We start from the raw sequence: 141,556 nt of genomic DNA on the forward strand, positions 1-141,556 counted from the left end.
ACCGATCAATACTGACTGTTACTACCTGTTACCGATCAATACTGCCTGTCACCGATCAATACTGACCGTTACCGATCAATACTGACTGTTACTACCTGTCACCGATCAATACTGACTGTTATTGATCGATACTGCCTGTCACTGATCAATACTGACTGTTATTGATCAATACTCACGTAAGTTTAGAAAAAGACCCAAATATAGCCCATTTATTAAAAAAAAAAAATCACTTGAATAGGGTAAAATTTTTAACCTTTAGATATCTCCATGAAAATTACTGAGTTGATTACTGACATTAAGACAAACAAAAAATGTATTACAAGTTTTTTGAAATTCTTTGTCAACATGAGCAAATTTGCATACATTTGCATACATTTGCATACATTTGCATAAATTCGGCACATGTATATATAAAGGTGCTGTGGTGGTACCGGCATGAAAACTGGGATGAGTTGACCGACAAGAAACCACTTTAAATTTCAAGATTTTTTCGAGACAGCCACATCCTTAGTAGAGCAGGTATGACATGAGCCAATAGTGCATAATCCAATTATGTATGGCTAATTTGCATACATACAACACCTGATCTAAACATTGGGTAGAGCAGGTGAAAATGTCTTGTTCAGTCTTGTTAACATATTACAGTTAAAAAACTTAAGGAATGGAACCAATTTAGGCCCATGAGCATTAATAGAGACATTTTACCTGCTCTACTAAGGATGTGGCCGTCTTGAAAAATTGCAGTCATCTTGAAATTTAAAGTGGTTTCTTGTCGGTTGATCGATGGAGTCGACTCATTCCAGTTTTCATGCCGGTACCACCACAGCAACTTCATATATACATGTGCCGTCAAAACGGTGGAATTTATGCAGATTTATGCAAATTTGCTCATGTTAACAAAGAATTTCAAAAAACTTGTAATACATTTTTTGTTTGTCTTAATGTAAGTAATCAACTCAGTAATTTTCATGGAGATATCTAAAGGTTAAAAATGTTACCCTATTCACGTGAAAACATTTTTTTATATGCGTATAAATGGGATATGTTTGGGTGTTTTTCTAAACTTTCCCCTAATGGGATTCTTCGGGGCTTTTTTTCCCTCACTCAGGACATGTTGAGGATACAAAACCAGTTGAGTTTGATTCTGTTGCAATTTGTTTAACCTTTTTTCATAAAATGACTGGACTATGAACGCATCATTTGTCTGTATTTTGTGACATGTGATGGAGCAGACGAGACGATGAATGTTGGATGGACAGAGACAGTGATGAGTGTCGGTGGCAGCTGGAGAGAGAAATGAGTGAATGTTGTGATAGTGGAGCTGTGAGGTGAAACACGTTGAGGAATAATCAGCTGTAGCTCGTTGGATTCAGTGGGTTTCTACAGGGACGCTGTCGCTGCTAGTGTCCACTCAGAGACTCAGTGGATCTCAGTCTCTCAATCAGAGGCCTAGTAAGACCCGCCTTACTAGGCCTCTGATTGGCTCGACTCTGACGGTTAGGTTTAGGCAAAGACGGTTGGTTTAGGCGTGTGAAGGGAGTGGTTAAGGTTAGGGTAAGATGCAGGGATAGGCTTAGCCTTGCAGAGGCAGCCAATCAGAGGCGGAGTAAGGCGGGTCTTGGCGGGAGTTGGCTGGTCATAGTAGGAAAAAAAATATCGCTGTGTGTGTCAGTGGATGGAAACAGCAGCTCCATGACGCCATCTAGTGGACTGGTAGTAGAAGTATTAAGCCGGTGCATATTCTCACCAGTCCCAGCCTGGTCAGATGCGTACATGAACTGATGAAGCCTCTTGGATGAGAGGTGAAACGTCTTCCTAGACAAATAACTAAGTCCAGTTGTTTTCCATTTAACCTCCTTTGAAATAGTAGAAGTATTGTTGTAACATTATAGACCTTTCTGTCTGTATCTTTGAGCTTGAGCTACTTATTGTGAAGCCAGTGTGTTCAAAATGAGAGACAAACTAGCTCCATGTGTCTGATACTAAATGGCTGTTAGCTGTTATCTCTGCAACACAAACACAAAATGTTGGTTCAGTCTCAAACACGAGGAGTGAAATGTTACAACTCACCCTGTTGAAAGCTTTTTATTTAACACTTAAATTACTTTTTAACATATATAATATATATAATAATATATCATATCAGGTGTGTGTCATGTATATGAGTTACTGTCAACCATAGTCTAATCCTAACCCGAACCTTAAAGGGATAGTTCAACATTTTGTCAAATTGGCCCATCACCATAATCCCTATAGTCATAGCAGTAGGTTCGTTACCTTTAATTGTCGGTGCAAGCTATTTTTAGAACGGCGGAGCAGAGCCGTGAGCTGCTCAGAGCTACGCTACGGAGGCTCATTATGGGATTTCTTGGTTTCCCTCATCATCAAACTCATCAAATACACAATCCAATAACTCCACAACGCTCTGGTGGACAAGTTGTGAGCTGCACATTCACCACGCTATGAGATAATAACACAACGTTACCACACAGAGTTGTTTTAGAGGGAAATTCATGCAAAACCACTGATGCACGTTGCCTTCAGGGACAGTTTTTCATCAACAGTCTCTGTATTTCCCTTTACAACAACTCTGTGTGGTAACGTTGTGTTATTATCTCATAGCGTGGTGAATGTGCAGCTCACAACTTGTCCACCAGAGCGTTGTGGAGTTGTTGGATTGTGTATTTGATGAGTTTCACTACAAAGCAGGCAGAGCTAATACAAAAAATAAATACTTTCTTACATCTAAATGAGTTTTTTCCGTCTAAAACTAAAACTGTCTGTGTCTGTCACTGGCTGCTTCTTCTCCATGTTACAACCAGCTGACAGATGAATGATGTGTGTTTCCTCTGCAGGTGAAGCTACAGCGTGTGTGTGTGTGTGTGTGTGTGTGAGCTCAGCAGCATGGATCAGTGTGAGGACAGAGAGGACGGAGCCCCTCCCTCTAAAACCAAGAGCCAGACCACAGGTCAAAGGTCAGAGTTTAAAACCCTCAGAAAGACTTTTCTCTCTAAACGTCAGGTGTTGTGTTTATTCAAAGATAGAAGATATTTTTCATCAGTTCTTATCAGTTTTTTTTTAATGAAGTTTTCAGTTCTTTTTTCAACAATAAAGGACAAACAAGGAAACATAAAACAGAGAAAGAACAATACAAAATGTAATAAGTTATTACATTATTGGCTGGTAATAACTGGTGCCGATAATGTAATAATACATAAATATGACTGCAGTTCTTGGAAATAAAAGGCTTTTTTTCCAGTTTTTGTGCAGTTTGCTAATTAAAAATAGGTAAGTGGATGACATAGTCGTCATATTTATTCATCCAAGATATGTACTATCCTCTCTCTCTCTCTCTCTCTCTCTCTCTCTCTCTCTCTCTCTCTCTCTCTCTCTCTCACTTCTACCATGCTTAATGATATGTTTGCAAACGGAAGAAGTAAGCATTGTAGGCTATCAACAACCTCCAAAACATAGCCAAACTTGTGTATTGAATGGTGTCTGCCAGCCAGTTTATGTCCCATGTTGGAGAAAGTGACTTTTCAATGTTTTTTTTTTTTTTTTTTTTACAGTGATGATAAAGCAGCTTTAGGTTCTACATTAATACTGTGAAAGTCTAAAGGTAGATGTTTATATTACTCCATACAGTATAAAGGTTTTTTTTTTGGGTAACACTTTATTTTAAGGGGTCCTTGTTCCTGTGTATCTACCTAATTAATTACAGTGTAATTACCTATGTAACCGTATGTAATAACATGTACTTACATTGTAAATACATAGTGTATTTTCATGCACTTACAGGTCCTTGTTACACTTGTAATGAGAAATGCTTGTGCAAAGAGAGAGGCCACTTTGGCATTTCTTATTACAAGTGTAACAAGGACCTGTAAGTACACCAAAATACACTATGTATTTACAATGTAAATACATGTTATTACATACGGTTACATAGGTAATTACACTGTAATTAATTAGGTAGATACAAAGGAACAAGGACCCCTTAAAATAAAGTGTTACCTTTTTTTGTTTGTTTTTTTATTACATTTGTGAATGAAAACACTACGGAACTTCAGTTGGGTGTTCTGGAGATAACGCTAACCATCAAGTTGGAAAAATGATGGCTAAATGTTAATAAAAAAAAAAATCAATGGTAAAACCAAATCAACGCCATTGCTCCTCCGAGCCATGCTGGAATTATCACATTTCACATTGCCTATTTCCAATGGTTTGTCTGAGGCAGGAAGTTATACATGACTGAAACATAAACTGGCTGCAGACACCATTCAATACACAAGTTTGGTTACGTTTTGGAGGTTGTTGATAGCCTACCATGTTACTTCTTCCATTTGCAAACATATCATTAAGCATGGTAGAAGTGAGAGAGAGAGAGGTGAAAGATAGTACATCTTGGATGAATAATGTCATCCTCTATACCTATTTTTGATTAGAAAACTGCACAAAAAAGCCTTTTATTTCCAAGAACTGCAGTCATATTTATGTATTATTACATTATTGGCACCAATTATTACATTTTCAAAAGTTTTTTTAATACTAGGCCAATAACGTAATAACCAGCCAATAATGTAATAACTTGTTACATTATTGGCAAAAAGTTATTACGTTATTCGCTCAAAAATGTTATTACATTATTGGCTTTATTACATTTAAAATGGCCAAAATTATTACGTTATTGGCTGTTATTACGTTATTGGCTGTTATTACGTTTTTGGTTGCTACAAGCCCCAACTGTAAGCACTTTTAAATCCAGGTTAAAAACATTTCTCTTTTCACGTGCTTATAGCTGAGCTCTTTTTAAGAACTTAAAACTTTATCTATTTTCTTTTGTTTGCTCTTGCTTTTAACTCTGTTTTTTGTGTTTGTTTTTATTCAGTTTTATGCTTCTCTTTTTAAAAAAAAAAAAGTTTTGTCTTCATGTAAAGCACATTGAGTTGCCTTGGTATGAAATGCACTATATAAATAAAGATGCCTTGCCTTGCCTAGAATAGTTTTGTAGTCTTTTATAAATTAGTTCTTATCAGTTGTGTTGTTGTTTCAGGACCCAGCAGCAGAGACCAGACTCTCCTGGACCCAGCTGTCTGTCTTTAAGGAGCGATGGGTCAAAGCAGTGGTTCCAAGACTTTAGAGGAGGACGTCCATCAGCTGATCCCATGTGAGTTGTAGACTTCCTCCTAGGGATCCTGAACAGCTGCAGGAGCTTCTTCTCTGGGAGATGAGATCTTCCTGATGGTCCTATACCGTCATGACTTTTCATTGACTCTTTTTCATTATTTCCATATCAGAGGTTTTACTATAAAAGACACATATCTGCTTGCTGATGCTACTGTCACACAGACAGAGAAACTAGTGCCTCTTTCTCAGGGAGAAGCTTCCATTAGAGCCTGTTGTGCCGGTCTGAGGGATATTGCTCAGGTCTTGGTGCTCGGACGCTGGGAGTGATGTGGGAGAGGGAGCTGGGTGTTGGTACTGTAGAACTGAGGAGATGGGGGAATAATGCAAGGAAAATAACAGTTTATAACCGGACATGAGCGATGCAACTTTTGATACTGTTGCACCCCGTCGCCCCAAACCGTCTCTCCAATCACAGAAAGATGTCTCTACACTCTGTCTTAAATGTAGAACTGGTGATCTGACTCACTGTGATAAAATACAAACGTATTGCAATGATGTCTTGTTCGAAAGGTTCTTCAGAAGGAGCTTGAACTGGACCCGGTTTCCCTCCTTCTGGGTCTTCCCAGTGGCCGTTTAACTGATATACATCAGGAAAAAACTGTATCATGTTATGCAATTTAATGCCAGTGAAAATATTCTTCAGATTTGGCCTCCTCAGTTATTATGGGATGGCACAGGACAACAATGGAATCTCAATTGATTACATTGATGTAAATCTTTCTGCTATAATGACCAGAGCATATCTTTATTTAGCTCCCATTGTGTTGTACTATATTTCATCCTGTGCTTTATAACGTAGGCTACCTGTCACATTAACCTGGATCTGATCTTTCTGTTTGTGTTTTTGGTTTTTATGTTCCCATTCCTGTGTATGTTTGTTTATTGAGATATTTTTCATCAGTTCTTATCAGTTGTGTTGTTGTTCCAGGACCCAGCAGCAGAGACCAGATTCTCCTGGACCCAGCTGTCTGTCTTTAAGGAGCGACAAGTCAAAGCAGTTAAATTGTGGACAGTTTAACAACGAACATCCATCAGCTGATCCCATGTGAGTTGTAACTGAGTATGCGTGTGTGTTGTGGTGGTTGAGGTTGTGGTTGTTGTAATGTGGACAGAGCTGGGTTGACAACCACAGTAACAGGCCAAGATACTGGTGCCACTGAGCAGTTAGAAATACTGTTGTCTGTTGTGTTCACACTGAAGTGTTGCAACATTTAAAACATGAAGAATAACAGTCAATAATCAATCATTAATGGTCAGCATGTTGTACTTAATCTACAGGTGGTTTCACATGGACACATTGATATAGCAATAGATTAAGATCAAGATTAACTGTATTGGGAAATTTGTCTTGGACTTACAACCCAGCTGCAGTCATAAATACATAAAAGAGGTCATACACGTAATAAATAAATAAATAAATAAATAAGTAAATAGATGATAGAAAGGTGCAACATAGTCAGTGGGCAACAGTGCAACAGGTAATAAATGGGGCAACTAGTATTAAAAAGATTAGATAAAAACAACAACCTTACAGCAACTTAGAACAGCATCCCATAAAGTGCAGCAGTGCTTGTATCTCAGCCTTGTCGTCCACTACTTAAAAGTTTAATAGAAGCAGGGACAAAGGAGTTTTTAAATCTATTAAATCTCTCAGGACTGTGGTCACCAATTCCCAGAGGGTCGAACACAAAAGGGGACATACCAGTGGTTGCGCTCTCCATGGTGTTGAGAGAGTACTCCACCCACAGCAGCTATCTGGACCAGGTCAAAGGGTTACAGGTGGTGGCACAGCGAAGGGCCGTCTCAAGTGTCTGGTTTGCACGCTCTGTTGCCCATTGATCTGTGGATGGTGGCCAGAGGAGAGGCTGGCTGTGGCCCCGATTCCCTTACAGAAGGCCTGCCACACCTTCGAGACGAATTAGGGACCACGGTCAGACACGATGTCCGAGGGAATTCCATGATGCAGGCGAACGACATGGAGGGTGAGGAGGTCTGCGGTCTCTGCTTGGGGAGTGGAATAAAGTGGACAGCCTTAGAGAACCGGTCAACCACAGTCAGGATGGTATCATTGCCCTGGGATACAGAGAGCCCTGTAGCAAAGTCCATACCTATGTGGGACCATGGCCGATTGGGGACGGGAGGGGTTGAAGCAGGCCCGCTGGAGGATGATGGGAAGCCTTGCTCCGGGCACAGATGGTGCAGGCAGCTACAAACTCCTTAACATCCTTGTTGAGGGAGGGCCACCAGAATCTGCGGCTGATGAATTCTGCTGTCCGGCGTTCCCCTGGGTGGCAGGCAATGTGACTGGAGTGACCCCACTCCAACACTTGTGGGGGCGGATAGAGGTGGGAACGAACAGCGTGTTTCGTGGTCCATTGCCCGGATCGGGCTGGGTTCGCTGGGCCTGCCTCACCATGGAGTCGATAGGCCAGGTGACAACACCCACGACTCGGGTGGGGGGAAGGATGGTATTTGGCACCTCTGGTACCTCAAGGAGTTCCCTAGTGATCTGATGGGAGAGAGCATCAGCCCTGATGTTCTTGGAGCCCGGGCGGTAACCGAGGGCAAAATCAAACCGGCTGAAGAATAGGGCCCAGCGGGCCTGTCTGGAGTTAAGCCTCTTTGCTGTCCTTAAGTAGGTCAGATTCTTGTGGTCTGACCACACTATGAATGGCAGCTTCACTCCCTCAAACCAGTGTCTCCACTCTTTCAGTGCATCATGGACTGCCAGTAGCTCCTTATTACCCATGTCGTAGTTCCTCTCAGCGGGGTTGAAACTCCTTCAGAAGTTGGCACAAGGATGCACTCTCTGGTCCTCTCAGACACTCAGACACCCTCAGTCACTATTGTTCTCATGCTGGTTTTCTATTCAGAAGTAGTTGTAAACAACAAGGCGATTCATTCTATATAATGAGGTCATAGCATGTTCAGAGAGGAAGCCTAGTTGTGAACTCTGAACTTCTGATTCCTTTTCTTTGTTAAACATCAAGCTGATCTTTGTCTTAGACGACTAGTGAACCTTCACCTCTACAGGGAGGCGTCTGATTGGCCGTCACATCAAACCTGACTGCATGGACCTTTAGCTTGTGTGTGTCTCTGTGTGGACGGACATGATGTGAGTTCATTCTCCATGATTCCTCCACAGAGTGGACCAGGAGAGCTCAGAGGTGCCCAGGGGCCATTCCGCCCAGCAGCATCAAACACACCTGGACTCCACATTTAAGGTGAGTACATGTCCAACAGCTGCTGTTACATCTGTTGTGTTCACCATCATCTCCATGCTGCACTTTGACACCAGTGGATTGTCAGTCTGTCCAACATGGATCTGATGTTTGGCTCCGTGGTTTTAGTTTGATGCTGTCACTCATAGAGTTTCTGTTCCAGATGCTGGAAGAGGACATCAAAAATGAGCTGAAGGAGATCCACAAGTCTCTGAGTCCAGATTACCCAGAATGCTCAGGGAGTCAGAGGGAGGATGAGGAGGTGTTGGATGGTGAGGATGAAGAGCAGAGGAGGAGCAGCAGAGAGGCATTAGTGAAGATCACAGTGAACTTCCTGAGGAGGATGAAGCAGGAGGAGCTGGCTGAGCGTCTGCAGAGCAGTAAGAGGATTTCTCTAAAGATTCAACATGGTGGACAAATGAGACGTTCACTGACATCAACACATGGAGGGAAACGTGTTCATAGTTGTTATTTAGAGGAATTAAAATGTTATGTTTTATTTCTTGTGTTTTCTTTCAGAACATATTGATGCAGTTTGTGGACGCAAACTCAAATCTGTCCTGAAGAAGAAGTTCCAGTGTGTGTTTGAGGGGATCTCTAAAGCAGGAAACCCAACCCTTCTGAAGCAGATGTACACAGAGCTCTACATCACAGAGGGAGGGGCTGGAGGGGTCAATGAGGAACATGAGGTCATACAGATTCAAACAGCGTCCAGGAAACCAGACAGACCAGAAACAACCATCAGACAAGAAGACATCTTTAAAGCCCCACCTGGAAGAGACCGACCAATCAGAAAAGTGATGACAAAGGGAGTGGCTGGCATTGGGAAAACAGTCTTAATACAGAAGTTCACTCTGGACTGGGCTGAAGAACAAACCAACCAGGACATACACTTCACATTTCCCTTCACCTTCAGAGAGCTGAATGTGCTGAAAGAGAGACAGTTCAGCTTGGTGGAACTTGTTCATCTCTTCTTCCCTGAAACCAAAGAAGCAGGAATCTGCAGGTTTGATCAGTTCCAGGTCGTCTTCATCTTTGACGGTCTGGACGAGTGTCGACCTCCTCTGGACTTCCACAACACTGAGATCCTGACTGATGTGACAGAGTCCACCTCAGTCAACGTGCTGCTGACCAACCTCGTCAGGGGGAACCTGCTTCCCTCTGCTCGCATCTGGATAACCACACGACCTGCAGCAGCCAATCAGATCCCTCCTGAGTGTGTTGACATGGTGACAGAGGTCAGAGGGTTCACTGACCCACAGAAGGAGAAGTACTTCAGGAAGAAGTTCAAAGATGAGGAGCATGCCAATGATATAATTTCCCACATCGAGACCTCACGAAGCCTCCACATCATGTGCCACATCCCAGTCTTCTGCTGGATCACTGCTACAGTTCTGGAGGAGCTGTTGAAGACCAGAGAGGGAGGAGAGCTGCCCAAGACCCTGACTGAGATGTACATCCACTTCCTGGTGGTTCATCTGAAAATGGAGAATGATAGGCGTCATGGTAGACCTAGATCAGTTCAACACTGGAGTCCAGACAGCAGGAAGATGATTGAGACTCTAGGAAAACTGGCTTTTGTGCAGCTGCAGAAAGGAAACCTGATCTTCTATGAATCAGACCTGACAGAGTGTGGCATCGATATCAGAGCAGCCTCAGTGTACTCAGGAGTGTTCACACAGATCTTTAAAGAGGAGCGAGGCCTGTACCAGGACAAGGTGTTCTGCTTCGTCCATCTGAGTGTTCAGGAGTTTCTGGCTGCTCTCCATGTCCATCTGACCTTCATCAACTCTGGAGTCAACCTGCTGTCAGGAAAGAAATCAGTGTTAGCCCAAATGTGGAGTAAAGTCTTCAGTTGTGAACCTGACCTACTACCCTTCTACCAGAGTGCTGTGGACGAGGCCTTAAAGAGTCCAAATGGACACCTGGACTTGTTCCTCCGCTTCCTCCTGGGTCTTTCACTGAAGACCAATCAGAATCTCCTACGAGGCCTGATGACAAAGTCTGGAAGTGACTCACGGTCCAATCAGGAAACAGCCCAGTACATCAAGAAGAAGATTGAAGAGACTCCCTCTGTAGAGAAAAGCATCAACCTGTTCCACTGTCTGAATGAACTGAATGATCGTTCTCTAGTGGAGGAGATCCAACAGTCCCTGAGATACGGACGTCTCTCCAGGGATAAACTGTCCCCTGGACAATGGTCGGCTCTGGTCTTCATCTTACTGTCATCAGGAGAAGATCTGGACGTGTTTGACCTGAAGAAATACTCTGCTTCAGAGGAGGTTCTTCTGAGGCTGCTGCCAGTGGTCAAAGCCTCTAAAAAAGCTCTGTAAGTGTAGAGATAGTTGGATTTATTCATCATTATATAAAAATCCTTCTGTCTTTTCAACAGGACAGATAATAAACTCTTGTCTTCTTTAATTCCTCATGACCATCTCTTCAGACTGAGCGGCTGTAACCTCTCAGAGAGAAGCTGTGAAGCTCTGTCCTCAGTCCTCAGCTCCCAGTCCTCTAGTCTGAGACACCTGGACCTGAGTAACAACAACCTGCAGGACTCAGGAGTGAAGCTGCTGTCTGGTGGACTGGAGAGTCCACACTGTAGACTGGAGACTCTCAGGTGAGGATCCATCCAGCTGTTTATCTGATGACACTTGACCACAGCAGCAGGTGTTGACAGAGGGTTCCTGTGTGTTGTTGTGTGTGTTCAGTCTGTCAGGATGTCTGGTCACAGAGGAAGGCTGTGCTTCTCTGGCCTCAGCTCTGAGCTCCAACCCCTCCCATCTGAGAGAGCTGGACCTGAGCTACAACCATCCAGGAGCCTCAGGAGTGAAGCTGCTGTCTGCTGGACTGGAGGATCCAGACTGGAGACTGGACTCTCTCAGGTATGGAGAGGCTGCTGCAGCCACACGCACTAGGGACTTTAAGCAACAGTGGATTTTGCGGCTACAGCACCCGTAAATAAATCTCTCTAGATGCTGGTGCTGTAGCCGTCAAATCCACAGTAGTCATTAAGCGAGTTGCTGCAGTAGCTGTCAGATCAGAACAGCTTGATTGCTCACCATGTGACAGAGGTGAGGGTAAATAAACACAGCTCATGTGAGCTACTGTATCTCAGTCATGTCAAAATGTCTTTCAAACGGGCCAGAGATGAGTTGCTCTATGCTTTAGATGGCAATAATTTCAGAAGAAGGGTTTTTATGATACGATAACGATACGATAAACTTTATTGTCCTGCTCAGGAAAATTTGTCATGGACTCTGTAGCTGTGCCATAAATGCCTTGAAGGCCACAATGACAAAAAGCAATACAACCTCAGCCATACCAACCCAAAACATAACAGCATTGCACATATCCCATAACATAACACATACATACACCTCATAAATTCACCATAGTAAGAGCACTATAAGAATTATTGCACAAACTCAATCAGTATTGTTAAGAAATTTGATGGAAGTTGGAACAAAAGAATTCGTAAAACGGTTGAGATTACAGCGAGAGACTCTGTATCGTCTACCTGAGGATCAGAGATCAAACTCTGAGTGAAGGATGTGAGAGGGGTCGTTTACTATCCTCTGGGCCTAAAAACAGTTTGCTTGTAAATGGACTGCAAGGTCTGGTAGTCGCTTTTCCCAATGACCTTCATGTCCGTGTGTACAAGACGAGCAAGCTTAGTTTTTAGTTTTGTGGAGAGGTTGCCATACCATGATGACATTCCATATCTGATTAAACTCTCTAGCACTGCCTGGTAAAATAAAAACATGATACTTTTGTCTACCCCATATACTCTTAGTCTGCTTAGAAAGTACAATCTCTGCTGTAGACGAGAACACAAGTTACCAACATGCACATGCCAACTAAAAGTGTCATCCAAGTGAACTCTGAGATATCATTATGATTGACTGATCTTGGGTCCAGGACCAACTCTTTAGTTTTAATAGCATTCAGAGTGAGGTGGTGAGCGTCACACCATTGCACAAAGTTTTCTATTTCAGAGAAATAGGCTGAGGTGCTGTAATCTTTTTGCTACTATATGACGTGAACAAATCTAAGAATTTAGATTTACCATGTCAACTATACATAATGTACATTTTCAGAGTGTGTGTTGCTGAAACATGAAATGTATAGAATGTCCCTATCAATTGTAGAACACGTTTTATTTTAGAAATAGGCTACAATGAGAAAATCAAATTGCAATCGCATTATCTGGGTGTCTGAATCTGAGTTCTCCAACTCCGATTTCAGTCGGACTAAGGTGTTTACATGCACTTCAGTTGTCCAGTTATAGTCGGACAAGTGTCATGTAAACGTACTGAGTGATGAACTACTGGGATCACTACTACTGGCTCATGTGACCCTAACGACTGACAATGGCTAGTCACCGACTCTAAGGACCACCAGGTGTTGTCCCCACCTCGGGTTTAGTACCTGGGTTTTCTCACACTGGTCTTCAGAACTGAAGAAGCCTCTTGAATCTCCTTTCAGGGTGGAGCCTGCTGGAGCCCCATGGTTGACACCAGGTCTGAGGAAGTGTAAGTGTGTTTTTACTTTGATTCATGGAAACAAAGCAGCACATTCAACCATCTTCACACTGTCAATAACTAGGGGTGTCACGATTTCGATTTTTTATCGAAATCGATCGAAATTACGTCATGGTCTCGAGCATCGAAGTCAAAGAGAGGATCGACGATCCCCGCAATCTTGTTTACATTACATTAAGTCGACATCAGGAGATGACGCGACGCTAAATTAATGAAAATAAAATTATGATAATGTACAGATATAAATATATTTATAATATATATTTATATTATAATATATTATAATAATAATAATATTTATAAATATAGTTTCAAAACCTTGGGGGCAATTTTGGCCCCTGGATCATGATTTTTGGGGGCATTCTTGGTAAAATTGTTACCTTTATATTGTAAATAAATTATTTAAATGTGACCATAGTGCCTAATGTGATACATTATGGAAATTGCATCACTTATATGTAGCCTTTTGAAATAAGATTTACTGTACGAAATTTGATGAATAAAACCAATGATCGTAGACTAGACTTGTCTGAAAATGGCATAGGCCTCTGTGCTGTAAGAAAAAGAAAAAAAATCGAGAATCGAATCGAGGATTTGGAGACTCGTGACACCCCTATCAATAACTGATCACATGATCAATAACTGCAGCTGTGTCTTGTTCTCTCCATCAGATTCCTGTCCACTCACAATCGACACAAACACAGTGCGCACAAAGATCAAACTGTCCGACAACAACAGGAAAGCGACATATGTGGAGGAGGATCAGTCCTATCCTGACCATCCAGACAGATTTGACCAGAGTCCCCAGCTGCTGTGTTCAACTGGTCTGAGCGGTCGCTGCTACTGGGAGGTGGAGTGCAGAGGAGATGTCGACGTGTCAGTGAGTTACAGAGGAATCAGCAGGAAAGGAGACAGTGGAGACAGTGTGTTTGGACTGAACGATCAGTCCTGGAGTCTGTTCTGTTCTGATGGTCGTTACTCCGTCTGGCACAAGAACAGAGTCATCGCCTCCTCTTCCTGCTCTGTCTCTAACAGAGTAGCAGTGTATGTGGACTGTCCTGCTGGCTCTCTGTCCTTCTACAGAGTCTCCTCCTCCTCCGACTCACTGGTCCACCTCTACACCTTCTACACCACCTCCACTGAGCCTCTGTATCCTGGGTTTGGGTTTGTGTGGGCCAGGTTCGGTTCCTCGGTGCGTCTGTGTTGATGGAATCAGACAGTTCAGTTCCTACATGTCTGTCTCTGTCCCCGTCCATCTGTCTGTCCACCCGTCCATCGTCTTCCATCTGAGATCGGGTTGTCAGTGTCACCATCCCTGTCAGACACTTGAGCCCCTTCTGGCAGTCCATCCCAACGCACTTTGTAGCATACCCTCCGACAGATTGTGGACCCGACTGATGATTTTCTCAAAACTGTCTTTATTTTCACAAACAGCTCCATAAACCAGCTCCATGAAAACCACTTTGTAGAAAACCAACGTGAGAACTGAAGAAACACAAAAAGCACAATTACATTTATGTTTCCACTCTGCACTGTACAATACACCGTAGCTTTACCGCAGGTGAGCGAGAATTAGCTTAGCTTTAGCATAGTAACATAACGTAAATATGACCGTAAAACACACACACTAACCTTATACCTCCTCGGGGGTAGCTAATACCGTCTTTGGTGTTTTACTCTTGAGTTATCGTTGCTTTATCTCCTTATTTTCCTTAGTTTACCTTAAAACCTTTTACTTTTACCGTCAGCTCATTCATGCTGTTCCTTGTTTATACCGGAAGACACAATACAGCCAGGAAGTGACAAGGTATGTTAGCGGTCTCTTCAAAATAAAAGCTCATCAAAACGGACAATATACATATAAAACCAGATGAATTACATTTTAATATAATGCACTCAAATCATGAAATATATTTGTGTAACGAAATCATGTCACAATGCATTACAGTAACTTAACTATTAGTTTTTAAAGATTTTAACTTAACCATTTTAGCAGTACCAGGCTGCCCTCTTGTGGACAAAATGAGTAACAGCAATACATAAAACCAAAAAGTGGTTTGCTACACACTTCCTGATCCCCTGTTTGGTTGGAACTTTTGTAATTTCTGTTCTCTAGTCTCCAAGCTGTTCTGTTTTGTGTTTTTTATTTTTATTTTTTTATGTTTTTCCCTTTTTGGTGTTCCCTGAGTTGTTCTGTGCTTTTGGTTGAAGACTCTTTTGTGTTCGTTCTGTGTGACTTTGGGGATCTTTACCTGTGACCTTTTGTTGACTGTATTTTCTGTTGGACTTCTAATTTCATTATTTTCATTACCCCGTGTGTTGTTGTCTGTATTTGAACTCGAATCTGTGAAAAACTAGAATAAGCAAACACTGAGGTGAATAACAGGCAGATTGTTAATAGTAAACTACAGTGATGCAGGAGATGACTGTAACTTTGTAGCTAAGGTAACAATAGAGGAAACCTCAGCTAGTAGTAGTAGTAGTAGTAGTAAACCTTTATTTAACCAGGCAAGAATTGCTAAGAATACATTCTCATTAGGGCAATGGCCTGGTAGGAGGTGAAAGACCTCCTAAGGGGCAAGGGAGCGGGGGAGTAGCTGCTTCGTCTTCTGATCAATCATACACAAAATATTAGATTAAATTAAACATGAAATGTTCTGAACAAATATATTTTTTTATAATATAATTGTAACTGTAATTACTGTACAAAAGGTTCAGATAAACATGTGAAGAAATAAAAACATAATTCTAAAGAAACACCGTTTAATTTGGACAGATTCTCTTTGATCCCTGAAGAAAAGGTGAATAAAGAATGTAGTGGCTTCCTTTTGTCACTATCTGCTCATGCTGGTCTGAAGGGCTCCTACGCATGCCCGTGTATAGGTGCACACAGCCAAATGTACAAACATTCACTTTAGCATTGGGTGAGTCTTTGACAATTTCTGCATCACAATGAAGTCTCTCTTAACTTCCAGGTCATCCAATGGAATGAACGGTTCAGTCATTCCTCATGAAGACACTCTGACCTGCAGCAGTCGACACCACGGCCCCCGGCCCCCCTAGCATCGATGAACCCTCATGACCACAGAGATGCACCACAGGCTCAACACTGCCACCTACTGCACAACACAGCACTGCACCCACCCAGGGCCGTTGTATAGGGGAGAAAGGTGATGATAACTCTAGGGGCCCAGCGCCCAGTGGGGCCCATAAAAAACCCCAGTAGTCTAATCTTTGTATGACTGATTTATTCTGCGTAAGACCCTGACTAATACTCATAGTACACTGTAAAAACTCTACATCTTTCCAAGAATATTTGTCTTATTTCTTGTCCAAATGTCTCATTTCTAGTCAAAACTAATCTCTTTCCACTTAAAATAAGACTCATCACCTAAACATTAACTTGTTTTTAGATCATTTTCACTTAAATTCACAATAAATAGAAAAATCTGCCAGTGAAAGTAAGTTTTTTGTGTTTGTAATAAGGAAGAAAAACTTGCTCTACTATCAGATTTTTTCTACTTATTTCAAGTGAAAATCTGCTTGAAAGAAGTAAAAAGTGTCTAAAAACAAGCTGCTTTTAATATGATGAGTCTTATTTTAAGTAAAATGAGATTTGTTTTGACTAGAAATGACATTTTGACTAGAAATAAGACAAATATTCTTGCTAAGATACTTGAGTTTTTGCAGTGTAATGCTGCATTAGCATCAAAACAAAGAAGGCTAAATAAAAAACCATAATACATACGTAGTCTAAGAAAAAAAAAGGAAAAGTTTGGGGGAGGGGCCCACTTTAGTATTCTTTAAGGGGGCCCAGAATTCATAGCAACGGCCCTGCACACACCAACACAACAACCTCCTTCAGCTATTACAGCAGAGCTCAGCAGAGTCCACAACACACAGACCAGAACCAGAACCAGAACCAGAACCGGGTCCATAAACAATCATTTATTTGAACACAACAAGCGAATCATCAGAGTTCATGTTTTCACGTCTCAGCTGTTTTATTTCTGGTTGAGCCAGCTGAAGGAGAAGACGTGTTTGGGTCCATCGGCGTCGTCGGGGTCGTTCTGCTGCTCAGACTGGACCTGGAGGAGGAGGAGAAGACATCAGTTATCTCATTGTGTCTAGAGCACTGCAATAAGAGAGTAATGACACCTCCATTGACTCCCGTGGTAAGGGTTTAAGGGTTTAAGGGTCTAAGGGTCTAAGGGTTTAAGGGTTTAAGGGTTTAAGGGTTTAAGGGTTTAAGGGTTTTGCGCCCCTAGTGGCAGGATATGGGTATTGCAAAAGCGCCCAGAAAACCCATTCACTCCAATGTATGTGTGTTGCCCACTTGCTGGTAAATTGATGAAAACGGCCGTGTTTTTGTTTTTAGGTGTCTTGGTCATATCAGATTATACTTATAATTTGTTTATTACAAAATGTAGATTGAAACATTCATGTAGACAACTGTTTTTTTTTACTCGCCTATATGTTAATATTTATCTGTAAAGGATCCTCAATGATGCTATTAACGTGGGTGATCTATAAATGTCCTTAAATTATTGAAAACACCACACTGCTCATTCACCAACAATGCAGAGATGTCAGTTCTTGGACGCTTTTGCAAAACCCATATTCCTCCACCAGGAGGCGCTGTCATTGGACCAATCTCAAAAGAGTTTAAAGGGATAGTAGCATTTTTTAAAAGTGGGGTTGTATGATCTCCAAATAGCCCCTAAGTACTTTAATTGCAGTAGAAGACTCTCTGCACTCCTCCCGTTAGCAACGCCAGCCCATAATAGCCCTGCCCAGAGATTTACAACATACAGTGTTGTGAACAGACCCAAAGAAACAGCCTATTTTCACGGCCTAAAAGAGGTTTTACCTGGAAAAAAATACACAGTTCCATTGTTCGCTATAATATAATTTTTTCCAGCCCTTCAAAGTGCAGGAAAAACACAGTTTTTATTTGGACCTAACCAACTCACGTATCCCTCCGCCCAGGGTTAGCGCCCGCCGATCAGCAGTTGGTTAGGTCCAAATAAAAACCTAACTTAGGGGCTATTTGTAGATCATACAACCCCACTTTAAAAAAAAATGCTACTATCCCTTTAAATCGAAAGCAACTGGACTTGGTTATTAGTTAATAGACAAATAACCAAGTCCAGTTGCTTTCGATTTAAACTCTTTTGAGATACTATGACCTGGACAAATGAGAATATGCACCGGCTCATTGGACCAATGCGTGTTGTTACTGTCTTATTCCAGTTATCTCATTGTGTCACTCTGAAGCCCCGCCCCCAACCAGTCACATCATCCAATCAGATGTGTACCATGGGACCGCGGATGGAAACTAGCTTTCTAGCTAAATCTGGCATATTTACATCAAATAATTGTTTTTGTATGTTCATGAATATGTGGAGTCCCATTTCAAATAAACTAATAAATGAAAAAAAAAAAAAATCAGTCAGACCATCAGCCATCGTACCTGTGGGACGGCGGCGCTGCCTGTTGGGACGGGCAGAGGGGGCGGGGCCTGGCTGGGTGATGATGTCAGAGGGGGCGGGGCCTGGCTGGATGATGATGATGTCAGAGGGGGCGGGGCCTGGCTGGGTGATGATGATGTCAGAGGGGGCGGAGCCTGGCTGGGTGATGATGATGATGTCAGAGGGGGCGGGGCCTGGCTGGGTGATGATGTCACAGGGCTTCTACTGTGTGTGGTCACTGGGGGCGGAGCCTCCGAGGGCCTCTGAGGGGGCGGAGCCTCTGAGAGCTGAGGGGGTAGGAGAGGAGGCTGCTGATTGGCTGCCGGTGCAACCTGCTGCTGCTGCTGCTGCTGCTGCGACGCCACTTGACTTCCTGACAGCGCCCGGACCTCCAGCTCATCTTCATCACCGTCATCGTCCTCTTCCTCAGCTGCAGGGAAACACAGAGTCAGCTAGCACGTTAGCATCGACCATGACACGCCTTCTCCTGGTTACATCCCATATATAATATCCACCACTTTATTTTCCCATGATCCATTGCGTCACACCACAACAGAAGTCGGTTTCAGTAGCATTCTAGCGAGCGGCTAACTGGTAGCGTTAGCGGCTAACTGGTAGCGTTAGCCACCGGTGTAGGCACCAAATGTGGGGGCTCCGGGCTGCCAAAACCGTTTTGACTAATCTGATGTTTGTTAAGTCTATAAAACGAATTATTGAACAAACATTACTATTTCTGTGTGCACGTTTTTGTAATTAGTCATGGTTATATCGTAGTTGTTAGCTTTGCTGCTGCTGACAGCTAACAGCAGCAGCTAAGCTAACATCAGGACGTCAGCTGTTAAAACCCTCCCGTTGTGGGACACGACATGAAACTACTCAAGTTAGCTCAGTCATGTTGAAACTAGGATATCCGCTGGAAAACATATTTTTTTCATGGGCCGTTTATTGAGTTATTGTTTATTGACACTGCTAACAGCTAACGGTTAGCCCAGCTAATCTAAAATGTTTGTTCAACAATTTGTTTTATAGACTTGATAAACATCAGTAGTCACAACGGTGATATAGTGACGTGAAAATGTGACATAAAGCTAAAACTTCGTCCATATTGTTCTCATTAAAATTAGGTGATGATTATAAATAAAGTCATCACGGCCGATGTCTATCAACCAGTCTATGCTATCAACAATAGGACGAATCTCCTTGTTGTTTACATTCTACTTCCGGGTAGAAAACCAGCTGTAATGTGAATGAGATCAATAGTAAAGAACGAGAGTTTAGCTATATATCATATTTTTCACGCCCTATCATCATTTAGACAAATCTGAAATGATTGAAGAAACATTACTATTTCTGTGTGTGTGTGTTTTGTGTTGCTATGTGTTGTATTTATTCAGTTTGGGGGAATCACAGTGTCTAGAAAGCATCAGTGGCTCAGCTGACAGGGACAGCTAACGGTAGCTAGGCTAACGGTGGTAGCTAAGCTAACAGCAGTAGCTAAGCTAACAGCAGTAGCTAAGCTAACAGCAGGACGTCAGCTGTTAAAACCCTCCCGTTGTGGGACACGACATGAAACTACTCCAGTTAGCTCAGTCATGTTGGAACTCAGATATCCGCTGGAGAAAATATTTTTTCATGGACCGTTTATTGAGTCACTGAGTTATTAAAGTTAAACAGGTAGCTAACCGTTAGCCCGGCTAATCTATGATAACCATGACTAATTACAAAAACGTGCACACAGAAATAGTAATGTTTGTCCAATCATTGGTTTTATTTTTATATCTGGAGTTTTTCTGGCATCTCTCCCACTCTAACCGATGATGTCACGCACTCTGACACGAACATTCCGTCCAATACACACCCATTATAATCTCATAATTTCTCCAAGAATGATCATGGTCATTGATCAGGGATTGATCAAAAACTATATGACCTATCAAAACGTGGAGTAATACGCCAATACACAAGACTTGTGTCTACTGTTTAAAGTTTAAATGGAGTCTCTAGGTGAAAGTATGCCTGAGCAGTAGACGTTTGTTAAACTCCAATGATTGGTCTTTTTCGCTCTTTTTTTCCCGCCCGTCCCATTGACTTCAATGCAAAATTTTGCAGCTATTTCATAGCTGTAGGGATCAGTGCCCGGTGCGATGGCCCGTGGCCCTAATAATAATGATATATAATCAGGGAAGATGCACAGACGGAAGTGGCTAAATTCCCAAAATAAAACGAGCGGAAGTGTAAATTAGACAAAACAAACGATGTTATATTTTATCCTTCTCTCTCTGTGATTGGTCAGAGCCACTTCCTGTGGGCGGTACCTCTGATGAAGTCCACTCTGCTGAGCGCTCGCCGCTGGCGGTCGAAGTTGGCGGTGAAGTGCTCCATGTTCTCGTAGCCGTGCTGCAGTTTGTCCAGGTGCGACGTGTTGGTGCCCTCTGTGATTCTGACCAATAAACAACCATCAGTGAAGAAAATCAACCAATCATCAATCAACGCTGCAGAAACGTTGTTACACATCCCAGACAGCAGGTACTCACTTGTGTAGCAGCGGTTTGGCCGTCTGTGGGAGACAGATCAGTGGTTAGTGTTAATGAACTCACTCTCAGGCGTTCACGTCCTTCAGATTAAAGGGATAGTATATTTTTTTTAAAGTGGGGTTGTATGATCTACAAATAGCCCCTAATTTTTTCCAGTGCAGGAAAAACACAGTTTTTATTTGGACCTAACCAACTGCTGATCGGCGGGCGCTAACCCTGGGCGGAGGGATACGTTAGTTGGTTAGGTCCAAATAAAAACTGTGTTTTTCCTGCACTTTGAAGGGCTGGAAAAAATTATATTTAGTGAACAATGGAACTGTGTATTTTTTTTCACGTAAAACCTCTTTTAGGCCGTGAAAATAGGCCGTTTCTTTGGGTCTGTTCACAACACTGTATGTTGTAAATCTCTGGGCAGGGCTATTATGGGCTGGCGTTGCTAACGGGAGGAGTGCAGAGAATCTTCTATAGGGGCTATTTGGAGATCATACAACCCCACTTTAAAAAAATGCTACTGTCCCTTTAAGAGCTGAGGTCTGACCTGCAGGAACACGGCCATCTCGGGCTCGTCCAGGGTCTGGATGGCGGTCTCCAGCAGCTTGGCCGTGGCCTCCATGTGCTGGTTGTACCGGCTCCTCAGGCCTCTGAGGTAGTCCAGCTTCTCCTCCTGCTCACAGCTGATCCTCACACTCATCTCTCCCTTCTTCTCCTCCAGCAGCGCAAACAGGTGGTCCAACGACTCACACACCTTCGACTTCTGTCTGCTGCCGTTGTCCTGGAGACACATCCAGAATATAATACATGACATATTATTACTCACTGTCATCTGAAAGTAATTAGTTACTGTCTCAGAATTGTAATGCGTTACACTACTTTTGCATTACTATTTACTTTAACTGCAGAAATATGACTGTAAAGTGTAGTTTATTGCAGCTGATACATTCAGTGCAGGGTGATTCTGTGTCGGCCTCTGCAGCTACTGAAGCTCCGTGTTGCAGGTAATCTACTAGAGTAACTGTCTAAGTAACAGCACGTGCAAACTGCAGGGTTGAAATGACAGTTTCACCCAGCTCACCTTGGAAGGAGAGCTGGTGGCTGCAAACACAGAATGAAATCTGATCCGATGAATTAATAGAAAGGAGCAAATAAACATGTTGTTGATCTACGGTAAAGAAGAAACGTGGGAGAAGGTCTGAGAGAAAGTGAATGTGGTGACACCAGCGAGTGTGGTAGCTGCAGTGTGTTGTAGCTGCAGTGTGTTGTAGCTGCAGCGTGTGGTAGCTGCTGCCCCCTGCTGGACAGGAGGAGCAGGACTCACGTTGACGGTTCTGCAGGTTTCCTCCAGCTGACTGATGACGGCCTGAATCCGCTCGTTGTTCCCAACCAGCATGGAGATGCAGTCAGTCAGCTCCGCCTGCACACACACACACACACACACACACACACACACACATGGATGTTTCAGAATGAAAGTCCATTTTTTGGAGCCGTAATGCATTTTAACAACATCCATGACCCTTCAACCTCCGCCTATGGGTTTTTTAATGTGTTTTAAGGTTAACATTTTAACTAACAGATTTCACCATGAAACTTCCCAAATTTATCACTCACATTAAGACAAATATTTTTTGTATTACAAGTTTTGTCAAATTTTATGTTTAAATGTGTAAATGGGGCAATATCTAATGAAATATGCGCTAATTTGCACATCTCCAGAACTGAAATCTGAACAATGGATAAAGCTACTTTCAAAATTCTTGTTTTATTTTGTTGACATGTTAAACTCAGAAGTTTTTACAGAGGAGGATTGTGGATATCTCTTTTTATCACTCTGTAAATGAGAAAATACTGTCACCAGCCCTTAAAAAAAAAAATCAAATTTCGCTTTTTTTGTTTTTGTTTTTTTGGAATAAAATGTTGTGTGAATGATATAACAACAATCCCCTCTGTAAAAACCTTCAGAATATAGACACACTGCAAAAACTCTAAATCTTACCAAGAATATTTGTCTTATCTCTAGTCAAAACAAATCTCATTCTACCTAAAATAAGACTCATCATATTAAAAGCAGCTTGTTTTTAGACACTTTTTACTTCTTTCAAGCAGATTTTCCACTTTAAATAAGTAGAAAAATCTGATAGTGGAGCAAGTTTTTCTTCCTTATTACAAACACAAAAAACTTGCTTTCACTGGCAGATTTTTCTACTTATTTCAAGTGAAAATTTATTTGAAACAAGTGAAAATGATCTAAAAACAAGTTATTTTTTAGGTGATGAGTCTTATTTTAAGTGGAAAGAGTTTAGTTTTGACTAGAAATGAGACAAATATTCTTGGAAAGACTTTGAGTTTTTGCAGTGCAGGAATAAAAAATAATGAAATAAAATAATAAAAGAAAAACATAGTATGAGAAATCCTGTGTTTTTGCAGCTAAAACAACCGGCCAGGAAGGGGTTAAACATGTTGTTGTGTTGTGTGTTGTATACCTTCTGCTTAGTGAAGACGCTGTTGAGCGGAGCGACCTCACAGTCCTTGTGCGCTCCGAACACCTTGCACATGGAGCAGGTGGGAACGCTGCAGCTCACACAGTAGATGTTGATCCTCTCCTCCTGGTGCTGCTCACACATCGGCTGCTCCTCCTTCACCTCCACCGGCTTACTGCACACACACACACACACACACACACACACACACACACACACACACACACACACACAGCCAATCAGTAAATTATAGCAATAAATTCGTTCGTTACCTTTAATTGTCGGTGCAAGCTGTTTTTAGAACGGCGGAGCAGAGCGGTGAGCTGCTCAGAGCTACGCTACGGAGGCTCATTATGGGATTTTATGGGATGGGGTATTACCCGGTGCTCTGGGGCCGCGGTATTACCCGGTGCTCTGGGGCCGCGGTATTACCCGGTGCTCTGGGGCCGGGGTATTACCTGGTGCTTTGGGGCCGGGCCGGGGTATTACCCGGTGCTCTGGGGCCGCGGTATTACCCGGTGCTCTGGGGCCCGGGGTATTACGCGGTGCTCCGGGGCCGGGGTATTACCCGGTGCTCCGGGGCCGGGGTATTACCCGGTGCTCCGGGGCCGGGGTATTACCCGGTGCTCCGGGACCGGGGTATTACCCGGTGCTCTGGGGCCGGGCCGGGGTATTACCTGGTGCTGCCCTGCTTGTACATGTCGATGATGTTCTCCACCAGCAGGTTCCTCTGCAGGCCGTAGACCCCGTGCCGGTCCAGCACCACCTCATGGCGACAGGACGGGCAGCGGAATCGACCGCCGGACGTCACGGTGGAGCCGCTGCGCGTGGACAGGTAGGGGTTGGACGCCTGGACGGAGAGGACAGAGAGACGTTCAACTGTACAGACTGATCTAGAGCAGGGCTTCCCAACTAGTCGAATCTCTTTCCACTTAAAATAAGACTCATCACCTAAAAATTAACTTGTTTTTAGATCATTTTCACTTAAAGCAGAAGTGAGTGATCCGGTCGTTTTCGCTAATGCTGCGTTCCAGGCAGGCTTTTGAAATCGTAAATTACAGCTTCAAGTCACGACTTACGACTTTGTAGCGTTCCAGGCAACCCACTCGTGTTTCTCCGACCTGTTTTACCGGTGAAAGTCACTATAACGGCCACTCGTAACTTCTGACCCGTGAACTCGTACCAGATCGAACTGGTACCACTTCACGGTCGGAAAAATACGAGTTTCCTTGAACGCACCATAACAGTCCTCGTCCCTACGTCGCCACATTCACGGCGTCCCTTGGCTGCACACACAGCCCTGCATGCCGTTCTCTCTCCTCATTGGATAAAAACTGTAGGATACGATAAATGTTTTCTCTTCGGCTCAGAGCAGAGCAGAGTGACTGACAGACCCGTGTTTCAGACCAAACACTCTATGTAAGTGATTGCTGTCGGAAGATACAACTATTTAAGACTTAGATTAAAACAAATATATCACTTACTTCTGCTTTAAATTCACTATAAATAGAAAAATCTGCCAGTGAAAGTAAGTTTTTTGTGCTTGTAATAAGGAAGAAAAACTTGCTCCACTATCAGATTTTTTCTACTTATTCCAAGTGAAAATCTGCTTGAAAGAAGTAAAAAGTGTCTAAAAACAAGCTACTTTTAATATGATGAGTCTTATTTTAAGTAGAATGAGATTTGTTTTGACTAGAAATAAGACAAATATTCTTGCTAAGATACTTGAGTTTTTGCAGTGTAATGCTGCATTAGCATCAAAACATTTCCCCATGGTCATTAAGTTTAAGGATTACAACTTTATTTATAACTAGAAAAAGAAGCATTTCCTGCAGAAAATGCGTGTGAATGCTGAAAGCAGCTGAACGCTGTTGCTGAATGAGCTGAAGAAATAGTTGAAACAACGCTGAGTTAGCTGAAGAAACTGCTGAGGCAGAAAGAAAGAAAGAAAGAAAGAAAGAAAGAAAGAAAGAAAGAAAGAAAGAAAGAAAGAAGTAAGTAAGTAAAAAGAAAGAGAAAGGGATAGAAAAAAAGAAACTGTGGGCTCCACATTTTCCCATGGTCATTAAGTCGTGACCCACTTTTATAGAATTCAAACCAAGATTTTCTTTTAAAGCCTTTAAAAACTCATTTAGCTCTTTACTGAGCAAAGTGCATTTCAGAGCACATGAATGAAACTGAGGGGTTACCATGACAACTGCATGTACGGAAGTGAATAAAATAATATCAAACTGCACAAAATGGAGACCAACAAAACGATATATTTGACTTCTAATGTAAACTGTAAACTGTTGTCTTGTCTGTAACAACATCTCTGTCCTGGGTGATGATCCCTCCTCTGTTGCTCACCCTGAGCTTTCTCCTGGTTTTCCCTGTTAAAAGGGTTTTCCATGGAGTTTCTCCTCAGTGGATGTGAGGGTCTAAGGACAGAGGATGTTGTTATGATGGGATGTAAAGCCCTTTGAGACAAACTGGTGGTAACAACGGGCTATACTAATAAAATTGCCTTGCCTTTCCTTGCCTCACACCTGCAAACTATCAAACACAGTCAACATACGGACCTGGACCTGAACCACCTGACTGGACTACAGCTCAGTCCAGTTCTGGTTCAACGGATCAGAGACTTCTTACACAGCCTCTCTGGACAACAACTGAACCAAAGGCAACTGGACTAATCACCTCTGATCCTGGAGCTGGAGACCAGGGACACGTGGAGCTGAGGTAACTCTTTAAAGTTAAACATTTCTAAACTAAGATCTGTGCAGCTGCAGGGGAACGATGTCTGGTGGTGGTGATGCTCACACACTGGGAACTAAAGGGCAGGAGGAGCCAGGTGGACAAAACACTTCCCTTCTCTGCCCACATCTGTTACAGTAATAAAAGACACCACATCAACTCTTTCTGCTCAGGACAGGGTATATACAGGAATCTTGAAGTTCATTCTAAAACCTTTTTAAGACTTTTTCAAGACCTTCTCAATATTTTTCAATACCTCACCGCCACTTCAAGCTGTAACCATTTACATCAGTGGTGCTTTTAACTGAACAGTTGTAGTTTGTGATAAAGACTATAGACCACTATGATACAACAGAATTCAAAATAGGCTGGGATAATAAATAAAAGGAAAAGTTTATCAAAAAACAAAAACAACAATCTTCTTTTCTTTTTTATGTACCGGTTCATCTTTGTTTTTTAATAGAATGAATAAATTCACACACTTTCACAATGTTTTTTTTAGTACTCAAACTCTTTCAGAAGCTTATTCAGAAAAAATACCATGACATTTTAAGACTTTATAAAGTTGTGAAAAGACTTTTTAATACTTTTTAAGGGTCTTCATTTTCCCAAAATTGATTTATCACCTTTTAATACTTTTCAAGACCCCTCGGATACGCTGCAGGAAACTGAGGAGAAACTGATAAACTAATCACTCTGAGTCAGTCCTCACCTGCAACATCTCACCTGGCTTCACCTTCCTCTCTGTTTAGACCATCAGTCTCAACTGTCACAGCCCTCACCTTCACACCTTCACCTTCACACCTTCACCTTCACTCCTTCACCTTCACTCATGCAGTCAGACAGAGCCTCCACCTTCATACACAGAGCAGCTGTCAGTATCATCAACATCACATGTAGCTGCTGCAGCCAGTTCCACTTGTTGCTTCTGTTTTAACCATCTGAGTCACGTCAAAGACACTACTGCTGCTGCTTTCATGCAATGGACAATAAAGTTGTTTCTATTTCTGGTTCTGACTGTGATGCAATCAGATGTGATAGTTGGCAGTATGACATCATGTGACATCTATATTGAGTTTAAACAAGAGTTTGAGTTAGAAAAGTATTTATTGTGTTCAAACCAAAAGTCTTGACAGGCCATCTGCCACTTCAGAGTAAACAATACCAGAATACCAGAAGTTACTGGAAGGTACAAAGGACTGGATAGAAGTCGGAGGTTATGTGATTTATGCAAAGACGGACAGATCGGTGATGAGTTCCATGTTTGGTTTGTGCAAGAACACATGTATTGTATATCTAAGAGAAAAATACCTCCCTAAATACTATGTTCGTCGCCCATCTATGTTTAAATAATTTAGTTATTACAGTCTGATAAAAGAAAAGTTATTTATAAGCTAGGTGCCTTTCTGAAACGTGTTCTTCCTCTGTTTAAGTGATAGTTGTTGCTCTGTCCTGGTCAGAGATTATGTACAGAGCATGTACAGCCTCCACTGCCTCTTGCTATGTCTGATTATTTGTACTGTTTTATTGTTTGTACTCCATACCACTTACATGGTCGTGAGAAAATAAAGTAAAGTGTAAAGTGAAGTTGTGGAGTCTGGAGTTTTATTGTGGAGGGTCGTCCTCAGGAAGTGACGTCACCCTGACCCCATGTGTGTTCATGTGTGTGTGTGTTGGTCTGTTTACGTTCTGAGTGAGTGACAGCTCTGTGACCTCTGCGTGACCTTCCCTCCCTAAATAAAATTAAATAAAATAAACACCTGTTGGCTCTGTGCAGGGCCGTTGTCTAGGGGAGAAAGGTGATGATAACTCTAGGGGCCCAGCACCCAGTGGGGCCCATAAAAAACCCCAGTAGTCTAATCTTTGTATGACTGATTTATTCTGCGTAAGACCCTGACTAATACTCATAGTACACTGTAAAAACTCTACATCTTTCCAAGAATATTTGTCTTATTTCTAGTCAAAACTAATCTCTTTCCACTTAAAATAAGACTCATCACCTAAAAATTAACTTGTTTTTAGATCATTTTCACTTAAATTCACAATAAATAGAAAAATCTGCCAGTGAAAGTAAGTTTTTTGTGTTTGTAATAAGGAAGAAAAACTTGCTCCACTATCAGATTTTTTCTACTTATTCCAAGTGAAAATCTGCTTGAAAGAAGTAAAAAGTGTCTAAAAACAAGCTGCTTTTAATATGATGAGTCTTATTTTAAGTAGAATGAGATTTGTTTTGACTAGAAATAAGACAAATATTCTTGCTAAGATACTTGAGTTTTTGCAGTGTAATGCTGCATTAGCATCAAAACAAAGAAGGCTAAATAAAAAACCATAATACATACGTAGTCTAAGAAAAAAAAAGGAAAAGTTAGGGGGAGGGGCCCACTTTAGTATTCTTTAAGGGGGCACAGAATTCATAGCAACGGCCCTGGCTCTCTGTGTCCAGAAGTCAGACTGTCCTTGAACGCACCAGCAAGCACCACGGAGCCTCGTGTTTCCCCTTCACACACACGGGAATAACAACACACACACACACACACACACACCGGGAATAACAACACACACACACGTGCGCGCGGGCCTCACCTGGAAGACGTCATTGGCGCATTTCCGGCACAGGTTGTGTTGGCAGGGCAGGATGACCACCGGCTTGGTGAACACCTCCAGGCAGATGGGACACACCAGCTGCTTCTCCAGACTCTCCATCAGCTCCCACCGATCAATACACCGATAACAGATCAATAATAAACCAATAAAATACCAATACAATAGAAGTAAGAGTGAAAAGCAGCGGAGCAGCGGAGTTCTAGTCCGACACAAACTCTCAGGCTGTTTTTAGACGGACTGACGTCAGCCGTTACCATGCCGACAAGGCCATATATGTCAAAGGTCAGGAGGAGGAATGGGGGGGTGGTGGGGGGTCATTAAAGAGACAGTCACCCCCTCTCCTACTGTCTTGATGTCTACTTTTTCTCTTATTGATTTGCTTTTATTAGCTTTTTATTTCATTTATTTTTCTTTATCTTTATTTATTTATTTTGTATTACAGTATTATTTTAATCTTGTATATATTTTCATACCTGTAACTTTGCTTCTCACTCACCAGTTTATTTTCATTATTTATTTAATTTATTTTTTCATATTGGCAGCACGATGGGGATTTATTATTTTTTCAAATAAAAACATGTAAAAAAAAAAAAAAGAGACAGTCAACCCCTCTCCAGGGAAACACAGCTTGTGTCCAATAGGATTTTAGAAAAAGACCTGAAAGTAACCAGTACTTTTCAGCCTTCCTACTAATTAACTCCAGTAAAAGTACTAATATTTGTCTTGGAGATGTATTCAAGTAGAGTAATAAGTACCAAAGAAATCTAATACTCAAGTAAAGTAGAAATCCTCTGGATATGTACTTAAAGGTGTACAGAAAAGAAAACTGAATTTAAGCCCACTCTGGATCATAAAATTAATGTGATAACTCATATATCAGATGATGTAGGTCAAACTTTGTGCAAAATTCTATTTTTGAGTAAATCCGGGATGAAAGTGTGTATTTTTTTTTCCGCATTGGATAACGCAGGCGCACGGATTATACGTCAGCCTGTACACGATTCACCAGCCACTGCTATTGGATCCGTCATCCGTCATTCAAACGTCTGAGACACGCACACACACACACACACACACACACACACACGGAGCTCGGTCTCGCCCCAAGCTTTGAATATCCCGCCCGCTCGATAACGACCAATCAAATTCGTTTTCCTCACTCGGGTAAACTCGTGTTGCAGCTCGTGACAACTCGGCGCGACAAACAGGACAAACGGCCATTTCTGTACACCTTTAAGTGCAGTACTCAAGTAAATTTACTCCGTTACTGTCCACCACTGTGTGTGTGTGTGTGTGTGTGTGTGTGTGTGTGTGTGTGTGTGTGTGTGTGGGACAGAGGACACACCACAGGCTGTTTAACTAACTGTTTTATTAACGATGACGTCATCTGATCACATGACCACAGGTGATGACGTCACACACACCTGTTGTTACACACTCACTGATAAAAGACACATTAACAAAATAAAAGTTCACAAACACACAAACTGTTTACATCATGATGTGACATCACAGTGACGATCTGAAGCTGGATTACAACTTTATTTATAACTAGAAAAAGAAAGCATTTCCTGCAGAAAATGTGTGTGAATGTTGCAGAATGAGCTGAAACAATGCTGAGTTAGCTGAAGAAACTGCTGAGGCAATGTTGAAAAAGGCTAAAGCTAAAACATAAAACTTGAGAGATGAATGTCTTTCTGTGGGCGAAAGAAAGAAGAAAAAGAGGGAAAAAAGAGAGAGGGGGATGATAGATAGAAAGAGGTAGATAGATAGAAAAAGAAAGAGAAAGAAAGAAAGAAAGAAAGAAAGAAAGAAAGAAAGAAAGAAAAAGAGAGAGGGGGTGCTATAGAAAGAGGTAGATGGATAGAGATGTAGAGGGAAAGAAAGAAAGAAAGAAAGAAAGAAAGAAAGAAAGAAAGAAAGAAAGAAAGAAAGAAAGAAAGAAAGAAAGAAGAAAAAGAGACAGAGGGTTTGAAAGAAAGAAAGAAATAGAGGGGGGGATAGATAGATAGATAGATAGATAGATAGATAGATAGATAGATAGATAGATAGATAGATAGATAGATAGATAGATAGATAGATAGATAGATAGATAGATAGATAGATAGATAGTTGATAAGCGCCACAAAACTCCTCCCTCCCTAATGATCTGATTGATTACACCTATGTGGCAGCCTGCCCTCAGAAGTTACCGTGGTGACATTGACTGCTTACATTTTACTGTGTGGAACAGTGTTGTGTTTGTGTGTTTGTCTGTTTGTGTATGCGTGCATGTGTGACTGTGTGTGAGTGTCTGTGTGTGTCTGTCTGTGTGAGTGTGATGCCTGTGTTAGACGTTGATAACGAGCTGGCCACTACACCTGGACCAACTGCACACAGAGCAGAGCAGAGCAGTGAGATTTGAGCTCTGTGCAGCTCCTGAACAACAGCCCAGTAAAAGAGAACCGTACCTTTTATCAGAATGTGGTGAAGACCAACTGACTCAGGAGACCTTCCTGAGCATTTTGATGCGCATTAAATGTTTGTAGGGCAAAAACTTTTCTTGCAGTTGCGAGTTAGAAAAGGGGGTCATTTCTGTTTTTCTCAAAAAATCAGCTCCTACTTTTGTATTGAAGTCAATGAGCCACTGGAGCGGGTCTAGCTGCACAAAGAGGCTCAGTAATACAATTCTGCAAGTCTGTCTGCTGTTTTGAGCACATCATATGAGACACGACAAGTGTGGCTACAAACGGTGAGGAAATCATGTGTCTAGGAGTTTAATTTGTGGCCGTGCTGACAGTTTAGCCAGAAAAAATCCAGAAAGTTTTTTGGGTCTCTCTCACTCTAACGATGATGTCACGCACTCTAAGCTCTGCTCGTTAGACGCAATACACAACCATTATAAAGTTGGATTTTGTCGAAAACTTTAATGATTTTAAAACTGCCAAAAATCAGAAACCGTGGAAGATATCAATAAGATGAGTCATACGGGAATAGATTAAAAGTTTGTCTACAGTTTAAAAGTCAAACGAAGTCTGTGGGTAAAAGTATGCTGAAGTTTTAGAGGTTCAAAGAAGCAGAGGATTTAAAGAGTTTGAAGACTGTTTCCATTCATTTCCTATGGGAGGAAAATTGCAGAAAAAGTTAAATATTTTAAAAAGTATAAATAGTATGAAAGAGAAAAGTCATAGCACACCTGTCCCGAAAAGGCAGCACGTTTTGATATTTAAATTGTTGAAATAGCACAAAGTATGAAGGACTAGTTAAAGGACAAAGAAAGGCAGAAAATGGCCGAACAGAATAACAATAGTGTGAATGCTGGGAGATGATGAAAACTACGGAGTCCCTGAACGACCAAAACACAGCTGCTTCAGGTGGGAGTGGGAGTGACTTCAGGTGGGAGTGGGAGTGGCTTCAGGTGGTAGTGACTTCAGGTGGGAGTGGGAGTGACTTCAGGTGGGAGTGGGAGATGCTTCAGGTGGTAGTGACTTCAGGTGGGAGTGGGAGTGACTTCAGGTGGGAGTGGGAGTGACTTCAGGTGGGAGTGGGAGATGCTTCAGGTGGGAGTGGGCGTGGCTTCAGGTGTAGGTGTCTCCGTATCTGCGGCGTCCGTCAGTGATGAGCTGAGTTTTCTCGCTGGCGTTCGTCGGCTGCTGAAGGACCGGAGTCTCAGCGTCTGAAGAGAAACGGACACGTCACATGACCTGAGGACTCACCTGTCCTGATGACCTCATCATTAAAGGGATAGTAGCATTTTTTTAAAGTGGGGTTGTATGGTCTACAAATAGCCCCTAAGTACTTTAATTGCAGTAGAAGACTCTCTGCACTCCTCCCGTTAGCAACGCCAGCCCATAATAGCCCTGCCCAGAGATTTACAACATACAGTGTTGTGAACAGACCCAAAGAAACGGCCTATTTTCACGGCCTAAAAGAGGTTTTACCTGAAAAAAAATACACAGTTCCATTGTTCACTATAATATAATTTTTTCCAGTCCCTCAAAGTGCAGGAAAAACACAGTTTCTAGGCCGTTTCTTTGGGTCCATTCACAACACTGTATGTTGTAAATCTCTGGGCAGGGCTATTATGGGCTGGCGTTGCTAACGAGAGGAGTGCAGAGAGTCTTCTACTGCAATTAAAGTAGTTAGGGGCTATTTGTAGATCATACAACCCCACTTTTAAAAAAATGCTACTATCCCTTTAACATGAGTACCTGAGTCTGATTGTGTCGCCTCTGATAATCAATCAATAACCCAAACCGATCCCCCCGACAGAGGAAGCACCGTCAAAATAAAAGCTGAGGACTCACCGTTGTCGGGCTCGTTGCGAATCTCTTCCTCCAGGTCGTCGGGGGAGACGTAGTCTGGCTCCGCCCCCTCGCCGGCGGGCATCGGTCTCAGCTTCCCACAGCAGCAGTTGCAGCAGCAGCAGAGGCAGCAGCAGCAGTAGCAGCCGGTCAGGATGCCGCACACCACGAACGCTCCCTGAAACAGAGACCCACGTCAGCAACGACCCCGTCCCCACCGACCTGTGGCGTCACTTTACTTTATTTATGACTATGACGATATAAAACATATTGACATATTGACAAACACTTGCATGGGTAGGGAGACCATATGAGTTCCTGAGAGATAAAGTACAAAAGTGCTGGGTTAAAGTGACAAGTGCTAAAGTGCAGGAGTGCATACAGGGTTAGGGTTAGGGTAAGTACCAGGTTGTATTGCACGATGTCCTAAAGTGCACATCAGTTTAAAGTGGTTGTATTGCACGATGCCCATTACACCCAGTTGCACAAGCAGAAGTGTGTAGATATTGCACGAAATGTAATACATAATTGTGTTATGTAAGTACTTCTAGAACCAAAAATGACAGCTACAGACAGTATATAAGTTATATTATTGAGTATTTAGTAGTATTATGTAACACAACCTCTGCCATGCTAAGGAATGGCTTCTCTGTAATACATTCTATTGGTGGTAGTGGGGGTTCCGATGAGCAGGAAAAGTGGGTGTGGCTGTTTTTTTCTCCACCAAGGAGTGTTTAGGGCGTAAAACTAATGTTTGCGATCAACTCAGAATCATGAAAAACCTCTAGTTTGACCCCTCACAAGATATTTAAGGCCAAATTTAACATTTAGGAATTTTCGCAAAATCTGCACGGGTACCCCAACTTTGAGTAGTTTTTTAGGGGGTTTCCCACTGGAGTTGAATTTCAACATTTTATTACATGATATTACACACCTTCCTAAACACAATGGTGAAGAAATGTATTGGTAATGATTTTCTTCCCAGATTTTCATAGGTTTCCAATGGGGAATAATGTGGAAAAAGACCCCTAAAGACCCCTAAAGGTCAACCACCAAAGTGGTTCCACGTCTGAAATTAAACCTTGGGGTATGTAGATGAAATGCTGAAAGTTTCATGCTTTAGTCATTAAAACGCACAATTATTTTGCTTATCTGCCCCACTATGTGTACAATTAACTGAAAAATAAAAACTCAAATGCTGCCCCGGCAGTTGTTATGAAGGTTACAGGTGGTCACATGTCTGGTTTGCTTGTAACCATGCTTTTAGTTTTCCCTTGAACCTGGTAAAACTGTCACACCGCGACGTAAGCCCCGCCCCCTCACCTTGGCCCACCAGGTGGACAGCATGAAGTAGGTGTTGACGTTGTCCTCTCCGAACTGCTGGGCCACGTAGAGTCCCAGAGAGCCGTAGGAGTCGTAGATGTTCCTCTTGCCCAGGTCGGCCAGCACGGCGTGGGCGCTGTTCAGCTCCTTGAACTTCTCCGCCGCCTCCGGGTTCTCCGGGTTCTTGTCCGGGTGAAACCGCAACGCCAGCTTCCTGAAATCACACAGGGAGGGACGGCTCAGAGCTAGCTGGTGACCTTAAAGGAGAATTCCGGCCATCTTTGACCCTAAAATCGTTGTCCTGATGGTCGCCAGGGCCGTAGCTAGGAATTCTGGGCCCCCTTAAAGAATACTAAAGTGGGCCCCTCCCCCTAACTTTTCCTTTTTTTTTCTTAGACTACGTATGTATTATGGTTTTTTATTTAGCCTTCTTTGTTTTGATGCTAATGCAGCATTACACTGCAAAAACTCAAGTATCTTAGCAAGAATATTTGTCTTATTTCTAGTCAAAATGTCATTTCTAGTCAAAACAAATCTCATTCTACTTAAAATAAGACTCATCATATTAAAAGCAGCTTGTTTTTAGACACTTTTTACTTCTTTCAAGCAGATTTTCACTTGGAATAAGTAGAAAAATCTGATAGTGGAGCAAGTTTTTCTTCCTTATTACAAGCACAAAAAACTTACTTTCACTGGCAGATTTTTCTACTTATTGTGAATTTAAATGAAAATGATCTAAAAACAAGTTAATTTTTAGGTAATGAGTCTTATTTTAAGTGGAAAGAGATTAGTTTTGACTAGAAATGAGACATTTGGACAAGAAATAAGACAAATATTCTTGGAAATATTTGGAATGGCCACCTGCTGCAGGTGAGTGGGCGTGGTCTCACCTGTAGGACTTCTTGATGTCGTCATGGCTGCAGCCTTTCTCCAGACCGAGGATCTGGTACAGAGACTCTCCGGATGTGGACAAGGTTCGCTGCCTCCGCTCAGACATCCTCACACCATCACCTGAGTCAGAGAGAAGAACATGAAGATCTAAACTAACTGAGGAAATAAACACAACCTTTAAAGGGATAGTAGCATTTTTTTACAGTGTGGTTGTATGATCTCCAAATAGCCCCTAAGTACTTTATTTGCAGTAGAAGACTCTCTGCACTCCTCCCGTTAGCAACGCCAGCCCATAATAGCCCTGCCCAGAGATTTACAACATACAGTGTTGTGAACAGACCCAAAGAAACGGCCTATTTTCACGGCCTAAAAGAGGTTTCACCTGAAAAAAAATACACAGTTCCATTGTTTGCTATAATATAATTTTTTCCAGCCCTTCAAAGTGCAGGAAAAACAGTTTTTATTTGGACCGAACCAACTGCTGATCGGCGGCGCTAACCCTGGGCGGAGGGATACGTGAGTTGGTTAGGTCCAAATAAAAACTGTGTTTTTCCTGCACTTTGATCATACAACCCCACTTTAAAAAAGTGCTACTATCCCTTTAACCTTTAAAACCTTGAGTCAATAAGGTTTACTGGTTTTCTCTGACAGTAAACTCACCGTGTTGGTTTCTGTGGTTATAAACATCCTAACCACAACAAATGAAAAGATGGTTGCACCAGATTTCAACTATATGCTCATTTCCATCTGTAGTCCTGACCTGACATATAACAGACACAGCCCATAATCTAAAATAGCTACAGAGGAGAAACCTGAGACATGAAATGACACAGACGAACAGTGGACAACACAAAGATAATACTGACACACAATATCCACATTTAACACGACCAAGTTGTTGCAGTGAAAGAGGAACAATACACACTGAAACACTAAAACACTAAAAGTCAAAGTAGCAAAACAATGTATTCAAAATATTTTGCAGATTCAAATACCCCTAGTCCCACATTTGTTTATGGTCTATATCCAGATAATCAACAAATATTTGTAGACTAAAGTGTACTAATTGCAAAGAGAGTAATAGCCCTCTCATGGAAAAACACCAGTAGTCCAAGTGTAAAGAGGTGGCAGGTGAACTGTCTTCAACTCTCCCTTTAGAGAAAATTACATATGAACAATGAAACACCAACAACATCATTTCCACCAGATCGGGGAGCCCTTTATTTGCTACAGTATGTATCCACGACATATTTGTCTCATGTGATGGAAGAACTGGGGACATGTCAACAGTAGCTCTTTGAAAATGATTTACTTTTTCTTATGAACTCACTAACCTGATTCCCAACCAAGAATTTGAAAACCTGTATGTTGTAGTTATGAAAACAATAAAAAGAATTTTGTCCAAGTAGCAGCTCCTGATAGGAAGTGCGAGGCAGGAATGTACTGAGGTAAAGTGCTGGTTTACTCGTTGGTGGTCGACAAAGGACAAAGTGCTCGTAGCTGCAAGTTGATTAAAGGGCTGAGCTGAAGTTTTCCTTCAGACTGGAGAAGAATGAAAAGCAGCTGACGGTGAAGACGAGGTAGAAGACAGATAGTCGACATATAAAAGGTAACTATTGCCCGTCCTGGGTGAGGGATCCCTCCTCTGTTGCTCACCCTGAGCTTTCTCCTGGTTTTCCCTGTTAAAAGGGTTTTCCATGGAGTTTTTCCTCAGTGGATGTGAGGGTCTAAGGACAGAGGATGTTGTTATGATGGGATGTAAAGCCCTTTGGACAAACTGGTGGTAAAAACGGGCTATACTAATAAAACTACCTTGTCTTGCCTAGACATGGCCCAGAGGCCGTTCTGAAACCTGTACAGACTCTGCAGAGAGTTCAGTGACCAGAGGCTCAGCTGGAGGACCGAGGCCTGAACCCTGTCTTTCAAACACACACAACTTTATTGAGACTGCCGATCTGCAGACAGATGGAAACCAGGTATCTCAGAGAGTGGCAGTCTGAAGGACCACACTCTGACGCTCTGGAGATTCCTGGTTTCCAGCGGACAGGACAGAGGTGAGACACACATGATACCTGGAGCATCTATCTGTCTACCTGTACAGAACAGTGGAGCTGGATGTGAAGGTTAAAGAGCTGTTACTGTGTTTTTATTGAGTGTATGTAAAGTGATGAGCCCTGTCAAACACACATTTCTGCTACCCTTTGGGGCAGACAATACATTTATCTATCTATCTATCTATCTATCTATCTATCTATCTATCTATCTATCTATCTATCTATCTATCTATCTATCTATCTATCTATCTATCTATCTTACCTGTGGGCTGAGGCCCTGCAGCTCCGTCTACCGGTCCTGGTCCTGGTCTTGGTCTTGGTCTTGGTCCTGGTCCTGGTCTTAGTCCTGGTCTCTAGTCCTGGTCCTGGTCCTGGTCCTGGTCCTGGTCCTGTCTACCTGTCTACCTGCCCAGGTGTGTGTGAGGATCTCTGACAGCCTCCATCAAACATTCAGCAGCAGCGGCTCAGGTGACGGCCGGACGCCACGGCTGCTCGGGTTTCACTCACACACCGATGGAGGCTTTGTGATGGCGGTGGGGGGTGGGGCGAGTTGCCATGACGAACTGATGAGTCAGAGTGTGTGTGTGTGTGGGGTCTAAGAGGTGTCAATCAATTTAGAGCATTTAAAGGGATAGTTCAACATTTAGTCAAATTGTCCCATTGCCATAATCCCTATAGTCATAGCAGTAGGTTCGTTACCTTTAATTGTCGGTGCAAGCTATTTTTAGAACGGCGGAGCAGAGCCGTGAGCTGCTCAGAGCTACGCTACGGAGGCTCATTATGGGATTTCTTGGTTTCCCTCATCAAACTCATCAAATACACAATCCAACAACTCCACAACGCTCTGGTGGACAAGTTGTGACCTGCACATTCACCACGCTATGAGATAATAACACAACGTTACCACACAGAGTTGTTTTAGAGGGAAATACAGAGACTGTTGATGAAAAACTGTCCCTGAAGGCAACGTGCATCAGCTGTTTTGCATGAATTTCCCTCTAAAACAACTCTGTGTGGTAACGTTGTGTTATTATCTCATAGCGTGGTGAATGTGCAGCTCACAACTTGTCCACCAGAGCGTTGTGGAGTTGTTGGATTGTGTATTTGATGAGTTTGATGAGGGAAACCAAGAAATCCCATAATGAGCCTCCGTAGCGTAGCTCTGAGCAGCTCACAGCTCTGCTCCGCCGTTCTAAAAATAGCTTGCACCGACAATTAAAGGTAACGAACCTACTGCTATGACTATAGGGGTTATGGTGATGGGCCAATTTGACAACATGTTGAACTATCCCTTTAACAGAAGCCAGTTACATGTGTTTGTATACACTGATTGATTGATTGATTGATTGATTGATTGATTGATTGATTGATTGATTGATTGATTGATTGATTGATTGATTGATTGATTGATTGATTGATTGATTGAGAATAAAAACAACAACACGTCTCAGACTCAGTTTGGAGGAGAGTTTATTACAGACCAGCTCATTATCACAATGTGGGGGTGTGGACTGAACCATGTGGACCAGACTGGAGGGGTGTTGACGGTAGGTAGCCAGTAGCCACACCCCACAGGAAACACACACGGACACAAAGTCAGACAACACTGGCTTCACTGGAGTCACCATCAGTCCCTCACAGCAAACACAGAGCTCCTGCTCCTCAGAACCCTGGAAACCAGAGCATCCGTGAATCAGACCAGGTCTATGGTCTATGGATATTATCATTACAGTGAAGGAAATACTCACAGCTGATTGGTCCAACGGTGACTGGAAGCTGATTGGCCGAGGCTCCGGCAGCTGACCGAGCCTGTCGTCTGGAACAGTTCTACAAAGATGAAATGAGTAAAGAGCGTTTATGAGAGAGAAGGTTTCAGGAGAAGGCTGGACCAGAAACTGAATGCTGCTATTTTATAACATGTTTTTGTTTTTATTTATTGTATTTGTACTAGGGAACATCTAAGCATGGGACAACGGATGGATATTAGCTTGTTTACGATTCTATAGCTATGTTTCTGTTCATGAACTTGCACTGTCCCACCCAAATAAATTGAATTGAATAAAAGACAAACAGGTTCTCCTCAGACCTGTAGAAGCAGGAACCTCTAAGAACTTGGACCTTCTCAAGGAAGACCATCTAGAACTACTTCAACGGCATGTTACCTTTTAGGGACTTCTAGAATCCTTTTTTATGGGCCCTATTAAGAACCTACAGTATGAACATGTGACAGACCTTAAAGGAGAATTCCGGTCATTTTTGACCCCTAAATCGTTGTCCTGATGGTCACCCAGTGTTGGTTGGAGCAGAAAACGCGACTAAAATTGCTGCAGGCAAACCAGAGTTACCATGGCTACCCGGCGCTAGCGCTAGCCACAACGCTAACCCATGGGGGCAATTCTTTCAACCACAACAAACACTCAGAAAACTATCGAATATCTATGGTACATGACTGGAATCCTTATGACCCACAAAAATAAACGGTCAGAGATATGTTGGACATTACCACTGCACTGCTCCACCGTTTATTTTAGTAAAGAAATCATCACAACAAGGATAAAGTGTTAGTTTCTCTCTGTGATGGGATAGTAATGTCTTTCTAGGATGTTTCAGAGTTGGGCTATCTGAGGTGAGTGGCTACATGCAAAAACACAAAGTTTGTACTGTTTATACTCAGTATAACCATACAGTTTATGAGTTTAGTGGTGTCTCTAAGGATTCCAGTCATGTACCATAGATATCTGATTGTTTTCTGAGTGTTTGTTGTGGTTGAAAGAATTGCCCTCATACTTTAGCGTTGTGGCTATCCCTAGCGCCGGGTAGCCATGGTAACTCTGGTTTGCCTGCATCAATTTTAGTCGTGTTTTTTGCCCCTCCAACACTGGGTGACCATCAGGACAACGATTTAGGGGTCAAAAATGACCGGAATTCTCATTTAAGGGCTTTTTCTGTGTCTCTCTGGTTCGGACACTGGTTTTCCTGTGGAAGCAGTGAGCAGCTGCAGTGCACTCACGGAGCTGCAGGAGGCGCTGTCCCGGTCACACAGGCTGATCCTGCAGTGCAGATAAACGTCGCTGTACGTCTCGTGGAACAGGAAGAGCAGCGCCGAGAAACGAGCTCGCTGCCTCACACCGTTTTCAACCACGGCCACGTGGCGACGGTCCACCGGACACCTGGAGGAGAGAGCCAATCACAAAGCAGCTTAGAGTCAGCACAGTGGAGGCCGTACATGTGAACAACACACCTGTCTGAGGAAATGGTTGTGATTGGCTAAGAGCTGGCAGGTGTTTCTCACTGTGGTTTGTATGTGTGAATAAACATGTGTGTCTGTTTTTCATGGCACCATTTGGAGTTGCACTCTCTCTTCTGTTGTATCTTCTGTTGTATTTCTGTAACGCAGTGACAATAAAGGCTTTCTGTTCTTCTATTCCAATGGTTCTCAAAGTGGGTTTTTTGTTTTAATTTTTTTTTTAGAAATCTTACCACTTTTTTATGGATTTTTTATTATTATTTTGTTTTAGAAATTGTAGCCTACCATTTTTTCCCAGAAAATTCTCTACAATATTTCCAAAAATTCACATCCTTGGCCCTAATTTGAACGTATGCATTGACTGATAAAGTAACGTTCTTCAGTCTCATAGCAAATATTTGTGTATTTCTGGTGTTTGCTTCAAAATGTTGTCCAACGGGGGTCCGTGGTCTAATTTGTGTCAGTTTAGGGTCCTTGATGTAAACAAGTTTGTCTTCACTCGTCGTCCTGGCTGAACCCTCACCGGTTGTGGATCAGGGAGTATTGGGCCGGGTCGTCAGCACTCGGTGAGTTTGTGGTGTAGCAGTTCTCCAGAACTAGGACGAAGCCGTCGTTGTCGTAGCCAATGGAGACGTCCAGGTGCAGGGTGGAGCCGAGCGGCAGGCTGACGGGGCCGGAGGGGAACGGCCGGATGAAGTCTGCACTCTGGTACAGAGTCATGGAAGCGCTGGTGGGGTCACCTGAACGCACCACACCAACTCTGCCCCCCCTTAGGACAAGAGAACACAAACTGTAACAGCCCAGCAGTCACTCTACAACCGACCTTTGGTTTAAGCACAACCATGACTATATGTATTACTTTGATACGTTTTTAAGAGGAAGGGACACAGATTGCCACAGACACAACAAATAGTAATTACAGCCTTATACCATCAGCACGCACATACAGATCACTCCCACTCCGGACAAAGAGGGCATCATCCAGTTTCACCCCCACCTCAATCCAACTTCTCAACAGCTAACTCCTACCATAACATTTTCAATTGACCTGTTTTTAACCAATTTTATCTTTTAACCATTGTGTGAGTACTTGTGTGGTATGTAGGAATGTATGGTATCATTGTGTTGGGTATGTCTGCTCCAGCACTGATGATGTTCTCCGGAAAAATAAAGTGTTTTTGACTTTGACTTGTCTGTTAAACCATAGGTAACCATAGAAAAAGTGATGTTGCTTCAATTAACTGACGGGTTAAGCTGACGATAAACACAAAAACATACATGGAGGAAGATTAACCACAGCATCTCATTTTGACAAATCAGAAGATGAAGATGAACTCACGGCGGCTGGTATTGGATGGCAGCGTTCAGGCTGCTGACGTCATCCAGAGGGAAGACGCAGGAGAACGGGATGCTCATGGGGATGGGGAGAGGGACACTGGACGATTCTGATGGGTACACAAACAAGATGTTGGAGTAGATGATGTGGGTGCCGTTGGTCTGGAACAGAAACAGAAAACCACATTAAGAACTCAGCTTTATTTACACAGCACATTCAACACAATGCAGGGACTGATCCGAAGTGCTTTACAGCAAAACAAGGAATACAAAACAGCAACTAAAGAAAATAAATGTAATAGAAAAAGAAATTATGAGGTAAAAGAAGGGAATCAAACCAGGCACTGTTAAAATCAGAGAAAGTTAAAAGTTTTGAGGTGGCATTTGAAGGACTCAACAGTTGGGGAGAAACGATGTGGAGGGAATTCCAAAGCTTTGGAGTGATGTTGGAGAAACTCTCCAGGTGGACAGGAGCCTTTGGTTGGAGGACCTTAGTTCTCAGGTACCCTTAAAACTCTTCGAACTGAAAACAGCCCAACGATAGGTCCAGAAGTCCTGACTACGTGTGACAGTGGTGGTCCTGTCACTATGCCTCCAACTGATCATGAGCCCTGGCTACTTGGCCAAGGGATGTCCCTTTGGGTGACTGGCAAGCGCGCATGACTCTTACCCGGGAGGTGTGGGTTCAATCCCCGCCCGGGCCCTCTTCACCTTGCCACATTCTGGCGTTGTTGGCAGGATCCATGTAGCACTAGGGGTGGGTCCATGGATTCCTAATGTGTGGCAGCCTGCGCGGAAGCACGAGGACGTGCTTGTGAAAAGAGGGGGAGAGATGTGACAGTGGTGGTCCTGTCACTATGCCTCCAATTGATCATGAGCCTTGGCTACTTGGCCAAGGGGATGTCCCTTTGGGTGACTGGCAAGCGCGCATGCATGTGGGTTCAATCCCTTCCCGGGCCCTCTTCACCTTGCCACATTCGGCTGCTGCCCCCCCCAACACAATTATAAACACTAGGATCACCACAGAGGTCTGAGTAGGTTCTCAGTCATCCAGGTCATGGGTTTCTTTAAGTGCTGAAGTTGCAGGTAACTGAGCTTCTTTTCAGGTCTTTGAAGATGTTTCTGCCTACAGGTTCTTTTGTTCTAAAAACCCACGTGGGAGTCCCAGGTGTGTCTCCAAGTGTGGGACCCTGGGGAGATTTGCTGGTGTTGAAACTGGCTCATCTTCTAACCCTCTACCAGTGCTCACATCTCTGTTGGTACCATTCCTTACCTTCACCACGTTCCCACAGACTCCTTTGCTCCGCTCCACCAGGTACCACATGGCCTCCGGGTGGTCGACCTGCTGGTGGCAGCGAGGGTCGATCAGGTGAGCAGAGGACGCGTTCAGCCCTTGCTCCTGCAGCGCTCTCTTCTGAACCACCAGGCGCAGGAGTTCCTGTCCACAAACCAGTTCTGGTTCTGGAAGACCACCCTGCAGACCTGGAACACCATAACACACAAATGACACAATGCAGTGGAAACATTGTGTGTATTAGGTTTGTCATGGAAATTTTAGCTGTTTGCTGTTGGTGAATAATGAAATAGAGATTTTGAGGGCCGACATGATTTTATTTCCTTGCAAGGAAAGGTCAGTTCATACCCGAGCGGGTGATGCTAAAGAAAAGACAAAGACAATGAGGAGACCTAAACATTTATACCCGAGGAACGCCCCCTCAGGTATATTCCACACCCCTTTGTCTGCTGCAGGGGTCAGCCCCCTACTCAGGATGTCTTTTCACACTCTTCTCTCTGTCTAATCAACACAATTTAAAATACAAAAGGGTTTGAGTATATCATGACAAAGTGAGAGGTGGGGTGTCTCTGAAGCTTGAAAAGCAATTACAAGGTTTAGACATTAAAATACACAAATGGGTAGTAAACAAAGGGAGATCTGATACCTTGGGGCAAAGCAGGGTGTGGAGACGTCTCAAATGATTAAAACAAAGGAATATTCAAATGTACTATTACAGGTTCAACATGCGAGTTGGGGAGATTACAATCTACATAAAACTTTGAATTTACTTGACTGAACATTCACTAACAAAAGGTTCATTTAAAGCAGAAGTAAGCGGAATGTTTGTGTTAATATAAGTCTTAAATAGTTATATCTTCCGACAGCAATCACTTCTATAGAGTGTTTGGTCTGAAACACGGGTCTGTCAGTCACTCTGCTCTGCAGTAAGCCGAGGAGAAAACTTTCCTTGTATCCTACAACCTTTATCCAATGAGGAGAGAGAACGGCATAAAGGGGCGGTCCTCTCTGTGTGTGCAGCCAAGGGATGCGCCTGAATGTGGTGACGTAGAGACGAGGACCAATAGATCCATGACGAGGGCGGGGACTGCTAACTCCATCGGCTGACAAGAAGTTATGGTGCGTTCAAGGCAACTCGTAACTCGTGTTTTTCTGACCTGTGAAGTCGTACCAGTTCGATCTGGTACGAGTTCACGCGTCAGAAGTTACGAGTGGCCGTTATAGTGACTTTCACAGGTAAAACAGGTCGGCAAAACACGAGTTAAGGGTTGCCTGGAACGCTACAAAGTCGTAAGTCGTGACTTGAAGCTGTAACTTACGGTTTCAAAAGCCTGCCTGGAATGTAGCATTAGCCAAAACGACCGGATCGCTTACTTCTGCTTTAACAGTCAATGAACTTCCAGATGTAATGTGGAAGGTAAAGTTACAGAAGGTTAAAGACCAGCTTCACTTCAAAGACACGTTACTCACCTGAGCAGACAACTCCAACATCTTCACCATGGTGGCAGTTTTGAATGCCAAACCCTGAATGCTGACACTGTGATAACGTCGACTCACTGCCTGTACAGAGAACATTATTCATCCAGATGGGTCCAGTCCCCTGTCCAAAGCTGGCAGAAATGTTTGCAGACTGGGCTGAGCCACAGTTCATCTGTCTGCAGACCACTCTGGCATTGTTCATATCCCAGATATCGTCACACACAGTTCCCCACTGGTTGCCATGGAAGATCTCCACTCTACCAGAGCAGACTGAGTCACCATTCACCAGTCTCATGGCCGGAGTCTGTGGAGCTGAGGCAAAAACACAACAACAGATATATTCAGTGATACAACAATACAGGGACACCAGATCTCTGAAGGAGGATCAGAGGGATCAACATGGGGACCATCTTTCAGAAAGTCGACTGTTTTCATCTTTGTCATCCAGCCCGTTCTACAGTTACTTCCTGGCTTGCCGTAGTTAAAGAAGCTATTGGGGCTGGACAACCTACATGTCAGCCGGTTAAAATCGGAGGCCAAGATGTTGAGATAGTTAGTAGTTTTAAATATCTTGGTATCATCCTAGACCTAGATCTCTGTCACACTGGAAACCTTGTTTGAAGGAACACCCATCTGATCCTAATGGACACTCACCCTGACGTTCACACCTCCAGTTGATCTTATCACTGCTCACACAGCTCTCACCTTCAGCACAGGTGTTACACACCAAGGTGTTGACATCTGTAGAGGAACAGAGCAACAGTCCATTGGAGAATCTGTCAGGATCAAAGGTCTAGATGGTCTACTGGACAGGAACCAGTTCTCTGGTCCTGACCCACTGACTGTCTAAAAGACAAGACCATGAGAGGATTTTACTGAATGTTGAGATGGCAGTGGAGGCCTCTGGATCAAGGTCCCAGAATCTAGATCTCCACAGTCAACCTCTACAAGGAGGACTCACCTGCACAGTAGGCCAGGCGACACAAAGTGGGGCTTACAAACTTGTAGACATGGTAGTTCCCTGGACAGGCTTTCATGTGGATGGGGTTGGACTGAAACTGGCAGCAGCGTCTCTCCCAGCTGCCACAAACCCTCCCCTGTATGATGCCCTGTGAGGTTGTTGGGTGGGGGGTCTGCAGCCACAGCGGAGCATCAGTCCCACACATATGACTCTCAATGCACCGCTCCGGCATCTGAACGCTGCTGTTGCCGATGAACAGTCGGTACCAGCCCTGCCAGTCTGAGAGGCTGTCACAGGCCACAGATTCTGGGTCAGCCCTGAAGTCGGTGGCTCGCCAGGCGTCTCGTAGCGGAGTGTAGTGCTGACACGGGTCGACGCAGCGAGCTGTGCCATTCACCTGGAGACAGTCCTGACCGAACGGGCACTGAACGCCTCCACAGGCGAGCCTCAGGGAGCGGGCTGTGGGTTTGGTAGCGTCGTGTTGAAGGCTGGGGGTCATCATGCAAAAGAAGGAGCCTCGGGTGTTTATGCAGACCTGCCCTGGACTACAGGGGGGGCGGGGCAACGAGCACTCATCGATGTCCACGCAGCCCCGGACCGGCGACCAGTGGTAGCCGTGGCCACAGCAGTCGTCGTTGCAAGTGGTCTTGTTATAGCAGGTGAAGCCGTCACCCACGGAGCCGTCTCCACAGTGGCAGGACACCTCCACCGCCAGGACGCTGTTGTCATGGGGGGCAGCGTGGCATCGAGCCAGGCTGTGACAGGCCTCGCAGCTGGTGGCCACAGAACCTGAGACCACACAAAGCTACCGTCAGCCAACAGCTACATTTATACGGGATCATCCCTATGTTCCCCGGGTCCTATGTTCCCCACTTTGTATGGAACCGGGGAACATAGGACCCTTTTTGTTCCACGCTTTTCCCAAAAAGGGTAGATAGATAGATAGATAGATAGATAGATAGATAGATAGATAGATAGATAGATAGATAGATAGATAGATAGATAGATAGATAGATAGATAGATAGATAGATAGATAGATAGATAGATAGATAGATAGATAGATAGATAGATAGATACTTTATTGTCTTGGGCACAATGCCGCCAGACCCATCAACCACATACAGAAATATACGTAAAAACATTTTAAAAAACGCCATAGAGAGCGCACAATAAGATTTACAAAGAACACAATGGATCATAAAAAATCCTAAAAAAAAAAAAGTAGCTATTTTAAGCTCCTGTTCAGAACACCTACTGACAAAGGCACAAAGGAGTTCTTGTAACGGTTTAGTCTGGACCGCTGGGCTCGGCATGGCCTGCCTGATGGTAAGAGCTCGTACTGTGAGTGTAAAATATGGGATGGGTCCTCCAGGATTCTCTTCACCTGTTTCAGTACACACCTTTCAAACAGAGATTGCAGATTGTAATGATCTTTGAGACCAATCATTTTTATAGCAGTTTGGACCAGGCGCAGTAGCTTAGCTGAAACAGGGAGGTTCCCAAACCAAACAGTCAGACCGTATCTGATGACACTCTCCAGAACAGCCTGGTAAAACAAGAAGATAATTTTCTGCTCAACTCCGTACAGTCGCAGTCTTCTTAAAAAATACAGTCTTTGGAGCAGTCTAGAAGACACCCAGTCCACATGGGTGGTCCAGGTTAAAGTGCTGTCTATGTGGACACCAAGGTATTTATAGGACTGGACCTGAGTAATTGCTTGGTTTTGAATGGTAACTTTTCTGTGATCACCAACTCCTTTGTGATAAAACATGATCTCCTCTGTCTTCTTAACGTTAATTGTGAGATGATTGGAATCACACCACTCATCTCACCACTCACATCTGGCCTGTCTAGCCTCTACCTGGTCTTTTTACTAGGAACTTAACCAACTCCTTTCTTCATTGCCTAAACCCAACCAATGGGACAACTCCACTTCTCACTCAAAGTCACAACTCAACTTCTCACTCAAAAATAGGCAAAAATCTGCAAAGTCACAACTCCACTTCCAGGTAGGCTATGGGACCAAAAATTGCATGTTCCCGAGTGCTTTTGGGAAAAATGGGACCGGGGAACATGGGACCCTTTTTCTAAAAAAAAGGGTCCTATATTCCCCGGTCCCATACAAAGTGGGGAACATAGGACCTGGGGAACATACGCTCCCCATTTACATGGTTAACATTAGCATTGGCAGCTGTTCAACCACTAGTAGTAGAAGCACTGTGAGTTCAGTATCAAACTTCACCCACAGGTGGAAACAGACCGTTTTTAGCTTGACCTCAGCAGCAGATCTGAGGTCTGTGGTGCGTTGGGTCCACAGACGCCTCAGACATCGACTCTCTGCTGACAGACGGAGGAACAGCTGCTGTGAACTCACCTGAGCTCTGAGCTGAGCCGGCCGTCAGGAGGAGCAGGACCACGACCCGGTGGATCATCTTGAATCACGGCTGTCAGAGAGAGAAACGATGATGATAATGATGATGCAAAAGCTACTGTGCTATTGATCCCCTTAAGTGAGGAGAAACCAGAGATCTCTCTGTTTTAGTTTAATTTAGCCTCTGGTTGTCGACATTGGAACACGGTTCTGACCTTTAGAGCCTGACACGGTCAAACACACCTACGTCTTTGTAGCCCCGCCCTCCTTTACCTGGCCAATCAGCAACCTAGATGTGCACTGACCCAGATTTTCTGGCTCTGCTGGCCACCTCCATTTTGTTTTATTGCCTCTAATTGACTTTTGTACTTTTCTAATCTGCTGTAATTAAATTGATTGCTGCAGGTCTAATTCGAACGAGGTCGTTCCTATAGAAACAAAAACCTGATGACCTGTGTTTTACCACTCGTTCGGATTTCCCCCAGCAGGCTCACCTCTGTCCTGGGTCTCCTCGGTGCAGTCGTCTCACTTGGGTGTGTCACGTCTGATCTAATCATCAGTTCACTGCTGTTATAAAACCATAAATCAAAGATCTGCTGAAACTCTGAGCTTCCACTTCCCTGAGCTCCAAACCGAAACCGTCCGTCCAGCTGGCGCCTCTTGGAGGAACTTCTCCCACCTTCACCTTGGAACTACATCTGTCCAACATCTGTCAGAGGTTCAGCAACAGCACTCATCTGTCTGTTTCTGAGGAGGCGCCACGCTGATATTAGTTTACAGAAACATCAGGAAACAGAGGATTATAGAATAATTAATATTTCTGTTCAATGGGTTTTATGCACAGCTCCACTACTTCCTGAAATAAGCCAGCTCCATTATTTCCTGTTTTACATTATTGGACAAACTGATTAATCCAGGTGTGTAGACCTCACAACAATGGTCAGACACAGCAGGCTTATTTCAGGAAGTAGTGGAGCTGTGCATAAAGACCATTCTCATTCAGATTTCACTGTTTCTGTGCTGAGGAAAGAAAAGTTCCTGAAGACGTTATGTCATAGATGTTATGGGACTGACACACAGACAATATGGCCACCGAACACACAACAAGAGACGAGACAAGACGGAGAAGAAACCAATCACGCAAAAATAAGACGTAACATCCATTTAGACAGAATAATATGATTTAATGAGTCAGCAGCAAGGACACATATGTTTCTGTTAGTGGAGAGCTCAGGGTCATCAGGGACGGGGGGGGGGGGACGGGGGGGGGGGGGGTATAGTGGACACCCTGCTCTACTACAGGGAACCTAGAGCACTGTAAAAGAGAGTAAGGACAGCATTGGTCCAATGGAAGCGCCTCCTGGTGGAGGAATATGGGTTTTGCAAAAGCGCCCAAGAACTGACATCTCTGCATTGTTGGTGAATGAGCAAGTGTGGTGTTTTCAATAATTTAAGGACATTTATAGATCACCCACGTTAATAGCATCATTGAGGATCCTTTACAGATAAACATTAACACATAGGAGAGTAAAAAAAAACAGTTTTCTACATGAATGTTTCTACCTTTTATAATAAGGCAAGGCAAGGCAAGGCAGTTTTATTTGTATAGCCCCTTTTTACCACCAGTTTGTCTCAAAGGGCTTTACATGGCATCGTAACAACATCCTCTATCCTTAGACCCTCACATCCACTGAGGAAAAACTCCATGGAAAACCCTTTTAACAGGGAAAAATAAACAAATTCTAAGTATAACCTTATATGACCAAGACACCTAAAAACAAAAACACGGCCGTTTTCATCAATTTAGCAGCAAGTGGGCAACACACATACATTGGAGTGAATGGGTTTTCTGGGCGCTTTTGCAACACCCATATCCTGCCACTAGGGGCGCAAAACCCTTAAACCCTTAAACCCTTAAACCCTTAAACCCTTAAACCCTTAAACCCTTACCACGGGAGTCAATGGAGGTGTCCTTACTCATTACTTATTTCAGTGCTCTAAGGGAACCACTCAGTTCCACCAATCAGAAGCCGGCAGCCGGTCACACGGGCATCTGCAGCTGTGAGTACTCGTCCTGCCCCTCCTTCTCCTCCAGGTGCGGCTCCGCGTCGTCAGCATCCAGCTGCAGGACAGAGGTCACAGGTCAGAGGACTTTCTATATTCTGAAGGTTTTTACAGAGGGGATTGCTGATATATCATTCACAGCCTCAATTATACAACATTTTATTACTAAAAACATGGAGACATTAGATTTTTTAGGGCTGGTGACAGTATTTTCTCATTTACAGAGTGATAAAAAGAGATATCCACAATCCTCCTCTGTAAAAACTAAAGACTCTAATATGTCAACAAAATAAAACAAAGTAGCTTTATCCATTGTTCAGATGATTTCTGCTCTGGAAATATATGCAAATTAGTGCATATTTAATTAGATATTACCTCATTTACATATTTAAACATAACATTTGACAAAGTGACTCACGCTCTGCAGCTCTCTGCGGCTGAAGAGACGGGGAAGCAGCAGCATCCTCACTGGGATGGTCAGCAGCAACATGAAGGGGAACGCCAGCGCCGCCGCCGTCGCCATGACGACCCACAGGACGGACAGACAGGTCAGCTGGATGAGGGTGAACAGGTGCATCCTCAACGTCCGCACCTGTTGGTGAGCCCACAGAAGTTCATCCAGAAGTTTATTAACAGGAAACAAGATCTGCCTATCACTTTTCATCATTTCTTTATTCCAACTACAGATTTTCATTCCTATCAAACGAGGCTTAGTAATAACAGCTTATTCTTACCGTCTTCCTGAACATAAAGTCTTCAATTCAACATTACTTATAGAGGCCCAAAGCTCTGGACTGAATTAAACTCATCACTGAGCTCCATGAAGGAATTTTCACTCTCCACAGGAACCTAATTTTCCCTACTCGCTCTTTATATTTTCTCTGTCATTGTTCTGCTTTTGTCACATAATTTTGCTGTTAGTTGCTTCAAGTACCTGAACTCCTGCTGCTATTGATCTTTTTGTCTTTTTTTTGTTTGTTTAGCACATGTATGTTGTCTGTCTCATTTATGTGTCACACCTGTGTGGCAGGTAACAGCAACAGGAAGGACTGTTTAGTCCTTGTTTTCTTGTATTTGTCATTAAATGTGTCTTGTAATCCCATAGGGGATGAACCACAGTGGTGGCATGACACCAAAATAAAAAAAATTCATTCATCTGTCATGTGTCGTGGTTGTGGTTGTGTCGGGGGTGTGGCCGACCTTGCGGACGTAGTTCTGGTCCGGGTGGTACTTGGGGGGCATCAGCAGCAGGATGAGCCTCTCGGTGAGCTGGATGCCGTTCAGGGACATCACTCCCATGTAGAGGAAGATCCCGAACAGCACGGCCAGAGGAATCTGACGCAGAACCTCCCCGATCACGATGGACAGACCTGAGGAGACCGGAGGAGACCGGGACCAGCTCAGAGAGGTGGAAGAGCACGCAGTGGAAGTACACCGCAGAAATCTAACCAACCAACCAACCAACCAACCAACCAACCAACCAACCAACCAACCAACCAACCAATCAACCAACCAATCAACCAATCAACCAACCAAACAAACAACCAACCAACCAACCAACCAACCAACCAACCAACCAACCAATCAACCAACCAACCAACCAACCAACCAACCAACCAACCAACCAATCAACCAATCAACCAACCAACCAACCAATCAGCAGTGAAGCACTAGATTATGTAGGCTATTGTTTGTTGTATGTCTGTCAAATGTTTTGTTGTTTTTGTTTGGGACCTAATCCCCTTGTCTTATCTATTCTCGTCTTGTTCTTCAATGTGGTAGTCTATGTGTCCTAGTGTCATTCCATGTGCTGTGTGTTGTCTTCCTTGTTTTAATTCCATGTTGTCTACCATCTCACAGGACCACAATGGAAACAAGCCTTTTGGCTTTATTGTGTTTTAATCCATTTGAACACTTGTTTAACGTTGTTCAATAAAGTTTTCAATTCAATTCAATTCAATTCAACCAATCAACCAACCAATCAACCAATCAACCAATCAATCAACCAACCAATCAACCAACCAATCAACCAATCAATCAACCAACCAATCAACCAACCAATCAATCAACCAACCAATCAATCAACCAACCAATCAACCAACCAATCAATCAACCAAACAACCAACCAATCAACCAACCAATCAACCAATCAACCAACCAAACAACCAACCAACCAACCAATCAATCAACCAACCAACCAACCAACCAATCAACCAACCAACCAACCAACCAAACAACCAACCAATCAACCAATCAACCAACCAATCAACCAACCAAACAACCAACCAACCAACCAATCAATCAACCAATCAACCAAACAACCAACCAACCAACCAATCAACCAACCAATCAACCAATCAACCAACCAACCAACCAACCAATCAATCAACCAACCAACCAATCAATCAACCAACCAACCAACCAATCAACCAACCAACCAAACAACCAACCAATCAACCAACCAACCAATCAACCAACCAAACAACCAACCAACCAATCAAACAACCAACCAACGTAGCATAAGAAAGAAAAACTTGCTCCACTATCAGATTTCCCTACTTATTTTAAGTGAAAATCTGCTTGAAAGAAGTAAAAAGTGTCTAAAAACAAGCTGCTTTTAATATGATGTGTCTTATTTCAAGTAGAATGAGATTAGTTTTGACTAGAAATAAGACGAATATTCTCGGTGAGATGTAGAGTTTTTGAGGCCGTACCCACTAACACGGCCACCAGGAAGCCCGTCACCCGCTGCTCCTTCACCTCCTGGATACGGGGCTTGTCTCCGGGGGCAACAGCCTTGCTCATGACGGTGAGAGCGTTGGTGTGCGTGACGGAGCGGACGGTGGCGGCCGAGAGCCACGGCAACCCGAACATGGCCGAGACTCCGCCCACCACCACGATGATGAGCAGGTCCAGGTGGAAACCAGTTCCCTTCATCAGCATCCGCTCCTTCTTACTGACGATGAGGCTGAGGACACACACACACACACACACACCCAGAGTCAGGCTGCTGGCAGCTTATTAAAGGGATAGTTCAACATTTAGGCAAACTGGCCCATTGACATAATCCCTATAGTCATAGCAGTAGGTTCGTTACCTTTAATTGTCGGTGCAAGCTGTTTTTAGAACGGTGGAGCAGAGCCGTGAGCTGCTCAGAGCTACGCTACAGAGGAGGCTCATTATGGGATTTCTTGGTTTCCCTCATCATCAAACTCACCAAATAAACAATCCAACAACTCCACAACGCTCTGGTGGACAAGTTGTGAGCTGCACATTCACCACACTACGAGATAATAACACAACGTTACCACACAGTGTTGTTTGATGAGTGAAACCAAGAAATCCCATAATGAGCCTCCATAGCGTAGCTCTGAGCAGCTCACGGCTCTGCTCCGCCGTTCTAAAAACAGCTTGCACCGACAATTAAAGGTAACGAACCTACTGATATGACTATAGGGGTTATGGTGATGGGCCAATTTGACAAAATGTTGAACTGTCCCTTTAAGGCAGACCTCCCCCCCAGTAGAAAGTGCCGTACGCTGTGATCTGAGACTCCATGAAGATGAGGATGAAGACGAGGATGGCCGGCAGGATGCTGGCGGCCATCATCCAGACTGGGAAGCGTCCGTCGGAGCCCAGAGGAGAGATCAGCCAGCCGCGTTTCTCTGGGCTGGAGACGGAGAAACCGCTCGGCACGTTGAGCTTCTGTCGGCCAATAGGAAGAGCTTCAGTCAGCACACTGTAAAAACTCTACATCTTTACAAGAATATTTGTCTTATTTCCAGTCAAAACTAATCTCTTTCCACTTACAGTAAAATAAGACTCATTACCTACTGTAAAAATGAACTTGTTTTTAGATCATTTTCACTTGTTTCAAACTAATTTTCACTTGAAATAAGTAGAAAATGTCAAGGTTTCTTTATTAATACCACACTGCAAAAACTCAAAATCTTACCAAGAATATTTGTCTTATTTCTAGTCAAAACAATCTCATTATACCTAAAATAAGTATATTTATACATATACATACATAGTTATACATAAAAAGCAGTTTGTTTTTAGACACTTTTTACTTCTTTCAAGTCTATTTTAATTTGAAATAAGTAGAAAAATCTGATAGTGGATCAAGTTTTTCTTCCTTATTACAAGCACAAAAAACTTACTTTCACTGGCAGATTTTTCTATTTATTTCAAGTGAAAATTTGTTTGAAACAAATGAAAATGATCTAAAAACAAGTTTTTTAGGTGATGAGTCTTATTTTAAGTGGAAAGAGATTAGTTTTGACTAGAAATGAGACATTTTGACAAGAAATAAGACAAATATTATTGGAAAGATTTTGAGTTTTTGCAGTGCAGCTGGTAAATTTGTTGTGCAGACAGGCACTCAGCAATCCCAGTATAAAAAACAGCCACACGCAGACATCATGACACACAAATCACAAATAGAAAAAGACAATATAATCAAAATACATGGTCAAAGTCACAGGAATAGAAATAGAAAAGTGCTTCGAAACTGGCAGAAAAATCTGCCAGTGATTTTTTGTGCTTGTAATAAGAAAGAAAAACTTGCTCCACTATCAGATTTTTTCTACTTATTCCAAGTGAAAATCAGCTTGAAAGAAGTAAAAAGTGTCTAAAAACAAGCTGCTTTTTATGTGATGAGTCTTATTTTAAGTAGAATGAGATTTGTTTTGACTAGAAATAAGACAAATGTTCTTGCTAAGATACTTGAGTTTTTACAGTGCAGGTGTAACCATGGTGATAAACGTAAACGGAGCTCTGACCTGGGTGTAGGTGTCCTCCACGCTCCAGTCCACCAGCACCATGATGAGGATCGCTATGGGAACGCCGAAGTCTCCGATGATCCTGCGGAGCTGAAGTCACACATTCAGTAACATCACAGAGCAAAGTGTTGCTATGGTTACACCTCAACAAGGTCGTTTGATTGGATAACTGTCCTTGTACCAGTAAATGAGGAGAGAAATCGATTTATTCATTAAAGGACAATTCCGGGCAAATTCAACTGGAGGCTGTATTTTCCTAACATTTTAGGTCTAACAGAAGGAATCTGAAGGTTTTCAGTTTAGCAAGCCGACATGTTTGTAAAACTAGATCTAATTCAAAGTCTGGCGGAGTCCAGACCCAAGTTGACGCTCGGTGTGTTCAGGTGCAGTGGGAAGCTCCCGTTTGTGTCATAAACACAGGAATATCAACTCTGGACTTGTTTGAAGTAAATAAACTTCTCGGTGCATGTTTGAGTCTCCATCTGACGCTGTCTGTGGCTTTGAGGGATGGAAACAGCCTAAGCAGCAGAACTTACATCCGCTCCCATTCATCGTTGCCGTGGTGACGCGGACAGACACAACTACCGCAAAACAGGAGAATTAAACTGGAAACCTTCAGATTCCTTCTGTTAGACCTAAAATGTTAGGAACATACAGCCTGAGTTGAATTTGCCGGGAATTGTCCTTTAAGTCTGTCTGACTCTACGATGTTGTTGAACCTTTCAGCTTGTTTTTCTAGCCTAGTCGACCTGTTAAGTCCCCGACCAAACAACCAATCAATGAGTTAGCACAAGGCTAACTGTTAGCATGTAGAGCTGTGAAAACATGGATGACGCTACAGCTGCTTGTTAACGGCTTCTTCTCCTTTCGTTGTGTGTCTGGTCTGACTGAGTTTAAAGGGATAGTATCATTTTTTAAAAGTGGGGTTGTATGATCTCCAAATAGCCCCTAAGTACTTTAATTGCAGTAGAAGACTCTCTGCACTCCTCCCGTTAGCAACGCCAGCCCATAATAGCCCTGCCCAGAGATTTACAACATACAGTGTTGTGAACAGACCCAAAGAAACGGCCTATTTTCACGGCCTAAAAGAGGTTTTACCTGAAAAAAAAATACACAGTTCCATTGTTCACTATAATATAATTTTTTCCAGCCCTTCAAAGTGCAGGAAAAACACAGTTTTTATTTGGACCTAACCAACTGCTGATCGGCGGGCGCTAACCCTGGGCGGAGGGATACGTGAGTTGGGCAGGGCTATTATGGGCTGGCGTTGCTAACGGGAGGAGTGCAGAGAGTCTTCTACTGCAATTCAAGTACTTAGGGGCTATTTGGAGATCATACAACCACACTTTAAAAACATGCTACTATCCCTTTAACAAGCAGGAGGATGATCAGTCTGACTGACTCAACGCCATGTGAGCGTAGTGAGTGGCGAGTCGGTACGGTAGCGGCGCCCCCTGCTGTGTCGGTGCGGTGCTGCAGTACTGACCCGGCCGGGGAAGAAGGAGCTGTTCTTGAACTTGCGCAGGTAGAAGGCGATGAAATAAGTTCCAGACATGAGAACCAGCGACAGCAGAGCCGTGTTGGGTTCTCCCACAACCTTCCCAGGGTCCCCGCTCAGCTCCATGGTGGCGTTGCAGAGAGACGACGGGGATGCCGTGTTGTTTCTATGGTAACAGTTCTGGAGAGGATGTTCTCGGAAGATCTGGAGACAAGCAGCACAAAGGACAAAGAGTTCAGAGTGGAGCTGTACTGGCTGACACTTAGCCCCCTAGCCCTTGGCCCTAACCCTTCGTTTTGTGCGTTCACGTGAAGTGGTTGTGTCCCAATTCTGGTTCAGACGAGGGTTAGGGGGGAGTGGTAGGGCTATCTCGCCCTCGAAACGGAGATTTTTCAGGGGCACACTACGGACCGAGGGCTATGGCAAGTTTCCCAGAATGCATCTTGCGGCAACCGGCAGCTGTTTTATTTCTCACTGTAGCGCTGTTATTACGTCATTTTGTTAAGTTTTAATAATTTTTCATGTGAGAAAGTAGCTGTTTAGATCCCAATGGGCGGTCGGTTTATCCACATGAGGCTGTTTAGACGTTTGCTCTGATGTTTCTGGGAGAAGTGAAGCTCCAGAGCAGATCAACGGCTCGTCATGGAGACACCACCCGTCCGGAGAGCTGGTCAGCCGGCCAACCTCGGTCGTCATCCTGGGGGAAAAGATGACTGCTAATTAACTTACCTGCAGGTTTTTAAAGGTTTACCGCCGCGTAGTTACATTCTTTTTAGGAGATAAATGTTGGTCTCATTGATGAAATGTAACAATTGTGGCAGTCGCATTAATTTGTTTGAATTAAAAGTGAAGCTTCATGTGTATTGGACAGAGGAGCAGCGCTGCCTCGGGGATCTGGAGCCTATACAGAAACACATTTACATCAATAAGTACATCAATTTGTGGCAAAAGCTCGTCACGTCTGCTTATGTGAAAGCCAGCAGAGACGACTGATGACGTATGTGATTGTTGAAGTGGTGTCCCAATTCGTAGGGGTTGACTTTCAACCTCTAACCCTTGTATCTCCGTTTCAAGGGCAAGGGTTAAGGGTTAAGGGCTAGGGCTAGGGGTAGGGGTGGGGGTAGGGGTAGGGATGAAAAATAGAATTGGAATTGGGCAAAAGAGTTCAGAGTGGATCTGTACTGGCTGACACAATGAGATCTGATTGGTCCTACCTTGACCAGCTTGGCGAAGGTCTCGTAGATGAAGATGAGGGAGATGAGGAAGGAGAAGATCTCCTGAGTGAAGCGGGACACGAAGCGGACCAGGATGCTTCCCTCGAAGGCCACGGTGAGGAGCACGATGAGGACCAGCCAGAAGCCGATCCAGACCCGGCCCGTCAGGTACTCGATCCCGTTGTCCTTACAGAACTGAAGCAGAGGCACAGAGCAGGAGGAGGTAAAGAGGTCTGGATACCATCCCCTCCATCCCAGATTAAGATGAACAGGAATGGATCTAAAACTCAGGCTGGATCACATCAACAAGGTTTAACTTTTAAACCAGATTCAGTCCTGTTTAAGTTGAATATCTATTGCACAGACTAACCCTAGTTTTAGGTTTTTAGATTGAATGTTACTAAGTCTTGTCGGTGCAGTCCAGCCTTAGCATTCAATCCAGAAGTCAGGCCAGGACCATCTCTGACCAGGAACACCATCACCTCTTCATCTACAACCACCAGCTTCATATCCATAGGTTACATGGTGGCATTAAAACATTAATGCAGCATTAAGATTTGTAACAGATTTACTCATCATGAGAGTGTTGGCCGGCCTTCTCTGCATAGATGGGAACACTGTTTTCTTTCTAAGGCCGTCCTGTGTGACTTGCCTCCTTATTCATGTTCTCTCTTGGCTCCTAAAGCCAACACCACACATCTGCTTCTGTTCTTTTCTGCGCTGTCTACTAATGTCATGTGTGTTGTGCGAAATAAATACTGATACTGTAGTCTCAGGTTGATAATGTACACTGTTCCTCGTACCCAGACTGTCTTTGGGGAAAGTGCTTTAAAGCATTCACACCCTCGTCCTGCTATAAACTACAGATTACCTCCCAAGTATGGAAGATTTTAAAGCTAGGATCAAGGACTATTTGACTACTGAATGCACATGTTCTCTCACCGAACGCAGCTGGTGATTATACTGTAATGATGTGATTTGCCAAACTGTTTTAACTGTTTTTATGTTTGTTTTGTTGTTGTTGTCCAAATGTGTACTTTATGTGGACCTACTGTGCTGCTCTCTTGGCCAGGACCCCCTTGCAAAAGAGATTCTGAATCTCAATGGGATTATGTAAGGGATAATGCCCGACGAGGTGTCCATTATCAGAAATTAATGGACGACGCGGAGGCGTGAACCGTCCGACGCGCCGTGAAGTCCATTAATTTCTGATAATCGGACACCTCGAAGGGCATTATCCCGCTTATACCATGGTCACTTACGAAATAAATGCATATTAAGTCAATTATTTATACTTTAATGTTGTTTTGTAGCGTTAAAATCATACGTCGCTAAGCGGCTGAGCCGAGCGGACTATTTAATAACTCTCGTCGGCGATAAAAGAAAAAAAAGAGGGACCCGCTGTGACCGCAGCGTGTTGCCATGGTGACTCTGCCACAGCCTGAGTTGATCAGTGAAGGGAGGTGAGGTGACGGCTTAAATGTTACGTGACACAAAGTTTTTCAGACGGCCAGTGCTTCTTACCGCTTGTGTGTTTACAGACTCCAGTGCCGTGATGCGCTGGAAAAAAGTTGTTTTGGTCCGAGTGTCCGTTGCCGTGGTTACCAACAAGCGTTTGAGCCAGCGCAGTAATATTTAGAACGTAATCAGGCAATATGACCGGAACATCTTTATGGGTGTCCATTATCACTTTTTAATGGACACCCCGCAGCCAATCAGAATCGAGGATTCACCCAGACCATGGTATAATCCTGGTTAAATAAAGGCAAAATAAAAAAAGAAGGAAACCCCAGAAACTGCAGCTGAAAACTCTGGTAAAGCTCTGGTGACCCTGACTTTGGACTGTTTCATGTGGAACGCCACGAAGATGGAGGTCGGATCAGAGGACAAAATAAAATGTGTTTTATGTGAATCGGTGTGGTGTGTTGATAGAGGCTGAACACAGCTCACGGTGTAGAAGGCCTCTTCGAACACCAGCAGCGGTCCAGAGAAGCCGATCACCAGCAGAGGCTGAGCACCCAGCACACTGAACACTATGCCCTGCATCGCCGTGGCAACAATCAGCTCCGACACGCCAATCAGACCTTCAGTTTTCTCTCCTGTGTGGAGGGACAGAGAAACACCCGTTCAGCTGACACATTCGAAACATCTTCAATCATCCACTTTAAAGGGATAGTTCAACATTTTGGCAAATTAGCCCATTGCCATAATTAATAGTTTGTTACCTTTAATTGTCGGTGCAAGCTGTTTTTAGAACGGTGGAGCAGAGCCGTGAGCTGCTCAGAGCTACACTACGGAGGCTCATGGGATTTCTTGGTTTCCCTCATCAAACTCATCAAATACACAATCCAACAACTCCACAACACTCTGGTGGACAAGTTGTGAGCTGCACATTCACCACGCTATGAGATAATAACACAACGTTACCACACAGAGTTGTTTTAGAGGGAAATACAGAGACTGTTTTGTTTTTTTTTTGATCAAAATTTTATTTAATTCCTCAAAACATTAGGAAAGAGGAAAAACAAAAAAACATAGTGAATAATACAGGGCACAAGGGAGTGTGGTAGATAAACGATAGACAGTACTAACAAACAAGACGGAAATACAGAGACTGTTGATGAAAAACTGTCCCTGAAGGCAACGTGCATCAGTGGTTTTGCATGGATTTCCCTCTAAAACAACTCTGTGTGGTAACGTTGTGTTATTATCTCATAGCGTGGTGAATGTGCAGCTCACAACTTGTCCACCAGAGCGTTGTGGAGTTGTTGGAATGTGTATTTGATGAGTTTGATGAGGGAAACCAAGAAATCCCATTAGCCTAGATACGTTAGGTAACAAACCTACTGCTATGACTATATGGATTATGGCAATGGGCCAATTTGTCAAAATGTTGAACTATCCCTTTAAACCAGTTGAACCTGGAGTCCAGACTTACCCAGCAGCCCCCCGAAGGTGATGGCCGGCGACAGAGCAGCGAAGTAGATGAAGATGATGGCGGCCATGCACTGGGGGTTCAGGGCGTCTCGGATGTCACTGAGGTACTGAGGGTAGCGCCGAGTCACGTCTTTGATCAGCCCGCCGAACAGACGACCAGAACGCCTCAGGGGCTCGTCGCCGGGTTTGGAGGGAACCAGGGAATCTGAATAAGACCATCATCAACATGAACACCATGCACCTGATGGCAGGGCCGTTGCTATGAATTCTGGGCCCCCTTAAAGAATACTAAAGTGGGCCCCTCCCCCTAACGTTTCCTTTTTTTTTCTTAGACTATGTATGTATTATGGTTTTTTATTTAGCCTTCTTTGTTTTGATGCTAATGCAGCATTACACTGCAAAAACTCAAGTATCTTAGCAAGAATATTTGTCTTATTTCTAGTCAAAATGTCATTTCTAGTCAAAACAAATCTCATTCTACTTAAAATAAGACTCATCATATTAAAAGCAGCTTGTTTTTAGACACTTTTTACTTCTTTCAAGCAGATTTTCACTTGGAATAAGTAGAAAAATCTGATAGTGGAGCAAGTTTTTCTTCCTTATTACAAACACAAAAAACTTACTTTCACTGGCAGATTTTTCTATTTATTGTGAATTTAAGTGAAAATGATCTAAAAACAAGTTAATTTTTAGGTGATGAGTCTTATTTTAAGTGGAAAGAGATTAGTTTTGACTAGAAATGAGACATTTGGACAAGAAATAAGACAAATATTCTTGGAAAGATGTAGAGTTTTTACAGTGTACTATGAGTATTAGTCAGGGTCTTACGCAGAATAAATCAGTCATACAAAGATTAGACTACTGGGGTTTTTTATGGGCCCCACTGGGCGCTGGGCCCCTAGAGTTATCACCACCTTTCTCCCCTAGACAACGGCTCTGGGCGTGAGTAACCGTGGTAACCGACCTTCTTCCTGCTGCACGCTGCTCTGTTTCTCCTGCAGCTTGCCGCTCTGCTCCTCCTCCCTCTTGCGCAGCATCTCCCGTTGGAAGCGAGCGACCGAGTGCAGCAGCTCGTCGCCGCCGCCGACCTCGGAGGGGGGGAGGACCACGCTGCAGTCCAGGAAGCGGTTGATGGCGGTGAGGAGGTCCTGGCGGTCGTCGGCCTGGTACGCCGCCTCGTGGAAGTGCTGAAAGAGCAGAAGAGGAAGGTAGATGGAGGAGAAGATGTAGAGAACAACATCCTCACTCCACTGGCTCCCAGTTCCTTTTAGAATTGATTTTAAACTTCTGTTGTTTGGTTTTAATGCCGTTAATGGCCTGGCTCCATCCTACTGGTCAGAGACTTTAACTATGAACCCTGCACATTCACCACAGTATAAGATAATAACACAACGTTACCACACAGAGTTGTTTTAGAGGGAAATACAGAGACTGCTTGATGAAAAACTGTCCCTGAAGGCAACGTGCATCAGAGGTTTTGCATGAATTTCCCTCTAAAACAACTCTGTGTGGTAACGTTGTGTTATTATCTCATAGTGTGGTGAATGTGCAGCTCACAACTTGTCCACCAGAGCGTTGTAGAGTTGTTGGATTGTGTATTTGATGAGTTTGATGAGGGAAACCAAGAAATCCCATAATGAGCCTCCGTAGCGTAGCTCTGAGCAGCTCACGGCTCTGCTCCGCCGTTCTAAAAACAGCTTGCACCGACAATTAAAGGTAACAAACCTACTGCTATGACTATAGGGGTTATGACAATGGGCCAGTTTGACTAAATGTTGAACTATCCCTTTAACAAATGAAATGAAATGATTGGTTGGTTGGTTGATTGATTGATTGATTGATTGATTGATTGATTGATTGATTGGTTTGTTGGTTGGTTGATTGATTGATTGATTGATTGATTGATTGATTGATTGATTGATTGATTGATTGATTGATTGATTGATTGATTGAAGACGACGGACGCCACCACCTCACCTTGTCCGACATGAGCGTGGAGATGGAGCGTCCGATCTGGTGGTAGTCGATGGTGGTGGTGGGGGGGCCCAGCAGGAGGAAGAGGAACCTGACGGGGACCGGGACCTCCAGCACCGACTCCAGAAGCACCGCCTCCTGCAGCCGCACGAACGCCATGGACGGCTGGTCCAGGAAGCCCACGCTGCCTGCAAGACACAGCACAGGGTTGGTTAGCTTGTTCGTTAGCTTTTGTTGTCTTGCCTAATGCCATTTCATGTCCTGCCTTGTAATGTCTGATACTGTTTGTGCTAATGTCTTAGCTCTGTGTGCTACTTGCATCTGTACTTTCCTCTCTTGCTTTCTCTCGCTCTTCTTCTCCCTGTCTGCATGTTATGTCTGCAGCCATGAGCTGTTGTTATGCTGTATGTCAGACTTCTTACCTGTTTTACTTGTTATTATGAACTTTTACTAGGTAGATTGTTATGTAAGTTGTGTTTTGAAAGTACTTCATTGTTGCCCCTTTTTTTGTCTTTTAGGTTGCCTTTAACATCTGGCCAGGGACAACGGAGGAGAACTAGCCTTGTTGGCTAACTCTGGCCCACTTACAGTTTTTCTTTTAACTCTGTTGATTAGTGGTGCACTGTCCTTATGAAATAAACTAATAACTGGAATGAAATGAAATGAAAAGGGCTGCAGTGACCCAGACTGAGGCGCGGGGGCGGAGGGCGAGACGTACCTACGAGGACGACCGTGGCCTCGGCTCGCTCCGGGATCTTCTCCATCAGCTTCACTTCATGTTTGGATCTTAAGTGACAGAGGGGCGGGGCTTCTCTCTGGACACAAACACATTAACAGTCCACACTCATGACATCACACATGACATCACACATCACCTACAGTGTGACATGACATCACACATGACATCACAGGGGCAGGAAACAACAAATAACAAAACACAAACAACAGGAAGGAGCTGTGAGAATCATGAACAGATGTTTGTTTTTGTTTTTTTACATCTGGACGAGTTGAAAATGACCAAAACAAACAAACCAATGAACCCGTCCTAAAGTCAGAGTGATGATTGGACTGAATGTACCTTGTTCTTCTCTGCCTCAGCCTCTCTGTGATTGGTCAGATGGTTGGAGGGCTCTGATTGGCCGATGTGTCTGTCCACCAGGGTGGCCATGTTGGCTGCAGAGATGTTCTTGCTGAACAAGCTGTGGTCTTTCTCATCACTGGGATGACTGAGGAAGACAACCAGACAGACAGATGGTGTGATGAGGGACGAGGGACAGGGGGATCACAACAGAAAACAGTGTGTTGTCTTTAATGGATTTCAATCTGATTTTCTTACGCAACAATGTGGTGTCCCCCAGGGGTCAACTCTTGGCCCACTTCTATTTTCGATCTATGTAAATAATCTCCCAACAAGTCTGACATAACTCAAATTCAGTCCGATTTTATTTCTGTCCAGGAATGGTTGTCTTGTAACAAACTCCTTCTTAATAAATCAAAATCCTATATCATGATATTTGGTACCCGACAAAAACTTAAATCCATCCCTGGTTCTTGTGTTATAAACTGTAATGACGGCTCTCCACTGCATAAAGTTGACACCTTTAAATATCTTGGTGTTTGGCTAGGCTCTGAACTTACTTTTAAACGTTTTTCTATATTGTTGAGAACAGACAGGATGGACACAGGGACAGAAGGACAGATGGTATGATGAGGGACGAGGGACAGGATGGACAGGGAGACAGAGAGTGGACAGAGACAGGACGTGGACAGATGGACAGGACGTGGACCTGTGTCTCAGCAGCAGGGCTCTCAGGACGTGGACAGAGGGACAGATGGACAGAGGGACAGGATGGACAGAAGGACAGAGGGACAGACCTGTGTCTCAGCAGCAGGGCTCTCAGGACGTTGGCCCGGTCCTCGGCTCTGATCTGGTCTGAGATCACCATCTGCTCCACCACCTGCTGGGCGATGCCGGGGAGAGTCCTCTGCTTCAGGTCCAGCAGCACCGCCCCTGCACACAAATTGACATCCGTGTTAAAAGCCAGCGTTAATAGATCCATGCGTTTACAGCAACTATGACAACGACTGAAAACCATGGAAACGTAGACGTGCAATTTCACCAAACCGGCAAAACCGGAAGCCGGTTTTGACCATAGACGACGTTCAGAAACTTGTGGATAGAATTCACTATGTAGAATTCACTGTATAGAATTCACTATGTAGAATTCAGTTTAACGAATTCACTATGTAGAATTCACTGTATAGAATTCACTATAAGAAATTCACTATGTAGAATTCACTATAAGAAATTCACTATGTAGAATTCACTGTATAGAATTCACTATGTAGAATTCATTATGTAGAATTCACTGTATGGAATTCACTATGTTGAGTTCACTGTATAGAATTCACCATGTAGAATTCAGTATAACGAATTCACTATGTAGAATTCAAAGTATAGAATTCACTATGTAGAATTCACTGTATATAATTCACTATAAAGAATTCACTATGTAGAATTCACTGAATATATAATTCACTATGTAGAATTCACTATAAGAAATTCACTATGTAGAATTCACTGTATAGAATTCACTATGTAGAATTCACTGTATAGAATTCACTATGTAGAATTCGCTATAAAGAATTCACTACGTAGAATTCATTGTAAAGAATTCACTATGTAGAATTCACTATAAGAAATTCACTATGTAGAATTCACTGTATAGAATTCACTATGTAGAATTCAGTATAAGAAATTCACTATGTAGAATTCACTGTATAGAATTCACTAGGTAGAATTCACTATAAGAAATTCACTATGTAGAATTCACTGTATATAATTCACTATGTAGAATTCATTATGCAGAATTCATTATAAGAAATTCACTATGTAGAATTCACTGTATACAATTCACCATGTAGAATTCACTGTATAGAATTCACTATGTAGAATTCACTGTATGGAATTCACTATGTAGAGTTCACTGTATAGAATTCACCATGTAGAATTCAGTATAACAAATTCACTATGTAGAATTCACTGTATATAATTCACTATGTAGAATTCACTGTATATAATTCACTATGTAGAATTCACTGTATATAATTCACTATGTAGAATTCACTATAAGAAATTCACTATGTAGAATTCACTGTATAGAATTCACTATGTAGAATTCATTATGTAGAATTCACTGTATGGAATTCACTATGTTGAGTTCACTGTATAGAATTCACCATGTAGAATTCAGTATAACGAATTCACTATGTAGAATTCACAGTATAGAATTCACTATGTAGAATTCACTGTATATAATTCACTATAAAGAATTCACTATGTAGAATTCACTGTATATAATTCACTATGTAGAATTCACTATAAGAAATTCACTATGTAGAATTCACTGTATAGAATTCACTATGTAGAATTCACTGTATAGAATTCACTATGTAGAATTCGCTATAAAGAATTCACTACGTAGAATTCATTGTAAAGAATTCACTATGTAGAATTCACTATAAGAAATTCACTATGTAGAATTCACTGTATAGAATTCACTATGTAGAATTCAGTATAAGAAATTCACTATGTAGAATTCACTGTATAGAATTCACTAGGTAGAATTCACTATAAGAAATTCACTATGTAGAATTCACTGTATATAATTCACTATGTAGAATTCATTATGCAGAATTCATTATAAGAAATTCACTATGTAGAATTCACTGTATACAATTCACCATGTAGAATTCACTGTATAGAATTCACTATGTAGAATTCACTGTATGGAATTCACTATGTAGAGTTCACTGTATAGAATTCACCATGTAGAATTCAGTATAACAAATTCACTATGTAGAATTCACTGTATATAATTCACTATGTAGAATTCACTGTATATAATTCACTATGTAGAATTCACTGTATATAATTCACTATGTAGAATTCACTATAAGAAATTCACTATGTAGAATTCACTGTATAGAATTCACTATGTAAAATTCACTATAAAGAATTCACTATAAGAAATTCACTATGTAGAATTCACTGTATAGAATTCACTATGTAGAATTCACTGTATAGAATTCACTATCAGGAATTCACTACGTAGAATTCACCATGTAGAATTCAGTATAACAAATTCACTATGTAGAATTCACAGTATAGAATTCACTATGTAGAATTCACTGTATATAATTCACTATGTAGAATTCACTATAAGAAATTCACTATGTAGAATTCACTGTATAGAATTCACTATGTAGAATTCACTGTATAGAATTCACTACGTAGAATTCATTATAAAGAATTCACCATGTAGAATTCACTGTATATAATTCACTATGTAGAATTCAGTATAAGAAATTCACTATGTAGAATTCACTGTATAGAATTCACTATGTAGAATTCACTGTATAGAATTCACTACGTAGAATTCACTACGTAGAATTCATTATAAAGAATTCACTATGTAGAATTCACTGTATAGAATTCACTATGTAGAATTCAGTATACAACCTCAGTGTCTCTGAGGTCTTCCTCTTCCCTCCTCCTCCTCCTCCTCCCTCCTCCTCCTACCCCTCCTCCTCCTCCTCCTACCCCTCCTCCTCCTCCTCCTCCTCACCGTGGGAGATGGTTTTCCGGAGCTCCAGCAGGGAGCGGAAGGAGAGGGAGGGGATGTGAGGCCTCCCCCAGCGCTCCGTCTCCTCCTCCACATCCTCCTCAAACTTGATCCATCGCGCCGTCTCCCTCCACTGCAGCTCCTGGTTCCTGTCGATGACCAGCTCATTCAGCTCCACGAACACCTGCACACACACACACACACACACACACACACACACACACACACACACACACACGCACGCACGCACGCACGCACACACTCTCAGTGTCACTCAGGAGGTCGCTGGTCTGAACTTCAACTTATAACCAAACCAACTCAACTAACGTACAGGCTACAAACAAACTAATAACTGACAAATAGTCCACAACAATCTAAAACCATGGACCTGATGGAGCCGTCAGCTGCGTTTTTCCTGCAAAACCACTGATGCACGTTGCCTTCAGGGACAGTTTTTCATCAACAGTCTCTGCATTTCCCTCTAAAACAACTCTGTGTGGTAACGTTGTGTTATTATCTCATAGCGTGGTGAATGTGCAGCTCACAACTTGTCCACCAGAGCGTTGTGGAGTTGTTGGATTGTGTATTTGATGAGTTTGATGAGGGAAACCAAGAAATCCCTTTAGCCTCCGTAGCGTAGCTCTGAGCAGCTCACGGCTCTGCTCCACCGTTCTAAAAATAGCTTGCACCGACAATTAAAGGTAACAAACCTACTGCTACGACTATAGGGATTATGGCAATGGTCCAATTTGACAAAATGTTGAACTATTCCTTTAAGATTGAGGGTTAAGAGAGGAAGTGGAACTCAGCCTAAGTCCAGGACTCCAGGTGGTAAACAGTAAATCTGACTAAAACTGTTTCAGTCTCAACTTCTCTCTGAAGCTTGTGTGTTCTAGTGAAGTCTGAAGCTTTGTCTCTTGGATCACATGGACCAGAATCATCCACACCAATGTGTCCAAACCAAAGCTAAAGGTCCACTTACTTGTTCTTCCTGAACTTTTAGCCACTTCCTGTGATCTTCATCATCCAGGAGCAGGTGGATGAAGAGATGCTAAAGCTCCAGAAGAGCTAGTAAATGGATTTAAGTTGTTTCTCAGATCCACATTTAACCCACTGGTTAAAGCTGGACCAGACTGGACCAGACTGGACCAGACTGAACCAGACTGGACCAAGCTGCACAAGATGAATTAATCCAAAAACCAACTTCTCCTCTGCTGGACTAACTAATCTGGACTAACCTCAACAAAGCCAGACTACTCTGGGCTGAACCGGACCAGTACCTTTCTGTGTTGGCTCTTCAGGTCCAGACCCACCATCCTGCAGACCGGAGAGACCAGAGGGAACTGAGCCCCCAGAGACTCCAGGTCCTGGTCCTTCTACCTGTCCGGTCTGACTCCTCCTCCTCCTCCTCTACCTCCACCTGAGTGCCTCTCGCTCTCTCTCATCATAATACATCTGGATTAACGGCTCAGGCTGCCAGCTCCTCTTTCCTGTCACATTCCTCTGCTTGTTTTGTTGTCGAGTTAAAACCTCATCATGGACTCTGTGGGATAAAACCTCATCGTGGACTCTGTGGGACCCTGTTCACACCTGGACATGACCCCGCCCACCTGGACGCAACATTTTCTTTTGTAGGATAGGTCTGGGAAAATCGCCTTCCCCGCCTCTGATTGGCTGAATGAGTTCTCCTCCGATTGACGTCATCTCACAACAGTACTGTAGTAAACTAAAATACACTGATATACTGAAGATCAAGGTGTGATCAGATGCCGTAGCGGTTTGCGTTTTCGCCTGCGGTGTGGTGAACCCGAGTTCGATCCCCGCTGGTTTCACATTCCCAAAAATTTAGTTTTTAAATTTATATTCCAAGTTTACATTTTGAGTTTGAGAGAAGTGTAATTGTCCCATTGGTTGGGTTTAGACAATGAAGAAAGGAGTTGGTTAAGTTTAGTAAAAAGAGCAGGTAGAGACTAGACAGACCAGATAAGTAGAGAGAGTCCAGGTAGATCTAGGCACTTATCACGCTGCGTTTCACTGCCGTTTCACAGCCAAAACAAACAACCAATCAGGCGAGAGTCCTTCTAGCCAATCAGAGTCGAAAATGGAGCCCATCTAGCCAATCAGAGGCGGGAAAGGCGGGACTTTCCCGGACCTATCCTACGAAAAAAAATATCGCCACCTGGATACCTGGACGACTGGACGCGACTCTTGTTAACATTTCCATGTTTCTCACATTCTCTGTTGTAAACTGTTTTCTTGTCTGTAACAACATCTCTGTCCTGGGTGATGATCCCTCCTCTGTTGCTCACCCTGAGCTTTCTCCTGGTTTTCCCTGTTAAAGGGTTTTCCATGGAGTTTTTCCTCAGTGGATGTGAGGGTCTAAGGACAGAGGATGTTGTTATGATGGGATGTAAAGGCCTTTGAGACAAACTGCTGGTAAAAATACATTGAAGCATTGATTGGGAAGCTCCCAACCTACTTAATGTCCTTGTTGCACCCGCTCAGCATCATACATTAGGTTAGATATTCCACGGGTAAATACAGAGGGAGGAAAGAAAGCTTTTATTTCTGTGGAGTCCTTCAGGAGTCTTTTAGACCTTGTCTTTCATATTGAATGTACTTGCTTTTCCTGAAGCTGAGACCCTCAACCATAAGTTGTTCTTCCTTGTGTCTGTGCAATGTATCTTTAAATCTGACACCCGATGATTACACTGTGGACTGTTTATAATTGTGTTTTATTTTTGCTTCTATGCTTGATGCTTCGTTATTGTTGCTGTTGTGTGTCGATTGGTGTTGCTGTTGTGTGTGTTGTTCTATATTTGTGATCAGGGCGTCATTGTAAAAGAGAGCTTTCTCTCAATTGGCTTCGCTGAATAAATAAAGGTTTGAAATGAAATGAAATGAAAAATGGGCTATACAAATAAAATTGCCTTGCCTTGCCTAAACCGTCTGTCCACCAGCCTCCAACTCAGTCAGAGAGGCTCAGGGTGACCAGTTACAGGTCTGGAGACAGGAGGTCTCCTTAGTTACAACCAAGGTTATCATAGTTTTAAAATGTAATGTCAAATTAGTTAGGGCCACGGGCCATCGCACCGGGCACTGGTCCAGATAGTTTTGACTAGAAATGAGACAAATATTCTTGGAAAGGTTTTGAGTTTTTGCAGTGAGGAGGTTGGAGTTAGTTCTAGTTTTAGTCAACTGTAATTACCCTGGGAACAATCTGCAACACACCTTGTCAGTGTGTGTGTGTGTGTGTGTGTGTGTGTGTGTGTGTGTGTGTGTGTGTGTGTGTGTGTGTGTGTGTGTGTGTGTGTGTGTGTGTGTGTGTGTGTGTGTGTAGACCTCGTGTGGTGTGCGGTCAGCCTGGATCTGAGTCCGGCCGCTGCTGCTCTGGTCTCTGCCAACGTGGACGACCGGTCCTCTGGAGCTCCGTCTCACCAGGTGACGTCTCACGGCCGGGACGTCGTCCAGACGGTGACCTGATGGGGGTGTGGGGGGGGTCAGAGGTCAGAGGTCAACACACACACACACACACACACACACACACACTCCCTCTGGTCCCATGGGAACCTGCTAACTGTGTTTCAGGCTCCACTGAACTTCAGTAAAGAATCAGTAAAATGAGACGGGAACGGACTCATCCAATCAACCTCCACACACATACACTCACACACACACACACACACACACACACACACACACACACACACACACACACACACACACACACACACACACACACACTCACTCTATGAGCTGAGTTTTCACATCAGTTCTTGCATTAACAACACCTTAAAGGGATAGTTCAACATTTTGTCAAACTGGCCCATTGCCATAATCCCTATAGTCATAGCAGTAGGTTCGTTACCTTTAATTGTCGGTGCAAGCTGTTTTTAGAACGGCGGAGCAGAGCCGTGAGCTGCTCAGAGCTACGCTACGGAGGCTCATTATGGGATTTTTTGGTTTCCCTCATCAAACTCATCAAATACACAATCCAACAACTCCACAACGCTCTGGTGGACAAGTTGTGACCTGCACATTCACCACGCTATGAGATAATAACACAACGTTACCACACAGAGTTGTTTTAGAGGGAAATACAGAGACTGTTGATGAAAAACTGTCCCTGAAGGCAACGTGCATCAGTGGTTTTGCATGAATTTCCCTCTAAAACAACTCTGTGTGGTAACGTTGTGTTATTATCTCATAGCGTGGTGAATGTGCAGCTTGCGGCTCTGCTCCGCCGTTCTAAAAATTGCTTGCACCGACAATTAAAGGTAACAAACCTACTGCTATGACTATAGGGATTATGGCAATGGGCCAATTTGCCAAAATGTTGAACTATCCCTTTAAGTTTTCTTCTCAAGTCCGACACTGAAGGTTTAATGTCTCCTCAGCTAAGGCAGCGACTTCTGTTTCACTAAACCAACTTCTCCTTTAAAGGTCCAGTCTGTAATAATCATCAAGGTTTATAGTTAAAATCTGAATCTACTACCATGAATATATTAGTATCAGTGTATAATCACTATAAAATAAAACCTGTTTGGTTTCCGTAGCCTTATAATTCTTCTTTTATATGGTTGGTTAGTTGGTTGGTTTACTTTATTAATCCCTCTGAAGGGGAATTGATCGTCACTCTGTACGTACAAACATCCAACACACAATACTACAACATGACAAGCATTGACAACTCAGGCAGTACAATAAGTGCAATGCAATGCATTAGGTAGGCTACTTAGCATATAGTCCAGGCAAAATAGCGTTTTCCGACAGACTAATTGTAACAGAATGTTTTTCACCATACATCATTTCTATGAGGTGTCCAGAACAACATACTAAAAGTCCTAAGAAATCCTAGTTGGGGAAATATGTTTAATTCACATCATTATTTACTGTATAAAGTCTATGGTGCTGACAACAATACACCCCAATGGGGCTATTTTATGCCTTTACTCCTATCACAATGAAACTTTACACAATGAAAGTAGACATGGAAAGTAACATTTTTTGTATTACAAGTTTCTTGGAAAATGAATTTCATGGATACTTTCATTGTGTAAAGTTTCATTGTGATAGGAGTAAAGGGGGGGGAAAGCCCCATTGGGGTGTATTGTTGTCGGCACCATAGACTTTATACAGTAAATAATGATGAGAATTAAACATATTTCCCCAACTAGGATTTCTTAGGACTTTTAGTATGTTGTTCTGGACACCTCATAGAAATGATGTATGGTGAAAAACAATTCTGTTACAATTAGTTCTATTTTTGGGTCCAAAGTGAGCTAGATTGCCTGGACTAAAGGGCACGCAACAGAAAACAACAATAATCAAGAACAATGTTCATTAAAAAACTTCACTGCACCAGGTACAAAAGACCTCCTCTACATATGACAACAAGGGTCTGGCTTTAGAGAGCGTCGCCATCTTGCGCCGCCATGTTTGTACGGCAGCCTGAAGGGAAAATCCAGCCAATCAGAGAGCACGAAGGAGGAGGAAACAGCAGACTAACATGGTTTAGTAAAATACCCAGAACATCTGGAACATCTGCTGCTGTTAACACCTCTAACCTCTAACCAGCGTCTCTTCACCCACACCGACCGACCGGTCCGATCCACCTGTCGGACCAGAACCGGACTCAGACAGGTGAGTACTCACTGAGGTCCGGCTTCAGTCTGGAAAACAACCAACTGTTGAGGTTTCTGATGATCACGTCCACAGCAGAGACCGACTTCATCTGACCGTCCTGTAGGACCATGTCCAGAACCATGACCAGGACCAGAACTAGGACCAGACCAGACCAGGACCATGTCCAGAACCAGACCAGTACCAGACCAGAACCAGCACCAGAACCAGAACCAGCCTCACAGGGACAACAGACAGAGGGAGTGGGTGGAGCTGGTGGGAACGCTGCATTGTGTTCAGGTCACATGACCAAGATCAACAAGACAAGTGACAGAAAAACTCTTTCATGAAGAAAAACATTCCTTCACTTTGTTGGAGCCGTGCCCCAGTGCATTCTGGGAGGAGCGGCCCCGGCCTCACTCCACAGCCCCAACAACAACACAACCTGATGGAGATAAAACCTCCACTGGCCCACGATCAGTGTATATAGGTAACACTTCACAATAAGGTAAAACTTCACCATACCTCCCCTAACATCCCTGATGTCTGTGTTAAAAGGGGACTCTGATTCACTGCCTATGGGAATGCTCTAAAATATTGGTATTTTGGGAAAATGTAGTTAAATGTTTATCACGGATGGTTAAGTGTAACATTCCTTTAACGTCAACAATCTGTATACTTGGAATATACCCCAAGGACTTCATCAGAACAAAGAAGCAATCGATCTACAGGAAGTAGCTGTGATTAACATGAAGGCGGATCTGGAGAGACAGGTGTAACCGGTGTTATTAGAAGACTGTCTGTGACGAAATTGCCAAGGGTTCTATACAAACGTTTGTCCTTCAGTTCAGATGAACACTGTTACAAAACAAGTCATGCTACGGAGGGTAAATTCACCTTACCCAAAGTGAAAACAGACAAGATGAAAAGCACGGTAATGTAGAGGGCCATGGTGATATGGAACATATTATCCAAGAACATAACAAATACAGATTTAAAGATCTATTGAAAGAACATGTATTATTCAAACAGCCTCTATCTATCTAGCTGAAGCTGTTTGGTCCAGTCAGTTAGTGTTTGTCTGATTTACTTGAAATATCTTCAGTCTGCTTGTGTATTGGTTCTGTTTCTGTAAGTTAATGTCATTATGAGGAACGGATGTTTTTGAACATCTGATCATTTCACAACTATGGTTAATAGCTACACTGTGGAAATGAATAAGGTCCAGTAATATGTATATGTTGTTTGTATTGTTTTTGTTTTGTTGTTTTGTTGTTTTGTCTTGTTTTGTCTTGTTTTGTCTTGTAGATCGTTGTGAGTTGTTGTGGTTATGGATGTTGTTATTGTGTTGATGGTGTGATGTGTTTTTGTATTTATCGACTGCAATGGATATAGTCTACTTGCCAGCCCATATGGCCCCATTGTGAACCCGGAAATGTTGAGTACCCCAAAGTTTTATGTTAGAAATATATAGTATGGGTCCCCAGTATTCAGAAACTGCCGGATGCTAACTTATATATATTGGGCAATTAGCATAACAGACATAATTAGCATAAATTAGCATAATTGTCTATATGGGCAATATTTCAACAAAATTGACTTGGCTGATCTGGGCAATATTGGAGTGGTTTTAGGGGTTATTGATGATGCTGAATCCATTTCTGACATTTTCAAAATTCAAAATGGCTGTCTAAACCGGAAGTGACCAGATTTTAACCGCCAGTGGGCCGATTTTGATGGATTTCAAAATCTGGTCACTTCCGGATTCAGCATCATCAATAACCCCTAAAACCACTCCAATATTGCCCAGATCAGCCAAGCAGTTGTTGAAATATTGCCCATAGCAATTATGCTAATGTATGCTAATTAAGTTAGCATCCGGCAGTTTCTGAATACTGGGGACCCATACTATATATTTCTAACATAAAACTTTGGGGTACTCAACATTTCCGGGTACTCATTGTTGGCAAGTAGACTAATAGTTAATCTGTGAAGGTAGACTCCAGGAAGAATAGCGATGGCCTTAGCCAAAGCTAATGGAGATCTGAATAAATGAAATGAAAGTGTAACAGGTGTACGAGGTACTGACTCTTGATGCCGTCCAGGTCGACCGACATCAGCATCTCGGCCTCGTCGGCCTCGTCGGTGCTCGGCATGAGGCGACCGGGGGAGAGGCCGTTGGAGCTGGGGGGCAGGTCACTGAGAGGGGGAAAGGTCAAAGGTCAAAGGTCAATCCAACTGATATCAGGTCAGACTGGCTTATATAGTCTTATAATGTTTTTGAGGAAGACTTATACCTCACATAGCTAAACCCATTTCTTTGTTTTTACAACTTCAACTGACAAATGTGAAACACAGACAGCACTAGACTCAGGAAATCACTTCACCTTGTCTTTACCTAGAACCAACGCACTCACACTGCAAAAACTCTACATCTTACCAAGAATATTTGTCTTATTTCTAGTCAAAACAAATCTGATTCTACTTAAAATAAGACTCATCACATTAAAAAGTAGCTTGTTTTTAGACACTTTTTTTCTTCTTTCAAGCATATATTAACTTGAAATCATAGTAGATAGTGGAGCAAGTTTTTCTTCCTTATTACAAGCACAAAAAACTTACTTTCACTGGCAGATTTTTCTACTTATTTCAAGTGACAATTGTCTAAAAACAAGTTCATTTTTAGGTGATGAGTCTTATTTTAAGTAGAAAGAGATTAGTTTTGAGTAGAGGAGAGGAGAGGAGATTAGTTAGTTAGGAACAAATTAGACATTTTGACAAGAAATAATAAAATATTCTTGGAAAGATTTTGAGTTTTTGCAGTGAAAGGTCAGTTATATGTAGAGCTGTAGCTCCATGGAACAGTCTCCAGTTGTCCAGTTTTAAAATGAAACTAGAGAAGCTGTGTTTCATCATAATATTGTGTGGCAATAGACTACTATTAAATTATGTCAAGTTGAACTCAATACATCTGCGTTGAACAACTTGGTACATTAATGCTTCAGGTTATCTCACGTATACTCTTCTAGAATCATGTAAAAAAAAAAAAACTATATTATTCCTCTTGATCATGTTATATTTACATTGTGCTATTTAATATGCATTTCTATACTCATCAGGGCCGTTGCTATGAACTCTGGGCCCCCTTAAAGAATACTAAAGTGGGCCCCTCCCCCTAACTTTTCCTTTTTTTTCTTAGACTACGTATGTATTATGGTTTTTTATTTAGCCTTCTTTGTTTTGATGCTAATGCAGCATTACACTGCAAAAACTCAAGTATCTTAGCAAGAATATTTGTCTTATTTCTAGTCAAAATGTCATTTCTAGTCAAAACAAATCTCATTCTACTTAAAATAAGACTCATCATATTAAAAGCAGCTTGTTTTAAGACACTTTTTACTTCTTTCAAGCAGATTTTCACTTGGAATAAGTAGAAAAAATCTGATAGTGGAGCAAGTTTTTCTTCCTTATTACAAGCACAAAAAACTTACTTTCACTGGCAGATTTTTCTATTTATTGTGAATTTAAGTGAAAATTATCTAAAAACAAGTTAATTTTTAGGTGATGAGTCTTATTTTAAAGCAGAAGTAAGTGATATATTTGTGTTAATCTAAGTCTTAAATAGTTGTATCTTCCGACAGCAATCACTTCTATAGAGTGTTTGGTCTGAAACACGGGTCTGTCAGTCACTCTGCTCTGCTCTGAGCCCAGGAGAAAACTTTTATCGTATCCTACAGTTTTTATCCAATGAGGAGAGAGAACGGCATGCAGGGCTGTGTGTGCAGCCAAGGGACGCCGTGAATGTGGCGACGTAGGGACGAGGACTGTTATGGTGCGTTCAAGGCAACCCGTAACTCCTGTTTTTCCGACCTGTGAAGTCGTACCAGTTCGATCTGGTACGAGTTCACGGGTCAGAAGTTACGAGTGGCCGTTATAGTGACTTTCACAGGTAAAACAGGTCGGAAAAACACGAGTGGGTTGCCTGGAACGCTACAAAGTCGTAAGTTGTGACTTGAAGCTGAAATTTACGGTTTCAAAAGCCTGCCTGGAACGCAGCATTAGCCAAAACGACCGGATCGCTTACTTCTGCTTTAAGTGGAAAGAGATTAGTTTTGACTAGAAATGAGACATTTGGACAAGAAATAAGACAAATATTCTTGGAAAGATGTAGAGTTTTTACAGTGTACTATGAGTATTAGTCAGGGTCTTACGCAGAATAAATCAGTCATACAAAGATTCGACTACTGGGGTTTTTTATGGGCCCCACTGGGCGCTGGGCCCCTAGAGTTATCATCACCTTTCTCCCCTGTACAACGGCCCTGGGGTCAGGTGAGTAGTTTACCTGTAGTATGAGGTCATCAGGTCCTCCTCCTCTCCGTCGGTCTGGGAGTTTGGCTCCTCCTGGTCTTCCTCTATGGTGGCGGCGGCGGCGCTGGGGGCGGAGCTTCTCCTCCCGTCCTTCCTCCCCTCGCTGCTCCTCTTCCTCCGTCCGTCAGCCGCAGGTTTGGACAGAGGATGGTGGACGTGGAGGGAAGCGTGACGGTGATCTGCAGCAGAGAAACAACAACCTGGTCAAAAAGTGCTACAATTTCTCCAAAAAAGTTGAAACATTTCTAGAAAAAAGTGGTAAAAACTCTCACAAAAAAAAAAAAATACAAAAAAGTGGTAATTTTTTGGGAAAAAAGTGGTAATTTTTTGGGAAAAAAGTGGTAATTTTTTAAAATTCTGGTAAAATTTCTCAGAAAAAGTGGTAAAACTTCTTTTAAAAAAAAGTTTAAAATTTTTTAGAAGAAACTGGTAAAATTTCTCAAAGAAATTCCAGGAAAAGTGGTAAAAAAAAAAAAAAAAAAAAAAGTCAAACAATAATAATAAAAAAAAAAAAACTGGTAAAAGTAAAAATTGAGAAGAAACTGGTCAAATTACTCAAGAATTCTAGAAAAAGTGGTAAAAAAATGTTTTTTAATTATAGAAAAATGTGGTAAATTTTCTCAAAAAAAAGGGGGGCAAACAATAATAGAAAACGGGGTCAAATTTCTTGTAAAAAGTAGAACAGAAAAATTGAGAAGAAACTGGTAAAATTTCTCAAAAAAATTCTAGGAAAAGCAGTAAAATAAAAAAAGAAAGGGAAAAAAATTAAAACAATAATTAAAAAAGTGACTTTTTTTTAGGAAAAAGTGGTAAAATTTCCAGAAAAAGTAGTGGACCCCCTTGAACCCTGTCAACCCTCCCACTTTGAGAACCGTTGACATTTACTTTAGTTAGATAGTTTTGTTGTACTGGGTATACTGAAGTATTTATACTAAGTAAACCTGAGTATCACATAGTAGTAGTAGTAGTTTATACATAGACTACACCGCTGGTCGTGCAGATTCACCGAGACATTTCTGGAGACAGTTCCAGTGTCTCACCTTCAAAGTCTCGCTCATCGTAGACTCTGTGTTTCTCTGGCGGACTGCGAGCTGCAGGACAGAGGATCTGCTGAAAACACGGGACGTCAAAGACTTTGTTCAGGTCCTCCTCCTCCTCCTCTTCATCACCGGGGCAACGAGGGGTCGAAGCAGACAGGGACTGTAGGAGAGCAGCGACGACACAGTTCAAATGAAGTCAGTGTTACAGCTGCTGTTGAATGAATGAATGAATGAATGAATGAATGAATGAATGAATGAATGAATGAATGAATGAATGAATGAGTGTTTATTTCACAGCATCAAAATTTCAACAAAACAAATTCAAGGTAGTAACAAATACTATATAGCTGGTGGAAAAGGGTTGCAGCTGAAGCAAGTTCCTCTCCTGGCCACTAGAGGGAGTCTCCATGGACTCAACTGGTTCACAGCCTGGTCTCTGCTGGTCACTTCCTGTTTATAGAACTCACCTGTTTACACTTTATTAAGGTGTGGAGGACTGAGGGGGCGGGGCCGGTTTACTGATAATCCCTCTATAGTGAACATTAATAACCACTAACACCACGACAAAATGGCGTCGTCGCTGTCTAGTGAGCAGCCATAGATATATGTACTGACTAGATGCTGCGTTCCCAGGCAGCTCTATTGAGAGGAATGCGTCAACGTGGCGGCCATCTTGGTCAGGGGGAAGCCGTGTCTACTTCCTGCTTTAGAGGTCTATCAACCATTAAAATCACCACAACTCACTGAATATTCAACCGATTTTCAAGCCGTTTGGTTTATTATAATTGTCAGACATAGATTTATGATACAACAACAAAAAATGTTTTTTTGAAAAATCTTTATATATATATATATATATATATATATATATATTTTTTTTTTTTTTTTTATGTAGGCCTATTAAACATACACTTAGATACTCAGACACACACCTACATGCATAAATACAGTGAAATGTGTTCTACAGGGTCTGACTGGTCTGACTGCTGGTCAGATGTTTATATGTCTATGGTCAGAAACCCCTCACCAAGATGGCCGCCGTGTTGACGTACGCTGAGAAGCAGAAGGTGTCTAGTCAGTATATATATCTATGGTGAGTAGCGAGTGGGTCACATGAGGTCAAACATCAGCTGACCAGTCTGTCTGTTACCATGGTAACAACATCATCTCACCTGACAGAAAAATTATGAGGCTCAGACTGATACGACCATGATAATGACTGATTGATTGATTGATTGATTGATTGATTGATTGATTGATTGATTGATTGATTGATTGATTGATTGATTGATTGATTGATTGATTGATTGGTTTTAGTTTAGTTTTATTATGGATCCCCATTAGTCCTCACCTTGGTAAGGACTAATCTTCCTGGGGTCCAGACACTCATATATGACAATAAAAACATAATACAATAACTTACAGAATTAGATAAATGACAAACAACAAAATAAAACAAAATAATAAGAATAAAAAATATTTTACAAATACAAACCAACTTTGACTTTTCAAAACCTTAAAAAAACGTAAGTTCTTTACTAATAACGGCCTCTTTTATTTTCTTTTTGAATCTCCATTTATTTTCAATGTTGGTCATATATGGTGGAAGCCTATTCCAATATGTCACTGCTCTGTACATTACAGTTCTGGTTGATTGATTGATTGATTGATTGATTGATTGGTTGGTTGGTTGGTTGGTTGGTTGGTTGGTTGGTTGATTGATTGATTGATTGATTGATTGATTGATTGATTGATTGATTGATTGATTGATTGATTGATTGATTGATTGATCGGTGGAGACTCACCACAGAGAGGCCCAGGCCCTCACCAGGTTCCACTGAGTCCGGATGAGTTTGGCTCATGGTTCCTTCAGGGGTCAGAGGTCACAGGTCAGAGAGAACCAGAGAGAACCAGCCGGTTTCACTACAGAGAGAAGAGAACACATTCATAATGATGATATGTATGATGTCATCTGGCGCCAAGACAGGGAACAGTGAGGGAACAGAGAGGGAACAGAGATAGGGAACAGTTGGAGAACAGTGAGAGCAGAGAGGAGAAACAGGGAACAGAGGAGGAAGAACAGGGAAGAGAGAGGAACAGGGAACAGAGAGGAACAGTGAGGGAACAGGGAAGAGAGAGGGACAGGGAACAGTGAGGGAACAGTGAGGGAACAGAAGAGGAATCCTCCCTGTGACGTGTGTGTGTCCTGCTGCAGGTGGAGACAAACATCACGTTGATGAGTCAGAGTCTGAAGAAACAAACACTGAACTGAGAGAGAGCGAGAGAGAGTGTACATTGTGTGTGTGTGTGTGTGTGTGTGTGTGTGTGTGTGTGTGTGTGTGTGTGTGTGTGTGTGTGTGTGTGTGTGTGTGTGTGTGTGTGTGTGTGTGTGTGTGTGTGTGTGTGTGTGTGTGTGTGTGTGTGAAACAGGAAGAGAGTTGGAGCCTACCTCAGCGTCCTCGCAGCACTGAAAGAGAGAAATTATAATGCAAAGACTGAAACCAACAGGGAGAACAGAGGGGGGGAAGAAGGAGGAGGAGGGGGGGTAGAGGGGTAGAGGGGGAGAAAAGGAGGGAAGGGGGGAGAAGGAGGGGGGGGGGCTTGAAGAAAGAAAGGATGAAAAGAGGAGAGGGGGAGAAAGAGGAAACAGGAGGTAGAGAAAGAAAAGGTCCAACAGGCTGAAGGTCACCATGGCAACCGAGGTTAGGGTTAGGTTAGGCCTGCTTCCTGCCTCCATATATCTATAACACTTTACTGTAATAGGTATTCATAAGATTGACATAAAACTGTCATAACTCATCAATGAATACTTATGACAGCTGTGGTTAAGTGTCATCCAATCAGCCTTCTCTATAAAGGGTTCCCAGATGTGGAATTCACTACCGACCGATTTAAAACTAACCCGAGACATTAGAATTTTTAATACAAAGGTTAAAATCTGGCTGAAACAAAATCAGAACTGTTTGCATTTTTAATGTGTGATTACTTGGTATGTGTTTAGATGTATTGTACATTTTATAGTGTTGTTATGTAATTTTGATGTCTTTCTTCTTACCTTCTTTCTTCTACTAAAAGCCGAACTAGGGACGGGAGTTGGAAACTAGCATCAGCTATAATCTCTGTATGCAGAACATCAGTCACATTGACTTGTTTGTAACAGGTGGAAGTGTCACTATGGTAACCTGCATTGTCCCGATCAAATAAACTGAATTAAATTAAATTAAATTCGGTAAGTTATGTCACTTTTGATGCAAAGTTGACATTATTTGAGATGTTTTTGTTATGACAACTTGACATTTTTAAAGTTTGGCAATTAGGTCTGCTATGACAGTTTAAAGGGACAACGAGGAGTTTTGTTAAAGTGAAGTGTTTTCACACTACATTTATGAGCCTCCGCACCGTGAAATTCTTTGACCGGCGCAAGACAGACTCATGTTTTCATTCATCAAGAATTAAAGTCAGAGGTTGGAAGACGATCACATACCGTCGTAGTTCCCACCATAAACGGAGATTCGGCGGCGTTATTCTCATGACTCGCCACGAAACCGAAAGTAAAGAAACGCTGGTCGGCTCGCCCAGCATTTCCACCACCACTAATAATAACAAAATAACCATAGAGACAAAACCATAGATTTATCTAGAATGGACCATTAACAAGTGGTAACGGAGATTCATCCACATTAATATCAGACTTTTTTATAACCAAATAGAAACTCCTGGTTGTCGCTTTAATTTGTCTTTATGTCAAGTTCTCATAACAAAAACATCTCAAACAATGTCAACTTTGCATCAAAAGTGACATAACTTACCGAATGACACTTAACCACAGCTGTCAGAAGTATTCATTGATGGTTATGACAGTTATGTCAATCTTATGAATACCTATTACAGTAAAGTGTTACGTTTATTGATACTAATCGATGATGTCACTGATGATGTCACTGATCCTCCAGCATCAGCACTGACACCTGACCCTGATTCATTCATTACTAATTACTTAATTCTTTCCTGTAAATTCTTTATACACAAACACAGATTTCTCAAAACTAAACCGAAGTTTAAGGTGTTTCTACTTGAATTCAACTTTCATCTTAAGTCTCTCAGAATTATAAATGACAAAAAAAAAGATCTATTTCTGCAGTATTATTTACGACAGCCTGATGAATGTCTAATCTTAAAGCAGAAGTAAGTGGTCCGGTCGTTTTCGCTAATGCTGCGTTCCAGGCAGGCTTTTGAAATCGTAAATTACAGCTTCAAGTCACAACTTACGACTTTGTAGCGTTCCAGGCAACCCACTCGTGTTTTTCCGACCTGTTTTACCGGTGAAAGTCACTATAACGGCCACTCGTAACTTCTGACCGGTGAACTCGTACCAGATCGAACTGGTACGACTTCACGGTCGGAAAAATACGAGTTTCCTTGAACGCACCATAACAGTCCTCGTCTCTATGTCACCACATTCACGGCGTTCCTTGGCTGCACACACAGCCCTGCATGCCGTTCTCTCTCCTCATTGGATAAAAACTGTAGGATACGATAAATGTTTTCTCCTGGGCTCAGAGCAGAGCAGAGTGACTGACAGACCCGTGTTTCAGACCAAACACTCTATGTAAGTGATTGCTGTCGGAAGATAGAACTATTTAAGACTTATATTAACACAAATATATCACTCACTTCTGCTTTAATGTTATTTCTAATGACTTTATGGATTTTTGTTAAATCAATGATTATAGTCTTTGTGTACTCTGTAGTCTATGCGTGACCAATGTATGTACCCTTTTTATTTTTTATTTTTTTTTGTTAGTTTCTCTCCTCTTCTAACTGTTATTGAGTTTTTTTTATTACCGTCTCACCTGATTATTACCTTGTTTCATACCTATTTTTTGTCTAAAAACATTATTGTACTCTACTTGCTTGTCAATAAAGAAAAAAAAAAACGAACAAAAACAGACAGAGAACAGACAGAAACTCTCTGATTGGTCGCTGCACAGGAAGTGATCGGGTCAATCAACCAATCAGATGCATCGATTCTTCCTACCTGGTCAGTTGTGTGGAGACGTCGTCCAGCACAGAGACACACACACTGAGGCTGCTTTTATAACCACGGCAACCATGGCGCTGTGTGTGTGTGTGTGTGTGTGTGTGTGTGTGTGTGTGTGTGTGTGTGTGTAATAATAATATAATAATAATAATTATCTACACTTTACCTGTGTGTGTGTGTGTTTACAAGTAAATATCACACATTCAGGTGTGTGTGTGTGTGTGTGTTGAACATGTTCTCCGTCGTCACGGCGTTTAGCTCCTGAAGCTCCTGCTCATTATGGGATGGCTCGGTGTGTATGCAGCTGTTTCAGTTAAAAACATCATTACAGTTTTTCTCTATTGCTAAAACACTAAACCTGTTGTCTGAACCAGATGCTCAGTTGCCTGAACCCACTGATTGAATCAGTCTACTTTAAACCATCAGCACTTTTCACCTGTTTAGACACAACTCACCAACACATTTTCATTGTGATGCACCTGTGTTGCATAATGCTGAGCACAGGTGGCAAAAGTCAAACACAACTAAAGCTTTGCAAGTTTTGCAACATGCATTTAGCTACAGTGAACGATAAACATTTATTTCTACAGCTTCATGTGCTGAGCGTTGTGTTTTCTATTTGTCTATCTAGTGTTTAGTGGCTGCTTTTGATTGACTTGGGGCACGATTTGACAACACAGTGCAGTTTTGGGCACAGATTGAACTGTTTTGAGGTGAAAGTTTGGTTTTGCAAGAAGAGTCTGAGGTTTTGTGAATGTAGCTTGAAAATTGGGGTTTGTGTTCACAGTTTAGAGAAAAGGAGAGCAGCTTTAGAGAAATAATGTGTCTTAGCAATCGAGGAAAACGGTAACAGTAAAACACTGAATGAAGTCCAGATGTGTGTTTGACTTGGTATGTGCGTGTGCGCGCCGTTTCCCAGGGTGTGTGTGTGTGTGTGTGTGTGTGTGGTTAATCTGCTGATTTGTGTTTGTGGTGTCTGGTCTTTATTTACTGTCATCACTGGGCTTTTATTCTGACATGTTCAGTAAACAGGAAGTTCACCTGTGTCAGTCTGTGGGAACCTGCAGAGGAAAAACATGTGTGACCAGAAGGCGTCTCTATGACGACAGCACCTCGTCTGTGTGTGTGTGTGTGTGTGTGTGTGTGTGTGTGTGTGGTTCTTCACGTTGTGTTTTAGAACAACAATTAGATCAATTTTTACAACTTTTATTTTGAAGCAGAACAGCAGTATACAGAATGACAGAATTATTGCATTACTCAAACTGAGATGATGTCCGAAATGAATGAATGATTGAATGACCTCATCATGAATATTCATGAGGGTGGGGGTCGGGGGGGGTAGAGGATAGATCTGAGGACCTGATTGAGGACAGTAAGGGGGGGGGGCGGCAGTCACAGTCAACATGAGCAGGTCCATCATATCTCAGTCCTGAGGGACAACGTGGACATCCTGAGGGCAGGGCCGTTTTATAGGGGAGAGAGTGATGATAATTCTAGGGGCCCAGCGCCCAGTGGGGCCCATAAATCATAGTACACTGTAAAAACTCTACATCTTTCCAAGAATATTTGTCTTATTTCTTGTCCAAATGTCTCATTTCTAGTCAAAACTAATCTCTTTCCACTTAAAATAAGACTCATTACCTAAAAATTAACTTGTTTTTAGATAATTTTCACTTAAATTCACAATAAATAGAAAAATCTGCCAGTGAAAGTAAGTTTTTTTGTGCTTGTAATGTGTGTGCATGTAAACTTGCTCCACTATCAGATTTTTTCTACTTATTCCAAGTGAAAATCTGCTTGAAAGAAGTAAAAAGTGTCTAAAAACAAGCTACTTTTAATATGATGTGTCTTATTTTAAGTAGAATGAGATTAGTTTTGACTAGAAATAAGACAAATATTCTTGCTAACATACTTGAGTTTTTGCAGTGTAATGCTGCATTAGCATCAAAACAAAGAAGGCTAAATAAAAAACCATAATACATACGTAGTCTAAGAAAAAAAAAGGAAAAGTTAGGGGGAGGGGTCCACTTTAGTATTCTTTAAGGGGGCCCAGGATTCCTAATAGCAACGGCCCTGCCTGAGGGACAACGTGGACGTCCTGAGGGACAACATGGACGCCCAGACATCTGTCACTCCTCTGAAGCCGCCTCCTCCTCCTTCCTCTCCTGGCTCCGCCTCCTCTTCAACTCCTTCAGTCCCTCCTGGATCTTGTCCACGGCCTCCTCGTCCCCGGCCTCCCGGGCCAGACTCAGAGCCTCGTGGTAGAGACGGACCGAGTCCTCCAGACGTCCTGATGGGACAGAGTCAGAGGACAGAGACAGAGGACAGAGTCAAAGGACACAGTCAGAGGACAGAGACAGAGGACAGAATCAGAGGACAGAGTCAGAGGACACAGTCAGAGGACAGAGTCAGAGGACAGAGTCAGAGGACAGAGTCAGAGGACACAGTCAGAGGACAGAGTCATGACAGAGTCAGAGGACAGAATCAGAGGACAGAGTCAAAGGACAGAGTCAAAGGACAAGGTCAGAGGACAGAGTCAAAGGACAGAGTCAAAGGACACAGTCAGAGGACAGAGACAGAGGACAGAGTCAAAGGACACAGTCAGAGGACAGAGACAGAGGACAGAGTCAGAGGACACAGTCAGAGGACAGAGTCATGACAGAGTCAAAGGACAAGGTCAGAGGACAGAGTCAAAGGACAGAGTCAAAGGACAGAGTCAGAGGACAGAGACAGAGGACAGAGTCAGAGGACAGAGTCAGAGGACAGAGACAGAGGACAGAGTCAGAGGACAGAGTCAAAGGACAGAGTCAAAGGACACAGTCAGAGGACAGAGACAGAGGACAGAGTCAGAGGACAGAATCAGAGGACAAGGTCAGAGGACAGAGTCATGACAGAGTCAAAGGACAAGGTCAGAGGACAGAGACAGGACAGGACAGAGTCAGAGGACAGAGTCAGAGGACAGAGTCAAAGGACAGAGTCAGAGGACAGAGTCAGAGGACAGAGTCAAAGGACAGAGTCAGAGGACAGAGTCAGAGGACAGAGTCAGAGGACAGAGTCAAAGGACAGAGTCAGAGGACAGAGTCAGAGGACAGAGTCAGAGGACAGAGTCAGAGGACAGAGTCAAAGGACAGAGTCAGAGGACAGAGTCAGAGGACAGAGTCAGAGGACAGAGTCAAAGGACAGAGTCAGAGGACAGAGTCAGAGGACAGAGTCAGAGGACAGAGTCAGAGGACAGAGTCAGAAGACAGAGTCAGAGGACAGAGTCAGAGGACAGAGTCAGAGGACAGAGACAGAGGACAAGGTCAGAGGACAGAGACAGGACAGAGTCAGAGGACAGAATCAGAGGACAGAGTCAGGACAGAGTCAGAGGACAGAGTCAAAGGACAGAGTCAGAGTCAAAGGACAGAGTCAGAGGACAGAGTCAGAGGACAGAGTCAGAGGACAGAGTCAGAGGACAGAGTCAGAGGACAGAGTCAGAGGACAAGTTCAGAGGACAGAGTCAGAGGACAGAGTCAAAGGACAAGGTCAGAGGACAAGGTCAGAGTCTCACCTGTGTGCAGCAGGATGCCGGCCATGTTTCCCAGCAGGACGTGCTGGTCCGGGTGTCCCGCGGCCCGGCTCAGGTCCACGGCCTGTTGGACCAGTACCAGGGCGTCGTCATGGCGACCCTGAAGATCCAGGACGGTGGCGAGGTCGCTCATCAGCACCAGAGTCTGACAGGAGACGACGAGATGTCTCTGATGAATTCATTTGCTAAGTGCAAGTAGCAAGTAGCAGGTGTCAGTCTGTTGTGTGCATTGCTTCCATTCATATCCTTCACCAGTGTTGAAGTGATGAACGCATGACTTATTGTTTTTAGAGGTTTTATACCTGAGCTACAAAACTATCAACCTCTGGAACACCAGAGCTGTGAGCTCAAAGATTTAAAGCAGAAGTAAGCGGGATGTTTGTGTTAATATAAGTCTTAAATAGTTGTATCTTCCGACAGCAATCACTTACGTAGAGTGTTTGGTCTCAAACCCGTGGGTATGTCCCTATCCGTGGGTGTGTCTTACCTGTAGGTGTGTCCCTACCTGTGGGTGTGTCCCTACCTGTTGGTATGTCCCTACCCGTGGGTATGTCCCTACCTGTGGGTGTGTCCCTACCTGTGGGTATGTCCCTACCCGTGGGTGTGTCCCTACCTGTGGGTGTGTCCCTACCTGTGGGTATGTCCCTACCCGTAGGTGTGTCTTACCTGTAGGTGTGTCCCTACCTATGGGTATGTCCCTACCCGTGGATGTGTCCCTACCTGTGGGTATGTCCCTACCTGTAGGTGTGTCTTACCTGTGGGTGTGTCCCTACTTGTTGGTGTGTCCCTACCTGTGGGTGTGTCCCTACCTGTTGGTGTGTCCCTACTTGTTGGTGTGTCCCTACTTGTTGGTGTGTCCCTACCTGTAGGTGTGTCCCTACTTGTTGGTGTGTCCCTACCTGTAGGTGTGTCCCTACCTGTGGGTGTGTCCCTACCTGTAGGTGTGTCCCTACCTGTAGGTGTGTCTTACCTGTGGGTGTGTCCCTACCTGTTGGTGTGTCCCTACCTGTAGGTGTGTCCCTACCTGTAGGTGTGTCTTACCTGTGGGTGTGTCTCCCCCTGCTCCTGGCGGCAGATGCTCAAGGCGCTCTGGTAGTCCTGTGTGGCCTGCTTGAGGCGGCGTGTTGATGCTCGGTATCGAGCCCGTGAGTCCAGACAGAGACCCAGGAGGAGGCGCGTCTCCTTCCTCAGAGCCTCCTGCTCCTTCCTCAGAGCCTCCTGCTCCTCTGAGGACGACAACAACCACAGAGCTCTGAGCCTGACCCGGGTCTGGACACGTGGAGGCTCACCTGGTCTGAGTTAGACCGTCCATGTCTCTACCTGGGTCACAGCTGTGTTCTGCTGTAGAGCCGGTGAGAGCTGCCTCACCCGTCACCTCCTCTGACGACTCGTCCTGATGCTTCTGCAGCTTGGCCTCCAACGACTCGGTGCAGAACCTGAACCCATGTTCAGCCAGCTCCGCCCTGAGGAACAATCAATCAAACAAACAGACAAACTGCTGTATGAACTTTACTTTAGATTTGTGCAATGAATCAACTTCCACTGCTCATCATTAAAGCAGAAGTAAGCGATCCGGTCGTTTTGGCTAACTTCTTGTCAGCCGATGGAGTTAGCAGTCCCCGCCCTCGTCATGGATCTATTGGTCCGTTCTCTCTCCTCATTGGATAAAGGTTGTAGGATACAAGGAAGTATACAAGAAGTTTTCTCCTCGGCTTACAGCAGAGCAGAGTGACTGACAGACCTGTGTTTCAGACCAAACACTCTATAGAAGTGATTGCTGTCGGAAGATACAACTATTTAAGACTTATAATATTAACACAAACATTCCGCTTACTTCTGCTTTAAGGCAAAGTGCACAACTGTTAATTTGTGAAAGGAACATGAGCTGTGATGATAGTTTTGGATTATCCAGTCAGTCTGCAGTTGCCTCATCGGTGAATCTGTGATCAGTCTCTGTGGTCTACTGACGAGAGCTCCTCCTCAGCCCGGCTCGGCGTTCCAACAACCATTTCAACCAGGACGGACTGATGGGACTTTGTCACTCACTTGTTCTGTTCAGCGTAGATGGTGGCGAGCTTCAGAGACATCTCAATGACAGCGTTGTCGTCCTGGAAACAGACAGGGAGTTAGTGAAGATGGACACACACCAAGGGGGCAGTTGTGGGTGTGAGAAGTGAAGCTGCAATCCCCTCTTCTTCCTCTGGGGGCTGGTGTCAGAAAGCAGCATTCTCCATAGACCCCCATGTTAAAATCACCCACTTTACATCCTCAGTAAACATGTTAAAAGCCTGGTGTCAGAACGTTTTTTTGGTCTCAACCGATAGTTTCTACCCGCACACACTCTGAGGGGTTTAACTCTACTGTTTTACTGTTATTAGGTTAAAACTCTGGCCAATCAGGGCGCGGAAACGTTGAGTGACAGGTCCGAGCAGCTCCGTGGACAGCTGCTTCGAGGCCAGTGGGCGGGTTCTCGGCCGGCCAATCCAACATGTCGCTGTTCAGGCCGCCATGTTGGAGTCACAAAAACGACTCCCCAAAACCAATGGGGGACGTCACGGACGCTACGTCCATTCTTTTTACAGTCTATGACACACACACACACACACACAAACACACTCACCTTTTTTTTTTTTTAATTCAAAACTTTGTTTCACAATACAAAAACAGTTTTTCATGGTAAAATGCAATTAATAAAGCATATTTATATTATACGCCAGGGGGAATTTATAAGTTTACAACAAAATCACACACACTGACCTGTGGTGTTCCTCCTGACAACATGAAGCTCATCGCAGCTTTGAAGAGTTTCTCAGCCTGAGGAAGACGAGGAGGAAGATGATGATGTCGACAACAACAACAACAGAGTTCAAAGTTCAGCGGTCTCTACAGGCCCTTCAGGTTACGGGGTGTGCGGCCTCACTGCTGTTGCCATAGCAACGGTGCATGATGGAAAGAGGTGCACTATGAAGACAGGTATCTGTGCTGTGATTGGACGGTGCTCACCTGGTCGAGGTGACCTTGGACATAGGCCAGGTTCGCCATCTGAGGGACAGACAGGTGAGAGGACAGGATCAGTGGACAGGTGTGGTCAGGTGTTTGTTTTTTTTGATTGATTGAAAACTTTATTGAACAACATTAGACAAGTGTTCAAAGGGCTTGTTTCCATTCTGGTCCTATTTACCAGGCTGTAGGTGTAGATGATGGCCTGGTTGTTGTGGGTCTGATGAGCCAGAACCACGGCCTGATGGAGGAAACCTGAGGCTTCATGGAGCTGAGACCGGGACAGACTGAGCTGTAGAGAGACAGACCAGTTACTGACAGAGCTACTGACACAGCTACAGACAGAACTACAGACTGACTTGACCTACGCTCAAGGGCCCGAAACAAGTGCAGAACCAGTTCAACACCACAGAGGCCAGACAGCACCGACACTGTCCACACTGCTGGACCAAGGGGGCAGTTGTGGGTCTGAGAAGTGAAGTCACTTCCTCGTTCAACAAACTGCAATCCCCTCTTCTTCCTCTGGGGGCTGGTGTCAGAAAGCAGCATTCTCCATAGACCCCCATGTTAAAATCACCCACTTTACATCCTCAATAAACATGATCAAAACCTGGTGTCAGAACGTTTTTTGGTCTCAACCGATAGTTTCTACCCCCGCACACACTCTGAGGGGTTTAACTCTAGCGTTTTACTGTTATTAGGTTAAGATTCTGGCCAATTAGGGCGTGGAAACGTTGAGTGACAGGTCCGAGCAGCTCCGTGGACAGCTGCTTCGAGGCCAGTGGGCGGGTTCTCGGCCGGCCAATCCAACATGGCGCTGTTCAGGCCGCCATGTTGGAGTCACAAAAACGACTCCCCAAGACCAATGGGTGACGTCACGGATGCTACGGCCATATTTTTTACAGTCTACGGTTGGACCCAAGATCCAACAAGAAACTTTAAAACTAGAAAAAACTAGAAACTAGAAACTAGAAAAAGATAGCATTTCCTGAAGGAAATACGTGTGAATGCTGAAAGCATTGAAAACTGAAGAAATTGTTGAAACAATGCTGTAGATGTGTCAGTAGATGTCAGTAGTACCTTGGCCTTCTTCAGCAGCAGGATCATCTCGTCCTGTTTCCTCTCAGCTTCGTCTCGTTTGTCTTCAGGTCTGAACAGAGAGAAAGAGAAGGCTGCACACACACACACACGCACACGCACACACACACACACACACACACACACACACACACACATACATTCTGTGTATTGATTTTGTGTTTTTATGCCTTTATCTTCCTCTTAAACCTGTTTCATGTCTCATGTAAAGCTCTTTGGTCCCTGCTGTATAAATAAAGTTGATTGATTGATATTTCTGAATGAAGGATAAACTCACCGACTGCAGCCCACAGCACCGTTCTTCCTCCTGCTCCTGCTCCTCCTCCTCCTCCTCCTCCCTCACCGCTCCTCCAGACAGACTCAGGCCGACTCTCTTTTACCCAGCATGCCGAGCGAGTTCCCTTCACAGCCTGTCTGCTGCTTTAATCACATCAACAGAGGAGAGAAGCTTCAGTGGTGATCAACACCTGTATGAGAGTGTGTGTGTGTGTGTGTGTGTGTGTGTGTGTGTGTGTGTGTGTGTGTGTGTGTGTGTGTGTGTGTGTTGGATGTGGATGACGTCACTGAGTCAGTCGGTGTGTGAAGGACTCATCACTAACATCTGGATCTCCACAGCTGCAGGGCCGTTGCTATGAATTCTGGGCCCCCTTAAAGAATACTAAAGTGGGCCCCTCCCCCTAACTTTTCCTTTTTTTTCTTAGACTACGTATGTATTATGGTTTTTTATTTAGCCTTCTTTGTTTTGATGCTAATGCAGCATTACACTGCAAAAACTCAAGTATCTTAGCAAGAATATTTGTCTTATTTCTAGTCAAAATGTCATTTCTAGTCAAAACAAATCTCATTCTACTTAAAATAAGACTCATCATATTAAAAGCAGCTTGTTTTTAGACACTTTTTACTTCTTTCAAGCAGATTTTCACTTGGAATAAGTAGAAAAAATCTGATAGTGGAGCAAGTTTTTCTTCCTTATTACAAGCACAAAAAACTTACTTTCACTTTTCTATTTATTGTGAATTTAAGTGAAAATGATCTAAAAACAAGTTAATTTTTAGGTGATGAGTCTTATTTTAAGTGGAAAGAGATTAGTTTTGACTAGAAATGAGACATTTGGACAAGAAATAAGACAAATATTCTTGTAAGGATGTAGAGTTTTTACAGTGTGGTTTAACTCACCTGAACCCGTTCAACACACACACACACACACACACACACACACACACACACACACACACACACACACACACACACACACACACACACACACACACACACACACACTCTCTCTCTATTTCCCGCTGTTAAATTAATGTGACGTCTTCATGACGCGGAGGTTTTGGCCCAGATGACGTCACGCGGCGTGTCGGCTGACGTCACAGACGGAGCGCGCGGGGCACACTGACCTGTTCCCGCCGCAGCTCCGGACCGGGTCTGGTCCCGAAGACCTGAACCGGTTCAGGGTCTGACAGAGGACGGCGCGGCGCACACAGGAGGCCGCCATCTTCTCTGTTTACATGGGGCCGGAAGTGACGCGTTGCTGCCTGCGCGCCTTCAGAATAAAAGCACCAGTAATAAACAGGAAATATAGCTCGGACGTTGTAAAAGCATTTTAAAGAAAGAGTTGAACACAGACTCTGTTGTGTCATTTAGAGATTTGATTTCTGCAGATGAAATGAGACGTGAAGCATCTTAACATCCCCTCATATGTCAAGCCATTTTAACATTTAAAAGCCAGACTGGATGTGTTGTAGATCTCTGTAATTCAGTTTTACCTCTTGTCAAAAAGAACATTTCAGATCCACAACTACGTTCTTCCTTCACTGTAACCATTCATGTGTATGGGGTTTGTCATTACAGATATCTACAATTCAGTTGCAGATATCCACTATGTGAATTACAGATATCTGTAACTGAATTACCACTAGTACTAACTCCAGTTTGAGATAACTACAATTTGATTCTGACTAGTCATAATTCCAGTTCTAGATATCTTTAATTCACCTCAATTAAAGATATCTACATGTCCCTGTTCAGATATCTGTAATTAAGTTTTGACTAGGAGAAATGACGTTGTAGATATCTGTAACTGGAACTAGTACTAGTGGTAATTCAGTTACAGATATCTGTAATTCACATAGTGGATATCTGCAACTGGATTGTAGATATCTGTGATGACAAACCCCATACACATGAATGGTTACAGTGAAGGAAGAACGTAGTTGTGGATCTGAAATATTCTTTTTGACAAGAGGCAAAACTGAATTACAGATATCTGGAATAAAAAATCCAACTATTCAAAATGTAGTTAGGACCAGTGAGAAAGACGTTGTTTATATCTACAATGTTGATTCTGGAGAGTCAAACTTATCTTATGTTAAAATGGCTTGTTGCCATAATACAGAACCTGAGTCCAGGTGTCTCATCAGGGTCTAACTCACCTGTTCAACATCTCTCATGTGTTGTAAAAGGTGTTGATAAAGTTTTGTCATTGAACTTCACCCCGTGGTTTTCTAGGCTGATCAATATTAGAGCTCTGTAACAGAGAGTAAGGACAGCATTGGTCCAATGGCAGCGCCTCCTGGTGGAGGAATATGGGTTTTGCAAAAGAACTGACATCTCTGCATTGTTGGTGAATGAGCAGTGTGGTGTTTTCAATAATTTAAGGACATTTATAGATCACCCACGTTAATAGCATCATTGAGGATCCTTTACAGATGAACATTAACACATAGGCCAGTAAAAAAAACTGTTGTCTACATGAATGTTTCAATCTACATTTTGTAATAAACTAATTATAAGTATAATTTGATATGACCAAGACACCTAAAAACAAAAACACGGCCGTTTTCATCAATTTACCAGCCAGTGGGCAACACACATACATTGGAGTGAATGGGTTTTCTGGGCGCTTTTGCAATACCCATATCCTGCCACTAGGGGCGCAAAACCCTTAAACCCTTAAACCCTTAAACCCATAAACCCTTAAACCCTTACCACGGGAGTCAATGGAGGTGTCCTTACTCTCTTTTACACTGCTCTAATCAATATGAAGTCTAAGCAGCCAATCAGAGAAGAAGGAAATACACACACTAACAACATCTGTTCCTTTGACACCTTTATTGTGTTGAAAAGTAAAATGTCACATGATTAGTGAAAATGTCACATGATTAGTGTGTCTGTGTGTGTGTGTGTGTGTTAGTGTTGCTGCAGGACGACACCTGTTACAGCATCTCTCAACAGTTCTTCATCATGACACAAAGAAAAAGTGAATGTCAGTGATCAAAAAGTGACCAGCTGTGTCCCACGACCGTCCAATCAGCTGTGTCCCACGACCGTCCAATCAGCTGGTCGATATGTTGACCCAAAAAAAAAACAGCAGCTTTGGCTCCAAACGTCCACGGACACGAAGAGAAACAACTCCCCTCACAGTTCAGTTTCAGTTTGTCTGGAGCTTTATCTTATTTTGGAGGGACACAGAGTCAGGGAACTTTCTTAGTGTTTTAAAGTGTCTTTATCTCTGACCTGTGTCTCCATAGTAACAACCCCCCCCCCCCCCCCCCCCACATCATCCCTGGGCCGGCCATAGATATATATACACGTAGATGCCAGTGAATGGGATTTTGTTATGTTTTGTTTTACCTCGTACTGCCGTTCGTGATATGCATGATGCAACTATCTATGGTGTTTACCATAGGAAGTTAGGAACTCCCCCCCAAGATGGCGGCTGCGAGTTGTCTTGAACGCAACATGCATGACGTCATCTATGGTTTTTACTAGGGCTGGGATTCGATTTAAATTGTGATTCTACGATGTTGCTGATTCTCTCTATGATTTTTAGTCTTTAGCATTTTTAACATTTATCTGCACACAAATACTGTAGGAGCCTATAAATTAAAGCAGATATCAGCTTCACGGCCGTTTCGGCTAATGCTGCGTTCAAGGCAGGCTTTTGAAACCGTAAGTTACAGCTTCAAGTCACAACTACGACTTGGTAGCGTTCCAGGTAACCCGTAGCTCGTGTTTTTACCATCCTGTTGTCTGTGAAAGTTCCCTATAACGGCCACTCGTAACTTCCGACCCGTGAACTCGTACCAGATCGAACTGGTATGACTTCACAGGAAGGAAAAACACAAAGTACGAGTTTCTTTGAACGCACCATGAGTTAGCAGCCCCCGCCCTTGTCAGGCATCAATTGGTCCTCGTGCTACGTCACCACATTCACGCGCATCCCTTGGCTGCACACACAGCCCTTCATGCCGTTCTCTCTCCTCATTGGATAACACTTGTATCCCACAAGGAAAATTTTCTCCTCGGGTTACAGCAGAGCAGAGTGACGGAGAGACTCGTGTTTAGGCTGAAATACTTCATGTAAGTGATTGCTGACGGAAAATAGGACTATTTAGGACTTATATTAACAAAAACATTCCACTGATATCTGCTTTAACTTACTCCATTATAAAGTGAACTTAAACCCTTTTCAAAACCTGGACTCTCTGTATGTAAAAAAGGCGAACAAATGCACATTGCACAATATAAAAAATAAAATAAAAATAAAATAAAATAAATAAATCGATTTTTGAAAGAAAAAAAATTTGATTTAAAAATAGTCAAAAACGATATTGCGATATTTATTAGGGGTAGGAGAAAAAAATCGATTCAGATATATATCGTGATATCTTTTTTTGACGATTTTTAAATCGAAAAAAAAAAAAATGTAATTAATTTTTTATTCAAATTTTTTTTCTTTCAAAAATCGATTTATTTATTTATTTATTTTTAAATATTGTGCAATGTGCATTTGTTCGCCTTTTTTACATAGCTACAGAGAGTCCAGGTTTTGAAAAGGGTTTAAGTTCACTTTATAATGGAGTATGTTAGTTTATAGGCTCCTACAGTATTTGTGTGCAGATAAATGTTAAAAATGTTAAAGACTAAAAATCGAGAGAATCGGCAATATCGTAGAATCACAATTTAAATCGAATCGCCATCCAAAAAAATCGTAGAATAATCGAATCGGGAGAAAAGCAGATCGTCCCAGCACTAATATTTATGTGAATCGATTTTTTCCTCCCACCCCTAGTTTTTACCATAGGAACCCCCCCCCAAGATGGCGGCTGCGACGACGTTCCTGTACAAGCCTGAATGCAGCATCTACGTGTATATAGTATCTCTACGGCTGGGCCGGCTGGTGCTGCGTGAACCTCTTGAGGTGGTAGCGCAGCACTCCTTTGGTCTTGAAGGTCTTGCCGCAGCTGCAGGCGTGCGGCCGCTCCCCGGTGTGGTCCAGCTGGTGCACGCGCAGCAGCGAGCTGGTGAAGAAGAACTCCCCGCAGGTGATGCAGTAGTGGCTCTTCTCGCCCGTGTGTTTGGAGCGCTGGTGGCTGAGCAGAGAGCCCGACGTGATGAAGCTCTGGCCGCAGTCCCGGCAGCCGAAGGGCCGCTCGCCGGTGTGGATCCTCTCGTGGGCCCTCCAGGAGTTGTGGTAGGAGAAGGACTTCTCGCAGTACGAGCACTGGTACAGCTTCTCCTTGGTGTGGCTGAGCCGGTGCATCTTCAGGTAGTGGGCGATGGTGAAGCTCTTCCCGCAGTCGGCGCAGCTGAACGGCTTCTCGCCCACGTGGAACAGCGTGATGTGAGACCTCAGGTGGGACGACTGGGTGAACCTGAGAGGAGGAGGAGAAATACACAGGTGCTTCTTGTATTGTGGAACTGAAACTGTGTGTGATGAAGTCTGATTCAATTAACATGTCCACTGCAAAAACTCTACATCTTACCAAGAATATTTGTCTTATTTCTAGTCAAAACAAATCTCATTCTATCTAAAATAAGACTCATCACATAAAAAGCAGCTTGTTTTTAGACACTTTTTACTTCTTTCAAGCAGATTTTCACTTGAAATAAGTAGAAAAATCTGATAGTGGAGCAAGTTTTTCTTCCTTATTACAAACACAAAAAACTTACTTTCACTGGCAGATTTTTCTACTTATTTCAAGTGAAAATGTGTTTGAAACAAGTGAAAATGATCTAAAAACAAGTGAATTTTTAGGTGATGAGTCTTATTTAAGTGGAAAGAGATTCGTTTAGACTAGAAATGAGACAAATATTCTTGGAAAGATGTTGAGTTTTTGCAGCGTCCCTGTTAAATAAACTACTAAAGTAAAGTGACCAACCTCTTGCCGCAGGTGGTGCAGAGGAAGGGCCGCTCCCCGGTGTGTGTGACCATGTGGGACTTGAGGTGGGGCGACTGCGTGAACCTCTTGCCACACTCGGTGCAGCGGTAGGGCTTGAGGCCGGTGTGCGTGCGGTTGTGCAGCTTCAGGCCCTGCAGGCTGGAGAAACACTTGCCGCACTCGGTGCAGTGGTAGTCCTTGACGTCCTCGTGCGTGCGCTGGTGGCAGTGCAGGCCGCTCTGCAGCTTGAAGCCCTTGCCGCAGGTGGGGCACTTGTGCGGCTTCCTGTTGGAGTGCGTGACCTGGTGCAGCTTCAGACTCTGGGGGTTGCTGAAGGTCTTGGGGCACTTGGTGCACGGCAGCAGCTTCTGGTTCTTGTGAGACTTGCGGTGGAAGTTGAAGCCCTGGTAGGACACGAACATCTTGTTGCAGACCTGGAAAAAGAAAAAGTGTCACAGGGTTCCTTCCTACATATTTGAAATGTCCAAATTCCAGACTTTTTCAAAAAAAAAAAAAAAATTCAAATAATTTGTGATATTTGAGTAAATAGTTGTGCAAAGGATGGTGATTCGATTTAAATTGTGATTCTACGATATTGCCGATTCTCTAGATTTTTAGTCTTTAGCATTTTTAACATTTATCTGCACACAAATACTGTAGGAGCCTATAAATTAACATACTCCATTATAAAGTGAATTTAAACCCTTTTCAAAACCTGGACTCTCTGGATGTAAAAAAGGCGAACAAATGCACATTGCACAAAATAGAATTAAAAAAAATAAATAAATAAAAATGTTTTTTTTCCAAAAAAAAATCGATTTAAAAATCGTCAAAAAAGATATCGCAACATTTATGTGAATCGATTTTTTCTCCCACCCCTAGTACAGATATAAATACATACACATAGGCCCACATACTCACAGATGTTGATGATTTAGATTGTTTAGATTATTGCTGCAATGGTTGTTATTATCATTAGTGTAAGCTTCTTTCTATTATTACTATTTGTATTTTTATTTTAACTTTTTTTTCCTCATTTTATGTGATTTTATGGGTGGACCCCAGGAAGATCAGTGGCTGCTGTGGAGCTGCTAATGGGGATCCAATTAAAACAGTGGTTCTCAACTGGTGGGTCGGGACCCGTTCTGGATGGGTCGTGGACAGCTGGTCAAAAAAGTAAATAATATTTAATGCACATCTGATGTTGGACATGTCTTTTATTTTGAAAAATAACTTATATTGAAAGGCACGAGACACGTGAACACATGCAGTTGTAATGCTCCTCCTCACTTTCTTATTATTTGCTCCATTTGCTCTGAATACAAAGATATCAGTTTCTTATTAATGTGGCCTGATGCAGTGAATCTGGTTTTGTTTTGTGGGTCTTTATTTTGTGCAACTTGATATTTATTCACTTTAGTGAACATGCTCTGAATGCAGAGATGCATTAGAAGTCAAATATATCGTTTTGTTGGTCTCCATTTTGTGCAGTTTGATATTTTTTTATTCACTTCCGTACATGCAGTTGTCATGGTAACTCCTCAGTTTCATTCATGTGCTCTGAAATGCACTTTGCTCAATAAAGAGCTAAATGAGTTTTTAAAGGCTTTAAAAAAAAATTCTTGATTTGAATTCTATAAAAGTGGGTCGTGACTTAATGACCATGGGAAAATGTGGAGCCCAGAGTGAGACTAGTGGAGAACCCCTGAATTAAAATAAAAACAGACCTTGCAGTGGTAGCACTTCTCCCCCTGGTGCTCCTCCAGATGCTGCGTGAGCTGGTCCTGCCGGTCGAAGCCGTCTCCACAGAACCAGCACTTGCAGGGCTTGGTGCCGGAGTGGGTCCGGTGGTGGGTCTTCCAGTCTCGCTTCAGGGCGAAGGTCTTGTGGCAGTAGGAGCAGCCGTAGGGCCGCTGCCGCTCGTGGATCTGCTGGTGCAGCACCAGGCTCATCAGGGTGGGGTAGGTCTTCCCACAGGTCCAGCACTCGTTGGGCTTCAGGTCCTGGTTCTGGTGGGTCTTCAGGTGAGCCTCCAGGTGGGACCGCTTGTAGAAGCCGCGCTTGCACTCGCAGCAGTACACCATCTTCCTGCCCGTGTTGGTGCAGCGGGGCCGAGCCGGGGTCTGGTCACACAGCTGGGGGTGGTCACCTGGGGGAGGGGTCACAGGTCACAGGTCACAGGTCAGAGGCAGTTTTATCTGTATAGTCCATTTTTACCAACAGTTTGTCTCAAAGGGCTTTACATCCCATCATAACAACATTTAATTGTTTATTTTTTTAACAGGGACAGTGCACGGCTCTCAGCCAGACCAGAATTAGCAACCAGCTACATTTCATCTGTCGTCCCTGGGCAGGAACAGAGAACATGAATCTAACACAGAAGCACATACACATATAAAAACACCATCACACAAGCAGCCTTTCAAACAACAACAATAACAAAGACACAACAGCAAGAATAAAATGCAATGTTAAGATACAACACTAAAAAGATTGCAAGATAGTGAGCTAATGTTTGAGTTTATAGTTGGTGGTGCATGATTGAGCAGATGATTTTATGTTAGATTTAAAACCAGTAAATGTCCTAATGTCTCTGATCTCGTTTGGTGCTGAGTTCCAGTAATTAGTGGCTCTGACAGAAAAGGCTGATCTGCCAAACTCAGTACATCTGTGCTGTGCTGCACAGTGACCTCTGCTGGTCGTCCTAGTTGTTCTGTTGTCTGGGCGCAGCGATATGAACTCCTTTAACCCATTTAAGCCGGGACAGCATTACCGCATTTCTACCTTTAAAACCGGGGGCGCTGTTGCGTCATTCTACCTTTAAAACCAGGAAAGCGGATACGTCATTTTGTAGTTTTTTCCTCCTATTTCCGGTCTCTTATCTCTGAACGCTGCACGGCACGGCTTGTTGCTAGCGCTAATGCTACGGTTGGTTTCTGTGTGTTTCTGACTTGTCAGAACAAAATGAGCAGCTGGATGAAGTTCAGCTTCCACAGGCTTCCTCTCCTCAACCTGGACTCACTAAAGCTCCGGCTAGTTGAGATAAAAATGGACCCGAATGCCGAAGCAGAATGATTATTATCAGAATGAGCCGGGCGGCGCTCAGAGATGACATCATCCAGGTCAGAGGTCAGTAGGTCAACCTACAGACCCCGGATGTTGATAACAGCTAACCCCGGACTCAGAGGGGAATAGCACTAGCCTATCAGAACTAAATATTGGTGAAATGAAGGAGTTTCTCTGCAGATAATGTGTTATTTAGAGGCTGCATTCACCTGCAGTCGGGCAGACGGCCGTCGCTAACAAACCAGATTTCATTTTAGTCACAGAAGTCCAGAGAAAGACGGTAAAACAATACCACATCACCATGACAACATATTGTCACGTGTATTGTTTTGCCTCGTGCTGACGGACCACTTGTTTACATAGAGGCTTGTTTATACCGTTACGTGCAGCGGCTGTCGTCCGTCTGCCGTCTGCCCAATTTCAGGTGAATGCAGCATGAAAAATACGACTGAGTTGCTTGTGATATACAACCACAACGCTAGATGGGAGGAATTCCTACACAATGTCCCTTTAAATAATAATTATTCATTTTAAAATGATGATTAAAAACACCACACACTCTTAAACAACTGTATTCTATACTTTCACTTTCTTGGATATAAACCGAGTTCAAATAAAATGCAGCAAATAGAAATAGTGATCGCGGGGTCGCCAGAAATGTGTGATATCAAAATGCTGGGACCAGTGCATTAAAGGGATAGTTCAACATTTTTGAAAATTGGCCCATCACCATGATCCCCCTAGTAATAGCAGTAGGTTCGTTACCTTTAATTGTTGGTCCAAGCTGCTTTTAGATCGGGGGAGAAGAATACCGAGCGGCGCAGCTACACTACGGAGGCTAATGGAATTTCTTGGTTTTGCTCATCAAACTCAGCAAATACACAACCAAAAAACTCAAAAACGCTGTGGTGGACAAGTTGTGACCTGCACATTCACCACGCTATGAGATAATAGCGGAAAGTTGCGAGATGGAGTTGTTTTAGAGGCAAAGTCAGACTTTACACTCTAGACGGCTGCTCGGCGGAGTGATTTCAAAAGCGCCTGTTTACTGCAGATACGTCCGTATACTACGGCACTGGCTGAGGTGCGCACACTGTGTCCCTCCGACCAGTGGTTCACTGAAGAAAGTAGTTCAGAGTATTTGCTTCACTTCTCTTAACTTTCCGCTATTATCTCATAGCGTGGTGAATGTGCAGGTCACAACTTGTCCACCACAGCGTTTTTGAGTTTTTTGGTTGTGTATTTGCTGAGTTTGATGAGCAAAACCAAGAAATTCCATTAGCCTCCGTAGTGTAGCTGCGCCGCTCGGTATTCTTCTCCCCCGATCTAAAAGCAGCTTGGACCAACAATTAAAGGTAACGAACCTACTGCTATTACTAGGGGGATCATGGCGATGGGCCAATTTTCAAAAATGTTGAACTATCCCTTTAAAGGGATAGTAGCATTTTTTTTAAAAGTGTGGTTGTATGATCTACAAATAGCCCCTAAGTACTTTAATTGCAGTAGAAGACTCTCTGCAGGGGAGTAGGGGCTATTTGGAGATCATACAACCCCACTTTTAAAAAATGATACTATCCCTTTAAGGACTTCTCAGTGTCTCCAGCTGTAGAGACTTCACTCAGCTCAACATCAACATAGATCCAGAACAGGAATCTGATGAACAGAAGGACAACCAACCGGTGATGAGTTGGAGACATTATGGGATGTAAAGGTGGTGGTGTACCTAGAGACAGGAAGTCTGACATTATGGGATGTAAAGGCGGTGGTGTACCTAGAGACAGGAAGTCTGACATTATGGGATGTAAAGGTGGTGGTGTACCTAGAGACAGGAAGTCTGACATTATGGGATGTAAAGGCGGTGGTGTACCTAGAGACAGGAAGTCTGACATTATGGGATGTAAAGGCGGTGGTGTACCTAGAGACAGGAAGTCTGACATTATGGGATGTAAAGGTGGTGGTGTACCTAGAGACAGGAAGTCTGACATTATGGGATGTAAAGGTGGTGGTGTACCTAGAGACAGGAAGTCTGACATTATGGGATGTAAAGGTGGTGGTGTACCTAGAGACAGGAAGTCTGACATTATGGGATGTAAAGGTGGTGGTGTACCTAGAGAAAGGAAGTCTGACATTATGGGATGTAAAGGCGGTGGTGTACCTAGAGACAGGAAGTCCCGCCCCTCCAGCCAGCCCCTGCAGTCGGTCAGTGTGACAGACAGCTTCCTGAGAACCGGATAGAACCGGATCTCCACCTCTCCATCTGGCTCCTCCTTGATCCGGACCGCTGCATCCTGGAAGCACAACCACACCATGACATCACAGGTTGCCCCGGCAACAGCCATGACATCACAACAACCGGTCAACCAATCAGCTGATCACCTGTCTGTCTGTCTGTCTCTCTACCTGTCTCTCTGTCTCTCTACCTGTCTCTCTGTCTCTCTACCTGTCTCTCTGTCTCTCTACCTGTCTCTCTACCTGTCTCTCTGTCTCTCTACCTGTCTCTCTGTCTCTCTACCTGTCTCTCTACCTGTCTCTCTGTCTCTCTACCTGTCTCTCTGTCTCTCTACCTGTCTCTCTACCTGTCTCTCTGTCTCTCTACCTGTCTCTCTGTCTCTCTACCTGTCTCTCTACCTGTCTCTCTGTCTCTCTACCTGTCTCTCTGGCTCTCTACCTGTCTCTCTACCTGTCTGTCTGTCTCTCTACCTGTCTCTCTGGCTCTCTACCTGTCTCTCTACCTGTCTGTCTGTCTCTCTACCTGTCTCTCTGTCTCTCTACCTGTCTCTCTACCTGTCTCTCTGTCTCTCTACCTGTCTCTCTACCTGTCTGTCTGTCTCTCTACCTGTCTCTCTGTCTCTCTACCTGTCTCTCTACCTGTCTGTCTGTCTCTCTACCTGTCTCTCTGGCTCTCTACCTGTCTCTCTACCTGTCTGTCTGTCTCTCTACCTGTCTCTCTGTCTCTCTACCTGTCTCTCTGGCTCTCTACCTGTCTCTCTACCTGTCTGTCTGTCTCTCTACCTGTCTCTCTGGCTCTCTACCTGTCTCTCTACCTGTCTGTCTGTCTCTCTACCTGTCTCTCTGTCTCTCTACCTGTCTCTCTACCTGTCTCTCTGTCTCTCTACCTGTCTCTCTGTCTCTCTACCTGTCTCTCTGTCTCTCTACCTGTCTCTCTACCTGTCTCTCTGTCTCTCTACCTGTCTCTCTGTCTCTCTACCTGTCTCTCTGTCTCTCTACCTGTCTCTCTACCTGTCTCTCTGTCTCTCTACCTGTCTCTCTGGCTCTCTACCTGTCTCTCTACCTGTCTGTCTGTCTCTCTACCTGTCTCTCTGTCTCTCTACCTGTCTCTCTACCTGTCTCTCTGTCTCTCTACCTGTCTCTCTACCTGTCTCTCTGTCTCTCTACCTGTCTCTCTACCTGTCTCTCTACCTGTCTCTCTGTCTCTCTACCTGTCTCTCTACCTGTCTCTCTGTCTCTCTACCTGTCTCTCTACCTGTCTCTCTACCTGTCTCTCTGTCTCTCTACCTGTCTCTCTGTCTCTCTACCTGTCTCTCTACCTGTCTGTCTGTCTCTTCTACCTGTCTCTCTGTCTCTCTACCTGTCTCTCTGTCTCTCTACCTGTCTCTCTACCTGTCTCTCTGTCTCTCTACCTGTCTCTCTGTCTCTCTACCTGTCTCTCTACCTGTCTCTCTGTCTCTCTACCTGTCTCTCTGTCTCTCTACCTGTCTCTCTACCTGTCTCTCTGTCTCTCTACCTGTCTCTCTACCTGTCTCTCTGTCTCTCTACCTGTCTCTCTGTCTCTCTACCTGTCTCTCTGTCTCTCTACCTGTCTCTCTACCTGTCTGTCTGTCTCTCTACCTGTCTCTCTGTCTCTCTACCTGTCTCTCTACCTGTCTCTCTGTCTCTCTACCTGTCTCTCTACCTGTCTCTCTGTCTCTCTACCTGTCTCTCTGTCTCTCTACCTGTCTCTCTACCTGTCTCTCTGTCTCTCTACCTGTCTCTCTGTCTCTCTACCTGTCTCTCTGTCTCTCTACCTGTCTGTCTGTCTGTCTCTACCTGTCTGTCTCTCTACCTGTCTGTCTGTCTGTCTCTCCTCACCTGTCTCTCTGTCTGAGTGTAGCGGTGACGTCACGGGTCTCGGGCTGTGACGTCACCGCGGCTGTTTGAATGGAGTGTTTCCTCCGCTAGCTGCTGTTAGCTCCGCGGTGCTAACAGGAGCTAGCAGCTCTCCGGTGTCTCTCTCTACGTCTCTACCGGGGGAAGCAGCAGCCTTACCGGGGCCGGGGTGTCGCTGTCCATCCTCCCGGAGGCTCCGCCGCTGCAGCAAGGGGCCAGGTTCGAGTCCCCGTGTCCCGGTCCCGGTCCGGTTAAAGTTGAGACAGAACAGAAGAGTCCGAGAGGAGGAGGAGGAGAGGAGGAGAGCAGCAACTAGTTCAGCTGCTAGGTGGACTTCCGGGGGAGAGGTCACACAACTACACACACACACAGAACTCACTCACACACACAAACAAACACACACAGGACTCACAACCACACACACACACCCCTCCTCCTGCAGTTTATAACAAGGAGAGCGGGAAGAACGGGAAACACACACTCTCTCTCACACATCTACACACACACACACACACAGGACACACAACTACACAACCCCACACTCATTCAGACTAGAGGCAGTGGAGACACGTGGACATGTTCTTATTTCTTTCATACTGACTAATAAATCAGATCAGAGATCAAAGCCCCGCCCCCCTCCTGCTCCCTGATTGGCTGCTCCACATCCCAGTTACCTGAGTCCAGAGGACAGGTGTGTGTGTGTCCCTCTCAGGTTCCTGTAGTTTCCTCACATCTTCATTCTCCTCAGTGACATTTTAAACTATATGTCATGTATCTCATGTGTCAATGTGATGAAGCTCTTTGGACGCTGTGGTGTTGTAAATGTGCTGCTGTATAAATAAAGTTGATTGATTGATGTTGTAAACAGTCTGATTAAACAACTCTAAGTGTATACAACATTAATATACAACCAAACCATCATACATACACAAACTTATACAACTATTTAGTAAAGCTGACAGAGATCATTATATGTTTCAACAGCTTTTTTATTCTCACAGTCACAGAGAGAGGAGATATATTGACCAACATATGCAGACAGTTCACAGAAGTTTGGCTTCTTACCAGAAAATTTTGACTTCTGTGTATAAAATCTGGATAAAATAATTAACAAGTTAATCATATAAAACTGAGAATTTAGCTTTTTTTTTATCATAGTCAGTGTAGCCAAACAAAACATTTTTCCAGCATAAATGAAACTGGGGATAAATATGATCAGTGATAAAGCTCCAGAGTGTCTGGTGTTTTGGCCAGACCATAATAAACAAAGACACAGTGGGAACAGTTCACATCAATGTCATTTGTATATAATGACTAGTCGTCTGATTAAACGTCATGTCAGTTTGTGACGTTGGAGACTTCTCCTCGGCTGCAACAGCATCTCATTCAGACTGAGGACAGACAGTGATTGAACATGAACCTTTATTAGTCACATGACCACTGACATGGACACACCTGTGGCACCAGTGACGTCATCTACATGGTTAAAGGGCAGTTCCAGCTAAATCCAACCTGGGCTCTAGTTTCTAACTAGAAATTTCCTCTGGGAAATGTTGATAGGACCACGGGGGGGGGGGGGCTACTGCCGGGCTGCATACCATCTCTGTCAACATGGGAATCAAACCCACGATCTTCAGGTCAAGACAGAGCTGATCAGACAGACACATGATCATCTTTCACTGAGCTCTGATATGGAGGAGCTGTAATCACATGAAGCTATGAAGCTAGCTGTGTGTGTGTGTGTGTAACCACATTAGGTTAGCTAGCTGTGAGCTTCGCTTCACAGATGTCAGATGTCTTCAAACAGACATGAGGGGTTTGTCAGTCTGTCCCTCAGCTGTCTACAGGTGAAGCTCAGGGACAGGGACATCAGGTTCATTCTGTAAACACTAGAAACTAGAGCCCTGGGGCCTGTTGTTCGAAAGTAGAATAAAGATATCCAGGATAAGTGGAAAAGCCAGGTTGGACAAAGTCTCATAAATCCATCCTGGTTTAGTTGGTTGTTGGAACACCGAGCCAGGCTGAGGAGCAGCAGCTTTGTCAAGCCAGGTGTAACTTATTCTCTCGTCAGTAGACCACAGAGATTGATCACAGATTCACCGATGAGAGGACAGGTGTGGCCACTTTCCTCCAATCAACAGCGGATCTTAATGCTGACGTGACACACCTCTCTTAAAAAATTTTTTTTTAAAAAGCACCGTCGCTGTCGTAAAGCTCAGAGAGAGCACAGTGGACAACTGCGGACTAATTTTAATAATCCACAACTATAATCACAACTCAAGTTCCTTTCACAAATTAACAGTTGTGCACTTTGCCTTAATGATGAGCAGTGGAAGTTGATTCATTACACAAATCTGAAGTAAAGTTTACAGCACATGGCCAAATGTGCAAAAGGTGAAAATGTATTAAATATTAAAACATTATGCAGTCTGGTGCTTCAATAAATTGCCGATAACAATGACGAGGTCTATAAATTATTTGGAAGGTGGCTGCTCACACTCACTCAATTTTATTCTTATTTTCTTACCTCAACCAATATTTAGGCCAAGATGTTTTTTGATTATTGTTAATGCATTTTATTTGTTTATAATTCAGGCCAATATGTACATAAGAACGTGTATGAAACACATTGATTTCTGATCAGAGTGACTGCTGGCTTCACAGATAAAGACAACAGAATCAACTTAGCCTGGCTGTTATTATGGTCTGGAGCAGGCTAGCTGCAGAGAATAAATCACCATAGTAACTTGACCAGGATAAAGGTATCCAGCTTTCCAACAACCGACTTGAGGCTAAATTAGGCCAGGATAACCAACATATCCCGGCTTAATCCCTTATCTAGGTTTCGAACAACAGGCCCCAGGTGGATTCACCTGCAACTGTCCTTTAACCCCCCCCCAACAACACATCTGGAAACATCTGAATACGTTTCTGTGACTTTTATTTTGACATTCAGCCGTAGCACTTCCTGTCACATTAAAACTGTGTGAGATATTTGTCCTCCAGCCTCGGTGCTGGTGGTCCTGGTGGTCCCGGTGGTCTTGGTGGTCTCAGACAGACCAGTTCAGGGGACGGGGACGTCCTCCAGCGTCTCACCTGAGGACAGAACAGGTGAGTTCAGGGTCAACGACATGAAACAGAATCAGACTAAACATCACCAACACCCTGACCCTGAGCTGGACTGGTTCTACTGGTCCCCATTGGTCTCTACTGGTCCCCATTGGTCTCTACTGGTCCCTATTGGTCTCTACTGGTCCCCATTGGTCCCCATTGGTCCCTACTGGTCCCTACTGGTCCCTACTGGTCTCTACTGGTCTCTAACTGGTCCCTACTGGACTCTACTGGTCCCTACTAGTCTCTACTGGTCCCTACTGGACTCTACTAGTCCCTACTGGTCTCTACTGGTCCCCATTGGTCTCTACTGGTCCCCACTGGTCTCTACTGGTCCCTACTGGTCCCCATTGGTCCCTACTGGTCCCCATTGGTCTCTACTGGTCCCTACTGGTCCCCACTGGTCCCCACTGGTCCCTACTGGTCCCTACTGGTCCCTACTGGTCTCTACTGGTCTCTACTGGTCCCCATTGGTCTCTACTGGTCCCCACTGGTCCCTACTGGTCTCTACTGGTCCAGTCAGGTGAGCTGTGCTGCTGTGGGATCAGATCAACGCTTCGGTCGGTCTTTGTCACAGCGCCCCCGCTCTGAGAACTCACTGCCTGAGGGGGGCGCTACAATTCGGCCTTTTGTTTACATCATGTCCCAGCAGACACTAGCCCCGCCCACTCTGTGACATCACTCACCGTTACCGTGGCGCTCCCTCTGGTCTGGTCTCCTGCAGGTCACCGGGGGCCGTTCTGTAGGAGCCAATCAGAGAGCAGTGTTAGTTAGTGAGCAGCAGGTGCAGCCTCACCTGGCGACAGGTGGACCGGTCCTGACTCAGAATACGCTTCGGTCCAGTTACGTCACGGCCCCGCCCCTCTGTGAACAGACTGCTGGGGGCGGGGCTTCAGTCGGCCTTTCATGTCATCACAGCAGGAGAGCACACCTACAGCAACAAGCCAGTTAACATCTAAAAGATAAGTTTGACTCTCCAGAATTAACATTGTAGATATCAACAACGTCTTTCTGACTGACGGATTTTTTATTCCAGATATCTGTAATTCAGTTTTGCCTCTTGTCAAAAAGAACATTTCAGATCTACAACTACGTTCTTCCTTCACTGTAACATTCATGTATATGGGGTTTGTCATTACAGATATCTACAATTCAGTTGCAGATATCCACTATGTGAATTACAGATATCTGTAACTGAATTACCACTAGTACTAATTCCAGTTACAGATATCTACAACTTCATTTCTCCTAGTCAAAACTTAATTACAGATATCTGAACAGGGACATGTAGATATCTTTAATTGAGGTGAATTAAAGATATCTTGAACTGGAATTATGACTAGTCAGAATCAAATTGTAGATATCTCAAACTGGAATTAGTACTAGTCGTAATTCAGTTACAGATATCTGTAATTCACATAGTGGATATCTGCAACTGAACTGTAGATACACTATATTACCAAAAGTATTCGCTCACCCATTCAAATGATCAGAATCAGGTGTCCTAATCACTTGGCCTGGCCCCAGGTTTATAAATTCCCTTAGTTCCAGTGAAAGGAACTTTGAATGCTTCAGGTTACCAAAACATTTTGGACGATTCCATGCTCCCAACCTTGTGGGAACAGTTTGGAGCGGGCCCCTTCCTCTTCCAACATGACTGTGCACCAGTGCACAAAGCAAGGTCCATAAAGACGTGGATGACAGAGTCTGGTGTGGATGAACTTGACTGGCCTGCACAGAGTCCTGACCTGAACCCGATAGAACACCTTTGGGATGAATTAGAGCGGAGACTGAGAGCCAGGCCTTCTCGACCAACATCAGTGTGTGACCTCACCAATGCGCTTTTGGAAGAATGGTCAAAAATTCCTATAAACACTCTCCTCAACCTTGTGGACAGTCTTCCCAGAAGAGTTGAAGCTGTAATAGCTGCAAAAGGTGGACCGACATCATATTGAATTCTATGAGTTAGGAATGGGATGGCACTTCAGTTCATAGAATGAGTAAAGGCAGGTGAGCGAATACTTTTGGTAATATAGTGTATCTGTAATGACAAACCCCATACACATGAATGGTTACAGTGAAGGAAGAACGTAGTTGTGGATCTGAAATGTTCTTTTTGACAAGAGGCAAAACTGAATTACAGAGATCTACAACACACATCCAGTCTGGCTTTTAGATGTTAAAATGGCTTGTTGCCATACACACCTGGAGGCGTTCAGCGGCTCTCACCTGTCGGTCCGGGGTCTGGGGGCGGGGCCACAGGTAGACCAGGTCCTGGTTTGGTCACGTGACAGGAAGTTCAACTCGTCTCCCTCCAACCTGTTGGTCAGAAACATCAACTGATCAATCCTTCAGCGGCTCTTTGGGCTGAAACTTCACAAGTTTATCACTCACATTAAGACAAATATTTTTTGTATTACAGGTTTTGTCAAATTTTATGTTTAAATATGTAAATGAGGCAATAGCCTATCTAATTAAATATGCACTAATTTGCATATATTTCCAGAACAGAAATCTGAACAATGGATAAAGCTACTGGTCCCTACTGGTCTCTACTGGTCCCTTCTGGTCCCTACTGGTCCCTACTGGTCCCTTCTGGTCCCTTCTGGTCCCTACCGGTCCCTACCGGTCTCTACCGGTCTCTACCGGTCTCTACTGGTCCCTTCTGGTCCCTACTGGTCCCCACTGGTCCCCACTGGTCTCTACTGGTCCCTTCTGGTCCCTTCTGGTCCCTACTGGTCTCTACTGGTCCAGTCAGGTTGAGCTGGGCTGCTGTGGGATCAGATCAACGCTTCGGTCGGTCTTTGTCACAGCGCCCCCGCTCTGAGAACTCACTGCCTGAGGGGGGCGCTACAATTCGGCCTTTTGTTTACATCATGTCCCAGCAGACACTAGCCCCGCCCACCCTGTGACATCATGTTTAAATATGTAAATGAAGCATTGTCTAATTAAATATGCACTATTTTGCATATATTTCCAGAACAGAAATCTGAACAATGGATAAAGCTACTTTGTTTTAAAGCAGAAGTGACTGGTCCGGTCGTTTTCGCTAATGCTGCGTTCCAGGCAGGCTTTTGAAATAGTAAATTACAGCTTCAAGTCACAACTTACGACTTTGTAGTGTTCCAGGCAACCCACTCGTGTTTTTCCGACCTGTTTTACCTGTGAAAGTCACTATAACGGCCACTCGTAACTTCCGACCGGTGAACTTGAAGTTTCCTTGAACGCACCATAACAGTCCTCGTCCCTACGTCACCGCATTCACGGCGTTCCTTGGCTGCACACACAGCCCTTTATGCCGTTCTCTCTCCTCATTGGATAAAAACTGTAGGATACGATAAATGTTTTCTCCTCGGCTCAGAGCAGAGCAGAGTGACTGACAGACCCGTGTTTCAGACCAAACACTCTATGTAAGTGATTGCTGTCGGAAGATACAACTATTTAAGACTTATATTAACACAAATATATCACTTACTTCTGCTTTAAGTTACTTAGTTTTTAGATTCAGATTCAGCTTTATCGGTCCTTTACAAGGAAACTTGTTTTCACCCCCGTACGCAACACACAACCTCAAGATACATGAATACACACATTACATCACCCACCCACCCACATTAAACAGGAACACACATTAACGACGCAATCTATTTAGATTAAAGAGGAGGATGTCTTTTTTTATCACTCAGTAAATGAGAAAATACTGCCCTAAAAAAGTCTGAACGTCTAATGTCTCCATGTTTTCAGTAATAAAATGTTGTATAAATGAGGCTGTGAATGATATATCAACAATCCTCTCTGTAAAAACCTTCAGAATATAGAAAGGGAACAAACTGGAAGGTTTGGTGTCTGGAAGTGCTGCTGAAGTGGAATAAAAACCTTAAAAAGTGGGACTCACCTGAGGCTGCAGCGCGGGAAACAGGAGCTCCCACTGTTAGCCTGTTAGCCTGTTAGCTCGGTGCTAACGCTCCGGAGGAGGAGAGACCCAGCGGCTCCTGCCTGGACTCACAGCCCGTCGGCCTGCAGCCACAGCCCGGCCGAGTCCGACACCTCTCCGACACCTCTCCCCGGTCCTGGTCCTGGTCCTGGTCCTGGTCCTGGTCCTCCTCTGAGCTGCAGCTGCTCCATGCTCGGGCTCCATCGTCAAACAGGACCGACTGGCCGCCGCCATGATGGCTACATACAGGACTTTTGGCCAATCACAGCGCGTCTCTTTACACAGTCTGCTGACCAATCACAGCGTGTCTTCATCTTCACAGCCCCTGGACCAATCACCGAGCGTCTTCTTCTTCTTTGTTGGTGTGGTTTAGAAAAGGCCGAAAAGGCTCTTGATTCAAACTGTCGAGACTCCACCGAGTTTTGCGAAACATCGATAAATAAATAAATAAAACAAAATAAAATAAATGAACTGTGTGACTCGTTTCTAAGACTGTGCCCATGAAACATCGTAGGACTGATTTTATATCTGAATGACGTAGATGAAGTGTGAGACACTGTGGGAAAATGGAGACACACACAGGAAAAAACAACTCATAGTAACTCATATTGAGTTAAAGGGACAACGAGGAGTTTCTATTCGGTTATAAAAAGGTCTCACGTTAATGTGGATGAATCTCCGCTACTCACACTTGTTAATGGCTCCATTTTCGCTAAATATATCGATCTGTCTCTATCGTTATTTTGTTATTATTAGTGGTGGCGGAAATGCTGGTCGAGCCGACCAGCGTTTCCTTCATGGCGAGTTATGAGAATAACGCCGCAGAATCGCCGTTTATGGTCGGAACTACGATGGTATGTGAACCTCTTTGAACCTCTGACCTTAATTTTTGATGAATGAAAACATGAGTCCGTCTTGCGCCGGGTCAAAGAAATGTACGGTGCGCGCGGAGGCTCATAAATGTAGTGTGAAAACGCTTCGCTTTTCCAAAACTCCTCGTTGTCCCTTTAAAACAAAATCTATACAACAAACTAATATTCTTGTTTTGTTTTGTTTGTATTAAATGATGGATATTACGGAAGCTTATTGCATTCATTCAATAAAAAAAAAATACAGATCCTGTTTTTCTGAGTAATATTTTCTGTTTTTCTGAGTAATTTTTTTTTAAATCAGTTTTTCTGAGTAATTTTTTCTGTTTTTCTGAGTAATTTTTTTTAAAATCAGTTTTTCTGAGTAATTTTTTCTGTTTTTCTGAGTAATTTTTTTGGATCAGTTTTTCTGAGTAATTTTTTTCCTGTTTTTCTGAGTAATTTTTTTGGATCAGTTTTTCTGAGTAATTATTTCTGTTTTTCTGAGTAATTTTTTTCCCCCTGTTTTTCTGAGTAATTTTTTCCCCTTGTTTTTCTGAGTAATTTTTTCCCCTTGTTTTTCTGAGTAATTTTTTTCCCTGTTTTTTTGAGTAATTTTTTCTCTACTTCGAAATCTCGCGATAACTACGGAAGCCTGCATTTTTTTATTATCGTTTTCTCGTGATAACGACTTATTATTTCGTTATCTCGAGATAACAAAGTCTGTTTTCTCGTGATAACGAATTAATTTATTTCGTTATCTCGAGATGACAAAGACCGTTTTCTCGTGATAATGAAATAATCATAGAATGTGTGGTTGACATGGTTGCCTAGCAACATGTTTCCCCGGTGCAATCGCTTCTGCTTACGGGGAAGTAGCAGCTGGCCGCCACTAGAGCAGCGGCGGCGGCGGCGGCCAAGCACCGGGGTCTGTGAAGCGGGTTCATGAAGCCTGGTTGTCCCGACATGATTCACTCACAACACTGCGGCTGTAACGTTATGTTGTGTGTGTTGTAGCCTACTTTTCACGGTTAAATTATCACCGCGACACACACACAGAGCGGCGAGTCAGTTAATACGTATTAGCCCCCTGCTACGAACATACAGCGGCTAACCAGCTGCTACTTCCCCGTAAGCAGAAGCGATTGCACCGGGGAAACATGTTGCTAGGCAACCATGTCAACCACACATTCTATGATTATTTCATTATCACGAGAAAACGGTCTTTGTCATCTCGAGATAACGAAATAAATTAATTCGTTATCACGAGAAAACAGACTTTGTTATCTCGAGATAACGAAATAATAAGTCGTTATCACGAGAAAACGATAATAAAAAAATGCAGGCTTCCGTAGTTATCGCGAGATTTCGAAGTAGAGAAAAAATTACTCAAAAAAACAGGGAAAAAAATTACTCAGAAAAACAAGGGGAAAAAATTACTCAGAAAAACAAGGGGAAAAAATTACTCAGAAAAACAGGGGGAAAAAAATTACTCAGAAAAACAGGGAAAAAAAATTACTCAGAAAAACAGAAATAATTACTCAGAAAAACTGATCCAAAAAAAATTACTCAGAAAAACAGGAAAAAAATTACTCAGAAAAACTGATCCAAAAAAATTACTCAGAAAAACAGGAAAAAAATTACTCAGAAAAACTGATCCAAAAAAATTACTCAGAAAAACAGAAAAAATTACTCAGAAAAACTGATTTAAAAAAAAATTACTCAGAAAAACAGAAAAAATTACTCAGAAAAACTGATTTAAAAAAAAATTACTCAGAAAAACAGAAAAAATTACTCAGAAAAACTGATTTTAAAAAAAATTACTCAGAAAAACAGAAAAAATTACTCAGAAAAACAGGATCTGTATTTTTTTTTATTGAATGAATGCAATAAGCTTCCGTAGGATATAAACACAAAAGAGGGAAAATATGTTTTACTAAACGTTAGACTGAAATTCAACACCTTAATTTATAAGTTTATTCAATCTAATTTATTTATCTAAGTGAATACTAGACCAGTATCTGTTAACTGCACATTGTTCATGTGTGAGTCTACAGTATGAAACAAGAGAGACTTTCCACGTCACTACTAAACAAACAGGGGCCGTTAAAAACTCAAACTGAACAGTTAAAATTCAAACCCCCCCCCCCCCCCCAATTAAATTAAAACTAATTAAATTTTTGGTATTTATTTATTTTTCACATTTATTTGTACTTTTTTTTATAATTATTTGTATTTCACCCTTTATTTGTTTTCTCATTTATTTATTCTATTTCTTTCTAAGCATGGTCGTTAGTCTTTTTTTTTTTTTTTCTATTAGGCTACATCTATTTTCAAGTTTACTGTATGTCAGTGGCTGTACACGTGTGTGTCCATGTTCGGATGTTTGGACAGGGGGTTGTGTTGTGTTGTGTCATGGGTGGATGTTGTACAAAAAAAAATTAAAATGTTTTTTTTTTTTTTTACCTGTACAATGATTGTCTTATTCTGTCATCAATAAAAAGACCATTGAAAGAAAAACTCAAACCGAACCATTAAAAATTCAAACTGAACCGTTAAAAATCAAACTGAACCGTTAAAATTCAAACTGGACCGTTAGCAGAACCGAGCCGTTGGATGTTTCGAGTGTAAACCGTTTTTATTGCGACAGTTTGTGGTCGTTATTATCGCTGAGGTTGTTATTTATTCATTTATTTATTACAGAGGTAAGTTTTAAAGATGGAGGCTAGAGACGAGCGGCTCGATCCTGTCGGCAGATTCACGACCCAAAGCCTGAGACTGAACCAGGACCAGGACCAGGAGGACCAGGGTCGGTGGCGGGAGTTCGCGGCGCAGGAAGACAACATGGCGGTGTTCAGCCGGTTCTTCTCCGGCCTGGAGGACAGCCAGCTGTTCCTGAGCCGGGACCAGGACCAGGACCAGGACGCGGAGCTCGGCCTGTCCGTCAGCCTGGACTTCCCCCACGGCTGCAGACACAAGGTGGTGTGCGTGTCCAAGGCCGGCGGCAGCAGGGAGGCCGTGACCAAGGAGAACTGCAGGGACTCGCTGGTGCTGCAGGAGGTCCGGGGACTGGACGTCCTGGACTCGGTGGTCCACGTCACCGAGCAGGTGAGCAGATACCTGTTACCTGTCCGCCCAGCATGACGTAAGAAGAGATAACGTTACTGTAATGTAACTTTTAATCACCAGTGTTGGGCACGTTACTTTTAAGAAGTGAGTAGTTATAGTTACTTCCCCCAAAAGTAACTGTTAGCTAGTTAGTAACTGATTTACTGCATTATAAAAGTAACAAATCACCAGGAAAAGTAACTTTTGCGTTACTTAAAAAAAAAAAAAAAGTTAAAATATGTCCAATTATACTTGGACCCCACCCCCAACCTCCCGTTTATCATGAACTAACCAACTCACTCTTGCTCCTTGTGCACATTAGGCTCTATGGAGACCAACCACAGCAGTTTATTTTATTGTATTTATTTATTTGATTAGGACATAATTGCATATTAATCAACATGTCAGCCAGAGCATCAATGTACATATGCTTTGCAAACAATATACCAGTATACAGATAGATAAAACACAGTTTTATACAAAAAATAGGTCCCAATTCACATTAATTCACATTCGCGTTTCCACTACATGGTACCGGCTCGACTCGACTCGACTCGGCTCGGCCTTTTTGCGTTTCCACTACGTAAAAGTACCTGGAATCTGGTACCCGATACTATTTTTTTAGTACCTGCTCGGCCGCGGTTCCAAAACGGCTGAAGCGGTACTAAAATGTGACGTGTAAACATTGCGGACCGCTGATTGGTCAGAGAGTGGTCAGAGAGTCGTCACCGGTGGCCGCGGGTCATCAGATATCACCACATTTCAATAAATAAATGTTTTAAAATGAACAAACTATGCAAGTCTGGTCGCTTTTCCGCTGTCGCTGTCCCCCCTCCCCTCCCCTCCCCGTCTGGCCATGTGGGTTTGTTGACAACGAAGCCGGCGAAAAATCAATACGGAGCGGTGGATAACTATATAGGCTAACACATTGGATGTTACGATGTGTATATGTGTAGTCTTGACTGTCAAAAACAAAGGCTTACAGTTACGGAGCTGGTTTGTGTGGCGGTGCAGCAGCTGGAGAGGAGAGCTGGGACACCGGGGGGCTGCGGCCAGTTAACGGATGTTGCCAGGTTGGTTTTCAGCCGTGAGAGGCCAGGTGAAGGCAGAGAGCCTCCGCTCTCACTCGTAACAAGTCACAAGTCATGTAGTTAACTATCAAATTACTCCGGAGCCTTTTAATTAAGGTAAAAATGTGGCATAACCACGGGGAAAATCCTGTTTATAGTTTCGTTTTATTTTGTTAAGCGCCGCCGGTCGCTATGACGACCGGCTACTCTAAAGCCGGTACTATCCTGTAATGGAAACGCTCTCTAGAATAGTACCTGGTACCAGAGCCGAGCCGAGTCGAGTCGAGTCGAGCCGGTACCATGTAGTGGAAACGCGGCTTTGAGTCCATATAGAAAAATAGACAGAGAAAAAGTTACGTATGAGAGCAGGTCTGCCTTGAAGTTCTCTGGCATAGAGCACGTAGCAGGTCCCATAAGGGGAGGAGACAGGTTTAAAAGGCTCTTACACAGAGAGTCATTCTGAAAGCTACATAACACCCAGGCTTAAATGGTGAACTTGATTTCTCCCCTTTTCCTTGACCTATCTAGAGACATTATAACAATATCTCCCCAAGACGTATCTTGTCTCTCGGACCGGTGTTGAGATGAGGTTTTCAAAATAAAGTAAAGTAAATACTAATTTAATCTGACTCAATCTGACATTTAAAAATAACTCTTAAATGTTGGTGGGAATTAAAAGTTAATCAATCATTTAAAATGTAAAATGTAAACCTCCTGCGTACTTCATCAAACAAACACGCAAGTTCAAGGACTGGAACTCTTCACCTTTAAGAATTAAATTCTATTGTTAAGAAATCTGGAATCAGTCTTATGCTGCGTTCAAGACAACTCGGAAGTCGGAAAAAAACGAGCTCCGAGTTGTAAAAAATGAATTGAACGGCGTCGAACTCGGAAATTACAGGTCGGGAACTCGGGTATCATATCAGAGCTCCGACTTTCCGACTTGACGTCACGACAACATGAAAACATGGCAGCCTTCGTCTTAAACGGTTAGAATTTAGACATTTGAAGTTATTTGTTGAGGTTTTAATGCATATTTTTGTGTATTATTGCAGTAGCCTATATGAATTACGTTTATATTAAGCTTTGATTGTTGTATGGTGTGAAATTGTGTTCCTCGTATGTGACGGAAATAACGTTTAACTGTTATCAAGGCTATAACGTTATATGTGCACTCATCTGCGGCGTCTCCTCTCCTCCAAAATAAACATAATTTACTGCTGCATTTATTTTTCGTATTCAGCGATGAGCCACAACATGCCAAACTTCCTTCAGGTATCCATGTTTTTTTTCTCCCGAGTTCCTGCAGCGTGAACGCAATGATGTCGGAAGTCGGAAATTTCCGAGTTGGGAATCCCGACCTCCGAGTTGTTATGAACGCAGCATTAGTTCAGGGATGGTATAGATCAGGGCTATTCAATTGGCGGCCCGCGGGCCACATCCGGCCCCGACCCGATGTCCGAGTGGCCCGGCTCGTGCCCCCCCCCCCTCCCTTCCCAAAAAAAAAAAAAAAAAAGACACAGAGGGAAACACGTTTTGCGAGAACTCAAAATCCCTACTGCAGTTCAGACAGTGAATGCACCACTCAACGCAGCCTAGCAACACGCAACCCACCCACCCGGTCAGTGCGTTGTTTTGAAAGTTACCGGTAGAACCGAGGCTTGGTCGGTCAGCTGCTCTCCAGAAACACAGTGTCGGGCCACAGCCGCTCGTGACGGAGCGGGAGGCTTCGCCGCGGCGGACGTCCGGACGGCCGAGGCTGAGGCCGAGGCTGCCCTCCGTGGTCCTGTGGTGCTACAGGTCAGCGAGAGACAAGTCTCCCCGTCCGTCCGGGACCAACGGACCTCACACTCCACAGCGAGCAGCTGTGGCACGACACGGTGTTTGTGGAGAGCAGCTGACCGATCCTCAGCCCTCCCATTCAATAAACCGTGGTGGCTGGTTAATACTCCACCAGTCTCTCCACTCCTTTCAGTCACACCTGAGCACCGTCCACGCAGTGACAACACGCCACGCTCCGCTGTCCTTTTTTTTTCTTTTTGAGGGAATGAAGTAACCAATAATTTAATTTTAACGCAACTAAATACTTGCAATGGAATCATAACAGTAACTTGATTAGGATAGCTACTTTTCAAAGAAATAATCCGTAATCAAATACTTTCCCAGAGTAATTTGCCCCAAATGGCTTTTTGCTCCTTGTTTTTCACCAATCAAAATATGTTAGAAAAGAAATCTTTGTTCATCTTTAGGCCTATTAAGACTAGGCTACATTTAGTGATTTACATAACCCCCTGCTGTAAACCTCAGTGGAAACTCAGGCAGTAGGCCTCAGGAAACTTTTAGTTCCTAAAAAAAACCTCCAATTCAAAGCATTAACAGCTACACCTTTACTACTACTATCACTAGGTACTACTTTTATTGACTTATTCTCTTTTTCTGGCTGTGTAGATTTGTTTTTAATAGCTAATGCTGGGTTTTAAAAATGCCCCTCATTTGTCATAACCTTCTTGACCGCTGAAAATGTCCGGCCCAGCTTAAGGTCTCGGTTTTAAAATCTGGCCCCACTGAATTTGTAATTGAATAGCCCTGGTATAGATTATTAAAACCACTCAGTGACCTTCTTAACATGGAAGAATAGCCCTGACACCTGGGTTGAGATATTCAGAGGTCATAATTAGGGCCCGACCGATTTATCGGCGAGCCGATTAAATCGGCCGATTATAGCCCGTTTGAAACTAATCGGTAATCGGCCAAAACTCGCCGATTGTCGCCGATATTTTCAGGAATAAAATGCAGGGAATAAAACTTGGTTTTACTTTGAAAAGATTCCCCCGCACCGGCGCCGACCTCATGACAAACTCCATCCACTACCACCTCAGTCACAGCACACAGCAGAGTGACTGATCTGTCTCAAAACCAGTGTTTCCACTGGCTTTCTGTTTCCCTTTTTTTTTTTTTTTTTTTTTTTACCGCGGTCGGGTTGTGAATTAATTAATTAATGCTCGTCTCCGGCCGTGTTGGGTCCGAGATTCAACAAGCCGGTCGGGGTCGGGTTTTACCGTTATATACCGGCAAGGCAGTATGCTCATGTATCACCAATAAACACAGTAGATGAGGGTGAGTGACTGAGCTGCTGCAGGTGGGGTGGGGCGGGGGTCCGCGGCGTGGAGCGGTGCGGGACTCTGACTGCAGCGGGGACTATCATGTCTCTGCTCCGTGACACTGCTGTGAGACTGACCGCCGGTGAGCGCTTTGACACGGTGCCGGGCACGGCAGCAACCGCTGATCGCTTTTGATTGAAAAGAGAGAGAGAGAGGGAGAGAGAGACACCGTGCCGTGTAAAAAAAACAACAACAAAAAAGTATCACGTGTCATGACTTCCTGTATTTGGCCCTTCAAAATAAAAGCCCATATTGATTTTGACTTCATTTTGACAAGACAGGGCTTCAAATGTTTTTTTTTTTCATGCAACCAATCGACCAATGAAATTTTAGTCGGCTAATGATTTTTTGGTCGACCAGGCAGCCCTAATTTATATATTATATAATATATAGGCTATAGATATATTATTATAGTAATACAATTTTAAAACTTAATTAAAAAAATAAAATAATCGGCCGATTAATCGATTATCGGGTTTTTTCCCCCTAATAATCGTAATCGGCATCGGCCCCAAAAAATCCATATCGGTCGGGCCCTAGTCATAATGTATAACTCAATGGTTAAAGGACATGATACTCAATCTTTTCTATTCAACTCAGAGGTTAAGGGTATGAATGTTACCAAATTAAACTTACCATATAGGCTAACCAAAGACCAAAACATCCAAATATCCAACATTCCAGTTTATTGTGATGCACAAAGTGAACAAACTATTATAGCCAATAGTACCAATACTCTGGTAAGCAGATCAACTCAGAGGTTCATGCTCTTTCCTTTAAGTATCCAACCAGAACAGAGACACTTCTAATTCACATATCAATGCTCTTCCCGTCTGGGGACCTTTTGACCATCAGGGGGTCTTTTCACATGACAATGAGCCATCTAGACCTTTTCACTTGTCTACTACTACTACTACATTTCAGTCAGGTAGACAGAAGGTGTTACACTTTAGAGTGATGAGAGTCAGCCCCCTAATGGTGAGGCTCATTCATTGATTCATTTACAGATACCGGTAATCAAAAGGCAGAATATACATAGAGTGGAGACATTCAGTCTGGGGGAAACCTCCTATTGTTTCAGAATTAAAGGCTTTTTATCATTCTTCAACTCTGAGTGCCTCAGTCAGTTCCTGCAGCAAACAACTGAGTGACTTGGTTAGTTCCAGATAAACGGCCTTTCAGGGCTCTGCAACATTTTAAAGGCCAAGGACCCAAATCATGGCCTCCTACTGTATATATTCATAAAACTGTGTATTATATTAAACTGGGCCTAGTACCACGTAAACATACCCTGAATTCAATACTAAGGTATTTAGACAATACACAGGTTCATACACATGTTTTTATTTTAAAGGTACAGTGTGTAGGGCAGCCATGACACTGTCAGGTATAAACATACAGGGTTCCTACGCAAGTATGGAAAGTATGGAAAAGTATGGAATTTGATTTTATACATTTCAAGGTCTGGAAAAGTATGGAAAAGGGAAATTATTGTATGGAAATATATTTATCTTAATACTGATCTGGGTTTGGTCTCATCTGAAGTTATTTGGGTTAATTATTTTTGTATGCGCTATTGTACCTATAGCTAGAATCTTCTGGAAATTATTTGGTTACATAATGGCATACACATTCAGAATAATGAAAACAAATGATTAAATTAGGGATGCAAATTATCGAGTAATTCATTAATCGATAGTTGATAGACCTTATCGATCGATGATCGATTAATTGATAAGCGGCGATTTTCCTGAGAACCTAAATTTAAGGGGAAAATTTAAGATCAACATTCCTTATGGACTTACACTAGTATTTGTTAGTTTATTTTAAGAGCACAGCACAATGAAAATGTTTAAGTAGCACGTTATTGGGACATAGAGCTCTGAGGTTGAAGTCCTATCATAATGAGATGAGATGAGAGACACCGATTTACAGATTTTTGCAAAATAAAAGCGATATTTCTGAAACTTCGAAAAAGTGCAATTGCCATTTGCGGGTGTTTCCATTGAAAGGTATTTTGCTAATGAGCCGTAATGCGTCTTGCGTTTCTATGGTGACGGCACAGCGATCTCAGCTGCCTACAGCTGTTGCTGTTATTGTTTTTAACATTGACAAAAACAGCGCTTGATTGCTGAAAGGCAAAGCCCGTGTGGCGCTGCAGCGGCCACAGATAAGGGCGCACTCACACTAGGGCCAGTTGTTCTGTACCGCGCTGAAGCTCTAATGCCCCCTCCTCTGTCCCCCGCTGGCCCGCACTCACACCACCTCCAACCCAAGCCTGCAAGCACGGTTTCCTCCGTTGATACAGAGGGACTATTTGTTTACCAACACGGCGGATGTGCGCTTTAACCTGACTGCAGAAAGAACGGAGGGGAGATATGCAGCCGACAATATAAGGAGAGTCCTGAACGTAATAAACTGTTTTAACAACCGGCAAGAGCCTTCTCTTCTTCTATCTCTAGATGCAGAGAAGGCTTTTGATAGGGTTGAGTGGAGGTTTCTTTTCTCTGTTTTACACAAATTTAATTTGGGAAAAAATTTTATTGAATGGGTTAAAGCTATTTATAATTGCCCAAAAGCGGCTGTTATAACCAATGGCATTTGTTCTGATTTTTTTTCATTAACAAGGGGGACGAGGCAAGGTTGCCCATTGTCGCCTTTACTTTTTGCTATGGTGATTGAACCATTGGCGGCAAGTGTCAGAGATAACACAAGCATTCAAGGTTTAAGGATTAAAAACTATGAACATAAAATTTCTTTATATGCAGATGACATTCTTTTATACATTACAGATCCAGAGAAATCAATAATACATTTACAAAATACGATTCAACAATTTGGAAGCTACTCTGGATATAAGATAAATTTTACTAAATCTAATGCTGTTCTCTTACACATGCCGCCAACAGAAAAAATCCTTTCATCTTGTAGTTTTCAGTGGACATCAGAAAGCTTTAAATATTTGGGTATAAGTATTACTCCGAATTTACATAACCTCTTCAAAGAAAATTACACCCCCCTTGTACACAGGGTTAAATCAGACTTGTTAAAATGGTCCTCCTTACCTCTTTCATTATTAGGACGTATAAATGTTATCAGAATGAATGTTCTCCCAAGATTCAATTTTCTTTTTCAGATGTTACCATGCTTCTTGGCTGTGGATTTTTTTAAACCATTAAATCGTTGTATTTCAAATTTCATTTGGAATAATAAGAAACCTAGGATTAGCTTAATGACTCTAATGAAGCCGGAACCTATGGGAGGTCTCGGTCTCCCTAATCTGCAATATTACTTTTGGGCAGCCCAGTTAAGGAACATGGCATCATGGATATTGGAGAGACAAGAATCTCTGTGGGTCCAGATGGAAACAGAGTCCCTTAAACCTTTACCTCTGGTTTCTCTTTTGTTTATAAATAATTTTGAAAAGATAAATGAACTGGACAAATGTTTTTCCGTTTTTAATACTCTGTTAACATGGAAAGCTTGTAGGAAAAAATATGGTATCACTTCTTGTACTTCTGTGGACTCACCTATTTACCAAAATCCAGATCTGAACATTCAAACAAAGATCAACATAAGAGAATGGACAAACTCCGGTTTAATACAATTTAAAGGCCTATTTAATCTGAATAGGCAATTAAAATCATTTGCTGATTTAAGAAAGGAATACAACATTTCTAATAAAGATTTTTTTAAATATTTACAAATCCGGAGTCTTGTCCATTCACTTATTAAAGCAGACAAACTGCGGTTTGTACTATTCGAGATAGAAGATATATTAATGTCCTCTGAAACAATAAAAGGGAAAATAAGTGAATTTTACAACATTCTCTCAAGAGGAGGTAAGTCATCTTTCCAGATTATAAAGAAGTCATGGGAAAAGGACTTAGAGATGGTCTTTGAAGAAAATACCTGGTTAAATATCTGTGAAAGAATACACTTTCCATTCACTAGCAACAAAATTAAGGAATCTAATTTTAAATTCATTCATAAACTATACCTAACACCAACAAAAATGCATAAAATCTCCAAGACTATCTCAGCAAAATGTCCCAGATGTAAAAGAACGGATGGGACATTTATACATATGTTTTGGGAGTGTGACCTTCTACAAAATTTTTGGAAATCAATTCACTCCTTTACACAATCTGTTTTGAAAATAAAATTTGATTTAAGTCCCAGTTTCTATTTGTTAAATGATCCATTGCATCTTCAATTAGATACGAAAAAATGCAGGATATTAATTATGATAACATACTTTGCGAAGAAATGCATACTCTTATTTTGGAAAGATGATTTCCCTCCAACTCTTAAGATTTTTACAAATCAGATTTCAGCTTTTTTACCCTTAGAAAAATTAACTTTGGAAAAACATAAATGTGGTCATATTTTTCAAGAATTTTGGTTTCCATTACTTTTAGGTCTGGAGGAATTTTCTAAAGGGCACATATGATTGGTTGAGCCCTGAATTGGTGCCCTATAGAGCAGGGCAGACCTTAATATTAAATATATGTATCTCTGTAAAATATATGCGTATGTTTGACTATGTGGATGTACAAACGTGTTGCGAGCACGCTTATGTGTATGTTGGTGCAGGTAAGCACATATAGGTGCAAATACCCACTAATGTCAGTGAAGACAGATTGCTGCTTTTCCACCCTTTTTTTTTTTTTTATTGATTTAGATATTTGTATATTTGTTTATTTTTTGGTTTGTTTTTGTTTGTTTGTTCTGTTTGTATTTTGTTTTCTTGTCTGTCCTATATAGCTAGTATATATACATGGGTTTAACAAAAAAAAAGAAGAAAGAAAGAAACTGTACGAGTCACCCTATCATCGATATTGTTTCAGGATGGATATTTTTGTTGTTGTATCTTTTTTGTTAATTTATTGGAAATAAAAATATATTAAAAAAAAAAAAAAAAAAAAAAAAGAAAGAACGGAGCCTTTTAAACACCAGCGGTGATGAGGCGCTGACAACAATATAGGTGGTTGTGTCCACACACCCGTACAGGTTTATGTGACTTAAGGTGACATGTCGGCGCAGGAGGGAGTGGGAGCGTGGATGTGAGCCAGTCTCCTTCAACCATGCACGGAAAAGGGGAATGATAGGAAAGGGTTTTCTAATTTAATGAGAAACAATGCCCAGGTCAGCAATGCATGACAATAAATATGTGGTTCATTTGTCCCCTCAAGTTACATAAACCAACACAGCGTGGACACACACGCTGTTCTCCGCGGCTCCGCAACGAGCGCTTTTTTTTTTTTTTTTTAAATTAAGCTCCGGTAGCGACCGGCTAAACTACGGAAGGATAGGCTACTGTAAACCAGCGCGGATCCGCGGTGTTTATCAAAGCTTGGTCGCCGTGCTGAGGCACCGTGGGTTTGAGCTGCGGTCAGGCTGCATTACAACTCCTCAGGCAGCTCCGTGTCGGCGGCTTTTTGACTCGTTACTCACTGGTCGTCTGTGTGTTAGCGATGGTACAGCCTGAGTCCCGTAAAGCTACAACAGGTGTTGTTGTCTCTTTTCACCTCCTCTCCCTCTCTCCCTTGAGTGCTGCAGTGCGCTGCGCTGCACACGTTTACACAGAGATCCGCTACATTATGTCGGCTTTGCTTGTTTACATTTCACAGTAAAACTCCCATTGAAAAGGAACGATTAATTGCAAGTAATTTAATTTAATCGATTAAATTCTTATCGACAATTAATCGATAGTCGATTAATTGTTTGCATCCCTAAAAATGCATGATTTTCTTTTATATAATGCACATCTATTTACTCAAATATCACAAATTATTTGATTTTTTTTTACCAAGAAGTCTGGAAATTAGGGTGTGGAAAAAGTATGGAATTTGGAAATTTCAAATGTGTAGGAACGCTGAACATACCTTGTTATACCAACGACCAACAGATTCAACGTGACGTTTTTATTTTGAGCATAAATGAAAAGATCATCCAGCTGACCTCTCACCTGTAAAGGTGTGTCCTGTCTCCTCAGGTGACCTGCCCGTTGCTTAGCAACCTGGACAGCAGCAGCCAGTGGGTGGCCGGCGTGGCGGACAAAGCTCTGAGGGCCATGGAGCAGCAGAGGAACGAGGTGCTGGTGATGAAAGCTCAGATCGAAGGCCACACCTTCCTGCCCCAACCGGACCAGGCCGACGAAGGGTAAGGGATGAAGGCTGGTGAAGGCTGGTGAAGGCTGGTTCAACAGGTGAAGGCTGGTGAAGGCTGGGGAAGGCTGGTCCAACAGGTGAAGGCTGGTGAAGGCTGGTCCAACAGGTGAAGGCTGGTCCAACAGGTGAAGGCTGGTCCAACAGGTGAAGGCTGGTTCAACAGGTGAAGGCTGGTGAAGGCTGGTGAAGGCTGGTTCAACAGGTGAAGGCTGGTGAAGGCTGGTGAAGGCTGGTCACAGGTGAAGGCTGGTCCAACAGGTGAAGGCTGGTGAAGGCTGGTCACAGGTGAAGGCTGGTCCAACAGGTGAAGGCTGGTGAAGGCTGGTCCAATAGGTGAAGGCTGGTGAAGGCTGGTTCAACAGGTGAAGGCTGGTCACAGCCAGGTGAAGGCTGGTCACAGGTGAAGGCTGGTGAACAGCCAGGTGAACAGGTGAATGTGAACAGGTGAATGTGATTGGCTGACAGCAGGTGAACAGGTGAATGTGATTGGCTCACAGCAGGTGAATGTGATTGGCTGACAGCAGGTGAACAGGTGAATGTGATTGGCTGACAGCAGGTGAACAGGTGAATGTGATTGGCTGACAGCAGGTGAACAGGTGAACAGGTGAATGTGATTGGCTGACAGCAGGTGAGCAGGTGAATGTGATTGGCTGACAGCAGGTGAACAGGTGAACAGGTGAATGTGATTGGCTGACAGCAGGTGAGCAGGTGAATGTGATTGGCTGACAGCAGGTGAACAGGTGAACAGGTGAATGTGATTGGCTGACAGCAGGTGAGCAGGTGAATGTGATTGGCTGACAGCAGGTGAACAGGTGAATGTGATTGGCTGACAGCAGGTGAACAGGTGAACAGGTGAATGTGATTGGCTGACAGCAGGTGAACAGGTGAATGTGATTGGCTCACAGCAGGTGAACAGGTGAATGTGATTGGCTGACAGCTCCTCCCCCCCCCCCCTCCTCCAGGATCCCTGAGCCGGACCTGAAGCTGCTCCACGCCTGTGATTGGATGATCATCGAGTGGGCGGAGCTGGTGTCAGAGTTCCTGCAGCAGGACTCGTCTCAGGCGCTGGTGGACGGACTGAAGCCGCTTCCTGCCGAGGAGTTCCACTTCTGGAGGAACCGGCTGAAGAACCTGCTCTTCATCCAGAACCAGGTGGGTCGGGAGAACCAGATAGAACCAGACACCTGCACCATACGTGTTGCTATGGAGACACCAATGACAACATCAATGAGCTGATGAAACCTGTGTGTTGTTGTGTTGTTGTGTCAGCTGATGAGCAGCAGAGGGCAGCAGGTGGCGTCCATCGTCCAGACGACGGAGAGCGTCTACTGGTCCACGCTGAGGGACATCTACCGGGACGTCCAGGAAGGTACAGCTCACTCTGACCTCTCACCTCTCTGGTCAAACAGTATCAAATATACAGTTGAAAACACAAAACATAAACATTATAAAAATTAAAAACAAGTGAGCGATATGCTTCACCTAACAAAACAAAAACAGAGTAAGTGTTTACGTTTCTTAACTGTGCTTCATTCATTCTTCGTTATATTAATTGTTCACATACTAATCCTATTACCCACATTTCTACATATCATATAGAGGGATTATCTGTTTACCAACAAATCAGGATGCGTGCGCAACCTGACTGCAGAAAGAACCGGTTGTCATGGTTACCTCTATGGATCTAGTGTAGTCAAAGCGGTGTTAGCTAGCGATGTTGTCAGCCTACCACAACAGTTTATCACCCACTGATGTAGTGTGTGTTTTATACATAGACGGTTTTATAGTTTTATAACGGCAGGAAAAAAAAAAAACGTCAGGACGGAGGATCGAGTTTGTACCGCGGCAACGGCAACTCAACCACGGGACAAGCCACGGACACTCACAGCACGGCGTCGGTCGGTCAGCGGTAAAAACAACACTGTCACTGTGCATCCCTGACGTTACCTACAGCTATTTAACAGACAATCATGTTCAGGAAAATACTCATGATTACAAAACTCAGTGTCTGTGAGGACTGAGCTGCTGCCTGGTCAGAGACGAGGGAAGAGGACGGACATGTCTAAAGTCTGGAACAACTGCATAACGTAACTGTAACGTTACGTGCATGGCTGAGTATGTACCGGTAATCTAAAACAATGTAGCTTAACGTTAATTAATCTCATCTTGCTTTCCATTAGTATGTGACCTCGTCTTCAGTCACTGTCGTAGTAAACATTTCACAACTCATTCGCTGCAGTTATAACGTTACAGCTGTGTCTGTGAGCATTTAGCTTTATCACCATTCAAACCAACGTATCTAACACGTTATATTGCTCGAAATTAATCGCCAATGTACTATTTTCTCTCTCGTTTGCCTTGAAAGGGGTGCGAGTTGACGCTATTCTGTAAATTTTGCGCGTTTTGTTATTTTTATCAAAACAATTAGTGCAACTAACAGCACAAAAAGACCTGATCACGGCTCTTGCTGCTCTCTTTCTGCAGGCGACATGCGCAGTAGAACGTCAGTGACGTAGGCTGGTAATCCCTCTATATGTATACTGTACATCATTACACATCACACATCATACTTGTATATACATTAATTCTACAGAATATACATTATAATAACACATATCATATATCCATCGAAATATACTCCATATATAAATATACCATGTTGTCTTACTTTGATAAATGCTGTTTTGTTAATATTTTGAATTTCTTTGTGTTTGTGGTGAGTTTGATATTTTTCGGCAGTGAATTCCATTCTTTCATACCTCTATACAAAACTGTACGCTTGATGGCGTTAGATCTTGCTTTAGGTGATGTAAAGTTTCCTACAGCTGCATGTCTGCTGATATATTTATGACTCTCTGCACTAAAAGTGAGGTTTTTAAACAAGATAAAAGGTGTTTTTAGGACAGATATATTTCTAATAACAACAAACACTGATGAGCTGCCGTGTGTGTGTGTGTGTGTGTGTGTGGTTGCCAGGCGTGGAGGAGGCGCGGGACGTGACTGAGAAGCTGAGCGGTCTGGAGCAGCAGCTGGAGGAGGTGCAGCAGCTGCAGTACGACCAGGTGCAGCTGTTCACTATGGGATGCACCGATAACCGACGCTCGTCAACCGATTATTAACCATTAACCGATAAGATCAAGACGCTCGCGGCGCATAGAGCTCTGGTAAAGAGAGTAACGACAGCATTGGTCCAATGGCAGCGCCTCCTGGTGGAGGAATATGGGTTTTGCAAAAGCGCCCAAGAACTGACATCTCTGCATTGTTGGTGAATGAGCAGTGTGGTGTTTTCAATAATTTAAGGACATTTATAGATCACCCACGTTAATAGCATCATTGAGGATCCTTTACAGATAAACATTAACACATAGGAGAGTAAAAAAAAACAGTTGTCTACATGAATGTTTCAATCTACATTTTTTAATAAACAAATTATAAGTATAATTTGATATGACCAAGACACCTAAAAACAAAAACACGGCCGTTTTCATCAATTGACCCTTTGTCAAGGCCCCGCCCCCCACGGTTACTGTTGCTAGGTTGGACAAACAATGGTCACGGAAGGGTTAACTCCCTTTGGAAACCATTGAAAATTAGGAAGATTTAAATAGCTAGTAAGGGAAATTTGAATTAACTTACATATCAGAAAAATGGTGTCCGTGATAGAGGACAGACCTGGCTAAAGAGCGATTGAACGGGCATTACCTGACTTTTCCGAAAAATGGGGAAAAACCATTGTTTTGGTCACTCACTAGCTAGTAGCTAACGACGCTAGCTAACGTTAGCTACAAGCTAATCTCCGCCGATCTCCCGTTTCTCCTCGTAAAACTTCACAAAGTTCAAAAGACATTAGCAGCGGTAATGTTACGTTTGTTAGATAATTATGAAGGTATTAGATCTGCTCTGTTTATGAACACGACCAGAGAGTGGACTGGAGAATGAATGAGCTTAACGTTAGCACTTCAGTAATACAGCCAGGGAAAACGGCTCACTTCTCATGAGGACTGCACAACAACAACAACAACAAACAAAACTTTGCAGTTAACCCCTGACCTATGCCTAGAGCTCCCCCTAGTGGACCACCCCCAAACCCTATTATTAAGCTCAACTAAATACATAACAGAAGGTTAAAGTAATATTATATACAGTACATAGGCTAAGTATGTTTATTGATGTCTTGTGTTTAGGGAATGGGATAAAAATGACTCTGGGAATACGTTCCAGATATCGTGAGTTGCTATTGCAGGAACCCCAGGCACACATTTTAACCATATTGAAAAATTATAAAGTAGTTTTTGCCCAAAAGTTGCTGTCTACCTATCTCGTTTCATAGGGTTTCATTCCAGGGTTGTCCAACCTTAGAATGTTGCGCAACACGTGACATGGGGAGAAGCGCTCTGATTGGTGGAACAGCAGACCAATCAGAAGGCCAACAAAGGGTCAATTTAGCAGCAAGTGGGCAACACACATACATTGGAGTGAATGGGTTTTCTGGTGCTTTTGCAATACCCATATCCTGCCACTAGGGGCGCAAAACCCTTAAACCCTGAAACCCTTAAACCCTTACCACGGGAGTCAATGGTGGTGTCCTTACTCTCTTTTCCAGTTTTTTTTTCTTTTTTTTTCTTCAGCGCCGTTGTTACAGGTGATGCACATGTCTGTCTACACATGTCCGTGTAGCTACATGTATTGTCTGATCTTCCTTCATGGGGGCTGCTGCACATACTGTCAGTCCTCCTGTGGAACTTTTAGCTGTGAAATATGACTGAAGGCAGTGAACTCTGCACGTGTCGACACGCCCCCATGAGTTGACCACATAAGGAGCTAATAATAAATAAATAAAAAAACGCTAGTATTAGGGTTGTTGGGTATACCGGTACTAGAGTGGTACCGGGGTACTGAGGCATTTAAAACGGTACCATACTGCGCTTAGATGGGACCGGTACTTTTCAGAGTACAGAATCACATTTGAATCAATCAGAATCAATGTGGTCTACGTATGGGAAACAATAGGTGTGTGTTTGAGTAACATGAACGTTTGTGTTTAATTCTATAAACTACTGAGAACAATTTCTCCCAAAAATTACAACTGGTCAAAATAACAAAAAAGATGCAGTGTTTTCAGACCTCAAATAATGCAAAGAAAACAAGTTGATATTCATTTTTAAACAGACCACTAATGTTTTAATTTAGGAAGAGTTCAGATTAATATAGATGGACATTTAATCCTGCAGCATCAGTAACTGTTAACTGATTTACTGATTACTGATGCATATGTTATACAGGGCTCCAGACTGCGACTAAATGGTCGACCAGTAAATTTGCCCCGATTTTTTTTTTTTTAATGACCACTGTGATTGGCTAATGTGTGAAAAGAAGCGTGTGTTTCTCTTCTCCACATCTCGGAGGAGACGTCTTTCCACAGCGCAGCTCCGTGTGAAACAGCAGCAGACACACAGACCGGCGACCTGCACGTGTGTGTGCTGAACATCACCCGCGATATTTTTCTTTCTTCCGACGGCTCGCTACAAACTTTAAACATCCCATAATATGCTCGCGCTCTCAGCAGCGGTACTCAAATCGTCACAAGGCAACGAAGCAGGTTGAGGGGGAGGTCTGTGGGTCTGTTCTTGGATGAGTTTACCACAAGGTGTGTGTCTAAACATTATAGTTTCTGCATTTATCAAAGTATTTATCAGTAATACAGTGAAAATTTACTTTGCAAGTCGATTTCGGTGTGCGCCCCTAAATTTTCTGCTTGCGCTCCTAAAATTTTAAGTTAGGGGCCACTGTGCTCCTAGTCAAAAAAGTTAGTCTGGAGCCCTGTTATAGTTCTAAGATTTTCTATTAAAATAAAGCCAATAATGACATTTTTGTGTTCTCTTTCGACAGCTGGGAGAGCAGATGGAGTGTGTTCTGGAGGAGGTGCGTCAGGTCTGGACCAGGTCTCAGTTCTACTGTAAACCCTCCAGGATGGTGGTTCTGCTGCAGGAGCTCTGCAACCTGCTCATACACCTGGTACTAGGGCTGTCTCTCTGTGTGTGTGTGTGTGTGTGTGTGTGTTACTGTGTGATGACCAGCACCGCCTCCTCCTCCTCAGAGCAGGGAGTTCCTGCGGGGCCCGGCGGTCCTGTCCGGTCTGGGCTCAGACCCCGGTCCGGTGCTGGACGACGTGGGCCTGGTGCTGTGGAACCTGCAGAGCTTCAGGGAGGTTTACAGACGGACCCGGGCCGAGCTGGACCTGCAGAACCAGGTACCGGAGCTGCTGCTACGCTGCTGTTACGCTGCTGTTACGCTGCCTCAAAACAACTTGGAAGTCCGAATGAATCCCCAACTTGGAAATGTCCAACCTCCGACATCGCTGCGTTCACGCTGCAGGAGCTGGGAAGAAGAGACACACCGATACCAGAGGGAAGTTTGATGTAATGTGGCTCATCACTAGTTGCGTTTCCATCCACCTTTTTTTATTCGCATTTTCAAAATATGCGAATAAATACTTGGATGGAAACGCCAGAAATTTGAAAAAAGGGAGTAAATGCACATAAAGGTTTATACGCTTTGGGGGGGGGGGGATTTGTCAGCGTATCGATAAAAGGAAAATGCGACTTTTTGTGATGGAAACAGATGATGTGAATTGAGGCAGAGTTTGTGGGTGAAGCTGCTGGACTTCACCCAGCGACGCCCCGGTGTCCCAGCTCTCCTCTCTGCACCGCAACACAAACGCTCCGTAACCCGTAATCTTTTGTTTATGACGGTTAAGGCTTCAGGTCAATCTATTTGTGTTTTAAAATCTGATCAATCAATCAATCAATCAATCAATCAATCAATCAATCAATCAATCAATCAGTCTATGCATAGGGAAAAATATGCATTAAAACCTCAACAAAACAACTTAAATGTTTAAATTCTAACGGTTGAAGACGTAGGCATGACGCCAAGTTCAACGCCATTCAGTTCTTCTTTGACAACTCGGAGTTTGTGTTTTTCCGACTTCGGAGCGGTTTTGAACGCAGCGTTGGTGTGGCCACACACACACACACACACACACACACACACACACACACACACACACACACACAGGAAGTCAGGGAGTCTTTTCAAAGTAAAACAGGAAGTGACGGAGCTTCGCTGTGTGTCTGCAGAGCTGGAACTTCCCGTCACACCTGGTCTTCATCCACCTGGACAAGTTCCAGCTGCGTCTGCAGGGTCTGCAGGTACACACACACACACACACACACACACACACACACACACACACACACACACACACACACACACACACACACACAGGGCTCAGTGTGAGGTGAGACTGAGGTGTTAAAGGGATAGTTCACTCAAAATTGAAATTTGGCTTCCCTGAGTTACAGCGGGGCTCCGTGCAGCACTGCATGTCCATATGACGGTTGAGAACGGAGCTCACTTTTCTTCTTCGTAACAAAAAGACACACCAAAAAACATCCAGATACCTCCATACTGCTCGTCTGTAATGTCCCTCTTGTATTGAAGCCCCGACATGAGAAATTGTTCAGAAAAAAATTAAATAAGTCTGTATTTTAAGCTTGTTTGTATCAGAAGCTCCAATTTGGACGGATTTGGACGCTGCAAACAAGCTTGAAATATAGACTCATTAAATTATTTTCAATACAAGAAGGACATTACATACGAGCAGCATGGAGGTATTTGGATGTTTTTTGGTGTGTCTTTTTGTTACAAAGACAGTTGGTATCCATTTGCAACCGTCATATGGACATGCACTGCTACGCCGAGACCCCCTGTAACTCAGAGAAGCCACGGAGGACTCTGAAACTTCTCCCAGCCCTTAGTCCACATGAGGGGGAGGAGATCATGAGGGAAATTTCAATATTGGGTGAACTACCCTTTTAAGCCCCGCCCCACCCCTCCCCCTGCAGGAGGCGCTGTCCGTCAGCCTGCAGCTGCGGCGGCTGGACGAGGCCGTGGTGTCCGGCGTGGGCAGCAGCAAGTGGACCGGTCTGGTCCAGGACCTGCACCAGGACTTCCTGCGCCACGTCGCCGTGCTGTCGGAGTGGAGCCGCGACCCCACCGACCCCGACGACCAGGTGAGCTCAGCTGACCCCTCAGCTACTTCCCATAGATATATATATAAGAAGACTAGATACACCGAGTCGGTAACCAAGGAAACGTCACTTCCGGTCAGAGCCGTGGGGGAAAACAAAGCGATTCCCCCGGAGACATACGTGTGAAAACGCTGCATTTTAAACCTTTGTCTAACGCTTGTCTGCTGTCAGGTCTTAGTCTGAATCACTTGTATCTGCTGACAAAGAGCTAGATACAGGGTTCCTACGCAAGTATGTAAAGTATGGAATTTGATTTTATACATTTCCAGGTCTGGAAAAGTATGGAAAATGGAAACTATTGTATGGAATTATATTTATCTTAATACTGATCTGGGTTTGGTCTTGTCTGAAGTTATTTGGGTTAATTATTTTGTATGCACTATTGTACCTAGCTACAATCTCCTGGAAATTATTTGGTTGCATAATGGCATACACATTCAGAAAAATCAAAACAAATGATAAATTGCATGTTTTTTTTTATATTATGCACATCTATTACCTAAATATCACAAATTATTTGAATCTTTTTACCGAGAAGTCTGGAAATTAGGGTCTGGAAAAGTATGGAATTTGGAAATTTCAAATGTGTAGGAACCCTGTATATATTAAAAAACTCATCACCATCCGGGTCGATTGTTGTCCGTACATTTTAAAATATTGGCTCTTTCCCAGTCAGTCACATCTCGCCTACACCGAGTCGGTAACCAAGGAAACGTCACTTCCGGTCAGAGCCGTTACACGGTTGGGTAAAGATATAAAAGTTCAGGTTGTGGTTTTTCAGTTTATTTGCGGTGCAAAATGGTAACAACAACTCTTAGGCATCGTCTCCGAGTGTGTAGAGCCGCCGGCGGTTACCAAGGCAACGCCACCTAAACGTCAGACAAACAGTTCCTCCATAGACAGACGGATGTGACTGACTGGGAAAGACCCAACATTTTAAAATGTACGGACAACAATGGACCTGGATGGTGATGAGTTTTTAATCTCTAGCTCTTTGTCAGCAGATACAAGTGATTCAAACTAAGACATGACAGCAGACAAGCGTTAGACAAAGGGTTAAAATGCTGCGTTTTCACACGTATGTCTATGGGGGAATCGGTTTGTTTTCCCCCACGACTCTGACTGGAAGTGACGTTTCCTTGGTTACCGACTCGGTGTATAGATATATAAGAAGAATAGATGACTCACCCGCCGCTGCTGCCCAATGACACGGCGTAGCCAGTACGGCGGCCATCTTGGTAAGGTCAACTCTCTCCCTCAGAGCATTAAGCCTCTGCTGCATGATCTGCTATAACGACCACAACTTGCTCAGTTTTTGTCCGATTTCAAAACGGTTTGATTTTTATGAACGTCTCTGCAGTTATGATGCAGCTACTTAAAATCACAGATCAGTTTAATAATGTATTTTTTTTGTAAAAGTAACATTATAGTGACATTATGCAAATAGTTAAAGTAATAGCTACATACTGATTTATTTTTCACAGAGTTATGAATCGTTTTTTTAGTGAAGATGACTGGATCACCTATCTACTGCACTGTAACTGCAGCAGAGTCAGAGACAGTTGCCCGTTCCAATATGGCCGACTGTGAGCTACGCCTGTGTGTAGTCAGATCCTCCCCCTTGCTACTTCCTGTCTGACGGACTGTCTGACCCCCCCTCTCCCCTCCCCCCAGGACTTCCAGCTGCAGCTGGACCAGTTCCAGCTGCAGGTGCTGGACCTGGAGCGTCGCCTGGTCTCCGTCCTGACGGCCGCCCTGGAGACCTGCAGCTCCTCGCTGTCTGCAGCCAAGGTACTGGACCTTTAACACACAATACCACAGCTCTACTGCTGGTTCAGTCTGGAGGAAAAGTCTTGTTTGTAATTTCTATTTAATTTGTGAACATTTTAGTCATTAACATTAAAACTCTCTTTCTTTCTGGTGGTAAAATAAGAGGTAAAGGTTAAAAAAAAAGGAATTCTCTAAAAAGAAAACAGAGTGTGGGAGAAAATCAGATGTATGTATTTAGTGTGGAGCCTGCTGTGCTGTGTGTTTCAGCTGGTCAGCATGTTCCTGTCGGTGCTGGAGCGGCCCCTGATCCAGGAGCAGCTGCGGCCCCAGCTGGCCCGGCTGGTGGACACGGTGCTGTCCGAGCTGGACCAGACGGAGCAGCTGTTCTGCAGCCACAGACACAGTCCAGAGTCTCTGAGCCGCTTCGGTCCGGCCGCCGCCGCCGGCCTCAGCTGGGCCCAGCAGCTGCAGCTCAGAGCCCAGGACTCCATGAGGAACTACCAGACCTTCCATCACCTGTGAGGACCGGGTCACACCGGGCCGCACTCACCAAGATGTTCTTAAAGGGATAGTATAATTTTTTTAAAGTGGGGTTGTATGATCTCCAAATATCCCCTAAGTACTTTAATTGCAGTAGAAGACTCTCTGCACTCCTCCCGTTAGCAACGCCAGCCCATAATAGCCCTGCCCAGAGATTTACAACATACAGTGTTGTGAACAGACCCAAAGAAACGGCCTATTTTCACGGCCTAAAAGAGGTTTTACCTGAAAAAAATAAATACACAGTTCCATTGTTCACTATAATATTATTTTTTCCAGCCCTTCAAAGTGCAGGAAAAACACAGTTTTTATTTGGACCTAACCAACTGCTGATCGGCGGGCGCTAACCCTGGGCGGAGGGATACGTGAGTTGGTTAGGTCCAAATAAAAACTGTGTTTTTCCTGCACTTTGAAGGGCTGGAAAAAATAATATTATAGTGAACAATGGAACTGTGTATTTATTTTCAGGTAAAACCTCTTTTAGGCCGTGAAAATAGGCCGTTTCTTTGGGTCTGTTCACAACACTGTATGTTGTAAATCTCTGGGCAGGGCTATTATGGGCTGGCGTTGCTAACGGGAGGAGTGCAGAGAGTCTTCTACTGCAATTAAAGTACTTAGGGGCTATTTGGAGATCATACAACCACACTTTAAAAAAATGATACTATCCCTTTAATGAGCAACTAAATCCCTAAACCACTTTTTTCTGCTGAAAACAAATGTATTTGGGTATGAAGTAGTGTTGTTGATTGATTCTGGTCCAAGTTTTGACATTTTAGTCAAAATATTTCAATTTGGTGTATTTTGTAGTAAAAATGTAGAGTGACTGCCCTCTATGGTTGAAACACGGCTATTACAATCACATCTTCCTATTGGCTGAGATGGAGGCAGATGACGGTTTGGAGGCAGCTTTCATCACCGGCCACCAGCTCCCCGACCAATCAGCACGGGTTTAGTTGCTCTTTAAGAAAGATCTTAAGAAATGTCGGGGCCAGTTGGGTCCGGGTCCAATTTTCACGAGTCCATTTGGGTTCGGGTTCGTCAGATTGGCCCCGTGAAGACCTCTAGTCCATCTACAGAACCGTGTGTGTGTCTGTGTCTGTGTGTGTGTGTGTCTGTGTGTGTCTGTGTCTCTGTGTCTCTGTGTGCAGCTGCCGGTCCGAGCTGGTCCGGTCCCGGTTCACGTCGGTGTCGGAGCGGCTGCAGGACTTCAGGGACTCGCTGCGGTCGGACTGGAGCTCCCAGCTGGACTCGGACTGTAGACTGATCCTGGACCAGCCGCTCATACACATCCAGCAGCAAGGCATGCTGGGAGTCGGCAGCTGCTCCCAGGTCAGTGAGGAGGAGCCTCCTGCTCTCGGCCAATCAGCACGCAGCTTCACCCTGACTCACTCACTGTTTTATAGACGTTTTATCCAATCCGTTTTAACATTTTGCACTATAGAGAATGTGAAGCTGAAGCTTTTATTTTTATTTTTTTTATTTAACCTTTATTTAACCAGGCGGAATCAATTAAGAACAAGTTCTTATATGGCCTGACAAGAGGCATAAGCTTCTTGAGGGGAGGGGGAGGGGAGCTGTGAGGGAGAAAAGCAAATATGCACAACTATACAAACATTCAGCAAAAAAACAAGGCATAAAAGTTAATCACAAGGATATTCAGCATAAAAAGACAAGATTTTTACAAGCATAAAGAGTAAATAGCCAAGGTTTTTACAGACATTACAGGATTCTTTAGAGAGCCTAAAAGTTGAGAGAGGGTAAATCTTTGGAGGAACGCAAACGTAAACAGAGAGCGGGGAAAACGGAGGAAAACGAGCAAGAAGAAAAAGAGAAAGAAAAAGAGATGAGAAAGATGGACAAAAAGAAAAAAGAAATGGAGAAGGGGAAGGGAAACGGAGGAGGAACGTATCGTGATAAACTCAAATTTAACGAGAAACAACGGTACACAGAAAAACTACAACTTATTAACGGTGTCGATCCCTAACTTAGGTTTTGCCGTTAAGGGACTGGATTCAAGACCCAGATTTACTCTCCACTGACTCATCCAGACATCGTCAACTATCTGGTTTTTGCTATTAGTGCATCTACTACTGTAGCAGCAGTACTGTCCCACCATGATTACTGTTAAGCCACTTTGGGGAACTTTTTTTAGGGAGATGAGCAAGTGTTTACATCCACGATCCTCCAAAGATGGCGCCCAACGTCCCACAATGCAAAGCGGCGTGACGTACTGTAACTTCACATTCTCTATTGCCTGGTTTGGAAACTTGACTGTAGCCAACAACAACAGGCTGGTAGCCGCATCAACGTGGCCAGTCAGATCTCTGGGAGGAGGCATCAGCCCATCTTATAGACCAGGGGTTCTCAACTAGTCTCACTCTGGGCTACACATGTTCCCATGGTCATTAAGTCGTGACCCACTTTTATAGAATTCTAACCAAGATTTTTTTTTTAAGCCTTTAAAAACTCATTTATCTCTTTATTGAGCAAAGTGCATTTCAGAGCACATGAATGAAACTGAGGAGTTACCATGACAACTGCATGTACGGAAGTGAATAAAAAAATATCAAACTGCACAAAATTGAGACCAACAAAACGATATATTTGACTTCTAATGCGTCTCTGCATTCAGAGCATGTTCACAAAAGTGAATAAATATCAAACTGCACAAAATAAAGACCCACAAAACAAAACAAGATTCACTGCATTCAGAGCAAATAATAAGAAAGTGAGGAGGAGCATTACAACTGCATGTGTTCACGTGTCTCGTGCCTTTCAAAATAAGTTATTTTTCAAAATAAAAGACATGTCCAACATCAGATGTGCATTAAATATTATTTACTTTTTTGACCAGCTGTCCGCGACCCATCCAGAACGGGTCTAGACCCACCAGTTGAGAACCACTGTTATAGACCTTTATAAAAGGCCCCTTGCATTCAGGAGAGCCGAGTTAACCCCTTCAGACCGAGTTTCAACTGTTACCTTCAGGTCGGAGGTTAAGGCTGTCCTCTATCAGGACAAATAGATATAGGTCTTCATTTGTTCCTTCTGCTGTCATGATGCTGAACAGTGTTAAACAGTGAGATCATTGACAGCTGTCTTGACCACACAGTCTGTTTTATCTCACCTCGTTGAATGCACTTTGTCTCTGTATGCACTTGGAAACTAATTACTCTGCCCACTATGTGTTCTATGTGTTCTATGTGTTCTATGTGTTCTATGTGTTGTTATGTGTTGTTATGTGTTGCTTTATGTGCTGTTTTTCCTAACAGAGGTTGATTGCTCTGTGTGTGTGTGTGTTTTATGTGTATTTATTGGTATTGTATGCTTTTATGTATTTTGGACAAATCAATTTCCCAACTGGGACAATAAAGATAACTTTGAACTTTGAACTGTGTGTGTGTGTGTGTGTGTGTGTGTGTGTGCAGCTGGAGGCCGTGCTGCAGCAGCTCAGGTGTGTGAGCAGGAACACACACGTTCAGCTCCTCCCCCACGCAGCCAGACTCTTCACCTGCAGAGACAACGTCACACACTCCTACCTGAGCCTCACACAGCTGGTGTCCCGCTACAACCAGGTAACACACACACACACACACACACTCCTACCTGAGCCTCACACAGCTGGTGTCCCGCTACAACCAGGTGTGTGTGTGTGTGTGTGTGTGTGTGTGTGTGTGTGTGTGTGTGTGTGTGTGCAGTGACAGTGACAGCAAACAAAGGGAACATGAGCTATAATTTATTTGACCATTATGGTTTTGTTTGCTACGGAAGCCGAGAACGGCCAGGTCCGTATACATTTTTTTTATTACCGTTTTCTCGTGATAACGACTTATTATTTCGTTATCTCGAGATAACAAAGTCCGTTTTCTCGTGATAACGAAATAATCATAGAATGTGTCGTTGACATGGTTGCCTAGCAACAGGAGGCTACTGTTCAGCTCGGGGCAGTTAACTTCAGTCCAGAGCGATAGATATAACATCTATCTATCGCTCTGCTTCAGTCTACTCTACTCACTGGTGTGGTTATTGTCCACACCAGCTGTCAACAATAACTTACCAGTAAGTTACACTTAACGTTAGTTTGTATAACGTCACTGTGCTGGGTTTATTTAAGGGGCTACCGGCCGGTGGTCCCATCTATCCTGTTTCAGCTAAGCTAACGTTAGCTACTGGCTGCTGCTGCTGTCAGAAATCACAACCTTATCTCCAACCATCAGACACCTGTTGCCTGCGACCACTGACATGTAGGCTAATGTTAATTTGGCAAGACAGCAGTGTTCATGAGCTTTACCTGAGCAGCAACTAGCTAACATTACCTTAGCCGAAGCTGCCATAACGTAGTCAACTCTCATGTGTTTATGCTAACCTGTAGCCCCTTAAATAAACCCGGCTCAGTAAACAAACTAACGTTAAGTGTAACTTACCGGTACTTCATTGTTGACAGCTCCTCAGAGCAGAGCAGACTAGTGGCAGCTCTTGAAGGCTGAAATCAGGATGATGTGATCACATTAATCAGCTCACTGATTTGAGTTCTACACATGGTTCTGAGCAATTATCCCACGAAAACATCTCTTCTGTTACGTTAGATCTGTAGATGTGTAGTGTTTCCAACAGACTCGCTTTAGTAGCCTCCTGCTACGAACATACAGCGGCTAACCAGCTGCTACCATGGATGTATAAACCGTCTTTGATTATATTAACCCCGTAAACAGAAGCGATTGCACCGGGGAAACATGTTGCTAGGCAACCATGTCAACGACACATTCTATGATTATTTCGTTATCACGAGAAAACGGTCTTTGTTATCTCGAGATAACGAAATAAATTAATTCGTTATCACGAGAAAACGGACTTTGTTATCTCGAGATAACGAAATAATAAGTCGTTATCACGAGAAAACGGACTTTGTTATCTCGAGATAACGAAATAATAAGTCGTTATCACGAGAAAACGATAATAAAAAAAATATTATGGACGTGGCCGTTCTCGGCTTCCGTAGTTTGCACCATAAAGTGCTGGTTTTAATTTAGTGTTTTGAGATCTGCTTTCTGCACAATAAATACATTTTTAATCAATTTATCTTTGCTAAGGGACTTCAAAAGCCATTCAGAAACACGTCCATTATCATTTTTACACTTAAATTTATACAGCGATATACTATACCTTTACCGTGAAGGGATTGGATTTATACCATGATATGAATTTTAGGTCATACGGCCCAGCCCTAGCGTGTTGTATAGTGTATATAGCGTTTTTTGATTCAATATATGTCGTGTTTTACCTAGTATTAGTTTGAATTGAATGAATGAATTGAATTCCTTTATTGTCATTCAGACCAAGGTATAAACGAAATTTAAATGCAAACCTCCATGTGGTTAAAAACATCAATAAAGATAAAAAAGACATACACACAATCAACAACAATAGGACAATAAAATACAATATTGCACAGTTTCTAAAGTGCAGCAGTCGTGTTTTACCTAGTATTAGTTTAGTTTATTGTTTATTTGTTTGAGGACAGTGCACATTCATGAACAGTTAACGCCATGGCATCCTGTAAGT

At 43.2% G+C, this 141,556-nt stretch overlaps 7 protein-coding genes across 8 annotated transcripts; 1 reads left to right on the forward strand and 6 right to left on the reverse strand.

The window, feature by feature from the left end:
• Positions 1 to 8,629: 8,629 nt before the first annotated feature.
• On the forward strand, positions 8,630 to 16,012 carry LOC311000010 (protein NLRC3-like; the record flags this gene model as incomplete). The annotated part of the gene is made up of 7 exons (XM_083990649.1): positions 8,630 to 8,788; positions 8,928 to 10,366; positions 10,700 to 10,737; positions 10,852 to 11,025; positions 11,117 to 11,290; positions 12,894 to 13,001; positions 15,925 to 16,012. The coding sequence occupies exons 1-7, from the start codon at positions 8,752 to 8,754 to the stop codon at positions 16,010 to 16,012; spliced, it is 2,058 nt and encodes a 685-aa protein (XP_083846775.1). The 5' UTR covers positions 8,630 to 8,751.
• A 941-nt stretch (positions 16,013 to 16,953) lies between these two features.
• Positions 16,954 to 29,009, reverse strand: LOC311000011 (E3 ubiquitin-protein ligase TRIM63-like; the record flags this gene model as incomplete). The annotated part of the gene is made up of 9 exons (XM_083990650.1): positions 28,751 to 29,009; positions 24,109 to 24,281; positions 23,435 to 23,606; positions 22,270 to 22,365; positions 21,493 to 21,726; positions 20,955 to 20,977; positions 20,736 to 20,860; positions 18,660 to 18,850; positions 16,954 to 17,037 (listed from the first exon to the last, which is right to left on the reverse strand). Exons 1-9 carry the CDS (start codon positions 28,868 to 28,870, stop codon positions 16,954 to 16,956), a joined length of 1,218 nt encoding a protein of 405 aa, XP_083846776.1. The 5' UTR covers positions 28,871 to 29,009.
• Positions 29,010 to 32,328: 3,319 nt separating this feature from the next.
• LOC311000149 (dnaJ homolog subfamily C member 5B-like) lies at positions 32,329 to 35,374 on the reverse strand (the record flags this gene model as incomplete). Its single annotated transcript, XM_083990784.1, has 4 exons — positions 32,329 to 32,426; positions 33,058 to 33,232; positions 34,378 to 34,591; positions 35,268 to 35,374. The coding sequence occupies 4 exons, from the start codon at positions 35,372 to 35,374 to the stop codon at positions 32,329 to 32,331; spliced, it is 594 nt and encodes a 197-aa protein (XP_083846910.1).
• A 4,880-nt stretch (positions 35,375 to 40,254) lies between these two features.
• LOC311000012 (pancreatic secretory granule membrane major glycoprotein GP2-like) lies at positions 40,255 to 48,071 on the reverse strand (the record flags this gene model as incomplete). Its single annotated transcript, XM_083990651.1, has 9 exons — positions 40,255 to 40,492; positions 41,093 to 41,338; positions 41,909 to 42,066; positions 43,178 to 43,386; positions 44,756 to 44,989; positions 45,332 to 45,418; positions 45,521 to 45,523; positions 45,639 to 46,427; positions 48,014 to 48,071. The coding sequence occupies 9 exons, from the start codon at positions 48,069 to 48,071 to the stop codon at positions 40,255 to 40,257; spliced, it is 2,022 nt and encodes a 673-aa protein (XP_083846777.1).
• A 1,925-nt stretch (positions 48,072 to 49,996) lies between these two features.
• slc4a2a (solute carrier family 4 member 2a) lies at positions 49,997 to 74,884 on the reverse strand (the record flags this gene model as incomplete). The annotated part of the gene is made up of 18 exons (XM_083991630.1): positions 49,997 to 50,132; positions 50,493 to 50,666; positions 51,275 to 51,444; positions 52,789 to 53,042; positions 53,613 to 53,779; positions 54,859 to 54,948; positions 56,345 to 56,560; positions 57,571 to 57,765; positions 59,521 to 59,669; positions 60,509 to 60,712; positions 61,472 to 61,694; positions 62,485 to 62,669; positions 63,200 to 63,296; positions 63,560 to 63,707; positions 64,357 to 64,492; positions 67,110 to 67,290; positions 70,449 to 70,585; positions 74,818 to 74,884. The coding sequence occupies 18 exons, from the start codon at positions 74,882 to 74,884 to the stop codon at positions 50,052 to 50,054; spliced, it is 2,874 nt and encodes a 957-aa protein (XP_083847756.1). The 3' UTR covers positions 49,997 to 50,051.
• A 10,172-nt stretch (positions 74,885 to 85,056) lies between these two features.
• On the reverse strand, positions 85,057 to 92,344 carry ttc19 (tetratricopeptide repeat domain 19; the record flags this gene model as incomplete). Of its 2 annotated transcripts, none has more annotated exons than XM_083991648.1 (11): positions 85,057 to 85,467; positions 86,728 to 86,890; positions 87,787 to 87,971; positions 88,066 to 88,208; positions 88,792 to 88,853; positions 89,503 to 89,559; positions 89,749 to 89,787; positions 89,927 to 90,037; positions 90,826 to 90,917; positions 91,121 to 91,260; positions 92,247 to 92,344. In XM_083991648.1, the coding sequence occupies 11 exons, from the start codon at positions 92,342 to 92,344 to the stop codon at positions 85,307 to 85,309; spliced, it is 1,251 nt and encodes a 416-aa protein (XP_083847774.1). In that variant the 3' UTR covers positions 85,057 to 85,306. The 2 variants fall into 2 exon arrangements, with proteins under 2 accessions (XP_083847774.1, XP_083847773.1); XM_083991647.1 differs by having other exon boundaries at positions 91,121 to 91,263.
• A 3,642-nt stretch (positions 92,345 to 95,986) lies between these two features.
• Positions 95,987 to 104,505, reverse strand: LOC311000801 (uncharacterized protein). The gene is made up of 5 exons (XM_083991645.1): positions 104,346 to 104,505; positions 102,235 to 102,367; positions 98,741 to 99,162; positions 97,014 to 97,447; positions 95,987 to 96,506 (listed from the first exon to the last, which is right to left on the reverse strand). The coding sequence occupies exons 1-5, from the start codon at positions 104,367 to 104,369 to the stop codon at positions 96,014 to 96,016; spliced, it is 1,506 nt and encodes a 501-aa protein (XP_083847771.1). The 5' UTR covers positions 104,370 to 104,505; the 3' UTR covers positions 95,987 to 96,013.
• Positions 104,506 to 141,556: the final 37,051 nt, after the last annotated feature.

Source organism: Trachurus trachurus (genome assembly GCF_905171665.1).
Source record: "Trachurus trachurus genome assembly, chromosome: 17".
Taxonomy (NCBI): Eukaryota; Metazoa; Chordata; class Actinopteri; order Carangiformes; family Carangidae; genus Trachurus; species Trachurus trachurus.

Excerpts from the sequence above, each read along its gene's own strand:
- LOC311000801 (XM_083991645.1), bottom strand. The coding sequence starts at position 104,369 with ATGGACAGCGACACCCCGGCCCCG. Across the intron at positions 97,448-98,740 it reads AGAAGTGCTACCACTGCAAG|GTCTGCAACAAGATGTTCGT; the intron begins GTCTGTTTTTAT and ends TTCTTTTTCCAG. Across the intron at positions 96,507-97,013 it reads TGCACCACCTGCGGCAAGAG|GTTCACCCAGTCGTCCCACC; the intron begins GTTGGTCACTTT and ends TCCTCCTCTCAG.